The following is a 144,179-nucleotide window of genomic DNA, read 5'->3' as shown; positions in this document are numbered from 1 at the left end:
GAAAATGGTCTATTGCTTAAGAGTTAGCTAAGCCCGACCTAAAACCCAAGTAATTAATTGTGTTCAAAGGTTTTCATAATGGTGATGCCTTTTTCAACACTTACTCAAGCAATTTTCCCAATACCCCAACTTAGGTATTTACAGGGAAATACAAGAGTGAGAAAAGCTCACCCATCAATGTGGGAGATTTGATTTTTCCATTTTATTTTAAATCAAAAATAAAATTAACAATCAAGCTACTAATAAATCAACAAGTGGCAAGCTCACATGAGAGGTTAGGTAAGGACCATTTGGAAAAAGGGGGGGGGGAGACCAAACTTGCTCCCCATTCCTCTTCCATAGCTGGCCAACAAAAAACTAAGCCCTCCATTTAGCTTGTGCCATGTTAAAGCCCCACACTTGGGTACCAAAGCACCCAAGGTGGGCTGCCACGACTACTTCCCCCTTCAGGCCACGCACATTTGTGCGTGCTGCTTGGCCGAGGCCTGCTGCCAGCAAGCCACACACCAAGGTGCGGGCTGCTGGCCGTAGCCTGCTAGCATGCCTCGCACATTTGTGCGGGCTGCTGGCAAGGCCTGCTGCTAGCAAGCCACGCATATTTGTGCGGGCTGCTGGCCAAGGCCTGCTAGCATGCCACGCACATATGTGCGGGCTGTTGGCCAGCCTAGCTAGCCAAGGTGCGCTAACACGCACCAACCAGCCTAGGCTTGGCTTGGTGCGCTTGCTAGCCACCTTGCTAGGCCATATCCCCTAGCACTCGGGCATTCCGATGCTAGGGGTATTTTAGTAATTTTTTTGATTTATTAGTAATTTTCTCGTCTCATCTTTTATTATTTTCGACTCGACTTCCGACGGTCGGTTTCGACGCTCTAAGCTCGAATTTCCGACGTCTAAATATTAATTACTCGGGCGACTCATTAATTTCTTCCGAATTAATTCGTCGCTTCGGTTCGTAAGTTGCTTGGGTGTTACCTTAAAGGTTCAGTCAAGATTAAGCTGTAATATCAATTATACATTGATATTACTGATCGGAAGCGGCCTCCACCCAGGCATTCCGATCACTTGACCTCACTGAATAATTAGCTTTCTAATAATTCCGAACCCTCTATCAGAATAATACACGTGTTCGAAGGACACCATTCCTTTCACCATGCTTTTTGCAACGATAAACAAGTAACAATGCACAAACACGCGTAAACTAGTAACTAATTTAGGTGGTTAATCCTATTAACGCGCTTAATTAAAACTAGTCAAAGTTGTTTAACCAATTATGTGATTAAGCGTAATTAATAATTGAAGCTCCTACTAAATTCCGCATCCATCTTAATTAATCCAATTAATTAAGGCGGTAAACCCAAAACTTTGCGAAAGTAAAATTTTGAAAGTGCCGCTCAAAATCGAGCCTAGCCTCTAAAATTTTTAATTAAAATAATTTAAACATAATTAAAATAATAAAATCGGCAAAAACACAAATATGTAGCCCAATGCTATCGTGTGCCTATCACCAAGCAACAGGGGTTGGTTTGCAAGGCATCAAGCCTCAACAGGGGGGTTGCGAGGCTGCTAGCTGCTTGCACCAGCCTTGTTGCTGTGCTAGGATCGTGTTGCCTAGCAGCCACGCCCGCACAACCCTCACGTACAGAACTCCCTGCCGCACCAAGCAGCGCACATACAAGCACAGTCGCAGCAAGCAACGCACGGGCACGCGCACAGCCGTGGCAAGCAAGGCGCGCACAGTCACGCATGTTGCTGCTTCGTTGCCGCACCATGCTTCGCATCAGCCATGCACTTGAGTGGTGCATGCACCAAGCAGCAACCAACCCTTGGCAGCCACATACGGGCTGCTGTGCAGCCCGGCTGGCCGAAGGTGGTTTGCCTTGGTTTGAGTGCTATACTCTCGGGATTAATTTTGAATTTTTACGTGACTTAATTAATTAATTCCAAATTTATTTTGGAATTAATTTAATGAGAAAAATGATAAATATAACAAGTCCAACTTAATAAATTCATTCAAGTGCACAAAACCAAAATTATTTCCAAGAACTATTCTTTAATAAAATTGGTTCATCTTAATGCAACAAAATGAACAGGGTTATTCTTAACATTAATTTAACCAACATAAATTAATCATGAGATTTGACAGAATTAAAGAGAGAGTTGGAATTATGAACACAAATATTCAAATAAAGATTCCAACTTTAACTTGTGAATCCTTGAAAATTATATCTTCCAATATGAAGATAAATTAAAATTCTATCACAAGATTGTTACTTTATGATTCCAATCAACTTAATAAATGATTAAATCAAAAAGTTCATTCATGGAATTTAGTAAAACAAAGTTTCAATCACTTAAAATAACTAAAGATTGAATTTTTTGTACTTATGAGCCTCAAGAAACAAACTTTTCACAATTAAAGCAATTTATTTGCAATTATGTGAAAATTTGAGCCAACTATTAAACACCAATTACTACCAAAGGATTTGTGGGCAGAATTTGGCTTTTTCGCAACCCTAAAGGATCAGAATGTTTCCAGAATATCGATTCCACCTAAAATTCACTAGTCTTTGGCGAAAATCTGGGTTATGGAGCCAAAGTTCATAATAAAACGAGATTAAAATTAATAAAATCGAGCTACTAATCTAATTAGCAACATAACCAAAAATTAAATCATTTTTAAACCCTTGAAAAATTTTTAGTTACAAAAATAAATGAGCAAGGCTCCGATACCGCTGTTGAATTTCGATGAGTCCAACTCACCGCAGAACAAAACCCGACCCCATGGCCCGCTTACAATTAATATAACTAAAATGACATAAATAATAAAAAAGAGAAAAAGACAATATTACCCTTGCCGCGTACTTCGCTCTCACTCGGAGCTCTTACGTCAAAGCCAAGTCTTGCAAGCGTAGAGACCTCCTACAGTATCCACCCGGAACTCGACCCCGATCAATCTCTTACATGGAGTTTAGCCAAGTCAGACCAAAACACTACTCGAGTATTTTATGAACTTAAAGGTTTTCTCTCAAGTGGAGATGCCTTATTGAGTTCCTACTCAAGTGACTTTCTCCAAATCCCAAGGTGGGTATTTATAGAGAATGTCATGAGGGAATTCCACTCTCCCATCAATGTGGGAAAATTAGTAAAACCAATTTTCCCTTTTTATTTTTAAATCAAAAATAAAAGAAAATAGCAAACAACTCATTAATCAACAAGTTGGCAATTACACAAGGAAAGTTAGGTGAGGACCACAAGGGGGGGGGGACCAAAATCCTTGCTCCCCAAGGATCCCCAAAACCGCCTCCCAAAAGACAAACTGAGCCAACCAGCCCGCGCCAGCTGGCCCTGCCAGCCTTGGGCGCCAAGCTAGCCCAGCTGGCTGCCTGGCCCCTTGGCTAGGCCTGCCAACTGGTCGCACGACCCAGAAGCGAGCCCTAGCAAGCCTCGCATTTATGCGGGCTTCTGGGTGCTGCTGCCAGCATGCTTGCGTGCCAGCCTAGCAAGCATTGCTTGCTGCTTGCTGCTGGGCATCGCGTACTATGGCGCTGCTCTCATGCTAGCTGGCTTGCACGCCAAAACGCACACTCGCATATTAAGCCACACATGTTGTGCGGGCTGCTGATGCACTTATGTGCGGCTGGTGTTGCTAGCCTAGCTAGCGACGCACCAGCTGCCTAGCCATGCGCACTCAGTACTCTTGGCTTAGTGCGGTGCACATGCTAGCACCTCTTGCCCCTAGCACTCAGTTTGCTCGGAGCATTCTGATGCTAAGGGTATTTTTGTAATTGTTGATTAATTATTGATTTTACTGTCTCGTCTTTTATTAATTCGAATCGATGTGCGACACTCGGTTTCGACGCTCCTAGCCCGATTTCCGACCTCTAAATATTTAATACTCGAGCAACTCATTAATTCCTTTCGAATTAATTTGTCGTGTTGGATCGTTAGTTGCTTGGGTGTGACCCGAAGGGTTCAGTCAAGATTAAGCTGTAATATTAATTATGGATTAATATTACTGATCAAAAGCGACCTCAAACTAGGCATTCTTATAATTTGACCTCACTAAATAGTTAGCCTTTTTAATAATTCGGAACCTTCTATCGGAATAATACACTTGTTTGAAGGACACCATTCCTATCACTAACATCTATTATGACTTATTTGACAACTCGAAAAGCTTCTTTTATTTAGTAAGAAATTCTGGGAGAGATATGCTCGCAAGTTATGGCTTACGAAAGGAGATCGTAGCTCTTGTTTTTTTCATGAATCTATGAAATTTCGTATTAGAAAAAAGCAATTTTTTCGTTTACAAAATGATGATAATCAATGGGTTGAATAACCTGCTGATATTACTAATTTTTTTATTTGGAATTTTCCAAGCGCTTCAAGTCTGATCACCCCACACTTAAGGTCATTTCCCTTCTCTTGATCCACTCTGTTATCTCTCTTGAAGATAATACTGTTCTGACACAATCCTTCACTAATTAGTAAATTAAAGCAGGATTTTTTGACATGTCCCCTTATAAGGCATTAGGGTTAGAAGGTTACGGTCCAAAAGTTTTTCAACACTATTGGCCTATTATTGGCTTTGAAATATGTGAAGGTTTTAGTTACTTTTTCATATTGGTATTTTGCTAAAGGAATTCAACCATACTAATATTACTTTAATTCCTAAAATTGATACTCCATCCCAGGCTAGTCATTATCGACCTATCAGTATATGTAGTACTATGTACAAGGATATTTCTAAAATATTGGTTAACCGTCTTAAACCTTTTCTTAAGAAAATGATAAGTCCCTTCAAAAATTCCTTCACCCTGGATCATGCTATACAAGATAATATTCTCCTTGTTCATGAGATTCTAAACCTTTTTAACAAATCAAAAAGTAAAAAAGGTTGGTTAGCTCTAAAATTAGATCTGGAAAAGGCTTATGATCGTATTGAATGGGACTTTTTGTAGACTACCATTGCTTCTTTTGGTTTTAACCAAACTTGAATAAATTGGATTAAACTTGTGTTACAACGCCTTCTTATTTGCCCTTCTAGGGGTTTATGCCCTTCTTTTGTGTTAAACTGTTAACTTCTCTACTACTAACCTTATTTGCCCTTCTAGGGGTTTATTCCAGGGTGATCCCCTATCAACAGCCCTTTTTGTCATTTGTATAGGAATTTTTATCCAAAAAACTACTCCTTCTTTCTCACTCGAAAAACCTAAGTGTTGGCATCAAAATTACCCTTTCTTCCCCTATTGTTCCTTCTGTTTTATTTGCAGATGATAGTCTATTATTTTGTAAAGCAACGTCTACTGCTTGTGGTACTCTTTTAGATACCCTATACGAATTTGCCTCCCTTTTGAGTCAACTTATAAATTTTCAGAAATATTCTACTGTTTTCTCAAAATATGTTACTCATAGAAATAAACCAATTTTAGCTAGCTATTTTAATATGACTCCTAAGTCTTGTTTAGGTCGTTACTTAGGGAATTTTTTTAATTCTCATACCTATACTAAAGGAAATTTCTGTCATTTGATTACAAAGCAGACCAAAAAATGAATGCCTGGTCATCTATTTAATTTTGTTTCCAAAGCAAGTGAAGTTGGGTTTATCTAGAGTCACTTAGAGGCTATCCCTTCTTATCCTATGTCCACTACTAGATTACCTACTTCTATTACTTCCTCTTTAGATAAAATAATTAGAGATTTGTTCTAGAAACAATCTCCTAAAAAACAAGGGTTACCTTTGGTTGCCTGGGACACCATTTGTCAACCTAAAAGTTAGGGGGTCTTGGATCACAGAAAACTGAGGCTATAAATTCTGCTTTCTTAGCCAAGCTTGAATGGAAGCTCCTTACAGATCCTACTTATTTGTGGGTCCAATTGGTTTCAGCTAAATATCTTCGTCATTCTTAGTTCCTTAACTACAACCCCCAACCCCAGGATTCCTGGATCTGGAAAAAACTTCTTCAAATCTGTCCTCTAATCATTTTCGCGGCCCCCGTTGGAAAGTAGGGAATGGTTCTTATATACTTTTTTAGGCTGGTATTTGGTGTGCTGACACTAATATCATAGCCTTGTTAGACCTAGACCCGAATCAAATCTCAAATATTGATCTCACTGTAATTACCTTTATTAGGGAGGATAACTCTTGGGATGTCCCTCTGTTGTCCTTTATCCTTCCTGTTGATCTCATTTAAAAAATAAGAGGTATTCCCTTACCTTTCTCTCTTATGTCTGATGAGCCTTGTTGGGGTTTAGCTAAACATGTTTAATTGACGGTTAAGTTTGCTATGTGTTTAGCTCCTAACCACTCCCCCAGTTCTCCGAAGTGGATGGGAATTTTATTGGATATCCCTCCTAAAATTCAGCTTTTTTTATGGCAACTTCTCCATAATAGTCTTCCCGCTCGTCACACTTTAGCTTCTAGGCATATTAATGTCCCGCGGCATTGTGCCTTTTAGAAAACATGTCCTGAAACCCAAGATCATCTATTTCTGCATTGCCCTTTTTCGTTTTACCTTTGATCCTCCTCCTTAATTAGAAACTGGATAGGCGTCGTTCCTCTGTCTTTTTTCCTTAATGCTCTTCTATCTTCCCTTAAATGTTCGTCCCAATGCCTCCATCCCAAGTTTGTAATTATTTTATGGAGTCTTTGGAAATGCAAAAATGCGTCTGTTTTCAAAGACTCAACCCCCTTTGCACAGTCAGTTTTCTTCCGCGCTTTGTTACTCTACTAGGAATGACAGGTAAGAAATTTTTTAGACTCCCTTCACCCTTCGGGTACTAAATCTTCTCTTAATCCTCAGCACATTACTAATGATACGATAGTCTCATGGTCTCCTCCACCAACAATATATTGCAAGTTAAATTTTGATGGTTCAGCAAGTCTTCATAAATTGGTGTTGTCATTTGGGAAGCTATTGGCAATCATATTGCTAATGAGTGCCATTTATGGCACTCATTTGATGAGTATTTAGGTTTTTTTTAACCTTAATTTCATAGCTTTCTTTCTTAAAAAATGCTTAGTTTTATACATTTTCTCTTTATTTTACCTTTTCTCTCTTATTTTGTGTTTTTATGGTTTTTCTAGTGTTTTCTCCTTTATTTTCTCTCTTTTCGTGGTTGTAGGTATTGTACGAAGTTCGGGTCTTGATATTAGTGGCTTACTAAGTTGGAAGATTCATAGCAAACTTATAGCATTGGGAAAGCTCAAGATGCAAGGAAGTGGATGCTCCAAGTTCTAGCTCCTGCACTGTCAAACCGTTCTCATGGAAAATGGTGTTGAACCTATCTTGGAGGCCCTTAGAAACTGCCACCCCCAATTTTCATCAAGTGGAGCGCACGAAGACTCTTTTTGCAAACGCACGAAGCGGCGAAGAAGTCGAAGAAACCTAGAAGAGCGCGGGCGCGCAACCCACGAGCGCGGGCGAGCTGCCCATATGTGCGGGCGTGCATGTCCACTGGGCATGCGAGCATGCCCCGTGCGCGGGCGCTCCTCCCTATTTTCGGCTTTGCTCGATCTCGTTTCTGCGCTTCTTATAAATACCTATTTTTAACTCGATTTTTGTATGAAACTTTCGACATAATTTTGATCATAATTTTAGCTTAGTTGAGATTTTCTCTCTCTAGTTTTAGGGTTAGTTTAGGAGTAGTTTTGGAGAGAGAGAGAGTGATAGATTTCAATGGTGATTTGAGAGATTAATGATACAAGGGTGATAATTATGTTGAAGATCTCTATTATCAATGAGCATTTCTAACTCTATCTCATCTTATTGCTTTGCATAGATTCATATTTTTTTAATTTCGTTTTGATGATTGATCTTGATTAGTGTAATTGTTCTTCATATTTTGTTGATTCTTGATTTCTTTAGTTGCTTGTTGATTAGATAATGATTCTTGAGTAGTTGTTTGGCTAGGGATCGAGTGAAATTTGTATGATTGATTGATTGTGACTAATTTGGGAATTGTGTTGATTGATTGTTGAGATTAAAGTGATTAATGTAAGTTTTCATGTGTGTAATTGACTAGGCCTTGAGAATTATGCTAGATTGCATTATGATTAATAATGACACGACTAATTGATTTAGGAATTGCAATTATCGATTGGATTGGATTGTGATTCTCCTAGTTTTTTATTCATATAGACCACTAGCTTAACGATTAGAAGATAGCTCTTTGATTCCAATTGATAGCTCTTATCATTATTCTTCACAACCATTGATTGGCATGTTCTTCCCAAGTTGTTGCAATTGTCATGATTACTTATTGATCCCCATTCCTTAGTGTTTTATTTGTTTGGTTGTTTGTTTTGTTAGTTTTTAGTGTTACCTCTTCACCTTTGACTTCGCTTAGCTTAGGCGTTAATTGAAAACACTTGAACATAACCGTTCCTTTGGGTTCGACCCTTGACTTACCTCTATACTTGTATTTAGGTTTTTAAGTGTTTATAAATTTTGTTTGGCTTTGGGAGGATTAGTTAATGACCTAGTTTTCCCCTTGTCAAAATGGCGCCGTTGTCGGGGAACGGGGTCTATGTTTGAGTGTCTTTGATTACTTGAGTCTAGGTCTTTGTATATACTTTTCTTTTATTTGATTTTTGTGTGTTTCGTAAAAAAAAATGGCATGTCTCTCATTTCCTCAATATAACAATGAGCCTTTTTGTTAATATTTCAATAGACTTGAGGGATTTTTGGACTATAATTGTTGTAGTCTTTAGAAGACTTGTAAGGTTTGTTATTTTGGTTTGAATGAGCAAACTAGGGATGAAGTTGAATGCATGCATAATGGTGAATTTAGAGCATTATCAATCGATAATGCTTGGGATTTTTATGTTTGGCTTGCTTGGGATGTCAATAATAGGGGTAATCATGTTTGTAATATTGATATGCAATGTCTTGATTCTTCTTATGTTAGCATGAATTCCCATGAATTGTCACATGATCTCTTAAGTGAACCTAGAAAAAATGATTTCGACTCTCTTTCCTCTTTTGCTCATGATGATGAGGTACATGCTCAAGTTGATACTAATGGTGTGTTTCAATTTTCTTCATTATTTACCATGCCTTCTTGTGCTGTGTTTCATTCCCTTATTAACGAATCTCATGTGTTTGATTGTGCCCCCACTCCCCAATGTGATGAATATGCTCATGATTTTCATGTCGATTCTTCCAATCATGTTCGTACTTCTTGTTTTCTTGTTGAACCTCAATCTTCTACACCTTTTGGATCTCTTATTGCTATTTTTGAAACTCAAATTAGGATATTGAGCTTAGTAATGAGCTTGGGCCTTGTAAGGAGTCGATTCTTAATTCTATGAGAAGTCGATTGGAGATGATGAAAAAGAGTGAGGAGTATTTTGAGGAGAAAAGAAGGAGAGGTGGAGAGCTAGAAAGCCAATTGTCATCTTTGATGTTTGTTTGTGAAAATTCTAAATCTAATGTGTGTTTTGAGGATGATGATGATGATTTTGAGCAACCAAGAGAGTGTGAGGATCCCATTTGATGAGAATTTGAGTGATGGTGAAGGAGTTTAGAGTGAAGAGACTGTTGATTTCAAAAACCCCAACCCTCCTTCCCATCTTGATGAGTCTCTTGTGCATGATTGTGATTCTTCTATCCATGAGTATTTGGATTCATTTGAGGTTATGTCCAATGTGTTCTTTGAGAGTCAAAAGAAAACCCATAGCCTTTTGAATGAGTTCATTAAGGATGCTTCATAGGAGAAAGATGAGTTTAAAATGAATTTGCATCCATTCATGCATGGTTTTGAAACTTTAGGCTTTTTGGATGTTAAGCGAGTTGTTGTTCATTGTTGTGATGGAGGGGATTATGTAGTTCCTCCTAAAAGTTGGAAGTTTGAAGGAGATAGAGATTATGAGTGTTCTTCTTTTGAGGATTCAAAAATTGATTTCCATGCTCTTATTGGTGATTTGAGGCATGGTGGTGAAAAAGAGTTCATTTGTGAGACAATAGCCCCTATTCCCTCTTCTCATGTCTCTTTTTCAAGGAGATTCAACCATATCCCCTACATTCCTATGTCCTTCCCTTCCTTTGTTATTGAGCCTATTGGGGACCCCCTTGTCTATGATGATTTTCATGTCCCTCATTCGTCTTCTATTGAGGAAAAGGGTGATTATGCCACCCAAAAACATTTTGAGGAGAGGTTGCCTTATTTTTCTTCTTCTTTTTCTTCTTCTTCTTCTTCTTCTTCTTCTTCTTCTTCTTCTTCTTCTTCTTCTTCTTCTTCTTCTTCTTCTTCTTCTTCTTCTTCTTCTTCTTCTTCTTCTTCTTCTTCTTCTCCTCCTCCTTCTTCTTCTTCTTCTTATTTTGTTGAATTTTCCTTTGATTTTTCTTAATTTTCTTGGCATCTCTCTCCTCATTTGCGTGCACTATGCTTGTTGCACGCTCGTTTCCCGTCATATGCCTACCTACTTTCATATAAAATGTGTAGTAGTGCATTTGATAAACTCTTGCGTTCGTTGCAATATTATTTACTAGAGCGGTCAAGCTTGGACCTTAAGCAAGCCTTTCTCGGGAAGTAACCCGTGTTTTATTGCTTTCATTTTCTTTCCTTTTTAGAATAGATTTTCTCTCATGGAAATGTTTGTATGCCTTAGGTTCTTGCTCGGCTTTTCTTGCGGAAGCAATTGCCCTTCAAAATGGACTTCTTTTGGCTAAGGAGCACAATATTTCCCATATTTTCATTGAAGGCGATAATTTGACTATTATTAGTATTTTGCAGAGACACTACAACTGCCCGTGGAAGCTTCAGCTACTTATGGAAGACATCAAAATTATGATGGATTTCTTCTCTGCCTTTAAATCTCAATACATCTTTCATGAAGAAAACAGAGTGGCAGACTATGTTGTGTCTCTGAGTTACTAAACTCCGACCCATCAGGATATTGATCCCTTCTTGGATAGCAAGTTGCAAGTTTTCATATTTTTTTACTACAAGATAGGTTAGGGCACGGTTTAGTGAGAAGACGTTCCTAATCTTTTTCCCTGTATCTTACTTAAAAAAAATAATTTAAAAAGAACGTAGAAAATATAAATTAAAATTTTGATACTATCTCCGTTTCATATTATTTGTAACGATTAGAAATTTTTCACTCACAATTTTGGAATTGAACCCGGAACCTCCGGGGCTCAAAGTGCACAAGTTCAAGCTCCTACCTACCAGTGTGCTATATTGTAGTACCTTCAACATTTACGCAGACAAATTGCTTTAATCTTATTTTAAATTTTTTTTAAAAACTTCTTTTTCAAAAAAACCAGTAAGTTCAATGAACCCACTTGAACCTAGCGTGGAACCGTTATTAGTCACGGGTTACTCGAGTTATTTGGTCAGGGGTTACTTGATGGGTTAGATCAGGGGTTACTCGAATTACTCTATCAGGGGTTACTTGAGGGGTTCGGTTAGGAGTTACTCGGTCAAGAGTTACTTGAGGGTTACTCGGTCAAGGAAAACTTGAGGGGTTCGATCAGGGGTTACTCGGTCTTGAGTAACTCAAGTAACCCCTGGCCGAGTAACTCGAGTAACCTCGACTCATGGTGTGGCCTGCCACACAGATAAATCCCCCTCTTTTTTTAATGGTCATGGGAGGATTTTCTTGTGCTCTCTAGCTGGAGTACATTGCGGTAATTTGGGAATGTAAGTTGTTGGGTGGGTTTAGGAGATAGGAAATTGGACTTGTTAGAAGAGTAAAAAGATTAATGTTTCTTTATTTTTTTATTTGCTGACATAAAGTACTTTCTTTTGTTTTGGTTTACCTTTTTTTTTTTTTTTGAGAAAAGGTAAAAATTTTATTAATCACACAAAACAAATATAAACTGAGGCAACTAGGTTTACCTTAATTATGCTATTGATTTAGTATCACCGGACTTATTTATGATACTCGTATTTCTTAAAAAAACATATAATTATTATTTAGGAAATTTTAGAAAATAACACCACAAAAATCACACAATTTTGATTATAACACCACAAATTTTAAAACTTTTATTATAACACCACAAAAAAAACAAAAAATTGGTTTTACCACCACTTAACTTTGCCATCCAAAAAACCATTAGAGGGCCCACTTTGTACACGTGTCAATTATTTATTGGATAAAGAAAATAAAAAAAAGGAAAAATTCTAAAAACATATCCCATCCACCACCGGTGCCGGTTCCGACTGCCGTCACACCAACCTAGTGTCCACCACCGTCAACCAATCCCTGCCAACCACCATCGATGACCGGCAAACCAGCCCACCCAATCACGTACCTTAACCTCAACCGAGACCAGTCCACCACCGTCCCTCATACCCAGCCCCCGATTTGGTTTGTGGGTACGGGTTTGGGTCCAGGTGTGAGTGAGGGTAAGAAGAGTAGGGCGATTTGTGGATTTGGGTATGGATGTGGGTTGGCGTTTCGGCGGTTCGACGACGGTTCTGGGTAGGGAAGAGGAGTTCGGCGATGGTAGTTTTGGCTTGTTTAGGTTGGGGTTACGGGGGTTCGGCAACGGTGTGGGCTGGGATTTTAAGTGGTTTAGGTCGGGGTTAAGGTAGTTTGGTGACGATTTCAGAGGTTCTGGGGCTGGGTATGCTGATGGCGGTGGTTCGACGACGGTTTCGGAGGTTCCTGGGCTGGGTTTGGATGATGGCGGTGGGAACCCACCGGCGGTGGTAGTTGGTTTAGCATTTCAGTGTTTTTCATTTTTTTTTAATTTTTATGTTTTTTTTAATCCTATAAATGATTAACACATGTACTATGTGAGACCCACTTAACGCTTTTTTTGGATGGCAAGGTTAAGTGGTAGTGAAACCAATTTTTTGGTTTTTTTTGTGGTGTTATAATAAAAGTTTTAAAATTTGTGGTGTTATAATCAATAGCGTGTGATTTTTGTGGTGTTATTTTCTAAAATTTCTTTATAATTATTAAATAATTTTGGCAATTATTAATTCTCAATACTAATATTGGTCAATGTCCTTATTGATAAGTTTTCATACTCAAACAAATATCACCTAATAACAATTATTCACTGAATACTTTTATACAATCAGATAGTCAAACTAGCTAACACAATCAATTTCAGCTATCAGCTATATTAACCCAATGGGGCCTTTATTAATACAAGTACTACAAGAGTAATTTAATATACAAGATAAATGTATTAATTTATAAATCTTTGTTACAAAAACCCTAGCCTCTTTCTCCTCTCTTCTCTCTCTAAAACCCTAACCCTCATTGTTGAATTTTGAAGGGCTTCCATCAGTTTTTACTGGTGAAAAGCCCCAATTGTTTTTTTTGTGTGATTTTTCTCTTGTTTTAGGTTTATAATAACTCTTCCTCTTCTAGGATGAATATTTCTCCCTCGAAAGACAAGGTTTTTCTTCTTCTTTAGGAGGGTTTGGCTCATTGGAAAAACTGGGCTTTTCTTCCCTCTTTTGAAGGAGGATTTGCTTTTTTATTTCATGGATTGCTATAGAGTTGGTTCATGGGTAAAATTTTGTGAGGGATTAAATAAGAGGTTAATATTTCGACAATAATCTAACGAATCAGACGGAAATTTTCTGCACGGCTACAATAGATCGATAGACCCCATCGCCGAAGAAGGCTGTAATTTACAGCGATATGAAAGAGGGTATAAAGAATGTACGATTTACAACAACGATCGTAGCTTTGCTTACGAAATGCATGTATTTGTTAGATCTAAATCTCTTTGTAGATGTCGTATGACTTATTTATGAATCAATTTTATTTCAAAAAAAAAAAAAAACTATAAAGCTTTGTTCTCTCGATCTATTCATATTTTTTTTTTATTTAAGAGGTTCATCTTATTCTTATTACGTGTTATATATATATATATATATATATATATATATATATATATATATATATAATATATATGTATATGTATATATATATGTATATGTATATATATATGTATATATGTATATATGTATATATGTGTATATATATATATATATGTATATATGTATATATATGTATATATGTATATATATGTATATATATACATATATATATATATACATATATATATATATACATATATATATACATGTATATATATATATGTATATATATATGTATATATATATATATATAGAGGAAGGCTCATGTAATAACCCTCCTATATATAAGAACCCAATCTTATATAAGAACCAACCTCAGGCCTTTATTAGTTTTGATCCAATCATCTAAAATGATTCTTTAGTAATGGCATTTTTATAATTTTATGGAGTTCATATTTAGAACATAGAAAAAAATTTAGAACATAGGAAAAAATTTAGAACATAAGAAAAAAAAAATTTAGAACATAAGAAAAAATAAAAATTAGAAGATAGCTAAAAGTTAGAACATAATCAAACAAAAATTTAGAACATAAGTTGAAAAAATAATTTATACCATAGGAAAAAATTTATAACATAAGCTGAAATAATAATATAGAACATAGGAAAAGTTGAAAAAATTATTTAAAACATAGGAACAAATTTATTACAAAGCTAAAAAAAATTATTAGAACATAGGAAATGATTTGGAACATAAGTAGAAAAAATTTAGAATATAGAAGAAAGTTTAAAACATAAGTAGAAAATAGAACACAAGGTGTTCTTACATAAGAAAGGGTTCTTATATAAGGAGGAGTTCTTACCCGGATCCCTATATATATATATATATAACTCGAAAATAGAGGAAATCAGCTAACTCCATTGATGAACTTTAGCAATATTACAGAGGAATCCAAAAAGATGAAGACGAAAATAGAGAGAGAAAATAAGGAAGAAAGAGAGAGAAAAACTTAGACTGGAAATTCTATTATGGTAATTAATACAACCAACTTCCAGAGAAGCTTATTTAAGGCATTCAATACAAAAGAGAAATAACAGAAAAAGAAAGAGGATAACGTTTGTTATAACAAACTTGCATACGTGGCATAAGCTAAGCTGGCAGAAGAAATATCCTTATAGCCTCCCCCCCCCCTTCAAGCTAGGGGTGATTCAGAATCAATATGACCTAGCTTGGAACTGAGATCAAAATGTTGTGCAGCAGGCAGAGGTTTAGTGAGCAAGTCTGCAAGCTAATCAATGTTAAGAACATAGGATAGCTTAATAGGACCTTCCAACACCTTTTCTTCGGTGAAATGGGAGTCAATTTCAATGTGCTTAGTCCACTCATGAAAAACTGGGTTCTTTCCAATATGTATAGCAGCCTGATTGTCACAATTCAATGTAACAGACAACAAATCTAAAACATCAATTTCTTGCAATAACCTGACAAGCCAAGTAATCTCAGCAGAAACAACTACCATAGTCCTACATTCAGCCTCTGAGGAAGACTTAGAAGTGGTGCCTTGTTTCTTGGACTTCCAGGAGATATGAGAAGAACTAAGAAACATCATATAACCAGTAAATCTTCTTGAATTTGGACAAGCAGCCTAGTCAGAGTTAGAATATGTCTGCAATGTGAGATGTGGAGATGCATGAAGGAGAATTCCTTGCCCAATTGTGCCTACAATGTATCTTAATAGATGTTGAAGAGCAGATAGATGATGTAGTCTAGGCTTATGCATGAACTGGCTCAAAGTTTGAACTGCAAAAGAGAGATATGGCCTTATATGAGTCAGGAAATTAAATTTCCCAACCAAGGAACTGTACATAATTAGATCAAGACAAAATTGATCTTCATCTGCAAGGAGCTTGAGATTGACAGGAAGTGGAGTCTTTGCTGATTTTAAAACATCCAATGAACATTCTTGAAGCAACTCCTTAGTAAGTTTCCTTTGAGATAGAATAATACCCTGAGGAACATGAGTAACTTCAATGCCTAGAAAGAAATTGAGCTTTCCTAGGTCCTTGATACTAAAGACAATATGAAGATGTGCCTTGAGATAAAAAATGACAGCAGAATCACCCCCAATTAAGATAATGTCATCTACATACACTACAAGAATAGTAATAGCAGCACCAGAGTTCTTCAAGAAGATAGTCATTTTTAGATTGAATGAAATCCTTTGTGAGCAGCTCTGAAGTCAATCTAGCAAACCATTGTCTGGAAGCTTGCTTGAGACCATATAGAGATCTCTTCAGCTTACAAACTAGGCCATATGGATTAGGAATGCCTTCAGGAATCCTCATGTACACTTCCTTTGACAAAGTACCAATGCAGAAAGACATTATTTATGTCTAGTTGATTCACATTCCATTGCTTGCTTACAGCCAAAGATAGCAGACACTTGATTGTACACATTTTGACCACTTGAGAGAAGGTTTCTTCAAAATCTATCCCATAGCTCTGTGTAAAACTCTTAGCCACTAATTTGGCCTTAAACCTCTCAATGGATCCTTAACCTTGTAGACCCACTTACAACCTATTGCCTTCTTCCTTTTCGGTAATTTCACCAAATACCATGTATCATTATCCATAAGTTCTTTAAGCTCCTTTTGCATAGCAGACACCCAATCTGGATTCTGTGAGGCTTTAAAGTAGCTTGTTAGTTCAGATACTTAACTAATGAGTGAAATAAGAGCTTTGTGAGGAGCTACACTAGTGACATAATCAATCATCCAATGTGGTGATTTGACAGGCCTTGTAAACTGTCTAACAGGAGTTGTGTCTAACTGAGACAAAATAGAATCAGTATCTGTCATGAGGGTGGGACTAGGGGTTGGGGTGTTTTGTGTGTTTTAGGTGTTTTGTGGTGGTGTAGGATAATTTTGTGGAGTGTTTGGGGTATTTGGTGTAGGTGGAGGTGAAGTATTTATATCAAAAACAGAAGCATCTGGTATAATGATGTCTATGTAAAAGCTTAGGGGAGTGATTGCAGGTAAGAAGAAAGGGACGGGTTTAGTGTTTGGGGAAGAAAAATGATAAGGAAAGTGTTTTTCATGAAACACTACATCCCTAGAGATGAAAGCTTTCTTGTTTTCAAGATCAAAGAACTTATAAGCTTTCTATCCTGGTGGATAACCAACAAGAATGTAAGGAATTGCTCTTAGATGAAATTTGGTTCTATGAGTCTTCAAAGTGGAAGGATAGCATAGACAACCAAAAGCTCTTAAGTGATCTATAACAGGTTTAGTGCAAAATAACCTCTCATAGGGACTTATGAAGCCAATAGAACTTAAAGGCATCCTATTAATGAGATGTGTTGCAGCTAGTAAACATTATCCCTAAAACTGCTCTGGAACTTTGGATTGAAAATACAGGGCCCTTGTTATCTCTAACAAGTGTCTGTGCTTTCTTTCTACAACCCCATTCTATTAGGGTGTGTCTACACAACTTCTTTGGTGTACTACACCATGTTTCTAATAGAATACCAGCATATCCCCTTCACACATTTTATAGTTGTATAAATTGATTCTGAACAAGTATAGCAAAATTTTCCATTATTCTCACAGCATCAAACTTATTTTTCATGAGAAAGGTCCATGTATTCCTTGAGTAATCATCAACAATTGTCAGAAACAAACTAAAACCATCATGTGTACTCAACTTATAAGGACCCCAAGTATCTATATGCAGAAGTTCAAAACAAGCAGAACTCTGAATAGTACTCTTAGGAAAGGGAAGTCTAGTCTGTTTTGGCTTAGGACATATCTGGAAAATACTATCATGCTCAATATTACAAAAAAAGACATCTTTGACATGATGTAATTTATTGAATGGCATATGACCTAGTCTTAAATGCCAAATTTTGGCTTCTAAACTAGAGATAGAAATCATACTAGTCTTCACTGCCTTATTCTGAGCTAGAGAATCAATTTCATCTTCTACAACATATAAACCAGACTCAAGCTTACCAGAATTAGGGAAGAGTTCTGGATTAGATCTTGGATAACACAAGTATATCTTGTGTGAACTTAATGTCATAACCAAGATCATTAAATAACTTGTGTGTGGAAATCAAATGAATTGAAAACCAGGAACATGTAACACATTTTTCAACTCTATCCCATTTTGAAACTTAACATTTCCCATGTGTTCAACTATCACTTTTTTCCTTTAGCCACAGTGATAGTATTGGGAAGCTTAGTATACTTATGATAAGTATCAAAGAGATCTAAAGAGGAACACATGTGGTCTGTAGCACCACTATTAACTATCCACTTGGTATTAAAACAGGTCAAAAGACATGTACCTGTAACATGAGCTGAACTAGAGAATTATGAGGTGTTCTGCACATGCTGAGGACTGACATCTGCATTTTTACTACAAGATTGCTGACCTTCCTGATTCACCAGACTGAGAAACTGGTTGTATTGCCCCATAGAGATATGAGCAGGCTCACAGTTGTTATCACCTTCAGCATCCTCATTACCATATACAATTGCAGCAACCTTCTTGTCCTTGTACTTGTTTTGACAAAAATTTGTTGGATATCAAGAAAACTTGAAACATTTTTCTATGGTGTGTCCTGTCATCTTACAGTGATCACAAAATAGACCTTAATTTCATCTCATAAATACACCATTTCCTGAAGAAATGTTGTTGAAGCTACTGTTAGGCTCTAATACCATAATGAAAAACTCGAAAATAGAGGAAATCAGCTAACTCCATTGATGAACTTCAGCAATATTACAGAAGAATCCAGAAAGATGAAGACGAAAATAGAGAGAGAAAATAAGGAAGGAAGAGAGAGAAAACTAAGGGAGGAAATTCTGTTATGGTAATTATTACAACCAACTACCAGAGAAGCCTATTTAAGGCATTCAATACAAAAGGGAAATAACAGAAAAAGAAAGAGGAGAAAGTTTGTTATAACTAAGTTGCATACGCTGCATAAGCTGAGCTGGCAGAAGCAATATCCTTATATAAGCATGCAAGTTAGATAGTGTCGCTGGGACTACTACCCCTAATCAAATTAGAAATTTATAAAACCTAAACTACCCTAATACAAGTATAGGGGTAAGTAAAGGGTCGAACCCAAAAGGACTAAGTGTGTCAATCTATGCTAATTAGACTATTAGGAAAGCTTGTGAGGTAAAGAGAGGTTCAACTTAACACTACTAAGAGCAAACAACTAAAACTAGGGAAAGTGGAATCCAATTACATCAATGCATTCAACAACATCAAACAATTAGATGAAAATGACCTCGATTAGGAACAATTAACACATTTAATTCACTCTCGCACAATTAAGCATGTTAATTATCCTACTAAACTAATTCACTCTCGTGCAACTAGCCTAGCAAAGGTGTGGAAGAATTTAGGGCTCTCAACCAACTCACTCTCGTGCAATTGATTGAATATACAATTAAGAACATAGAATCAATTAGCTAGAAAGATTCTAATCCATAAAAGCTTCATCCATACACAATAATCAAGAAATAATTTCATACTAACACAATCAATCATTAAATTAATTAACATAACCTTCATCCATTTCCCTAGAACAAAACCTAAGCTAACATGGTGAACAAAAACATGGAAAACAAGGTAAAATAATAATAAAAGCAAGAATCAAATAACTAAACTAATTAATCAACTCAAAACAACAAATAAATAAGCAAAAACAATAATAAATGAAAGCAATAAAGGTGAGAGAAAGTTAGGAAGACTCATTGAATTTATGAGAGGAAAAATCCACAAAATGCTTCTTCAAAATCCCAAAAACTCCATAAAAATCCAAGCTTTCTCTCTCTAAACTACTCCTAAACTAGAGAGAGAAACTCATAATCTAACCCTAAGAGAGAAAAATAAAAAGAACTAAAAGTAATCTAATCTAATCTAGGGTAAAATAAAATGATTCAAAGTTGAAAGTTGTGATAAAATAACCCCAAAGGGGGTATTTATAATACAAAGCTAAAATAATATAAAAGAAATTAAAAAGAAAATAAAACTAAACTAAAACAAATAAAAAAAAAACAAAACTAAAGCTAGAAAATTAAGTAAAAAGGAAAAAGAAATTAAAAGGGGAAAAACACCCAGCAACCCACGAAATAAAACAATCAGACTCCCCCCAATTCCCCTTTCTCGTTGCTGCTCCAATTCAAACACCATCAGCGCATCATCAACCATCACACGCATCAGCTCCGTTCATCGCATCATCGTCATCTAGCATCTAAAATCGTGGCCGTCCAATTCTCATTAAAAATCACGTGAAAAGCTCGTGATTGACCCTCATTTGTGCGCCCGCGAAGACGTCGCGCAGAGGTCGCACAATAGCTACTGCCACGACTCTAATTTTGGAGTCCAATTGGTGCGCCTTCTGACAGGGCTGCGCGGCCGCGAAGGTCTGGGTAGCTTGGGGAATGCAATTATTGCGGATTCGGGTTTGATTGACGCGCTGATTGTTGTTGGTGTGAGTTGGTGTTGGTGAGTTTGGGGGCTGCTATGGAGTTGTTTTGGTGGTTTACTAATGGCGGTTTTGGCGGTGGCTGTGGAGGCTGTTGGGGTTTGCGTGGTGGTGGCTGTGAGTGGTTTCGATGGAGTGCGTGGGTGAATGAATTGCGAGGCTGATTGGAGGTGTTGTTGTGAGGGATGTTGCGGGGTGATGGTGTATTGGAGGTGGTGTTGTTGTGTGTGGTGTTTGCGGGGTTGCAGGCTGGAGGTTTGATTGGTGGTTTAATTGGTGCTGCTGGTTGTTGTTGTTGGGCTGTTTTGCGTGAGGGAGAGCAGGGAGCAGGGGAGATGGGTGCGTGACTGGTGTGGTGGAGGTTAAGGTGTGGGGTGGTGATGGTTAATGTGGCAGCAGGGGAAGAGCAGGGACATTGTGCATTTGCCTCGAACCTCGGACAATAAGAGGCGTACGTGTGCCAATATTATAAGACCGACTACAAAATGATTACCCAAGTGGTCTCTGATAACTATACCTGCAGCACCTGAGGCACCACGTACAGAGCCGTCAAAATTTATCTTAACAACACCATGATGAAGAGGAGACCATGAAATCCGTATGGTCCGAGAATTAGCATAAGAAGTAGAAGGAGCTAACTGATTATCAATAAAATCCAAACAAGAGCGCAACTTCCATTAATAAAAGATTTTTTGGGCACGGGATAAGACAACCATAGAAGAGAAATTCATGTTCTGAAAGACAATAAAGTTTTTAGTTTTCCAAATACTCCACACAGAAGTAATAATCTTAATCACAGACAAAGAAAGATTTCCACGTAAAATTTTGAAAAAATGATAAAAATAATTATGAAGTGGAACATGACCTAGCCAATTAGTATTAGGGTCAGCAGTCCAAAAATGTTTCGTAATCAAACATGAAAGGAACAAATGATCCTGTGTTTCAACATGGCAATTGCATAAAGGATATGTAGTAGGAATGTCCAACTAACGATGAGCAAGATATCTAATTTCCAAATCCAAGAAAATTCCCACTTACACTATGTTTGGATAACAATAGTGAAGGGAAAGGGAGGGAAAGGAAAAAGAGGGAAGGGAAAGGGGGGCGAGGGGAGGGAGAAGGAGACCTTCCATTTTCCTTCCAAATCTCTCCAACAATGGAGGGATTTGGTTTCATAAAAGTGGAAGGAAAATGGATCCCTCCAATTACCTCCCGTTCCCTCCTTACATTAGATATCAAAACAAGGAAGGATGCATCCCTCCATTTCTCTTCCCTTCCTTTCCCTCCATCTCTCTATCCAAACGTGAGGGATGATATATATATTATGGGCTAACCATGTAGCAGATTTTACAGTAAAATCGCCAGACAAACCCCAGCAAGGTTCATCTTGGATAGACGAAGAAGGAAACGGGAAACATTGAATAATTTGGACTAAAATAATAGGAACAAGAAGAGACAGGGACGTAACATCCCACTCATTAGAGTCCGTAATAAAATGATCCACAGTGAGATCTAGATTATGGATATTTGAAATATCTAAATTTAACATAGAAATAATATTTTCAGAAGAGCACCAATTATCCAACCCGAAAAAAACACTAGCGCCATCACCAATTTTCCAACGAAGTCCTTTAAGAAGAAAAGGGCGAATTTGGAGAATTTTTTTTCCAAATCCAAGAGTCCTTCGGCTTAGGCTTATACTCAAAAAAGGTTTGTTTAGTGAGATACTTTTTAGTAACCGAACGTACCCAGAGGTTATTTGGATTTGAGATTATTTTCCATCCTAACTTAGCTAAAAAAGCCGAATTCACAGCTTCAGTCTTGCGCAAGTCTAAACCACCATAACTTTTAGGCTGACAAATTTTATCCCAAGAAATCATGGAGAATCAATTTTTTTTCTGGAGACTATTTCCAAAAAAAATTTCTATTAATCAGATCCAATAAGGTAGTAATACTTTTAGGAAGGCGGGCAGTGGACATTGAAAAGGAAGGTAAAGCTTCTAAATTACTCTGTATGAGAACAGTCTTTCCAACTTTGGAAACTGTATTAGAAGACTAGTTGTTCAATTTCTGTTCTGCTTTAGTTACTAAATGCTAGAAATTATGTTTCGCAAAAGAACGGGTTGTAAATAAAACACCCAGATATCTACCCAAAAAAGACATTGGAGTCATATTAATTAAAATAACTAGCCAAAGTTCTTTTTTCCGAGGAAGGGACTAATTTAGAAAGAGGATTTGTGGAAATTTATCAGTTGACTAGACATGGCCGAAAATTCACTAAGTATGTTTCGGATGTGAGAATAAGACACGGCAAAATAATAAAATGTCGTCTGCAAATAAGAGGCTAGGGATAATAGGAGTAGGTGAGGCAATTTTAAAACCTATACCAAATTTATGATCTAAAGAATCTGAAAGAAGCTTCTTCAAGAGCACTTCCATACATATAACAAATAAGACTGGTGATAAAGGATCTCCTTGACGTAATCCTCTGGAAGGGATAATCATATTAGAAGTACTGTTATTCACTATTAGAGAATAGGAGACAGAGGTAACACATCCCTTTATCCAACGGATCCAAGTATCATTTAAACTAAAAGCCGATAGAGTTTCCCAAAGGAAATCCCATTCAACTCTATCATAAGCCTTTTTCATATCTAATTTCAGTGCCAACCAACCTGTTTTATTTTTTGACTTATTAAAAATATTCAGTATCTCTTGAACTAATAAGATATTATCTTGAATAGCGGTATTTGGGACAAAAGCATTTTGGTAAGGACCTATGATCTTCTTTAAAAAGGGCTTTAAACGATTAACCAGAATTTTTGAAATTTCTTTTTATAATTTCGTACATAAACTAATTGGTCGAAATTGACTAGCCTTAGTCGTATTATCAATTTTTCGAAATAAGAGTAATGAGCGTGTGATTAAGTTGGCGTAGCATAATACCATTATAGAAAAGCCCCCCGTACAGCTTTGCAAACATCAGTTCCTATGATAGGCCAGTAATGTTGAAAAAATTTGGGTCCAAATCCATCAGCTTTATAAGGGCACATATCAAAGAAAGCATCTTGGATTTCATCATCAGAAAAAGGGCTAGTTAAGTCATCATTATCTGAGAGAGAAATAACAGGTTGAACCCATGGTATAGATATAGGTCTTGAGTAATTATAATTTGATTTAAAACGTTTGGAAAATTCATCAAAAAATAGTTGATTAATTTCTGTAGGAGAATCTACCCAAACATTTACATCATCTTTAATTTAAAGATTTGAGATCGATGTTTTCGATATTTCATTGTGTCATGAAAATATCGAGAATTTCTATCTCCTTGAGCTAACCAAGATTTACAAGATAGTTTTCTCTTTGTTTTAAGAGATGTAGTAAATGCTGTTTAATTTGCACATTAGAGGGGAAAGCTTATAGTTGTTCCTCTACAGGTTTTCCTAATTAGTGACAAATTTATTTGGATATTACCATATTTTTCAAAATTTTAATGCTTGAGATCGGTTTTTATCCGAGTTAATTTCTGAGTTATGCAAAAGAACCAGGAACCAGTTAATCTATGTGCCCAATTCTTTGAGACTATATCATAAGCCTCATAATCCAGAGTCGAAGCATTTTGAAAACGAAAAGATGATATCTTTTTCGAATCTCCATTTTGGAGATATAGACAAAATGGGCTATGATCAGAACATGTGAAATATTCATAAGACAAAGTTGTATGAGGATATTAGAGTGCTCAACTTTGGCTAGTTAAGCATCTGTCTAAATGTTCATACACAAAATGTGTATGAATCTGTTTTTTTGAAGAAAATGTCATACCAATAGGATGAATGTCAACGACTTGCGTAATCTAGACAAAATTTTGCAATATAAAAAACATTCCTTTGAAAATGTAGAAGAAGTGTTCAATAGCTTTAGCTTCCACCTTATCATGTCCCTGAGCTAACACATGTCCCTTTCTGATTGGGCCACATAGAAAGGGTATTTTTACCCAAAACATTTTCCCCTCACACGGGTGACGTGGCATGCCACGCGGCGCTTGTGACACACGTCACTGCAGGGTTAGCGAATGTTTATTACTGTTGCTCCTTTTGGGGAAATTACAAAAGTGCCCCCATTTTACCCTTTTATAAATAGATTTTACCCTCTTCACTTTCTCATCTTTGATATTTCTATAAATCTAGAGACAGAGAGAGAATTTTCTAGAGATAGAGACTCTGATCACCGCCTGTAAGAGTTGCTGTGAAATTTTCATCTACCTTCACGTTGACTAAATCGGTCACCGGCTAAGACACTTTTCAGAAAATCTCATAAAGGTAACTGTCTCTCCTCTTCTCTACCCTTTCAAACTTTTTTCGTTTGTCTATTATAGTTTTGTCAATAAATGGATTCACCATCAACACACACGGCACAGCCTAGGATAGTAGTCAGCCAGTCTCTTGGTACAGCTAAGTCTAGGACTGGGGGTGCCGTCTCTGGATGGATGGACTTACTTTGCTCATCCCTGAATCCTACCGTCTCCGTGTCTGTGCAGGACACAATGGCAAGGGTAAAACAAATGGCTAGAAAGCCAAGGAGAAGAAGGAACTCTTTGGAAGTGCCGGCTGATGAGGTTACTCCGACGGGGAGTATGAAGAATCAGATGGGCAAGTAGACTCTCTGCCTGGTGTCGCTCTCACTCCAAGTGATGGGATCTGATAAGTGGTCATCACGACCATTTTTATAACCCATTTCCCCCTCTATTAAAGTCTTTTCTCGTTCCTTTTTCCCTAGTTCTGATATAATTTGCTTAGTTTCCCTCTCTTAGTAGCTTTTAGCCTTTATTTTGTAATTTCGGTGTTTTACTCCCCTTTTTCTTTCTTTACCTCTTTCCTCCTCTATTCTTGCTTATATTTGTGTATGAGCGTTTGTTCAGGTTGAACGGGAGGCTTGCATTACCTTGTCGGAGGCTTCGCTTATACCTCGGAATGCTTTGGAGTAAGAGAAGTTTGGGGCTTAAAGCATTTTTGGAGAGCTGGATCAGTTGCTTGGAGGGGCCCCTCTTCTCGAGCATTTGTCTTGGATTTTGAGCAATTTAGAGGAGCAGCTGCTCACCTCTGAAGGAGCGCCCGCTCTCATCTGTAGGAGCGCCCGCTCCTATCAGGAGAAGCGCCCTCTCATGGGTTTGTCAGTTTGTCCTTACCCTCTAGAGCGCCCGCTTCCCCTCGACTGAGCGGCCACTTCCCTGGGTATTCCGTGCATTTTTATTTCATTTTTAGACTTAATTTTGGGTAATGTAAGAGGGGTATAAATACCCTTAATGATGTAATTAGAGGATTATTTAGTTTTTGGCCCTAATCTAGTGAGAGAAAAAATTGGTAATCTTGAGGGAGAAAGTAGTTTAATCTTCAATTTCATCTCTATAATCAAATTTCTTCAAGGTTTCCTTTAATTCAATCAATGAATTTCATGTTTTCTTCCTTAATTTAGCTTGTATGGTATTAACCTCTTACTCTACTTTGGTATTTGGTTTATTTGTTCTTGGTAATATTGATTTCCCTTTTAATTCGTTGATTAATCTAGTTTGATTACTTTATCTTGAATTGGGAATTATGTTTAGCTTGATTAAGTTTGAATGCTTTCTTAGAGTAGATATAATGGCTCTTTTCTTCCTTCTAGCTTAGATTTTAGCAAGGGAAGGGGGTAAAAATCGTGATTGATTAGGATAATTTTGATAATTGATTGGATTAGGCCTTGATTTGATGAATTTGAGTTTAATTAGGTTGGAATTTTATGCATCTTTGATTCCAATGTTTGATGTTCTAAATTAGATGCATGGGAATGATCTAGTTTGTTTGGGTCTAATTCATCAATATACTTGAGTAATTGCATGGGAATGCGTTATTGAGTAGAGTTTCTATTCCTTGGCATGAATTCAATTTGATTATCATTGTTATTTTAGTTGATCATGATTAGAACCCCCTCTCCCTAGTGATTTGATCAATTTTCTCTCAATTCGAGTGTTTCATTCCGTATTTTAGTGTTTCTAGTTTGAACTTCTTAATTAGCTTACTTTAATCTTTGTAGTAGTTAATTTGATCATTGATATTCACAAAACCAATCAAAATACCCCTTACTACTTGCAATAAATTCTTGATTTCACTTGATTGTGCAATACTTCGTTTCCTTGAGGATCGACCCTTTTACTTCCACTAACTAGCTTAGTGTAAGTGTGGGCTATAAATTTCTAATTTGGTTTAGGTTGGTAGTCCTAACGACACTCTCCCTCGACCAAATTTTGGCGTCGTTTCCGGGGAAATGACTAGTTTTGCACTCTTATTGTGTTATTATTGGATTTGTTGCTTTATTTTTGTTCATTTAATCTCTTGCTTGTCATTGCTAATCGTTTGCTTAGCTTTGGTGGATGCTAAGGAGGTCTCAAAGTCCACCCACTCATTTCATTGACCACGAGATCGACCATACTTTGAGACAAGTCCGTAGGCTTTATGAAGAAGAGGCGAGAGGTCTTGGTGTTATTGTTAGGAGTGAGAGTGATTCTTTGTCTTCAATTCTCAAAGTGAAGCAATGGCGGGTTAAGAGGATGATGTTTTGTTTTGTGAGTTTGGAAATCCATAAGATTATGAACTCACGAGAGGGATTTTGCTGCCCGTCACGGAAACGAACTGTACCATTCACCCCTAATACACAAGAATGGTACAAGTGGAATAATTTTCGGGTTCTCCAAGTGAAGATCCCATAGAGCACCTTGATAGATTCCTTGAGCTATGTGCCATGATTCAAACAAATCAAGTTTCTCAAGAATACATCTGAATGCATCTATTTCGACAATCTCTTTCGGGTAGAGCAAAGAAGTGGCTCAAGCAAGTCAAGCCAAATTCTCTCACTACATGGAGATAGGTAGTCAAGGAATTCTTGAAAAGGTTAATTTCCGAGGAAAAGACCGCCGAAATGAGAAGGAAGGTTGCATCATTTAAACAAGCGGATGAGAGTCTTAGTGAAGCTTGGGAAAGGTTCAAGGAGTTGGTACAAACATCTCTTCATCATGAATACAATCAAAGCTTGCTCATGCGATTCTTCTATGATGGAGTGGAACCTATATCTAGAGCTAACTTTGATGCGGAGGCAGGTGGACAATTGATTAAGATCCTCCAAAATCAAGTTGAAGCAATAATTGAAGAGGTAGCGAAGACCTACTCTTGAGGTGGTAGAAGGAGGAATGCACCGAAGAAAGTTGCGTGGGATGTACGAATTGGAGAAGGTTGATCAATTGCAACATCAAATTGAGCTTTTGACGAAGGGGCTTGCAAAGTTGAACACGAGTGTTAATAATAGGACAAGCTCTTCTCAAGTCAATTCTTTCTCATGTAAAAATTATTGTGGCACAAACCACGATACATCTTATTGTGGAGGTTTGAGCCCCGAGCATGTTGCAGCTTACAACACAAGACAAGATGGATATAGAGGAAGTGACGAAGGAGTAGCTTGGAGACAACCACCACCCGGATTTGCACCACAACCTCAACAATGGGGGAAACAAGCTCAACCATCATACAATTCCAACCCTCAATACCAAAGCCCACCTCTACCTCAAAACCAAAACCCAAGAGGTAACTACCCAAGGAACAACCAATACAACAACCAAAATCAAGCATCTCAAAGGAGCCAAGATCAAGCATCTCAACCCGATTCCACATAAACACAAATTCTTCAACAACTCCAAGCTATGAATCAACAAATGCAAGAGGTCAAAGCTCATAACAAGATGGTTGATTCGCAATTAGCCTAATTGGCCGAGAGAGTACCTTTTAACTCACCTTCTACTTTACTAGGACAACCACAAGCTAACCCCTCTCATAGCATAAAACCCGACTCTTACAAGGCAATCACATTGAGATCGGGCACATCCTATCTAGGGCCAAAAGAGGGAGATAGTGAGGGAAAGAAAGGAGGAGAAGAAGGTGTGAAGGTGGAGAAGAGAGTTGAAGAAGACAAGGTTGTTGGGAAAGAAGAGAATGTGGATAAGAAGAAGCTTAATGATGAGAAGACAACTTCTACTCCTAGTGAGACTAGGAAACTAGATGGGCCAGTTCCTTTTCCCGGGAGACTTGCGGAGAGAAAGTTGAACAATAAATCCGCAAAATTCCTTAGTGTAATGAAGAACTTATACATAAGTCTCCCTTTCATCGAAGTTGTTACCCAAAATGCCTTCGTACTCCAAATTTCCCAAAAACATCCTAACTAACAAGAGGAAGCTCAATGATGAGCTCATTACCCTCCCTCATCAAGTTATTGCACTTGTTCAACACAAGATGCCAAAGAAAAAGAAGGACCCGGGAAGCTTTACTTTACCGGCTAAAATTGGCAACATGGAACCTAAGGGTGGCTTGGCGGATTTAGGAGCGTGTGTTAGCTTAATTCCCCTCTCCATTGCACAAAAACTCAATATTGAAATGATACCCACAAGAAAAACGATTCAATTGGCCGACCGCTCGGTCAAACTTCCTCGTGGTGAGCTTGAGGATGTTCCGATTCAAGTTGGGCATATTTATGTGCCATGTGATTTTGTAGTGATGGATATGGAGGAAAATGTTGATACTCCTTTGATCTTGGGTCGTGAAGCTCTTAAAACCTTGGGGGCGGTCATCAATTGCAATAACAACACTATTACATGTGAAGTGGCTGATGAGAAAATTGTTTTTGAGTTTTCCAAATTGCTCAAAACCCCCATGGTTGAGAAATGCTATAGTGTTGATGTTGTGAATGAGGAGTTAGATCGCTTAGGAAGGGTCATGATGAAGCCTCAAGATCCAATGGTTGAAGCTCTTACATGTAAGGAAGAGTTCCATTCTCAAGAGGCAAGAGAGTTTGTCATGGCTATGGAAGAAGCTTCAAAGGAGGAAGAGGTCAAACAACAACAAAAAAGATCGAGCTTGAGTCCAAAGAAGAGAAATTAGAGGAGAGTTCCAAGCCTCCTCCCAAGGTAGAACTCAAACCCCTTCCCCTTTCTTTGAAATATGCTGATCTTGATAATGATGGAAAATACCCTATTATTGTCAATGCTACCCTTAATGGAATTGAATTGGAAAAATTTCTTGATGTCTTAAGAAAATATAGAAATGTGATAGGGTATAGCATTGATGATACTAAGGGTATAAGCCCTTCTTTGTGCATGCATCATATTCATCTTGAGGATGATCAATCCACCTTAATTGAACCTCAAAAGAGGTTGAATCCCAACCTCCAAGAGGTTGTCTAAAAAGAAATCTTGAAATTACGTGAAGAGGGCATAATTTATGCTATCTTCGATAGCAAGTGGGTTATCCCGGTTCACTTGGTTCCAAAGAAGGGTGGAATGACCATTGTCAAAGGTGAAGGAGGAGAGGAGATCTCCACTCGGATGGCGACCGGGTGGAGAATGTGCATCGATTATAGGAGATTGAATAAAAATACCAAGAAAGATCATTTTCCTCTCCCTTTTATGGACCAAATGTTGGAGGGACTTTCTCACCATGCTTTTTTTTGCTTCTTGGATGGGTATTTCGTATTTTTCCAAATCCCTATCCATCCAAATGATCAAGAGAAAACTACTTTCATATGTCCATATGAAACATTCGCATACCGGAGAATGCCATTCGGGTTATGCAATGCTCCTTCAACATTCCAACGATGCATGACTTCTATTTTCTCCTAGATGCTTGAAAAAGAGATTGAAGTATTCATGGATGATTTTAGTGTTGGTGGCTCGTCTTTTGACACTTGCCTTGCTAATCTTGAGAGAGTTTTGAAAAGGTGTCAAGAGACGAGTTTGGTGTTGAACTGGGAGATATGTCACTTTATGGTTTAGGAGGGTATTGTCCTAGGCCATATAGCGTCAAAGAAGGGCATTGAGGTTGATCCGGTCAAAATTTCAGTGATTGCAAAGTTGCCCCCTCCTACTTCCATCATGGGAGTAAGAGCTTTTCTTAAGCATGCCGGTTTTTATCGGAGGTTTATAAAAGATTTTTTATCAATCGCCAAACCTTTGACTGAATTACTCAAGAAAGATGTTGTGTTTAGCTTTAATGAGGCTTGTCTTGAGGCATTTCATAAGCTCAAGGAAGCTCTCATTTTCTCTCCCGTTGTGCAAGGTTTGGATTGGAGCTTGCCTTTTGAGCTAATGTGCGATGTGAGTGACTTTGCAGTAGGTGTGGTTCTTGGGAAAAGAAGGAAGGAAGATCCTATGTCATCTACTATGAAAGTAGGACTCTAGATGAAGCTCAAAAGAATTACACCACAACGGAAAAGGAAATGCTACCGATTGTGTTTGCCTTTGACAAGTTTCGATCCTATCTCATTTGCTCTAATTTGATTGAGTACACGGATCATATAGCGGTTCGATTCATGAGCATTCTGCATATAATAACGTTGATTATCACAACATTGATTATCACGTTTTCTTCGTTCGATCCTATCAAAGCTAGGCGTCACATTATATGCAGAATGTGACGCCTAGCTTTGAGGCGTTTGCTCATATGCATTATATGAGTCGTTTTCTTCTTTCCAAGTTGATTATCACGTTTTCTTCGTTGGTCAATTCATCCATGTTGATTATCAAAGTTGAATCCGCAAGTTTGTGATAAAATCAAACTTGAATCCATGTTTTGGGTGAATTTAATAACTCGGATGAACCCTTATTTCCATGAGTGTTTTTGGGTTAATAGAGCTTAAATTCCCCTAGGCTAAGACATATGTAGAACACACACGTTTTTCAGAAAAAATCGAAGGAAGATGACTGTGATAAAAAAGCCACTGGAAAGATTTCGGGACTGCCGTGACACGGCAGGAAACACCGTGTCATGGTATAGAATGTTGCGTGACGGAAGACTGCACCGTAACACGGCAGTCATGCCATGGCGAGGCAATCAGAAAATCTGACTGGTGCTAGTTTTCTTCGTTCGCAATCAGGTTATTCAACTATTCCTACGGCTAAACCTAAAATACGATGTTAAAACGTCTATGCATATGCAAAAATGCCAATTTAATTACAGGAATACTTCTCAAGATTCTTTCAAGTCTCATCCACTCATCTTAATTAAATACCGATGATGCGTGCCATTTATGGCACTCTTAGGCTAGGTTTTCTTCTTATTTTTATACTCGATTTTAGTCTTTTATGTCGTGTTTTTAGCGAATAATGCTTGATTTGCGTGTTTGTGTGTTAGTTTAGAGAAATGCGTGCTTTTAATGGTTTTCTTATTATTTTATTCATTTTCTCGGCTATTTCTCTCGCTTCTCCGTTTCTTTGACTTGTTTTGTAGGTGTGTCGAGTTTCCCGGGATTTAATTATTAAGGAGGAAGCTCGAGCGCATTCAAGGAGGTTGATGGAGCTAAGTTCGGGAATCCAAACATGCAATTCAAGCTAGCTCCGCAACCACAAGGACCTTAGAAGCAATGCTTTGGCTTGGAATGTTCAAGTGCTTGGAAGATAAAGGAGCCGCCCTTCTCATGAGCATTGCCTCAAGTGCACCAATGATAGGGATGCTCGAGAGTGCGGAGATTGATCGAGCAAGCGAAGGAAGCAAGGCCACGAGCACCAAGCAGGCGTGTGCGCACGCAGCATAGTGAAGCGTGCGCGCAGACCCAGCTGTGCGCGCGCACGGCCTGGGTGGTGCGTGCGCACAAATCTTCTGTGGTCTGCTGTGCGTGCGCACAGAAAGGTGGTGCGTGCGCACGGTTTGCACTGTTTCCCCTCGCTCGTTTTATTATAAATTAGCTTTGTCATTTCTATTATAGACGAAGATTTTTAGATTAGTTTTGGTGACTTTCTCTCTCATATCTTAGGTTAGGTTGAGAGCTTCTCTCTCTAGTTTTTAGGGATAGTTTAGGAGTAGTTTTAGAGAGAGAAAGTGAGGGATCCCAAAGGTGGTTTAAGAGATTGAAGATCCAATGGTGACAATTGTATTAAGATCTTCTTAATCAATCAATGAGCATTTCTCACTCTATCTCATCCTTATTGATTTGTTCAATTTCATGTTTGTTTGGTTTAATCTTCATGTTTGATTCTTGATAGTGTAACTGTTCTTGATATTTTTTTGATTCTTGATTTCCTTAGTTGTTTGTTGAATGATAATGATTCTTGAGTAGTTGTTTGGCTAGGAATTGGGTGAAACTTGTATGATTGATTGATTGTGATTAATTTGGGAATTGTGTTGATTAATTGTTGAGATTAAAGTGATTAATGAAGGTTTGCATGTGTGTAATTCGATTAGGCCTTGAGAATTATGCTAGATTGCATTGTAATTGCTAATGACACGACCGATTGATTTAGGAATTGCAATTATCGATTGGTTTGGATTGTGATTCTCTTAGTCTGTTATTCATAGTGAACCCTAGCTTAACGATTAGGAGATAGATCTTTGTTTCCAATTGATACCTCTTATCATTAGTCTTCACAACCTTTGATTGGCATGATCTTCCAAAGTTGTTGCAATTATCATGATTACTTGTTCATCCCCATTCCTAGTGTTTTATTTGTTTGATTGTTAGTTTGTTAGTGGTTACTATTCCTTCTTCACCTTCGACTTCGACCTAGCTTAGGCGCATAATTGAGAGGGCTTGAACATTACCGTTCCTTTGGGCTCGACCCTTGACTTACCTCTATACTTGTATTTAGGTTTGTTAAGTGTTTATAAATTTAGTTTGACTTAGGGAGGATTAGTAAACTACCTAGATTTCCCCTAGTCAACCGATCACTCAAATCGATAAATAACCAAGAATCCTCCCCAGTCGAGTCGCCAAATTGTAGGCGTCGTTCGAAGTGCGCCTATGTTAAGCATGTGTGAATATGCTTGGCACTCTTAGGAAGTGGGAATTGACATGTACGATTAGGGACAACGATTAAGCAAAAGGAAAGTAGGGAGCCGCCAACAAGTTTTTAAGGAACAAGGCAACCATGATAAAGGTACAACAAAAGGCAACAACGATTGACCCATGAAGGTTACACCCCATTCATAATCCATGAGATTACTAACTCCATATGGTTCGGAACCTCGAAAGGAGGATCGGGGATGTGGTACAAAGTGAGTCATGGTGTCACATTAGAGCCTTATTGGCCTCTACTCGATTCTTATAGTGAAAAGTGATTCTTGCGATCTCAAAAGGCATAAAAAAAAATTCAATTCTCTCCAAACTATTATTAGGCTAAATTGGTTGAATATTAATGCAACACATAATTCTAAAATATTAGTGATCATTTTAATTAATAACAAGATTAAAAGGGAACCTAAATCAGTTGCCCAAATTATCTTATTAGGCGTGATATTCAATTACATATTCCCTTTAAACATGCAATATGGTGATCAATAAATATATAAAATTAACATTAATATTGGGGAAAAATGGAAATAAATAATCCTACCTTTCCCTGAACTGAAAATAACAAACCCACCTTTTGATATTTATGAGGCAAACCCATCTTTGTATGTCATATTCTTTTAATGAACCTTTTTACCTGCAACCTGTTAAACAAGTTAAAATGTTTTTTTTAAAGCCACGTGTCGCTCAATAATTGGTCCAAATAAAAAAAGTTAAAGACAAAAACAAAAAAATGTAAAAAAAAAAGCCCACCACCCACCAGCCGCCCCCAAGCCACTGCGAAACTCTAACCCTTACCTTAGGCCCACCTAAAACCGGTTGGCCGCCACCCTAAGCCCCCAAAATCGGCTGGTCGAAACCCCCCAATACAAACAACCACCCCGCCGATCTAAGTTAAACTTTGAAATCACCCCCTAACCCAAATTCTACCCCCGAAACCACCATAACCACCACCCTTAAAACACAAGTCAACCCCGAAAAACTCCTCTAACCTTCGCAAATGGCTGAAAACCTCCATCCCATCCCTGATTAACCCCTCTAACCTTCACAAAATGGCCGAAAACCTCCATCCCATCCTCGATTAACTCCTCTAATCCTTCGAAAAACGGGCGAAAACCTCTATCCAAGCCCCCATTAACCCCCCTAACCTTTAAAAACGGTCGGCCTGGTTTTTGCGGTGGCTGGTGGGAGTTGGTGGCTGGGATTTATTTTTTAATTTTGTTTTTTGTTTTTTTTTTCTTTTTTTTATTAAATAATGAAATGCACCAATTAAGATTTGACACGTGGCATACAACCTTCTAAACTCGGACATCAACAGGTCAAGGTTCATTAAAAAATGATGGCATACAAAAGTGGGTTTGCCTCGTAAATATCAAAAGGTGGGTTTGTTATTTTCAGTTTGGGCAAAGGTGGGATTATTTATTTCCATTTTTCCTAATATTGGAAGCAATTCAACAATAATCCAACACTTAATATATGACATACATAATAACAATCGTTAGAAAAATAGAAATAAAAGGAACATAATTCCTTACTTTGATTTTGTTTGCATGCAACTATAAAATAATAAATGCCTTAGTAACTTCAAGGAAATTAATAAAACAATAATTAGAATTAAATTAAATTAAGTTGATTTGGGGCCAAACCCTCAAACAGTTCTACCTTTCACACCTTGGTTTAAGGATGGAACATCGGGTAAAGTATGGACTCCTTAGAGTGCTTAAGGAAAGTATTGTGAGGGAATAGGGTAGGCTAGTGTTTAGGCTAGAGCATAGAAGAGAGAATAGAGAATTATTTGATGCCTCGAACTGTAGAAATAAGGCTCGTATTTATAGAGGAAATGAATAGGAGGATGCACGGAACCCTAGAACTGAAGATAAACCCTAATTTGGGCGCCGTGACACAGTGTTCCTGTCGTGACACGGTCACTGAGCACCGTGTCATGATATAATCTATCGTGGTGCGGCACAGAGTTTTTCCCTAAATAAGCTAAACGGATAAAGCGCGTGAAGAGTTATACACGGAGTGTACGCAGAAAAATCCCGTGTCACGGTATGTGTACCGTGACATGGAAAAGGACACCATGACACGGCACTATCAACTGTGGCATGGTATAACACATCGTGTCGCTATGTACAGTTTTCTAAAAATGCGTCCATGTTCATAAGCGCCTGAGAAAAAAAGTGAAAAAGACGCGGGAAAGCACCGTGACACGGTGCAAGGTGAAAATTATCGTGTCACGGCACCAGGCAACGTGCCACGTCAGATTTTTCCGCGACGCGGCGTTTTAGCTGCTGCGCGATAATTCCAAATTTTTACGCGTTTTTAAAACTATGATAACCTTTTATCCATTACTCGAAATAAGGTATATAATATACCCGTGGAAAGCTTATTAAGTCTACCTTCCAACCCAATTAGAATCAGGTCAAAATCACTTTTGGATTTTAAGATATGGCCGTTTTAGGTAAAGGTTGTCGGTTTTGGGCCGAGTTTAGTGTTTGGCTCAAACCTTGTTCGTTTTAAATCAGAATTGGGCTTATGATATATAGTTGGAAAGATTTTTGAAAGGCCAATCCAATCAAATAATAATTGGTTCAAAATTATATAGCCACGGATTAGCTCAGTTTTGTGATGTGGACAAGAAAAGAGGAAAACAAGTTATAGTGTGGGGAAATAGGCTAAGAATTAGGTTGGTTTATGAAATATGGTGAATAGAAATATGGATTAAGCACTCCAAATATTAGATACTCAACCCGACCAATAATAGCGGTGAAAGGTTGTTCATCATCGGGTTTGGTTTTGGGGAGACATTTTTAGGTGTCTACAGAAGCCCCCACTTTGTCTGAGTTTGTAGAAACGCCACTTTTGAAAATGATAATCAAAGTAGTCGATAGGGACAGAGAATGATTTGAGACGTTCTGCGATCCTAAATCACTCTTTATACGCCGATACCTATAGAAAAATGTTAGTTCCACAGATAAAAGAGATCGAATGCTTATCTAACACTTGTGTATCCGTGGCAAATATATTCGATAGTATCTGACACCAATGTATCGGGTGCAAATGAGTTTGGTAGTTTTCTATGCTTAAAGAAATCCACCGGATGAAGATTGTTGTGATAATTTCCATGCTTGAGGAATGTTGATTTAATCGCTAACTTCTTCGCCTTGAAAGGTGATAACGACTGACAATTTTCCATGCCTGAGGAAAAGCTTGTTTGATGATGAGATTGCAAGTCTCTGTGTATCAAGAACCTTACGCCGTGAATCATTTTCTCTTTGGGAGATGATCACTAAAATGATGATGGTTCTATTGTCCCCGAACGTGGGCTGTAGATGGTTTGCTTGTCCCCGAACGTGGGCTGTAAATGGTTCTCTTGTCCCCGAACGTGGGTTGTACATGGTTCGATTATCCCCGAATGTGGGATGTAGATGGTTCGTTTATACCCGAACGTAGGCTGTAGATGGTTCGTTTATCCCCGAACGTAGGCTGTAGATGGTTCAGTTATACCCGAACGTGGGTTGTAGATGGTTCGCTTGTCCCCAAATGTAGGCTGTAGATGGTTCGCTTATCCCCGAACGTGGGCTGTAGATAGTTCGTTTGTCCTCGAATGTAGGCTGTAAATGAGACCTGTAAAAATAAATTTTCCAATGGACTCATATATATTGTGACTGATTTGACCAACTAACTTGACCAAGCTTGACTTGAGTTGCCATGACATGACATGTGTATGATTTGTGATTGTGTGTATATGTGTATTAAGTGAGTGTGTGCACAAACACAAGCAAACAAAATTGCAAAAGCAAAAATTTTCCGTCATTTTTGTCACGAGTGGAGGGTACCGACTTTCTCCCGAAAAAGAAAGACGTGAAAAATGAAGTTTTGTTTTCGAACTTCCCTCAGTAAAATAATTTTGAAATTTTTTTTGAAATTCCCCAAAAGAAAAAGATGAAAAAAGGATGACGAGGGGAAAGACTACGTCATTGACTAATCCTCCCTAAGCCAAACAAAATTTATAAACACTTAACAAACCTAAATACAAGTATAGAGGTAAGTCAAGGGTCGAACCCAAAGGAACGGTTACGTTCAAGTGCTTTCAATTGGGGCGCCTAAGCTAGGTCGAAGTCAAAGGTGAACAATTAACACAAACAACTAACAAACAAACAACCAAAAAAATAAAACAATAGGAATGGGGATCAACAAGTAATCATGACAATTGCAACAACTTGGGACAAACATGCTAATCAATGGTTGTGAAGACTAATGATAAGAGCTATCAATTGGAATCAAAGAGCTATCTCCTAATCGTTAAGCTAGATGTCTCTATGAATATCAAACTAGGGGAATCACAATCCAAACCAATCGATAATTGCAATTCCTAAATCAATTGGTCGTATCAATAGAAATCACAATGCAATCTAGCATAATTCTCAAGGCCTAATCGAATTACACACATGCAAACTTACACTAATCACTTTAATCTCAACAATCAATCAACACAATTCCCAATCATTCAGGTTTTACCCAATTCCTAGCCAAACAACTACTCAAGAATCATCATCTATGCACAAACAACTAAAGAAATCAAGAATCAACAAAATATCAAGAACAATTACAATAATCAAGATCAAACATCAAAATCAAACCAAACAAACATGAAATTAAACAAAGCAATGAAATGAGATAGAGTTAGAAATCCTCATTGACTGATTATGGAGATCTTCAATACAATTGTCATCTTGAATTTTCAATCTCTCAAATAAACATTAAAATCCCTCACTTTCTCTTTCTAAAACTACTCCTAAACTAACCCTATTCTAGAGAGAGAAGCTCTCAACTAAGCAAAGAAATATGAGATCTAAAATTGGATTCTAATTCTTTTCTCTATAGAATTGAAGGAAATCTATATATAGTAAAGCTAAGTAAGAAGAAGTTAGTTAGTCGTCCAAAAGAGACCTCAAAAGGCGCGACCTCTCACTCCAAAGCGCGACCGCAACAAAATGGGTACGGAAAAAAGGAGGAGGGAGTACGCGGCTGCTCATGGTTCGCGCGCGGCCGCCCCATGCTTCTGCGCGGCCGCTCCTCCTGCGTGCGCGCCCGTGCCATGGGAGCAGGGCATGTCCTCTTGTGCGACCGAAATTGACCCCGCGAGCTCCAGATAAGGCATGATGATATAGGCAGTTTCTAGGAGCCATCTTGGTGGGTTCAACACTGCCCTTTCACGTCCACGTGGTATGGGGGCGCATCCTTGAAGCCTTGACTCTTGCACATCTTTGCTTTTGGGCTTCAAAAGGAGGGACAAGGACACATCTTTAGCCTCAGAGTCTTAACAGAAATACCATTGAGCCTCTCAAACATCATCAACTTCCTAGAATCAAATAAAAGCAAACAAGTAAAGAAGAAAATGCAAAATAAACTAGGAAAAGCAAGAAATTAAGAAAGTAACTAAGGAAAATGCAAAATAGAGAAAATACAAGTAAGGCTAAAGAAAAAGAGGTAAAAAGAGGAGTAAAAGTAATGAAAAATCATCCTAAAAGAAGCTAAATGAGTTCCATAAATGACACTCATCAAGGGAAGAAGTTTTGAACTTCCTCGTTGAGCAAGACGAAATGAATCGTATGGATTGAATTGCTTATCTTGAAAATAATGTATGCATGATGCATGTTCTTAGGCCAGGAGGCTAAGGACAATTACATCATGTGACACGAGAAATGAATGAACTTAGGTCATGGAGCTAAGCATCATATGTGGTGTAAAGAAACGATCTTGAACGTCACTTAGGTCTGGAAGCTAAGCACGTATATAGATGAAGTGATTATTGCATAATGAACGTTGCTTAGGTCAAAGAGCTAGGCACAATATGCTTTGTATGATAACAAATCATTGATATATAAATGGTGCTTAGCACATTATGCGATGCGTGAAATAATGAACATTGCTTAGGTCAGGAAGCTAAGCAAGTACATAATGTTTCTTCTAATGAATGTTTTCTTGAAAGATGATGAAGCATGCGCGGTAGGGAAACAAGATTTCATGATAAAGGGTTCCTAAGGGAAAGATGATATGGCTATGTATGTGTGAAAGAAGTGTGTGAAAGTGATACTATGGTGAGGCTGCAAAGGCTATGGTGATGGAAAGAGATGTGAGAAGAGTCGAGATGGTGACTCTTTAGGCTAGGTAGGCTAAATGATGTGGGTTCAAGCCCCCAAGTCTAGCTCTAGATGGATAGGGTCATAGGGATAAGCATTGGATATTCTTTGACTCGATCTTGCATATGAATGTGGCCGCACCTCAATATGAGGTTGCCTACGTATCCGTTAGGAATCAGGCCGAACATAGCTCTAACCAAACTTTGCACAAGTGTTTGTACACCTTAAAGTGATTTTACGAGGGTTGTAATGTGGTTAAGCTGATGGTTTAAGGAAGAAAGAGGTAAAAGGCTCAAGACCCGAGAGAATCCCCCAAGATATGCAATTGTGTATTGGACTTTGCAACTTTTATTTGTCATATAGTTTTTGTTTTGAATTTCTTTTCTTTTTATTTCATTCTTTTGAATCAATGTAGGCAATCTCGGATCATGCGGTCCATCACTCACTTAGCATTCATGTTTCTCAGGCATGGTACCAAGCACTCGATGAGAGACACAATTCGAGACATGTTCGTATCCAAGACATTGGAACACTTGCCTTTAGACATTGTTTTTTATTTACTTATTCTTTTTTTTTTAACTTGCTTTCTGAATGTTACACAAATTGCACACCTTCCCATTCCGGGGTTAGGTGAATGTGGGTTGAAGAAATGAAGGCCAAACGTTAGGCGAGGCTCAAAATGGTTTGTGTCAAGAAATGGAGTGTATGTTTGAATGGTTTTTGGAAAAAATGGGTTGCAAAGGTGCCTCAAATCAATGGTGTACCTTGTGTTTGGTCCAAAAATTGATTATTTTTTTTTTTTTTGGGAAAATGATCGAGATGTAAAGAATACTCAATTTATTGATGAAAATGGTAAATAATCTAACAAAATTATCAAATTACAGAAAGGGAAATCTATGTTAGACTTGAATTAGGGAAAGGGAAACTAATAAAAAAAAGAAATCATGAAATTTCGTGCAAAGGGCTCGCCGTGCGCCTTGTCTTCATTGCTTCTTATCACTTCTTACCACCTGGAGGGACGGGAAGTTTATTGGCATCTACTAAATCTAGAATGTCTTCCTTCAAATTCTAGCATTGTTCGGTAGAGTGACCCCTTCCTTGATGTTACTTGTAATGGGCATTGGGCATTGGGATTCCACTTGGCGCTCCTTTCTTCAGGTTTTGGCTCTAGAAATGGCCCAATATGTGTTATCAAGCCTTGACTGTAGAGGCGATCAAAGGCCGCATTATAAGTCATTCCTAAAGGAGTGGGAGTTCTCCTTTTCTTGGGCATTGGAGCATCAAGAGCTAACACTTCATTGAAATCAACGGCAGTATTTTCGTGCTTAGAAGACAAAGAAGAAGGAAGTTCGTTCTTCTTGTTTTTCCAAGTGTTGTTATTATTACTACCAGCAGTCTTTATTAGCTCGTCCTCGATGTTGATGTCGATATCATATACCGCTTCGAAAGTGTTCAATGGCAGAAATTTGAGATGTTTCCTGTACTAGTAAGTTAGGTTCTGGATGAAGAGGCGAACCATCTCTTTTTCTTTGGGGGGGATCTACTAAGAGTGCATCTGTTTCCCTCCACCTGTTCAAATAAGCAGTAAAGCCTTCATTCTCTTTCTGTTTGAGAATGGAGAGTTCACGCTCAGAAGTTCTAGCTTGAATGTTACATTTGTAGCGATTCATGATACTTTCGGTGACATCTGGCCAAGTTACAATGTGCTTGGCATCGAAAGAATAAAACCATTGCTGACAAGCATGCTCTAAGGAGAGAGGGAACACCGTAGGGAAGAGTGTTACGTCCAATTCCTTTAGAGCTATGGTTGTAGAGAAGGCCTTCAAGTGGAACATTGGGTTGTCGGTAGGCTTGAACTTAGGGATGTCAGTGGTGGAAAACTTCTCAGGTTGTCTGTCCTTGGCAGCCAAAGAAGTGGCTAGTTGCTGCACATAGGTGAAGTCCTCGGAAATCTTACTCACTTGTTCCTTGATTTTGTCCATCGTGGCCATAGTGACATTATTTTGCTCCATGGTGGTGACCTTTGTAGTGAGGGTTTGCATCATGGCAAATAGTGCCTCGATGGATTTGTTGATGTTCTCAATATCTTCCTTAGTGGCCATTAGAACGAACTGAAAGTAGTTTGAAGGTGATAAGTGGTGTGGAGATGGCGAAGTTTTCTTTTAACACCTCTTAGATCTGAAGGATTATTGCGGTAATGACTCGAACCGTATTAATCTACCCCTGCTCCTTGACCAAGTACTATGAAATAAAACAATTCACTTAATTGTTGACTCATTGCTCCATTCATTTTTTATTATGACGAAAAAAGGGGTGCATGAACCTAGTATACGATCATAAATGACATGATGCACGACTCAAATCGGAAAATAAAGAAAGTGTATGGACTATACTTGACTCGTGAGTGATTTAGTGATGTTATAAGACTCGTGGTATGATCGCATGGCTAGACATGTAAACAGTAACCAAAATGACTGACGCAAGGACCAAATTAGCCCGAAAGACTAAAAAACAGCTGACTAGACTTATCTCCTGGGCACCATGACACTATTCCACTGTCATCATCCCTCGGCGAACTGTACCGCGTCACGGTACAAGCTGCCGTGACACGACACTTATTATTGTGGCGCGGTGATCAGCTCCAAGTATTTTTGTGTGTTTTTTCCAATTTTTTTTATCAATTTTAGAGTTTGCGCTAATTACTAAGTGAGTACGGTCCATTGGCATTCGTTAGTCATAAAATAAACCACCATAGACAAAGAAAACTCGTAAAGGTTAAGATCAAAACGATCACACATAGGGCACACAGGCACAATGATGCAAAGAATAGTTTGCAACCTAAAGTCAAGTTCTATGTTCCACTATAATCAAGTTTATTTGGTGTCAAAAGGCTACCATGGTTAAGATTTTGGACGCGTTAGCAAGGCAGCCTCCCTTGAGGGTGTATGCCAACGGGCGGCTCCGCAAGTTCGTGATTAAATTGAACTTGACTCCATGGTTTGGGTGAATTTAATAACTCGGATGACCCCTTATTTCCATGAGCGTTTTTGGGTTGATAAAGCTTAAATTCCCCTAGGCTAAGACGTATGTAGAACACACACATTTTTTTTCAGAAAAAATCGAAGGAAGCTGACTGTGATAAAAAACAAAGCCACTGGAAAGATTTTGGGACTACCGCGATACGGAAGGAAACACCGTGTCACGGTACAGAATGTCGTGTAACGGCAGACTGCATCGTCACACAGTAGTCATGTCGTGGTGCGGCAATTAGAAAATCTAACTGGTGCCTGTTTTCTTCGTTCACTATTAGGTTATTCAACTTTTCCTATGGGTAAAACTAAAATACGACATTAAAACGTCTATGCATATGCAAAAATGCCAATTTAATTACAAGAATTCTTTTCAAGAATCTTTCAAGTCTCATCCACTCATCTTAATTAAATACATATCACTCAAATAGATAAATAACCAAGAATCCTCCCCAGTGGAGTCGCCAAATTATAGGCGTCGTTCGAAGTGCGCCTATGTTAAGCATGTGTGAATATGCTTGGCACTCTTAGGAAGTAGGAATTGACATGTACAATTAGGGACAACGACTAGGCACAAGGAAAGTAGGGAGCCGCCAACAAATTTTTAAGGAACTTGTAAACCGTTCACGGATCATTTAAGGCAACCACGATAAAGGGACAACGAAAGGCAACAACGATTGACCCGTGAAGGTTACTCCCCATTCATAATCCATGAGATTACTAACTCCATATGGTTCGGAACCACGAAAGGAGAATCGGGGATGATGGTACGAAGTGAGTCATGGAGTCACATTCACCCGTATTGTCCTCTACTCGATTCTTATAGTGAAAAGTGATTCCTGCAATCTCTAAGGAATACAAAAAAAAAATATTCAATTCGCCCCAAATAAAATATTAGTGATCACTTTAATTAATAACAAGATTAAAAAGGAACCTAAATCAGTTGTCCAAATTATCTTATTAGGCGTGATATTCAATTATATATTCCCTTTAAACATGCAATATGGTGATCAATAAATATAATAAAATTAACAATAATATTGTAAGCAATTCAACAATAATCCAACAATTAATATATGAAAAACATAATAACAATCGTTAGAAAAACAATAAAAATTAAAGGAACATGATTCCTTACTTTAATTTTGTTTGCTGGCAACTACAAAATAATAAACGCGTTAGTAACTTCAAGGAAATTAATAAAACAATAATTAAAATTAAATTAAGTTGATTTGGGGCCAAACCCTTAAACGGTTCTACCTTTAACCCCTTGCTTTAAGGATGGAACCTCGGGTAAAGTATGGACTCCTTAGAGTGCTTAAGGGAAGTATTGTGAGATAATAGGGTAGGCTAGTGTTTAGGCTAGAGCATAAAAGAGAGAATAGAGAATTATTTGATGCCCCAAACTGCAGAAATGAGGCTTGTATTTATAGAGGAAATGAATAAGAGGATGCACGGAACCCTAGAGCTAAAGATAAACCCTAATTTGGGCGCCGTGACACGGTAACTGAGCACCGTGTCACGGTATAATCTACCGTGGTGCGACATAGAGTTTTGCCCTAAATACAACTAAACTGATAAAGCGCGTGAAGATTTGTATGCGAAGAGTACGTAGAAAAATCTCGTGTCACAGTATGTGTACCGTGACATGGCAAAGGACACCGCGACACGGCACTATCCATCGTGGCACGGTATAACACACCGTGTCACGGTGTACAATTTTCCAGAAATGCGTCCAAGTTCATAAGTGCGTGAGAATTACCATGACAAGGGAAAGCACAGTGACACGGTGAAGATTACCGTGTCATGGCACCAGGCACCGTGCCACGTCAAATTTTTCCGCGACGCAGCGTTTTAGCTGCTGCGCGGTAATTCAAATTTTTAGGCGTTTTTTTAAACTATGATAACTTTTGATCCGTAAATTGAAATAAGGAATATAATATATCGTAGGAAATCTTATCAAGTCTACTTTCCAACTCAATTAGAATCAAGTCAAAATAATTTGTATATTTTAAGATATAGCCGTTTTAGTGAAAAGGTATCGATTTTGGGCCGAGTTTAGTGTTTTGCTCATATCTTCTTCGTTTTAAATCGAAATTGGGCTTATGATATATCTTTGGAAAGATTTTTGAAAGGCCTAACCAATAAAATAATAATTGGATCAAAAGTTTACAGCCACAAAATCATATTAGCTCAGTTTTTTGATGTGGACACGAAAAGAGGAAAATAAGTTATGGGGTGGGGAAATAGGCTAAGAATTAGGTTGGGTTATGAAATATGGTGAATAGAAATATGGATTAAAAGATTAGATACTCAAACCAACCAATAATGGCGGTGAAATGTTGTTCATCATCGAGTTTTATTTCGGGGAGACATTTTAGGTGTCTACAGTTGCAAAAGGCTTAAAGATGTTTGACGAAAACAAGACGCCTGATAAGTCAACCGCTCAGATCCAAAAGGATCTACTGGAACAAAGGAAGGTCCAGCTAAAATGATAGGGTAAGCCCCGACTAACTTTTTCTATTTTGTGAAGTTTTGTCATCAAACGGTATCTAACCGGCTGTATCCCCTGTTCTCAATTTCAGAGTGGGAGTAAGGTTGTCCCTAGGTCGATCTACAAGATGCTCAAATGGAGTAGAGTGGAGGAACCAGAAAAGGCTCCCAAGGTTAGCAAGACCAAGACAACCCAAATGGCTTCAGTTGTGCCGACTGCCCAAAAAAGACCCACCACCGGGGGTAAAAGCCTGGCTGCCATGAAGGCTCTCAGCGAGAGCGCTGAGATTGGCAAAAATGAGTCGGACGTTTCCAAGGCGTCAAAGAGCGGCGACCCACTCAATGCTACATTCGGTTCTTGTTAGCTGGGGTGGGGAGATCCCTCAGCCCGGAGCAGAAGGTATGAACGACTGCTTCGAACTCCCATGACCGCTTGAGTATATGAGAGTTAAATCTCATGTTACTCAATCGGGGGATTCATTACGCAGTCGGCACAATATAGGTGCCGCCTATGCTGCTATCTCACCGTACAGTTCTTCTAATGTATATTTCTCCCAAATGCGGCCGGACATCCAACAGTATTCAAAGCGAATGCTGAGGACCATTACCCGGTCAGAGAAGGAGAAAATATCAGCTCTGCATACGGTCAATCTAGAACGTATCTATTCCCTGCTGCCTGTGGTAACTCGCCTTTTTTATTACTTAATTAAGTTTTGGTAGTGTCTAGAATAACTTATTATTTTGCAAGTTGTGCTCTACAGGAAATGATGAGAGTGGACGGACTTAATGCTCCGTTTAGAAGGAAACAGGAGGAGGTAAATGACGCTAACCAGAGGGCCTTGAATGCTCTCAACTCTGCTCAATATCAAAATACCATGAGTGAACTTGAAATTAAAGCTCAAGAGTAGAAACAGGAGGAGCTGGTCAAGACCCTGACGACTGCGGTTAAGGAAGACAACAAAAACGCTAAGGACCTTGAGCTCAAACTTAAGAATGTCCTGCCTGAACTTAAGGCACTAGAAGGAGCCAACACTAAGAACACCAAGCTTCAAGCAAACGTCGGTCGGCTCAAGGATGAAATGGTCCAAATGTGGAATGAGCACAAGGACGCAAATACTAAAGAGCAGACCTGGCTGATTGCGGAGAATGAGAAAGACTGTAAAAAGAGCATGAAATTAGCGTGGCAGATCATTCATCCGAAGACCAAATGGGAGTTCTTCCGGCTGAGGTATGAGTATGCCTTAAAAGTGTTTGAAGCTCAGGTTCTGCACCTGGCTGCTCTGGCTCCCTTCAAGGAATGGGCCAACATCGCCTTTGAGAATGAAGAGGAAGAGGATGAAAAAGAGGAAGACGTGGAAATAGGAGTCCAGCAGGATGACTAGATCTCGATTGAGACCGTCCAAGCCTCAACTCTTGCTGATCCCATTCTGCCTCTAACTAGTCGGACTCAAGGAGAGCCTTCCTCCAGCCAAAGCCAGCAAGTTCCTCCGCCTCATCAGACTTAGCCTTCAAGCGTTCCATATTTTTCTTTCCGGTCTGCGTGTCGAGTACTTTATATTTTTACCGACTAGGGAGTCGAGTAACTCAACAAACTTCTTTTCCCCCTTGTAAATTTTTTGTCCAAATAGGTATCCGGTTGATATATTCTCCCGGCCTTTTGGTCGGGTTAATCTTATGAAAGATACCGGCTGAGTCGATTTTGTTTGCATTTTTGAATTTTTAGATATATATGTTTGAATTATTGCCAACTTATTAATAACATGCGGCAACTAACAAGCCGGCTATCCTTTGCCCCTGGGCGGCTGTGTACGTGGTTGGTTTCAAACCCTGATTGATTTACTTGGGAACTTTTGATACTTTAAAGAGTATGATAATGTTCCAGAGTCAATCAATCAGAGTAGTGATGGCCCCAAACCAAGTACACAACCATCTAATTTGCAGGCGGGTAGGCCGTTAGCCCAGGCGGTTTAAGCAGCTTAAATGAACTACTTTTCTTACCGTTTGGGGTGTTTGTAATCTAATTATATACTCTAGGTCCTGCCCCATTGGGAGGACTTTTTAGAGGTACATAATTTCAAGCTATAATCTAAGTAAGAACTACGCTTGATCTCCGGCAGTGTCTTTAGACACACGGTTTTATTATAAGCCCGGTTGCGTTCTTTTTAGATTCTTTAAGTCAGACAGCTATGAGTTGACCAATTAGGCCGTTCAATCTTGGCCATCTGTATATGTTTATAGAGCAATGTGCCACCCAAATGGGAGATGCTTTCTGCGATGAATTCACCCAAATGGGCGTCGCCGGACGCCGTACTTATGTTGGAGCAGACGGATTTATAAATTTTACTATCGTCCGGCCATTGGCCTCGTTATGTGTTCTAAGATGGATGTTTTAGCCACTAAGTTCTTAGACTTAGCTTAAATTTGTTATATGGGGTTAAGAGACGGTTGTAGACACCTGATTGTGTCTCCCCGAAAACCAAACCTAGTGATGAGTACTTTTCACGTCATTGATATCGAGCAAGGTGAAATGTTGAAGAGTCTCGTGAATTTTCTGTTTTCTAAAAAGTTTTAATAAAAATAATTCATTATGTTTTCGAAAATCGTTCATTTCGTATCCTATTTATGAAAATCGTCCAAAACAGTTTAGTATAGTCCATAATTAGGTTCCAATAACTTTGTAGTTGGATGGGGATTGAAAATACCTTTCCAATGATATATTATAAGCCCAATTCCGAGTTATAATGTGGAAGTTATGGTCAAAATACTAAACTGGGTCTAAACAAGTTTGATGTGCGACCCAATGATCATGTGGAGGGTCCATTAATCTTGATTATATTCCTAAACCAATTAGGATTAATTATAAGCTTCTATAATTTTCTAAAAGATCTTAATTATCCTTTTTGAAAAGATAAGATAAATTTGAAATTGAATAAAACTTCTCTTTTTGAATGTCATAATCCTATCAAAATGAAAGATGTTCAAAGACAGTCAGATATTATTTTTGCACCTCATAATTTTTATCCTAATCTTAAATGGTTGGATAGATCTTGAAATTATCTTTTCAATGATATATTATAATATTAATTCCGAGCTATAACGAAAAAGATATGAAAGAAATACGAAACTCTATCCAAAATTGACACCCATCCACTATTTCGGTCATATAGTTTTATCTACAAAAGATTTTAATCTGATTTAAATTGAGTTGGAAAGTAGACTTCACGAGATTTCCAACAACATATTATTTGCCTTTTTGGACTTATGGATCAAACGTTATGATAAAAACAAAATTTGCAAAAAACTGTTTTTATCGCGACGCGATAATCCTATTGCGTCGTGATAATCTTATGCGCCGCGATACTTTTTATCTTGCCGCGTCAAAAGGAATTTTTATCCGATTTGAATTCTAACTCTTTTCTAAACGTTTACGATCGTTTTTCTCTATAAATAGCGTCGATTTCCTCCGTTTTAATCACCAACAATCATCAACAATCATCTTTCTATTCTATTCTCTCTACAAGCTAGAAGTTTATTCTTTCTCCCTCTTTCTAAGCCTCCTCTTTTCAAAATACAATATACCTCCATCACGAGACTTAGACATACCTAGCCAAGCTCGAAGTTGCCTTCGCCCTCGACGTGAAAGGTAGATAATTTCTGAGGGTTTGGTCCCAAATCCCTATTTCAATTATTTAAATTAATTGTTTGATTTGATATTTTTATTGAAGTTACTGACGTGTGTATTGTTTTGATAGAAAGAGATACGTGGCAACAAAGTAAGTTGTTTTATTGTTATATTTTGTTGAAAGCATGCTCACATTATTTTAATTCCTAGTATCATATTAGGATGTTTTTATTGCTTTCAAGTATCATGTTTAGGTTGCTTTCTATTTTCTTCTATCATGTTAGTATCATGTTAAGGCTAAAGCTTTGATCTTTATTGTTTAGTGACATGCTAGGATTTGTTATTAATCATGTTAGTATCATGCCTAGGATCTTGTTAATAATATTATTATGCTTTATTGAGATTATTATGATGATGATGATTTGTTGAATCAATATTATTATGTTGCTTGATATATTATTGTTATTGCTTGATCACGCCCTCTCTTGCAGGTTTAAAGGGAATTTGTACTCGAAATCACGCTTAATAAGATATTTAGTAATTTTATTTAGGCTAATATGATTTTGATTCAAGTGATCAATAATAGATTTATTTGTACATTAATAATCAACCAACATAGATTAAACAGGTCTAGGATTAATGTATTGATTGTATGTTAGTCAGGAAGCGCACATGAATCTGAGAAGAATAAAGTAGAGGCCTATTTTTAGGGCAGGTTCAATGTCTTTTAGATTGGATTTATACCTTCATCCCCGAATATCCAGTCATGGTTCCAGACCACTATGGAGTTAGCGATCTCATGGATCGTGAAGGGGTGTAACCTTCACCCGGTGAACGGTTTTCAAGTTCCTAAAACTTGTTGGCGACTCTTTTGCTCTAGCTTCCTTCCCTTTGGACGCCACCATACTTAAGTGTATGATCATAGGGGGGCTCAAGTGTGGGATGCTTGAAATATTCCCTACAGTTTTTTGGCGACTCCACTGGGGAGGATTTCTATTTTAATTCCTAAACTTTATTTTGGCAATAATTTAGAATGAGTGGATGAGACTCGAAAAGTTCTAAGTATTCATGTGCGAAATTTTGATTGACATTATTGGCATAAGCATAAAAAGTTCCGCATTGGAAAGACCATCCGTAATGCGTCAAAAACATAGGCTTTTTACACGTAAGAAATTTGGGAAATATCTTTCACAACTAGAATCGAAAAAATACTGCGAAAAACTGGAAAATTCTACGAACACATAAAGCTGCTGAGGCATGTAGGAACTAGCGCTGAGAAAACAGTGCCCATCGCAGTGCGATGGTCTGTCACGATGCGATAGCGATATCGCGACGCGACAGGGCCATGTCCTCGCAATGGTCCCTATTGTCTCGCGCCAAGTTCTTCCAATACCGAGCCAGATGTCTTTCTTCTTGCTTTGACCGATTCTAGCACTGTTTGGCCAATTTTACTTCCTAATTGAGTTTTTTCCCTCTTTTCTGAAACCCATATGTGTTCTACATATGGCTATAACCCTCTGAGAATTCACGCTTCATCTACCCAATCGAACGCTCATTGCAACGAAGGGTACATCCGAGTTTGTGAATTCACCAAACCATGGAAACAAATTTAACTTGTGGGGTCCCATCCATACGCGCCAACCCTTACAAAGATAAGGCTTCCGCGCGATGCATCTGGACTCATAACCATGGACCCTCTTTTGACTACCCTTATCCTTGAACTTTAGAAAACTAGAGCCATGGTTAGGTTGCAAACTCATTGCATCATGTTGTGACTATTTGACTACTTGTGCATTATTTACTTATGCATATTTATATGTGATTAAACTAACCATTTGGTTTGACTTGTGATTATAAATATGCTTAATTAAATAAGTTAACCAATGACTAAATGACTTTGCTTAATTAATTTGAGCTAATAAATATGTCTAGAATCGAGTCATAGTTCCTTTGAGTCAACCCGCATTTTTATTCCCATATACCGCACAAACGTCAACTTGTTTTGGTCATAGCCGGAGTTCTAGAAAGAATTACGAGTCGTCCAGCCTATGGATTTGTAGCCCCAAGTTTTATCTTTAATTTTTGGTTTCGTCCAATTCAGAGTCACAGATAAAAAGTTATGACTAAAATACTACAGCCTGTCCAGTTTAGTACATATACATGAGGTATTAACTTAGTCTTTGTTCGATTCTAATCATATGTCTAGTCACATGGTCATGACACGAGTCTTGAACATGCCACTTTCACTCACTTTTTAAGAACACACTTTGTATATGTATTTCACCATGACCATGTCTTAGGTCCATACGTGAGTCGTCCTTTCCATCATTCGAGTTGGGGATCCGTCCTATTCAAGAAATTTCTATAGCTTTCCACGTTCTTTCACATCATTTTTCGTACATTACATACCTCACACATTTCTTCTACTTTCATCTTACATGCTTTCTCCATACATATCATTCCCCTCATACTCCATGATCTTTCCATCTATGCATGTTGAATCAAGTTTGAGTCAAACAATTAACAATAAGTCAAGGAGAGAAGGGCGCTTAATCAAAGACAACACATTCGTTCAAGTGCTACTATTCGACAAACCCATTAGACACCGGAAAAAGTTCGTACGAATGGCTTCCCAACAAGAAGTTGATGAGTTGAAGCAAAACATGAATAACCTAACTGAGATGTTGAAGGCCCTCGTTTTCAAGTTAACGATCCTAGCAAGCAACGACAGCTTGAGGTCATAGAAAAGATTCTAAGCAATATTTCCAACGATTATAAGTATCAAGGAATTAGCTCACAAGGGGTCTCGGTAGACCAGGAACTTCTTCTGCAAAAGTTCAATGCCAATGACATCCCTAAGTTCAAGCCAACAGATAACCCTTACTTCCATTTGAGATCTTTCGAAACTATAATGAATATTAAGGAAATTGATAGGAAAGTTTTCCATTCACTATTTTCACTATCTTTAGAAACCGTTTGTCAACAATGGTCTCCCTAGACAAAGAGAAGATCACCTCTTGGGATTCTATAACAAACGCTTTCATTTATAGATACAAGTGCAACATTCAAGTTGAAACTGACCATAGGAAACTTGAGATGTTGAAGCAAAAGGAAAACGAAGGTTTTACTTCTTCAACAGGTGGAGGGAAACTTCTGCTAAGATGGTAGAGGTTCCTACCGAAAAAGAGTCCGTAAGGATGTTCATTAAGAATCTCCAAGACGAATACCAAAAGCACTTAAAATATCAATGCAATTTAAATACCTTCAAAGCTGTTTACAATATAGGCATTAATATCGAAGACGACCTTTTGAAAGTTTATTATGCGAAAGGAAAGAAGAACGACCATCCTTTCTCTTCCACTCCCATTAATGAAGTACATGCTACAAACACCTCTAAACAACGAATCCAAAGGTCGAAAAGAGTGTTCACTCCACTTGGTATGAGTTACGAGATAGCTTTCGAAAAGCTACACCACAAAGGACTAGTCATGCCCATAGGACCCATCAAAGACCCAATTCCAGAAGCCAGGCCACCTAAGTGGAATCCTAAACAACACTGCAAATACCACCAGGGAAGGGGTCACGACACTAAGGATTATTGCAAACTCAAAGAAGTTATTCAAGACCTGATCGATGACAATAAAACTTTCGAGGTTCTAGCCATCACAGAATATCAAATATCTTTTGATCCTTCGCTCCTTATCACACCTGTAGGTGAGCCCACGATCGAGGCAGTCTATATAACCTCTATCGATGAAGTGACCATGATTGAGGAGAATGAAACAATTTTCTTAGATGATACCAAGGAAAACTCGTCAAATCTAAAAGAAGACGTTCGAAAACTGCAAGATATCATTGCCATGCTCTTGAGTATGGTGGAAAGCCTAGCAAATAGGATTTCAGTCATCGAACAATGCTATCATCACTAGGACCATAAGAATGAAAAGGACAAGTATCCTCCTTCTTCTTCAATTCTTCCCATCAAGAATTTAAGGAAAAATTCAATGCTCCTAAGCCACGGGTAAAACGGACCATTGAAGAGTACACACCAATAGGAATGACTTATAATGAAGCTTTTGACTATTTTCACGGTCGAAACCTCATTCATCCCATCGGTCCAAGTCAAGACCCACCACCTAAGAAATGGCTTCCCAACTAGGATCCAAACTCCTATTGCAGATATCATAGAGGACATGGTCACACCACAGAAAAGGGCTTCACCCTTAAGGATCACATTCAAGATCTCGTTGATTCAAATTGCCTTTGTGTTCCTCCAAGCAACAAGAAGGTCGAAATCAATAACAATGATGGCAAGAGCAGGAAGAACGGCAATCCTTCTTCCTCTTCTTCCTATCAAAATGGAAGTCGAATCAATAAAAATGCTTTAAAGGCCAAAGAACAAGAAAGAAAGTTCACCCCAATTGGGAAGAGCTACAATCTTGCCTTTGATCGACTCCTTGCTAAGGGACTCATCACTCCAATTGGGCCTATACAAGATCCTCCTCTTGAAAGAAGAACACCTGAATGGAACCCAAACTCCTATTGCAAGTACCACCAAAGCAACGTTCATACTACAAATCAATGTTGCAAGTTTCAAAATCTCATTCAAGACCTCATCGATGCAAACAAGCTTCCATTCCCTCCAGCTAGCAAGAAGATCGAGTGATGATAAGCGCAAGACACAAGATGAGCTTCAACGACAAGATTTCGTGACTTCTTTTCTTCTTTTTGATTTCCCCTTCCCCAATAAGTCTAGCATAGACACCTTTTGTCTTCCTTAAATTTATTCCATAGGTTTTTCTTTTTCCTTTAATAAAATAACCATTTCTTTTCTTGCATATGATCATTGCATTGCATCATAAAAAAATAAAAAAATTTGCCGGACTAAGCACAAGGTATACCAATGATTTGAGGCACCCATTTTACCCATATCATATCACCTTTCACCCTTCAAATATATAATCCTTTCTTGATGAACCACTTTGAGCTTTGTCTAACGATTGACTTTTCTTTTTTCAACCTACATCTACTTAACCTTGGGATGGGATGGTGTGCAACTTATGTAATTTCCAAATGCAAAAGCTTGAGTAATGTTACAAAAATCTCAAAATTCCAAAAAAAAGCAAAAAGAAATAAAAGTGTGCTAAAGGGCAAGTGTTCTAATGTCTTTGATATAAGCATATCTCTGATAAGAACACGTCTCAGATTGCGTCTCTTATCGGGTGCTCGGTACCGTGCCTGAGAAACATGAATGCCAAGTGAGTGATAGACCGCATGATCGGGATTGCCCACACTCATCAAAATAAAAGAATGCAAAAGCAAAAAAAAAAAAGAGCAAAAATATAAACAAAAGAGAGTTCAAAAGTGAAAAACCTCAAGCATACAAATACAAAGATTCAAAAGCAAGGTTGCACACCTCGGGGGCTTATCTTGGGTCTTGATCCTTTATCCCTTCTTCTTCAACCTTTAGCCTAACCACGTTACCACCCTTCAAAGACCTCTTTGAGGTATACACACACTTGTGCGAGGTTCGGCTTGAGTTACGTTCGGCCTGATTCCTAACGGATACGTAGGCAACCTCACATCGAGGTGCGACCATAATAAAAATGCATTCACATTCATATTCATATTTATATTCATACATAATCATATTAAGGGATCTCCAATGCTCATCCCTATCAGAGCTAGACTTAGGGGCTTGATCCCTACATCATTAGCCTACCCAGCCTAAGAGTCACCATCATTTGACTCTTTTCAAAATATTTTTTCACACACTTAGCCCTTGCAGCCTAACTTTAGTGTCACTCTCACACACATCACAGATACATGACCAAATAATCCTTCCCTTAGGAATCCTTTGTCATTAAATCTTAACACAACGATGAAGCACGCCTTGTCATATCAAGATCACTCATTATCATAATCATCATTGCATCACAAAGTATGAAGTACTTAGCCTCCGTGCCTAAGTTACCTAAATACTTTCATCATCGAGTCAACAATTGAGATTGCCTAGGATGTTACGATCCTTGCACCATGAGATATAACATCAGCACAAACATTTGACTAAACTCATTCAACATGCGGTCTCAAACACTTTACTCCTTTCTTTTTGCATCTTTCTTTTTCAGGAGAAAGTCAGTACCCTCCACAAAAATAACGGAAAATTTTTGCTTTTTCTGCATTTTCAAGTCGCACGAGCACAATCACAATACAATGCACACACGAGACATGCACATTGAGTCATGTCGTGTCATATAACATCGAGTTCAGTCTAACACATGTTCTTTCAATTTTTGAAAGGTCGCCTCAGCATCATCCCCCCATTCAAACCTTATCTTCTTTCTAATCTCTTGGAAGAAATAGAGGCACTTGTCACCTGACTGGGTGAGGAATCTCCTCAATGTTGCCAGACAACCGGTTAGTTTCTAAACTTCTTTGACAGGGCGGGGTGACTTCATGTTAATTACCGCCTGTATTTTCTTTGGGTTGGCCTCTATCCCCCTTTGATCAATTAGAAATCCGAGAAACTTCCTAGACTCAACACCAAATACGCACTTCTTGGGATTGAGCATGACCTTGTGCTGCCTGAGTGTGGTGAAGGTTTCTCGAAGGTTAGCAAGATGATCCGTCTGCAGCTTGGATTTTACTATCATGTCATCAATGTACGCCTCTACGTTCCACCCAATTTGATTAATGAAGACAACATTAATCTTTCTTCAATCCAAACGACATCACAATATAACAGAATAACCCCTGATTAGTGAGGAATGCCGTCTTCTCTTGATCTTTTTTTCCACAAGGGAATCTAATGAAAGCCTGAGTACGCGTCCATGAAGCTCATCAAGACATGCCCGATTGTAGAGTCGACCAGACTGTCGATCTTTTGAAGCAGGTAATTGTCCTTTGGACATGCTTTATTCAAGTCAGTGTAATCTACACACATGCGGCAGGTACCATTCGGCTTCTATACAAGCACAACGTTCGCAACCCAATCAAGGAAGTTACATGGCCGAATGAACCTTGCATCTAACAGCTTTTTGACCTCGGCAGCTGCCGCCTGACTTCACTCATCGCTGTGATTTCTTTTCTTTTGTCGTATAGGCTTCTTTTTCGGATCGACGGCGAGTTTGTGGACAGCGAGATCCGGGCTAATGCCTGGCATCTCTTCCACATCAAAGGAAAAAAATGTCTTTGAATTCTTTCAGTAGAAGGTGCAAGTCTGCACCCAACTTCGCAAAAGCAGCCGTCCACCGTTCCTAGGTCAGTGATTGCTATTGCTTTTCCTTCTTCAACAACACCAGCTGATCAGCTTTTCTTTTCTTGACGGCTGGTGGGGTTGGGTCAGGATCCTTGATATCATCAAGGTTTATTCGCTCCTCTCCTTGAACGGCTGCTAACAAATCCATCATCCCTTTCATACTTCAGCAGCATGAGAGCTGGGATGATGACGGCTTTGTACTCGTTTAGAGTAGGACGGCCCTGAATAAGGTTATACGTGGTCAGCTTTTCAACCACCAAGAATCGAACGACCATGTAACGTCCCTTTCCCTTCTCTCCCAGCCGGATGAGTAGGTCTACCTGCCCGACTGGGTGCAGAACTCCTCCTCAAAAACCAACAAGAGGGTGGGAGACGGTAGGCATGCTGTCGGCTTTGTATTTCAACCTGGACAAGCATTTGTAGCTGATGATGTCAGAGGAGCTACCCGTGTCAGTAAGGGTCCGGCCAACCAGTTTGTTGGCGACCTTACATTCAATGATAACCAGGTCGTCATGCGGCCGGCGGACTTTGCCCCGATCTTGTTTAGTAATGAAGACCTCTGGGAAGGTGCTATTAACACACGCTTGCCCCTCATCAACAACATTGACCATGTTTTTCAGATGGTCCTTGGTGCCCCGAATGGTCTGGCCACCTCCCGCGAATCTGGCTGTTATGGTATAGATCTGCTCTTTATCACTGTCCGAACTACTAGTAGGCTGGGTAGTGTGTTCTAGGACGACTGCCCGGGATCCGTCCAGAGTCACTTTGGAATGTAGGATGTATGATTTCAGCACTCCCTTGTCAGCTAGACGGTTCAACATCCGCTTGAGGCTACAAAAGTTGTTGGTGTTATGGCCGACATCCTCAAGGAAGTGGCAGTACTTATTTGGTTCCGATTTTTTGCAGAACCTTTCATTGCAACCGGCTTCTCAACCTTGATCTCCACGAGGATAGAGTAGCAGTCCTTATTAAACTCGTACTTGGGGACGTACGGTTTAAATTATTTCTTGTTCTTCTGGGACGGTTGTTAAGAATCGTCAATCGCCCAGACTTCTTTTGCTCTCTTCATCTATGAGAGCCCACAGAGCAGGCCGACTCTCCTTTTGTTTCTAAGACTTCCTGGAGACTGACTTATTGCTGGGCGAGCAGAGGTCGGTCGCTTGTATAAAGCTTTCTGCCTCCATCAACGCCTCTTAGAAGGTGAAAACCCTTTTCCTGATGAGGTCAAACTTAAAGGCAACCTCGTCAAACAGTCCTTGAATCTGGATTCTCACTAGATTGAACCGCCTGACGTAGGAGCGAAGTCCTTCTCTCTCTCCCTGCCAGATGGTGCTCAAGTCAAGACTTGTTTTCTTGGCAGGGATGTTCATCGAGAAGTTGGAAGCAAACAAGAAGGCAAGCCTCTTGAAGCTGTCAATACATCCGGCTGGCAAGTTGTCAAACCTTTGTTGGGCAATGCCCTTCAATGTAGCCGGTTAACATCTGCACCCAGGTGGCATCATCCAACCCCTGTAGATACATGAGGTTGATGTAGGGCATGAGGTGATCTTCAGGATTGGTGGTACCATCATAGGTACCAACCAAGAAATTCTTAACCTTGGCCGGCTGTGCCGCCTAGGTTATCTCCTTGGTGAACGCAGAAGGTTATTCACCAAGTTTTAGCAACCGGAGCTGCCAGTCCAAAGGTTGGACATTATATGTCACCTGACCTCCAAAGAGGGTCGGCTGCATGTAAGGTGGGGTATACTGCCCGTATGGCATATGAGGCACATACGGGGATAATCCAATCATCTGAGGGCCTGTATAGACGGACTGGCCGCTTGACGGGCTCTCATGAGCTGGGTGGGAATACCTTGCCGAGGTATTCTTGAAGTTGTCTGGGAAGCTCGATGTAGAAGGCAACTCATACAACTACTGATTTCTCTTATGCTCAATGATATGTCGAGCATCAGAAAATGATTTCTTGCTGCCATACGGCTAGACTTTCCGGATGACTTTCCTTGTACCCGTCTGGGGTAGAAGAACTTTGGACCAGTCTATGGCGGCCGTGGCCTTCTCCTTTGGGTGTGGAGTAGGCTGCCTGTCCCTGACTGGCTTTCTCCTCTCAGCATGAGGAGACTTCTTGGCCGACTGAACCTTGTAGCCAACCGTCTTTTTGTTGATCAGTTCCTTAATCTCCCCCTTAAAACTAGTCATGAATTTCATGAGTTCGTCTCTAGTGACGAGAGCCTGCCCTCTCGCGGACTTGGATTCCCTAGTCGATTGTCCGGAGGGTTTACTTGTACCTTCCTGGTTGTCGCCCTATTCCAGTTTATCCCTAGGACGGATGCGTTTAGAGATGAGTGACCCATCAGAGGCCACATGGGTTTCAACTTCTATGTCGTCATCTGTGTCATCACTAGTGGAAAAATTGTCATTCGTAACAGGCTATTTGTAACGGGTAAAGCTATGCCCGTTACATTAAATATATTTATAACGGGCAAAATAGCAATCCGTTACAAATATATAATATTCCTAACGAGCAAAATATTGCCTGTTGAACGGTTACCATGTGCCTGTTACGAATAAATTAGTATCCTAACGGGCACATGGCCCGATACAAAAGTTTGGTCCAACTGATGAGAGGAGCCCATTAGTTTTATTAGGGTTTCACTTTGTTCTTTCTTTCTCTTCTCCCCACTCTTTCTCTCTCTTTTCCTCACTCAATTCACTCATGTCGTCATGTATGATGCTTTTAAAATATTTTAGGTTCTTCAGAAAAATGCACTCCGAGCTTGATGGGTACATAATCGTGTTGGTATTTTTCATGCTTTTTCCGATTTACAAACAACGAAGGTAGTGGTTGTGCTTTGATGGGTAATTTTGGTCTCACATTTTCAAAAATTGTTGTTATTTGGGTAGAATTCTTGGTTTATAATCGTTTTTCTTCGTTATTTATTTTGAGGATATAGATTTGTTTTTGGCTTTTAATTTAGGTTTTATTTGCATTTTGTTCTTCGTTCATCATAGTAGTTTGATCTTTCAATTTAATGATGTGCAAGGGAGCAAATCTGAGTACCTCGTAGTCTCCGCCACCACTACCTCAGCAATTGCCGCCACCACTACCACCATTTTATGCGAATAAAGGTGTGAAGTAGGGGAGTAGACTCGACGGCAGACGACATAATCAGGGGGAGTAGAATTCAGGTGCGTGAGTAGATCTATGTTTATTCATTCATAATTTATAGATCTATAGTTGTTCTTTCGAATTTTAAGGAACTATGCATGTTGGGTATTGTTAAAATCATTGAAATTGTATTGTGATTGTATTATATCTTCCATTTTTTTTTCAATTTTTTTTGGGTCTTTTTATTCGAATTTTCGTCATCTCAAAACCCATCACAAATTTTTGTATTTGATATTTTTGTATTATTTCGTCTTTATTTAATATTGGTTTTGATACTTAGGGTCTGTTCTAATTGACTGAACTCAGCTGAGCTGAGCTGATTTAGCAATATCATTAGACATAAACTGCACTGAATTGAACTGAACTTATTAGAGCTGAATTGAACTGAATTGAACTGAAAATAAATGTATGAGAACAGGCTCTTATTTTACTTTTTCAAATTTGTCTAGATTTTTTGGATTATCAAATGCATGAAAGCAAATGATTTGATTGTTAAGGCGTGTTGACTTCCAGAAATCTAACAATAGTTATGAAAGTCTAACCTCATGAAATCGAAGCTATTGGACCAAGTTTTTATTTCAGCTCATTGTAAAACTTAATTAATTAATATGCAATACAACTTTGCAAGTTCATATCAATCCGGAACTGAAATAAAGAAAACATATATTTTCTACAGATAGTTGGGATACCATGAAAGTTTGATATTTTGTCTTGAATTTTTTGCTGATGTTTTGTTTGATACAATAACTCTTAGTTTTAATTGAATAAAGCTAAACATTCTGTCCAAAAAGTAAGATTTTTTGTAGTTGTGAATTGGGATTTTAAGTTCAAAAAATGCTATTAAAATTCTTTCAATGAGTTAGTTTCAGTTTATATACTGTATATATAGTTTTCAGATCTGGGAATTTTCATTGCTGTTAATTGTTTAATACTTGTAAGCAATATGGATTTTTCCGGTCGTATAACTTGAGAATTTTCATTCCTTCTACTTACAAAGTTTTATCTTCTTTGTTTGATTTAGGAATCATCCTTGCATTCAAGAAAGGCACCAATTCAAAGACATTAAGGGATGCAGAGTTTAAGATTGATGACAAGGAAAAGGATATCAAGTTCCAGCAACTCTGAAAAATGGTGGAAGATGTAAATTATTCAATAGTAATTTAGAGGAATATCATTTAAATCTTGGGAAATTGTTCTGTGTACTCTTAAGGTTTTAAAAAATGCACCGTCCCCTGAAAACTTTCAAATGCACCGTGTACCCCTGATGTTTGTAAGAATTTGCACCAAATACCCTAGACTCATATAACAAATGATAATTTTGTTAAATTGAGACCCCATATAGGCTATAAGCATCAAATTCTATTAAATTGTAATAGTGTAATGCTAGTATAATGCTAAAGCATTTAATTATCTAGCAAACTTAATTGATAAATCAAATTCTAACACCTTAAAGTTTAGGATTTAGAATGATCGATGGAGTTTAAATTTTGATGTAATTTATGCTTTTAGGTGGTTTTATTCCATAAATATAAAGTACTAAAAATGAGTTAGTGTGTGGGCATAATTTTAGTTTGATGAGTCAATGATATGTGCATTTGTAAGACGATTTTACAAACTTCAAGGATACATGGTGCATTTGAAAGTTTTCAAGGGTACACTGTTCATTTTTCAAAACCCTAGGAGTACACGGAACAATTTCCCTTAAATCTTATATTAGTCTTAAATAAACTTGTTATATTATTATTACAATTGAGATATGCTTTTCTTCTTTTTACAAGTTTATTTATATTTTATAAGGTGATAATGCTTAGACTTTTGTAAATTGTATTTTTTTTTTTTTTTTTTGAATAATGTAGATTCTATATTAATTGTACTATACTTGTATTAAATATAAATTTATCTCATTAATTAATAAATGATCCAGCATATGCTGGATCTTTTTTCTTGAATGCCCGTTACAAATAATCTCGTTATTCGTAACGGGCAAAATAAGTGCCCGTTACAAATGATGGGTTATTTGTAACGGGCGTTTGACATGTCTGTTACAAATAACCCGTTATTTGTAACGGGCATTTGACATATCCGTTACAAATAACCCGTTATTTGTAATGGACACTTGTTTTGTCCATTATAAATAACTACTTATTTGTAACGGACACTGCCCGTTACAAATAATATTGTCTATCCGTAACGGCAGCATACGTAACGCCCGTTATGGATAGGCTGTTTTTGCCCGTTACGGATGACCTTTTTTCCACTAGTGCATGGTCTGAATAGACCTCCCCATCGACTCGAGGCCGGTTGGGTTCAGGTGGTGGTACAAACTCTTGAACCATCTTAGAGGTACTCTCTCCACAGATGACGCCAAATATTTTGGGGTTTTTCTGGTTCCTCGGGAGAGTTACATCACTAAGCCTAGAGTCTTCTGTTTGTACCTGCAAAATAACGAAGATTCCGGTTGGTAGGAGCTCTGCCTTCGACGATCAAGTTAGAACGTGTCCGGAGAAAAGTAAAAAGTGCGGAAAAGATAAAAGCGAGATTTTCTTGGATTCCAATATCAGGTGTTTTCTCTGATGTGAGAGAATTCAAGTATTTTGTAATAAATAAACGTGCCCCGAAAATGGGGGAAATCTCGGTCAGTAGAATATGTTCCCCTTAGGTCATTCTAACCTAATTAGCTACGCCGTATTGCGGCTTTCTCGGAAATTGGGCCCTGAAGGCCGCCATTTCCTCTACTGATTTAGGATGCCACGTGTCAGAATGTGAGTGACCCACGTTGGCCTGTCTTGAGCTGACACGTGTCCCTTTCTAATTGGGCCACGTAAAAAGGGTATTTTTACCCAAAACAAGTTGTAACATTAAGCTAACGTCGTTTGTTAACATTTTACTAGTTGTTAAGTCTAAGCTTACCATGTCATATTGGGTAGTCGATTTCTTTCTTTCCCTATAGCAGTCTCTTTGAAGGCGACCTCCAGGCGATCTTCTCTGTGGTTTTTAGAATAATTTTCTTCATCAATATTTACTTCATTAAGTGAAGGGGAGAGATCACGAAAGGTGGCATGTACTCCGAAATCTCTAAGTGGCCTAGCTTGAGCTTGTAGGCATTCAGTCCATATTTATCCACAATTTCAAGTGGACCTTGGGTCCTTAGCATGGGTTTGTTCTTTCTTTTAGTTAGACCTCTCCTTCCAAAGATGGAGCCAACCAAGATCTCCCACATTGAGTTCTCTCATCTTCTTGAACTTGGTTGCCTTTGTTGCACCAACAAAATTGATATATTATACTCTCTCCGTGTTTTAATAAGCATTATAGTTTGACTTTTTTCACTATTCACATAATGATTTGACTTAATTAATTTACTAATATATAAAAAAATAAATGTTATTGTATAATACATTGTTGGATGCGTTATAACGTATAGTTTCATGATATCAATTTTCCTATAATTTTATTAACATATGATTAGATAAATTAATGGTCAAAGTCGTGTCTCGGTATGCGTGTTTGGTCAAAGTGTAACACTTATTAAAACACGGAGGGAGTATTAATTATCTAAGCATGACTCAAGAATCACAGCATAAAACATATTTAAACATTGTTGGCATCTATTTAGGGGAGCTCCAGTACCAATAACTCAATGAGGATGATCTTAGGCTCTTAGCAATCAAAAGCAAGTGGTAGAATGAACGAAAGAGAGGATATTAATTTCAACAGATGAATATAATAAGAACTTTAGAAAAGGGAGGGAGTAAGCAGAAGAGTTGAAAGCTTTTCCAATATATACCATAGGTTACACGGATCACAATACTTTTTCTCTATGGAGAAAGCCATGAAGATATCTACTGAAGGGAGTTGTAAAATAATATCAAAACAACTGAAATTCCGATTATGACCGGAAAGGCTGAGACGAGGTATAATGCTCCATATCCCTGAAATTAAATAAACCATTTTGTTAGGACACAGTTAGCTGCTGAAATGGCATATCATCTATCAGAGTATGCTGAAGAAACCTATTAATGCATTTGTTTGATGATTTAAGCATTCTTGATTAGCTGGGATTTGTGGATGATGAGAATTATAGCTCAACAACATATTTCCTATTCTATACCAAATTTTGGGCGTCTCGTTCACAACTGTGAAATGAGTGTCCTAGTAGTCTATCAGCAGTAAAAAATCTTTCATTTTATATTTTACCCAGATCAACATTCTCACCGCTTTTTTTCTTGGTCTAGAGCTATATCATTGCATGGAGCTCAGCTACCCTAGAAAACCAACCATTTCAAAAATACAGGCATCAAATAATGACAAAAGATGAAAAAATGGTTAAAGCGTTCTCAATGAAGATAGAACATAAACTTACTACAACTGGAGGTACATCAGTATCATCAGAATTTTCGGCTGTCTCAATCTCAGCTGCTGAATCCCAGTCCATGTTCAGCCTCTTTGCAGCGACTACAGGATCAATACCTGTATCAGTTGCTTTTGCGTAGAGGGATTTGTTCTTTGTCATTTTCTTAGAAGGTTCAGCCTATAATAAAAAAAAGCGATAAGGAACCTTGATGAGAAGCTGATGCCATTAAAAGACCAATTAATTCAAGAAAACAAATGTAAACCGTGATTTAGAAGAGTGAGTGGGGTCCTTTCTAAATTCCTTAAACATGTTTGGTTAAACCCAAAAACAAAACAAGAAGCCATAGCTGTCAATGACTCATTATGATCTAGATTGATAGATACAGAACCAAAGTACTCCAATATCTAACGAAGTCCTCTTGCTCCAATCTCTAATGACCTACAGACCCCGTCCAAGTGCTGCGTGCAGAGAAAAGGTTTGGACTTCAGACAAGTTGATCATAGGTCCCCCTTGATCATATTTGCTACAAATATTTGGGTAGGTCTCTAAAGTAGGTGTGCAGTTAACCTAATTATAAATAATTTTCCAGCAAGTTCTTTGATGCATCAGGTTAAGGATCAAACCTTTTCAAACTAAATATCAATTCACGTAGAGTTCCAAGCAGTATTAAAGACGAGATTATCAATTCTTTGAAGTTCCAAGAGTTGACGTCACTCAGCCACTGCATAGGTATTTGTGATCTCCCTCAGCTGAAATAGATTGTCAATGACCCAATATCATACTTAAGCTAGACTAATATGTACTTTACTAATGTTAGTATGTAGAACTCAGCTCATCAAATCTGGTTCTTGCACAAGGATATAAATTTTTCATAGGAAAGTGAGCAAAATGGTGGATGTCACCTAAAGACAGCATTAAGCTGAAATAAGCCATGCCAGCCTTAAGCTGGAGGCAAGATGAATGTGATACTGTTGAGGACACAGAATAGGTTGCACCTATGTATTGATCTGATTTATTGCTAATAAGAAAGAAAAGCGATATAGCAGATCAGTGCACAGGACCCCACTAATTTTCAATCTGAAATAAAGAGAGCAATCTAAAGAGATAAGGGTTTTTTTTTTTTTTTTTTTTTTTTGTTGGCGAGCAAAAAGGCCAATCGAAGTTATTTGTTGTGATCTCAAACTTGAAACAGAGGACATGAAAGGAAAATAGAGAATAGAACAAATGAGACGATCCCTCATTTGCTTTGGTTTATTCAACTGAAGTAACTATTTCTCTCTTAAGTAGCTTGAGCATCATCATTCTCTAGGGTTAAGCAAATTCTATAAAGTATCCAGCTTACCATATTCAGGTTATTAATACCTTGACCATCTTTCTCTAATGTTAAGCAAGATAATTCTCTGATATTACAGGGTCAAAATTCAGCCATGGAAACACCATTATATTCAAGGATTTTCTTTCTTAATATTCAAGTACAGCTAATGGGAAAAAAAAAAAAAAAACATTTGCCCGTAAGCTTGTTAATCTTCAAAATAAGTACTGCCTCCGTTAAATATTAGTTGTAACATGGGGTATTTGTGAGATATAAAATATTTCAAAGTTGCAATTAATATTTAACGGAGTTAGTGTATATTGAACATGATAATGGACCTTTATCATGGACTATTTCGTTTCATCTATGTCTCAATTTAAGCTTCCTAATTCACTGTGTAGGGTTTTACGTAACATGTCAACATTAACACTTCCAGAGGGACTACTAATTATTCGGATTTGAGAAGAAATGAAATTGCAGCTCATCCAATCTTGTCTAAATAATAAAAAAGCTAACAGCATAGTTCTGTATGTGAGAAGCATACAACTATAGATAAATAGTACATATCAAACTCATATGGAGCAAAACATTAATCTAAAACCAACAATTTTAAATTTAACTAATGAAGATTGAAAATAGTTGGACAAAAATAAAGTCTAGAGTTAAATATGACAATACCTCCAAATTTGGCCAGCTAGTCATCTCCTCTGCAAGCATACGCAAGGCAACACGATCTCGTGGAATTTTTCCATCATTTACCTGAATAGATATGATACAAACAATAATTTTGCTTCTTGTTCCAAAAACAACAGCTACACAGAACTTAAACGTGTGGAAACATCTGATTTCAACTTTTATTGACAAATAGAGCAAATAAATGATCTTGATGAACAAAAAAAAAAAAAAAAAAAAAAAAAAAAACAACGGTACATGGCTCTATTCCAAACATTCCTAGACTTTCATCTCTCCTAAGAATTTGGGCACCTGTTATTCATTTCAGTCTGCCATATATTATCATGTCAATTTTCGCTGGATCAATCGGATGCTTAAAAAACATCACAGCAAGCCCATTGAATATGAATTTGTACCACATCTTGATCCTAAACTCGCAAAAAAATTGGGTCACAGAAATGACATATCACAGGTGTTACTGTTACATAGCATTTCGCACCTACAGAGGCATGAATTTACAAATTGAAAATTTGTAATTTGTAATTTTAAAGTACATTCTTCACATAAGACTTAGAGTTGCTCAAGGGCTCAATCAATAAAAATGGAACATAGTGTCCAAGTTTGATATGATTAACATGCATATGCATCAAAGGCTTACCTAATCCATATCTATATCAACCCAGTTGTGTATGCATTTCAACCCACCATCTTCACCAGGCCACCCCTAGCATCAAAGACTCCCCAACTCTATAACTCATAATTCCAATTATGTGTATGCATCCCCCACCCCCCTGCCCTAAAATATAATTAAATTAAATCTGCATGCCCCACAAGAAAAATCAGTAAGGCTTCATGGTACATGCATTTTGAAAATAAATTTCAAAGTAAAAAAAATAAGGAAGATGAGAAGGTAAGATATATAGCTTTAATAGTTAAAAATAGTTTGAGATGAACAATCTAACACAGAACAACGAAGGGCATCCTGAATGTCACAATCAGTAAACACAACAAATTCAGAATTCTTGAATAAATCAACATAGGCATGTAGCAACACTTAGATAACAGAGAAATCACTAATACACCAAGATAGGTGAAGGATATACACTCACTTCTTCTAAAGCAGCAACTAAATCCTCCCTTGTTGGTCCATCAGAATCATCAATTCCAATCAACCTTCGTCTCTCAACTTCTCTAGGGTCCTCAATCATAATAGTCAGCTTGACCTACAAAATTAGACAAAGTAAACTCTGATTAAGGCATGCCATTCATGTCATGAAGTTTAGAATGATAGCCTAAACATAGCTTCAACAAATTGGCATTAAAAAGAAATTAGACAAAGTAAACTCTGATTAAGGCATGCCATTCATGTCATGAAGTTTAGAATGATAGCCTAAACATAGCTTCAACAAATTGGCATTAAAAAGAAATACATCTGCAATTCAGCAGCAATAAGTTCCACGCAAGTACACATTATCATGGCATACATAAATATCCTTACTTTGCTTAATTCATAATGTATATGCTAAAGATAAAAGTAGTACAAATCATAAAGGATAACAAGAAAATGAAATGTGAATAATTGGGGGTATAATCTCCAAAATTCTTCCCTCCTATGCTATAAAAAGCTTAAACTTACATGACCATATCACCATCCTCCAATTACATCACCATGCTGCTGATTATCGACTTATTTCACAGATTTTAGGGACTAACATAGTAATCAACTTCGGGGGTTTGGGACATTATACATGATGGAGGCCAAAAAGTTTTACTTTTTAAGGTGACCCGTAAGTACTGTTTATTAAATCTGGTGCCCTCATTACATTTAACCTTACCTTAATCATAAAATTCACTAATATACCCCTAGTTAAAATCCATATTGAACAATTTTTACCACCACTCTAACTACCCACAGGCCACACTCCTTCATTAGCTCAACTGGCCAAACCTTTTTTTTTTAAAGACACTGGCCTACCTTAAGCACCCAGCCATTGGCAACTACCACTTGACACCCAAAACCACCATGCAATCACCTCCAAAGCTTTCTTGTCAGGAGATCGTTATAGATAAGAAATGCAAAATTGTGGGATTGGGTGGTGCTTTAATGGCATAAGTGGTGGTTTGGTTAGTGGTTTTGCAACTTAGGTTGTCATTTTGGTGGTGAGGCTAGGATTTCGGAGCTTAGGCATTTGATTCACTGGTTTCAAAGTAGTTTTTTTGGTGGTTTCGAGGCTTATGTAGTGATTTTAGGTAGTCTGCGTGGTGGTTGTTGCTCTAATTGGTGGGTTGGTAGTGGTAAAAATTGGTATAGATGGGAAAATCAATTGATGTGAATCAAGAGGGAAATTCTTTTGAAGAGCCAAATGCATTGATTTTAAGTCCAATTGGGTTTGATATTGGAGGGAAAGACCATAATTGGTTAGCTTGCTTAACGTAGAAAGAAGAAATCTAGAAAGGAACCAAAAATTACACACTTAACTACTGGCGAGGATATCGACGACCAAGCGCCAAGATAGACTCCACCGCCGACTCCCTACCACCGCGTGAACCCAGCCACATCTTGGCTGGCGTGCGTCACTCCTAGTGGTGTGTGTCATTGCCGGCAACGCCAAGTAAAAATCCCTCATTTATGTTTTAATGTTAGTTTCTTCAAGAATTTTGTTTACAAGTTGTTACCTTTCACTAGAAAGGATTTTTCTTATTTTTAACACTTAGGATAGACTATAATTTCTCTTATTTAAAGTAGATAAACTTCCTAAGGTTGTTAGGGAAGTTGTTAAGAAGATAGAGTTTGTTTTAAGATTCGTTCCAGGAGTTGGTCAAATTTCAAGTCATATCCGTTCATTTGTGTTCAATCTTCAAGAAACTCTTCACAATTGGATCTTTATTTCAAGATTGTGGGTTTTCTAAAAACTTGACTGAACAAGGAATTAGGATACAGTGATACACATCATCAATATTCATGGATTGGTTAATAATTAGATTTACATAATCACCCACAAATTATGAGTTAGCCACAAATTAAGCATATAAGCAACCTGGTGCACAATTGCTTTAAGATCAATTTAGAAAGGAAAGCTTTTTGGTTTCCACAATGTAGAGATTCTCACAACATGAGCTCACCATGTAAAATTTGTTTATCTTTTCAGTATTTTTTTTTTTTAAAAAAAAAATAAATAAAAAAAAAGAAAAAAATCATTAATGTAACAAGTGGATAAACAACATAAGCTTCAAATTGTGAATTGATTTTGTTTTGTTATTTTCCTGTAATTAACTTTTATTTGGTTTTACAAGTAATTTATAAGATTTATTTAGCAAGTTTGGATAATTTAGATAGCAGTCACGTGGTCGATTAAAATTCAAGTTAGTATTAAGTTGATTAGGTGTACTAAGGCATTAATTTAGCTAGCAAGTACACCATTAAAGGTTATTTTACATAAAGTGCAAATACAGGATCTCTTTTGCTTGGGTTTTAGTTAGAAATGGATGTTACTACAACTTTTCCTGGTCATGTGTGGACTTGAAGATGAGGCAGGAATTGAGTGGTTAATGCCAGGTAACCATCCTTCAGACTTTTCGAGTCATGATTGCTCTATTCCAGTCTATGTGGATTTTTTAACATAAAAAGAAATTTGATGGTTCTTTTGAGAGGCATAAAGCCCGTCTTATAGGTGATGGAAAAACACAGTAGTAGGGTGTTGATTGTGATGAGACCTTTAGTCTGGTTGTCAAACCGACCACTATTCATACTATTCTTAGCATTGCTCTCTCTAAGTCTTAGGCCCATTCATCAGTTCAATGTCAAGAATGCTTTCGTAATGGTTATCTCAACGAGACTGTTTATATGCATCAGCTCATGGGGTTTCCGCGACAAAAGTCGCCCCGATCATGGATTTACCGAAGAAATCTCTCTATGGCCTTAAAAAGGCTCCTGGTATCAGCGTTTTGCAGATTTAGTAGCTAGTATTGGTTTTTCTCGCAGTTTATCTGATAACTCACTATTCATTTACAATCAGGGCTCGGATATGTATATATTTTGTCGTATGTTGATGATATTATTCTTACAACATCATCTGGTCGATTAGAAAGCATATATGGCTCTTTTAGGTGTCGAGTTCCCTAAGAAGGATCTCGGTCCTCTAAGCTTCTTTTAGAATTGTTATGTCGCGCGACGCTAATGGTATATTCTTATCTCTGTTCAGTATGCCATAAAGATCATTGAGAGCCTCGAAGCTAACTGCAGTTCTTATCCTACTCCTATTGACTCCAAACAAAAACTTAGTGCCTCGAAGCCGTCTTGCTGGTGCTTTAACAATATCTTACTTTTATTAGACCTGGCATCTCTTATGCAGTTCAACGGGTCTGGCTTCACATGCATGATCCCAAGACGAGCATAAAAGTGCTTAAAAGCGTATATTGCGCTATTTGCAGGACACATTGTCTCATGGTCTATACTTGAATAAATCTTCTCTCAACACGCTTATCTCTTGATTAGGGAGGATTCCCGGGTACTTGACATTCTACTTCTGGTTACTGTGTTTTTCTAGGTGACAAATTGATCTCTTGGTCGTCCAAAACACAACCAACTTTGTCCAATACCGAGGAGTAGCTAATGTTTTTTATTCTTGTTGGATCCAAAATTTATTGATTGAACTTTATTGTCATATTTATATAGCTACTCTGGTTTATTGTGACAATGCGAGTGCCATTTATTCATTAGGGAATCCGGTATAGCGTACCAAGCATATTGAGATGGACATTCACTTTGTTAGGGAAAAAGTCACTAAAAACGAAGTATGAGTGATACATTTTCTTTCCCGTTATTAGACCGTTAATATATTTACGAAAGACATATCTCGTATTTTATTTGAAGATTTTCAAGACAGTCTCAGCATTCGTAAACCACCCGTTTCAATTGCGGGGGTGTGTTAGAATATATGATACATGTATTCTATATGATACATGTATTCTATATTTGTATATATCTCCTAGTTTGTTAAGTAGTTTATATTGTGCATATTCTGTCCATATTCTTAGCTAATTAGTTTCATTAATTCTAGGCTAATTATGCTCCTATACTTTGTATATAATCTCATGTTAATAATGAGAAAGGCAACCATTCACATTCTTTCAAAAACTATATTGTTATTTTTCATGTAGTACTTGATTTTTAATTTTATTTTTTTTTATTCTTTTATTTTATTTTATTTTTGACAAGACTTGATTTTTAATTTGTTTTATTGTTAGATGGCTTCATCGAGTAATAGAGAAGGAAATAAAGAGGTTTTTAAGTGGAGAGTCGAGAATAGTTGCATCTTATGTGAAGTTTGTTTGGAATTCATTAAGGACAACGGTAAGACAAAATTTTTTAAATGGAAGGACATTCAAATGGAAGTATAGAAAAGAATTGGACGTAAATATAGTAATCCAAAAAGTTGCAAACACATATATATGAAACAATGAGGAAAGATATTGGTTAAGGAAAAAGTTGAAAGATTCGGAAATTAGTTTAGGGTAGGATCCAAAAAGAGGGGAAATTGATGCATCGAATGAATGGTGACAAATTAAAAATCAAGGTGTGTATTTTATACTTCCAAATAATTTCTTTTTTCATAAAAAAAGTTGCTACATGAGTAGGATGGGATAATACTATCCAAACGGATAAAAAATATCAAAATTTTGTAGGAATAACCTGAATTCAAAAAGTTTCGAAAAGGACACACCTTTGCTCTTGAACACCATTGAATAAAATTATTCAGAGAGAAAATGTACACGTTCTCACAGTAGATCCCATTGAAAACCTTACTGTGGAAAATCAAAACAGTGAGGAAAAAATTATTGGTGCTAATGAGAGTCTTATAAGTAACCAATTTACAGATGCTTTATGGGATAAAGATAATTTCGTAGAAAATTTTGTGGAACAAGCAAAAAATAGTTCACAAGTGACCAATTTAGCCACATAGTTGCTTTTGAAAAAGTTCAAAACAACCTATAATAAGGAATAAAAGTGTCCAAATCAAGCATACATAGAGGCAATGAGGTGGATCTGCAATGTTGGCCATGGGAATTGGGAAAATATCAAAATGTATCAATTGTTGGAGACAGCAGAAGTATAATGGGTATAAGGATCGGAAATGTAGGAGATATATAAATATATGTATATATGAAATAACCAGAGCTACAGCACCTACTTTATTTAATAAAATAATAGAGATTGATATAGAGAACTAAAGATATTATATTTTGTTATTATTCATTCTTACTGTTTTTAAATGAAAAATTATAACAACTTTTACAGAGTATTACAAACTAAAAGAAGAGAGGTGACAAATTAATATTAATGTACGCCTTACAAGAAATAAAATTTTACTATTTTATTTTTAGATGTTCCTTTAATCCTCCCTCTTATATTGCAAATTATTCTCACAAATTCCCCCTCTTAATTTGCAATGTCTAATATCGTCTTGAACTTCTCAGACTTTTCTGAAGTTATTGCTTTAGTAAGCATATGTACTGGTTGATCAACAGTCGATAAACTCAAGCTTTATTTCTCTTTCACTGACTAAGTCACATACGTTTAAAATGATGTTGAATCTCAATGTGTTTGCTTCTAGCGTGGAACACTGGATTCTTTGTCATTGCTATTGCTATTGCTATTGCTGACATATTATCGCAAAATATTGTTGTTGGACTTTCTTGTATAATATTCAAATCTCTTAAAATTCTTCTTAACCAAATTGCTTCACATGCTACTTGGTGGCTGACATATGAAGACAATGCTACAATTTGTTGTTTCCTTGAATTCCATGAAATTATTTTAGTACCTAAATAGAATATGTAAGCTGATGTACTCTTATGATCATCTACAAAACCAACCCAATCACTATCTGTATATCCAATCAAATTATCAAAGCCTATTTTCTTAGTGCCTTTAAGATAACGTAATATCCTTTTTGCGGCAGCAAAATGTAGTTTACTAGGATTATTCATAAATCTTGACACCATATTCGCTGAGCTAGGTCTTGTATGAGTTAAGTATAGTAAAGAACCTACCAAACTTCTGTATACATTAGCATCGATCTTACTTGCTCCATCATCTTAACTTAATTTTTCATTCAAAGCCATAGGAGTATTCACATGTTTGCAATTTTCCATATGAAATTTCTTTAGGAGATCCACTGTATATTTTTCTTGATTAAAGAAAATTTCTCCCTTGGTTTGTGTTACTTGAATTCCAAGAAAGTATTTCATGAGTCCTAAGTCTGTCATTTCAAATTCTTGCATCATAGACTCTTTAAACTCGTTAATGAGTTTCGTATCATTTCCAATGTAGATAAGATCATCAACATAAAGACAAACAATGAGAAAATGCCCATCATTGTTTTCTTTAATGTAGAGTGATGGTTCACTTGGACTCTTTTTGAATCCGCTATTCAGAGAATATTTGTCAATTCTGTTATTCCAAGCTTTTGACGCTTGCTTAAGCCCATAGAGCACTTTATGCAAATGATAAACATTATCTTCTTGCCCTTGAATTTCATAACCTTGTGGTTGCTCCACATACACTTCTTCTAACACACCATTCAGAAATGCAGATGTCACATCAAGCTGATACACAAATAATTCTTTTTGTGCAGCTATGGCTAACAATGGTTTCAATACGAGCTATTGGAGCAAATGTCTCATTGAAATCAACTCTAGGTTTTTAGCAAATCCTTTGACAACAAGCCCTGCTTTGTGTTTCTGAATATTTCCGTCTTGGTCTAGGTTTATTTTATAAACCCATTTTAGACCAATAATTTCTTTACCTTCAGGGTAATCAACAAACTCCCATGTCTTGTTTTTCTCAATCATAGCAATTTCTTCATCCATTAATCCAAACATCATTAGTTGATGCTTCTTTGTAGCTAGAAGGCTCACTTGCAAATAAAGCGAATGTTTCCACGTCATTTGCTTTAGATAAGTAGCACTCATAATCATCCAAATAAGAAGGCCTCTTTCTAATTCTTCCTGGTTGATTTAAGACCGGAGAAGATGAGGTTTCCTATGCTTGTGCATTTGACACATTATTAGGAGATCACTACGGACTGTTTGCTACATCATTTATTATTGTTGGAGCTGGGCTACGAGAAGTTATAGCTTCTTGCACAGGATGATGAACAGAACTATTTCATCATCCCATCTCCATTTTGCTGATTCTTCAAATATAACGTCTCTTGAGACTATTAGCTTCTTAGCTTGTGGGTCTAAGAGACGATAGCCTTTTGATTCATCATTGTATCCCACAAAAAGATACTTTATCCCTTTCGGATCGAACTTATCTTTACCTTGATCTTTATTCAAGGCATATGCAATACATCCAAAAACTTTTAAGCGACTAGCAACCGGTTTTCTACCATTCCAAGCTTCATAGGGAGTCTTGTTACAAACTGCTTAAGTTGGTGAACAATTGAATATGTAAATAGCTGTATTTACTGCTTCGGCCCATAATGTTTTAGGAAGAGCCTTTACTTCCATTATGCTTCTTGCCATTTCTACAATTGTGCGATTCTTTCTCTCTGCTACACCATTTCGCTGAGGTGTTCTTGAGACCGTCAATTGCCTTTCTATTCCATCATTTCTACAATGCTCCATAAAAGGGTTATATATAAATTCACCCCCTCTACCAGTTCTCAAAGTCTTTATCATAAATCCACTTTGTCTTTCAACTAAGGCTTTAAATTGGAATACACCGAAAACATTTGACTTTTGATCGATAAAACATATCCACATCATACGGGTATAATCATCGACAAATAATAGAAAATACCTCATATTCTGTAGAGAAGGATTTCTTGTGGGGCCAAATATATCTGCATGAACTAATTTAAGAGGAGCTTTAGCTCTCCATGAATTCTTTGTGAATGGAAGACGATGCATTTTTCCATATATACATCCTTCACAAACTTGGATATTTCTATCAATGTGTGGTAATCCCACGACCATGTCTTTTTGTTTCAATAGTTGCAATCCTTTTTGGTTCAAGTGCCTATATCATAAGTGCCAAAGATAAAATTCATCCATAACATTTGCTTTTAATGCCAGCTTATTCTGTGGCATATGAAGTGGAAAAACTTTATTATCAGTCATTCGTACTTTTGCTAATATAGTACCATATTTTTTGTCTGTAATAATGCATTCCCCATTGTCGAAATTTGCTGAATATCCTCGTTGAACAAGTTGCCTAACACTTAAGGAGATTATGTGTCAAATTAGGCACATAAAGAACATCATGTATGTATTTTGTGTCATTTGATTTGCTATTAACAGCAATGACTCCTCTTCCTTCGACGTTTGCCTTTTTTCCATCACCTAAGGTGACTTGGTTTGCTACACCCATATCTAACTTGATGAACATGTCCTTATTTCCTGTGAGGTGGTTACTACAACCACTATTCAAAAACCATAAATTGTCATACTAATTTTGTGCATCCATGCACATAAGGAATAATTGTTCACCTTCAGCATTTGCGGTGAAATTTGCATCATTTGAATTGTTTCCATTTTGATGCCAACAATCCTTTTAAGAATGATTTGAATTACGACATCTCTTACATCTAAAATAACATTCAGATGATTGATGGTTAGACTTACCACAAATACGATAAGAATTATTTGACCTTTGTTGATAATTTTGATATTGTCCACGACCTCTTCCTTTACTTTGTCCTCGGCCACGACTAAAATTTTGGGTACCATGACCTTTACCATATTGGTGTCCTTTTTGATTTCCTCCACTTTTTTCTGACTCTCCTTGATATTGTTTGTTTGATATGTTAAGTTGGGATTGAAATGCTTGATCTACAAGCTGATCGGTATTTGCATTTCTTTTCAATTTTTGCTCATGTGATTCTAAAGATCCCATTAACTCATGCATTGTGAGAGTTGAAAAGTCCTTAGACTCTTCTATTATAAATGTGGCAGAATTATATTTTTCAGTCATACTTCTAAATACTTTTCGAACAACTCTTTTTTCTTCTAATGTATCACCGAGACTTCTTATTTGGTCAACTATCTCTGTGACTCGTGAAAAATAAACTTGGATATTTTCTGTCTTTTGCATTTCCAAGTTATCAAAATCTCTCCATAGATTTTGTAATCCGACCGCAACAACTTTTTTATTTCCTAAAAATCCTTGTTTTAATGTATCCCAAGCTTCTTTGGATTTTTTCAATCCATATAAGCGGGGAAATATAGTTTTACTCACGGCTGCATGAATATATCGTAATGCAAGTGCATCTTTTTTCTTGTTTTCCTTGTGTAGTTTTTGTTGTCCTTCATTAGAATTATATGGGAGGTCTTCATAGCCTCCTTCCACGAGTTCCCATAAATCTTGGGATATAAAAAATGTTTGCATTTGACTATTCCAATAATCATAATGTTCTCCATCAAAGATAGGAAGAGTTCGCTGGGAATAAGAGAAAAAGGGTGTTGATGTAGTGGAAGCCATGATATAATTATTCCTGATACCAAATTTGTAGGAGATAGCGAAAGTATAATGGGTATAAGGATCGGAAATGTAGGAGATATATAAATGTATGTATATATGAAATAAGCAGAGCTGCAGTACCTACTTTATTTAATAACATAATAGAGATTGATATAGAGAATTAAAGATATTATATTTTGTTATTATTCATACTTACTGTTTTTAAATGAAAAATTATAACAACTTTTATAGAGTAGTACAAACTAAAAAAAGCGAGGTGACAAATCAATATTAATGTACGCCTTAAAAGAAATAACATTTTACTATTTTATTTTAAGATTCTCCCTTTAATCCTCTCTCTTATATTGCAAATTATTCTCACATCAAACTCATGAGTAAAAGTAGTATATCTAATATCTCTTCTACCATCTCATAAGCTATACAAATTGTTAGACGTATGACTGATAATCATTATTTAACAAAGCATAGTCATTTTTGGTGTTATGCTAATACTTTGTTCGAGGATGCAAATAAGAGAGAAGTTTTCTGTAATTTGGAAGTTAATGAAAGCAGGCTTACTTGGTTACAATAAATCTATAGTAGATAAACAGATAAAGCTTTGGTTAAAACTTTCAAAGTTTGATTTTGGAAATTTTGAACTTTATGTTTTGGTTGTTATTATATTATTGTTTCAACATCTAGGAAATTAATTTTTTTGTATGGAATTTTTTAAACTTTATGTTTTGACAAACTTTAATACTTCCTCCGTTACGCATTATGTGCAACAATTACCAAAAACGGATGTTACACAATATGTGCAACAAAGTAAAAATTTCCTTTTGTGGTAAGTTTTTTTAAGTGAAATGACATTTTTGCCCTCATTTTACTCTCACTAAATACAATCACAATTTTTAATTAGATTTAATTAAATTATAACACAACTTATTACCTTAATCATTGTGCACCTTCTTAGCTCTTGGTACGGTCCTAAAATCAATTGAGGATGAAGAAAATGGTGCCGATTTTATAACTGATGCTGAATACCATGCTTGGATGAAGACTTTGCCTAAGCCAAAACCTAAGGCTAAGAAAATGAAGAGGGTTTCTTGTGAGGTAATAAGGAGATTAAAAGGAAAAGGGGCGAAAATATCCAGTGGAGGTGGGTGAAAAAACAAATCAAAACACAGAGGAAGAAGAGTACTACGATTACACCATGTCCAACCCTCCTTCTGAAGAGGCCAAACTCAGTTCCAAGAGGGCCAAATCTAGGGTAGTCGTTGAGGACAAATTCAATCCTGCTTACCTTTAATTTTTAAAGGATCTTGACCGCAAATTTCATCCTTCCAACTGATTGTGCAGCGTAACGGTTTCTAAACCTTAATCTTTCTTTTAATTTATTGTGCTGTGTTTGGTTAGTGTAATTGGTCTCTGTTGGAGTTATTTGGTAACTGTAATCTATAATCTAGCTTTCAATTTATAATCTGCCCACTCTTTTTGTCAAGTTATTGTACGATGTATCTGGTTTCTGTTTTGATTGCATATTTGATTGCATTTCCCTTTTCTATTTGATTGCATATCCCTTTTCTATTTTATTGCATATCCCTTTTCTGTTTGATTGCATATTTGCAATCACCTAAACCTAAATTGTATCCAAAAGTTCATGTCATAAGTTGGAGTTGTTATGAATCGACCCTAAACTAGTGTGGCTAGTTTTCAAAAGTTTATGTCATATTTGATTGCATATTTGCAATAGTCAAACCTAAGTTGTATCCAAAAGTTCATGTCATAAGTTGGAGTTGTTATGAATTGACCCTAAACTAATGTGGCTAATTTTCAAAAGTTTATGTCATAAGTTGGAGTTCATGTCAAAAGTTCATGTCATAGCATTGTATTCATCACTATGTCTAATTTTCATTCTAATTAACACTAAGCATCACATTATGTAACGATTATGAAAAAGTATAGAAGTCATATTTTTAAAAAGTTCTATTTTTTTTGGCCAATTTGATATGTCTCTGAGTTATTTGGTAACTGATTATAATTTAGTCTGTGAGGTTATGTTTGAAGTTTATTCTAATTAAGACTAAGCATCACATATTCAGTACTGCTTCTATTTATATCTATTATAGATCTTGGCTACTATTGTTTAGGTTGGTTGCTTGTTTTATGTTGGTGGCCGGATGTTGTTGGTTGCCTGTTGTTGTTTGCCTTACTTGTTGTTGGTTGCCCTTTGTTGTTGATTGCCTAACTTGTTTTGGTTGCCTAACCTCTAGCTTGTTGGTTTACTGTTGCTGTTGTTGTTGGCACCTTGTTGTTGTTGGTTGGCTGTTATTGGTTACCTTACTTGTGTTGGTTACCTCTTCTTGTTGATTGCCTAACCTGTTTTGGTTCCCTAACCTCTGGCTTATTGTTTCCTGTTGTTGATGTTGTTGGTACCCTGTTGTTGTTGGTTGTGTTTTGAGTCCCTAGTCATTTAAAGGGTTTGGTGATAGGTGAATAATGACTTTATGTGTCTTTTGGGCTGTGATCTCAATGATCATTGTTAAGAGATATCACTATGTGTGCATCATGTTCCACTGAAATTGAGTCTTTTTTAAGCCTATGTATAGAGTCCCCCCCATTTCATGTAGGTTTGCATTGTGTGGTCCATATGATGAAGGGACTCACATGATCAACATACACCATTATGGATTTGCTCCATTAATGTTGTATGACATTGGTGTTGAGGTAACAATATTTGGTTTATATGTGGTGATTAAACTATAATCCTTCTAATGGAATTGTTCACAAATGTATTTTTTGAACATCAATTTCAAACACACAATGCAATAACATTGGCAACTCAAAAGTTTTTCATTCATTGATTCATTCTTTTCAAGTGATATACCATAGTTACCTTACAAAAGGGACCTATTCTAATTGAGTTACACATAACAACAAATGTGTTTGAGTCCCTTACATATGGTTATGTATGGTAGTCTGATTGTAGGCCCTAAATCAAAAAACTTCCTCTACACCAAACATACACAACCTTGCACTTGTCTGCATCAACTTCCATTTCATATTCATTAACCGGTTGTTGTTGGTGTGAAGGCCTGAACCTATCATTCAAGTACTTCACAGCAGATTGAACCAATTCATATGGCACTTCCAAGCTCTCCGGAAAAATCCCTTGTCTGTCCAATACTCTTTTCTTCATATGCTGCAATATGTAATTATTCCCACCATCTTTCTTCAAAATTTCAATCATACAGCTTTACAATGATAGCCAAATGTATTTTTTTGCAGTAGAATCAAATGTATCAAATGCCTCTTCAACTTTCTCAATTAGCTCATCCACATTGTTTGGAAAATCTTCATATTGAATGGACTGAATTGAGTTGAAAAACCCCAAATCTAAAACATTAAGATTAGGGGATTGAGGGGTTGGTATACCATTGTGATGTTGAACCCTTGTAGTCTTGTTGCTGCCAGAAACTCATCTCGGGGGATTTTGTGTGGCCTTGCATTATCCCATTGTATGCAAATATTTTTTGCCATGCATGAGGGCCACTTTGCAATGATGGCTGGTATGACTTTGTTAAGGAGCATTTCTCTGATTGCATCCTTGTTGACATTTTGAATTGCTTTAGTGACAAGAGTCCCTGCTTGCCTATTCTTGCTTGATTTCTTGACTGGTTCCTTGATCACAAGTGGGAAAATCCTATACTTTTCATCATGAATGACAACACCATTTCTGTCACGAATTGGTCTTCCAGTGCCATAAACATGACTTTAATCCTAAACCTTTTGGATTGTTGAAATCTGTATGGATCTTCTTCTTTAGGTAACAAGTAGAACTTTCTTGTTTCTTAGCTCAAATAGAACCACTTTTCATCAATGTGGATGACATGATGCTTGTCCACAAATGTTGCATCTTCAGTAGGTGTAGCAAGGTCAAGGGCTTAATACCCATTGTAGCCTGCCACCTTATAATTATCACTAAGACCTGGATAGTTGGTGCTAGTGTGCACTGTGAGTTTCCCTCTTTTTCAATCTGTGAATTGTGACATGGGATACCTTTAAGGCTGCTGCATATTTTCTTTCGGTTGTTCTTAGCCTCAGTGGAACTGATTGCAGCCATTCATCAGAGTACTCTCTTAGTTTAGGACCAATTTTCCCCAATTTTTTGGTTCTGTGTTTTTGTTTCATTACATCTGCAAAAATACTATTAATTGTGCTTCTGTGAACACCATGCTTGACTGCTAATTTGGTTTGTGCACCTCTCGGTAAAGTTTCATCTTATAATGTTGATCAAATGTCATCAATAATCCTTCTTTTCCATTCAATGTAAGCTGCTTTCTACTACTGATTTATGCCCCATTTTGTGCATCTGTGTTGTTATCATGATGCTGTAATTCTTCTTCTTCCATCAATAATTGATCCTAACCAAAAAACTGATCAAAATCTTCATCTTCCATTTTTCTTAGACTTTTTTTTACAGTTGATGAACTAACTAAATAGAGAGAACGTGCTGAAGCTTCGACCCTTCAAATGATGCTGCTTTAACCGCCCACTAAATCATGATTATTTTGCTAATTTTGTATTTTGTAAACTGATTGTATTTAATGCTAATTTGGTAGACTATTTATGGTGGTTGTAATTTATAAAGAGAGAGAGAGAGAAAGAATCTCCTTTAATGTAGAGCTCTATTTATACTCTGCCTTTTATAACTTAATATGGCTGTTCGAGCCAAAATTTCAAATTTGGGTGAAAATTTTAAAACTTCTGAAAATTTTAAAACTTCTGAAAATTTAAAGTTCCCTCCCTTTTTGTAAAATCTGTTCAGTTTTTTGCTCCAGAAAAAAGGGTCTCACATGCATTTCAATTCCTTAATCACATGGGCTTCTTTTCTCTGTCATCAACTAATCTCCACTTAACAAATTTCTTCTTGGAGTTTGTGCAAGCAACTTTGTTGCACATAATACGTAACGGAGGAAGTAGTTGGAAAGAAAACGTTATGATCATTCTTGGTTGCATGGATCTACCCCATGCTCAACGGGTTAGGCACTTAGGTGTTTGCAACTCTTACAAATTCTAGTTCCTTTATTGAAAAGAGTAATGTAGAGAAGTAGGAACACTCAAATTGCATGAGTCTTATGACCATGACACGTGCAACTCTAGAATCATTAAGGGGCACTATGTCCGAAGAAGATGATGCCAAATTGTTTGTTATTGAACTTGAAAAGCATTTTGCGAAAAATGAAAGGCGAAGTTCTCTTTTGAATAGTCTTGTTTCCCAAAAGTATAAAGGAACGGGGAACATACGGGAGTATATTATGGAAATGTCTCATTTGCTTCAAAATTAAAGGCACTTAAGTTATTAAAGGCACTTTAGTTAGAGTTCTCTGATGACTTGCTCGTGCATTTTGTTTTGATCTCTCTTTAAACAGATTAAGGTCAGTTATAACTGTCAAAAGGAGTAGTGGACTCTAAATGAGGTCATTTCTCATATTGTTCAAGAGGAAGACAATTTAAAGTAAGAAGAAACAAAATGTGTTCACGGGACATATTCCTTAAAGGATAACAAGAGAAGAAATAAGGGTAAGGATGTGGTTTCATAATCACAGAAAAGATAAGGCTGCAACTAAAGCATCTAGATACTTCTTCAATGGTGGTATGACTCACAAAAGATACAATCCACCAAGTACCATGCTTAGCGTGCGAAAAAGGGTATGTTTCTTTCTTTTAGTCGAATTTAAGGTTAATTCAATATTGGTGCTTGAACATACTTTGTGGCTAGATTCCAGAGCTAACTACTTACATGAGTGTTACCATGCAGGGTTCCCTCGAAAAGCAAGTGATGGTGAAAGATAAATCTATGCTGGTGATGGCAAGATAATTAAAGTTGAAGCTATAGGCACTTTTAGTTATCATTAACAATTGAATATTATTTGGATTTAAAAGAGACTTTTATTGTACCGTCTTTTACGCATAATTTGATTTTTCTCTCTACATTGGACAAATATGGTTACCTTTGTTCTTTTGAAAACAATAAAGTTAGTTTATTTCATATTCAAATTGGTTATTTGGATATGATAAGTTATATTTATTAGATACTATTGCTTCATCTAATTAAACTTTGCATGCTAGTATTTGTGGTACCAAAGAAAAAAATAGCAAATGAAAATTCCCCATCACTTTGGCACAAACGTTTGTGGCATATTTCTAAACAATGAATTTAGAGACTTGTGTCAAACGGAATTCTTGATTCCCTTGGCTATTCAGATTTTGATGTATGCTTTAATTACATTAAAAGGACACAAACAAATAAAAAGAAATTAGGAGTCGGACAAGCTTCAAATGTCTTGAAACTAATACAAACGGACATTTGTGGTCCATTCTATGATGGTCAACAATACTTTATAATGTTCATAGACGGTTATTCTAGTTATGGCTCCCTACATCTAATCGATGAAAGATCCAAAGCATTAGACGTGTTCAAATCTTATAAATCTTATAGGCAAGATGAAGAGAAACTGGACTCTAGAACTATTAGTTGTTACTTTATTGGGTACCCTAATAGTCTAAGGGGTATAAATTTATAATCCCACAGCTAGATTAACTTTTGAAACGGGAAATGCTAGAGTTTTTTATATATTAAGTTTGAAAGGAAGATAAGGTTAAGGAGTTCATCTTTGAAGTGGAACACATTTCTCTTCCTTTGGATGCTATCAACCATGATCAGACTTCCATTCCTAACACGGTTGAATAAACAAATCCAAAAAATATAATGATTCCTCTTCAGATTCAACATGAAATTCCTGATGAGTAAACTCAACGGATTTAAGAATAAGCGCCATTAAAAGATCCACTAGAGAAAGAAGTACAATTTCAGATGACTATTGTTTTACTCTAAAAGTATGAGGATAACAATGAAATTAATGAAGAAATTGTTGCACTGCTTTAAGAACAAGAGCTAGATAACAAAATGTTAGATGATGACCCAATCACCGCTTGCTAAGATATTAAAAACCCTACTTCTCAAGAGTGGATTGATGCCATAAATGAGGAGATTAAGTCCATGATGAACAATTATATAGGACCTTGTTTCATTGCTTAAAGGTGTGAAACCCATTAGTTTGTAAATAGATTTTTAAGAACAAAAGGAATTCAAATGGCAATGTGATAAGGCGTAAGGCTTGTCTTATCCCTACGGACTCGAATAAGTTTCTCGTCAATGGTATCTTAAGTTTCAGTAAGTCGTTATGTCTCTTTGACAACACAGATGATTGTATGTGCCATAAGTTTAATGGAAGTAAGCATATTTTCTTGGTTTTATATGTGACATATTGTTTGTCGGCAACGATACATGCTTCATGAACGAAACCAAGAGATTTATATCAAATTATTTTGGGATGAAAGATCTTGGAAATGCCTCTTTTGTGTTAGGGATACAAATTCATCAAGATCGCCATCCAATCACTCTTAGGTTGTCACAAAAGGGTATCTCAAAAAAACTTTGAAAATGTTTGAAATACAAGATTTCTTTGAATGGAATTGAAGATAATTCAAATTTCTATGTGACAACATTATTGTATGCCAACAACAATAATAGCTTGACAAAATCAAAGCATATTGATGTCACGTTTAGAATTGTGAAAGAGGGAGGGGAAGGTAAACAATTGTACCTAGAGCATATTAGCACAAACCCCATGATTGTGGATCTGCTTACTAAGGGTGTTACCACGTGAAGTATTTCATGAGCACACTTCTCGTATGACATAAACATATCATGGATATTGTGGTTTTTATTAAAGTATTTTCTAATAAAGTATTCAATTTGGTTTACTCATATATTAAAATCATATTGTTGATCCTACTAAAATCTAAAGTGTCTAATTGGAAATAGACATTTGGATCACATTCATAAGTTATTTCCATGCTATACACTTATGCTTGATTCATGTAGTTGATTTTATTGATATTGTGGCCATTGATGGGTCTAGTTACATTATTGACCAAAATACAATTATATATGTGAACTATTCAGATATGATTATACTTATTCGTTGTCAAATAGTTTGCTCACAAAAAGTGATCTAATAAGTAATTAGTGAGCTTATTTACATCTTCTTTTATAAGGTATAGGTTTAGTCTTGTATGTGAGTGTTGGGCCCTTTCAAATACATGATGGGGGGATTAGGAAGAGAGTCCATATAAATAGACATCTATGGTTATGGTCCTTAGTAGAACATACAATAGACTATCAATTACTCCCTTCATTTTTAAATACTTGCTTCAATTCTCTGAGCACGTATGCCGATGTTAATTTTTGATCAATAATATCTTTAATTATCAATAAGTATAAAATCTAACAATTAAAAATTAATAATGTATTCATTAAACGATTCCAACAAGTACCCATAAAACTATATTCTTTTCTTACGTATAAATCACAAACATTATTCAAAGTAGGACAAATGAATAGTGCGAAAATTAGAAATGGAGCTAGTATTTAAAAACGGAGGGAGTATATCCCATCAATAGAGAGAAAACCATAGGGTGTAGATCTGCTAGAAGGCACTTAATTGAGAAGGGGGTTGAATCAAATCATCATGAAAACAGCTACGCTTCTGCAATTGTGATTTACCGATTGATTTGATATGAATATTAAGGGGTCGTTTGTTCGCACGGGGTAAACAAATGGAATAAACAAAGGGAAAGGAAAAGAATGAAATGAAAATACCTTACTTTTTCTGTGTTCTTTGTTTTAAAAATAAAGGGAATAAATCCCACCAGTCCCACCACCACACAACCACCTAATTCCTTCACTTTCCACCTTTTCCGGCCACCACCCATCCACCAAACCACTCGACACACCTCCCCCACCATTCGTAGTCCTTCGCCGGCCTCCCCAGCTGCCCTACGCAGCTCTCCCCTCCCCCGAAAAACCTCCCTCCGCCCCCCGAAAAACCCTACAAACTAGTCTTACTCCCTATAAAACCCGTCGGTCGACCTTCCCCCACCCTTGAAACCCTAGCGCCTTGGGTTAGAGGGTGGGGGAGGGCCTTCCGACCGTTTTATAGTGAGGGAGAAGGGTTTTTTTAGCTTTTTACGATGATGGAGAAAGGGTTTCGGGAGTGTGAATGGCCGGCGAGGGTGTGGGGGAGGGGGGGGAGGCAGCAAGTGATGACGTGGCTGGCCATGGTGTGGTGGTGCGAGTTGGTGGTATGGTGGTGTAGTGGTGGCTAAGGAATGGGAATGGAAATACCTAGGGGGTAGGGAATCAACTTAGAAGGATTTAGGGGAATGAAGAGGGTAAAGGGAATGGGGAAAAAGGCCTAAAAAACAACAACAAAGGGAATGAGGGCAGTTGATTCCCATTCTTTTTTATGAATACCCCCAACCAAACGGCCACTAAGTGTGTAGTATGAATTAATCTTAATAAGTGGAACATCAAATATATGGAATTGTAGATTAAAGTTGTTGTAAGTAAGTTAGTTTGGGGTACTTATTGTAAGAAAGACAAGCTTTAGTGCACGGTGGATGCATATTATATGAAACGCAGGGATTGTCTTGCTCTTAACTGTTCGATAAATATATGTCATGGGCTTTGAGGGAAATATTTTGATGTGCATTTATGCAATTTGGCTTCAAAGGAATGATCTCATTTTGATGTGCACATCTTATTCTTAATGCTGGTGATTGGGATGGATATCTTAAAAATGGATCATTTTCTATTTAGAAAATGTATCAACATCTTAATGGTACTCATCCTAAGGTGTCTTGGAGAAAAGTTCTTTGTAATAATCAAGCCAACTCCGAGGAGATTGTTTATAACCTGGTTGACTATATGGGGAAGATTAGACTGTTTTCCTTGAATTTAAGGTCCCCTCTATAATTTGCAAGTTGCATAACAGTGGAAAAGAATCAGTTGAGCATTTATTTTTGCAGTGTAATTATTCCTTCCAGGTTTGGAGTCTAGTGCAGACTCTGAATTTTCATAAAAGACTTGATTCTTTTACCAGGGAGCTTGATTGGGCCATCAAATGTGGCAAAAAAAGTACTATCAAGCATAAGCTTTTTCTAATGTTCTTTGCAGGTGCATTTATGCAATTTGGCTTCAAAGGAATGATCTCATTTTTAACCAGAAATCCAGGACTGTTCTGAGTTATTCCATGATATTAGCTTTAAGGTAGCTAGTAGGTGCTCTGATGTTCAGAGAGATTATTTGGTAGAGCTTTGCTGTAACTAGAGGCTTGTTTGCTTTCTCCTTTGGTGTGTGAGTTTTCTTCTGAGGCGATTTGTGCCAGTTGATTGGTTTTGTTTAGTCCTTTGTACCTTCCTTTGCTAATTAATAAAAGTTTCTTAAATTGCCAAAAAAAAAAAAAAAAAAAAAATGTGAATAAGATTGCTTATAGTATTCACGGCATAGAGAGAAAAAATAATGAATTTTAGTAAGGCCTAACAAATACATTTAGAATGCGATAGTACTTTCAAAAGCAAAAATGAAATCAGTTGTTTCCATTACATATTGTTTGATATGATGGGTGAGCTAACAAACTCCATTTCCAAGATAACCATTTTCACCCATTTATTACCTTCCTAACCCTATTATTCCAAAATTCACCCTCCTCAATCCCCAATTTTTTTTGGCAATTAAAAAAAAAAAAATTATTAATCACCAAGAGCAAAACTGAAACACCAAAAACTAGCAACTGCTAGCAACCAAACAAACAAACAAGCCAAATACATCATCCTACAATAAGAAAATTCCTTTGACTCTCGTTACAACGACAAGCAACTCTAAAATGGACTTCCCTCACCAAAACAGCAGCAGTCTTATGAATAATTAATATACGGGCTTTATTTTTAAAGCAATCTCATTCCTCAAAATCTAAATTGAATATAATAATTCCCTAATTAATATACGGGCTTTATTTTTCAATAGGACTAGATTGATAAACAATACAAGCATATTGAGGATTAGACAGTATGATGCTACGTGGGTGAAATATATATATCTTGATCTCGAATGAATAAAAAAATTCATATATTATACTGTATTTTTATATTTTTTAGACAAATTTGGTCTTAAGTAGTGCAACGTTACTCAGTAACAGATATGAGTATCTTATGAATAATATATATATCCAAAGATATGCATTGATCAACTTTGTTTGAAGTCTTAACCTTCCCTGTGACCACTGTATTCATTTAAGTCAAGAGAAATGTTCTGTATTTTTTAGTGATATAATCTGAAAGTTTTTAGTATTGTAATTTGTTACATCAATTTATCGCCAGCGCATTAATCATTACCCCTATTCTTCATGTCAAGCAAAGGAAGTCCCACAATATCGTTGTCAAATTTTCTTTCCTTCAATCTTGTTGATTATTCTTATTAATCACACTTAATTAATTTGCTTCAAAAATATATCTTCCAAGTATAAGATCTGATATTTGGCTTCTAAAACAAAAGGTTTAAGGTGTGTCACTTCAAATTCATCTCCCTATACAAACTCCATGGAGACAATGGCAAACACCGCATTTCAGTCTATGACCACCCCTTCATCTGCCTTATTTAGCCAATTAGCCATATTGAAAATAAAATCTGAGACTAAAAACCCCATTTTATTTCTCTCTCCTTGACAAATCCACCAGGCTGCAACAACAGCACAAGTTACACACACCCCCATAACACAGAAGTGGAAGACCAGGGGAATTGTTTACGAACAATTAGTGCATAATTATCGTTTTCTAATAGCTTCCACAATTTGCATCCAATAAGTCAACATGCAAGATCAACTAGCAGCCTAAAGACCAAATAAATTGGGTTTAACAAATTTTAAGCCTCACTAACCCAATAAAGCCACATTTAACTCCCTACTCTTAACCTTACTTTTTCCTCTCCTTCCATCCGTCCTCTCCCTTCCACTTTGAATTTTACTTTCTATATACAGAGTAACTTTTTTAGTAAGGAATCAAACAAAGAAAAACTATCGTGTTTTAAATCCATGTAAAACCATATCCAACAAACACGATTACACCAAATCAAATAAACCTTAATGGAACACCCCAAATCAAATAAAGCCTTAATGGAACACTAACTTTTTTTTTTCCCCAAATTCCATGTACTTCCTAGTTCCTATGGTATCAATCAACTTAATTTCACTAAAAATACAGGATTTTAGGCACTTAAAATGCGGGTTAATCTTCTTTTTACAAAGAATTGTAAGAAATTCCAAGAGTGGGTGCATCACCAATTGTAAGAAATTAAGCAAAATTAAAAATTGGGTACCTCTCCAAATAGCATGTCCCTGTTTTTCCTGAGAAGCTCCAAAACCTAAACAAGAATGATCCAATAAAATCAAAATTCATAATCCAATAAAATCAAACAATAAGACATACTACAAACAGAGAAGATAGAATTACTCTTTTAATTTGGCTAATGTATTCGAGATCCTCAGGAGTAGGTTCGGGTTCTACATCGTCTTCGTCATCCTCGAAAGCGGTAGAGGTAGCCGGAATAGTCGCGTCATCCATACCAACACGGCCGTGCTGAATTGAACGACGGTGGTTGACATGGTTGAGGGAAAGAGAGAGAATGGTGTTGGTGGTGCTGCTGCGGTTGAAAAGGAGTGAAGTGGTGGTGCTACGGCAATTGTAGTGGTGAGATAAAATGGAAGAAAGTCTAGTTGAACAAGTTGAAGATGATGATGATGATGGTATTAGCAGTTGTAACTGTTGGGTTCCCATTCTCTCTCTAAGCTTATCTAGTGAAGTCTGTTTTTGGTAAGGAGGTTCAGATTAATGTTTTTTTTTTATTTTATTTTACTAGGTGAACTTGGAACATTGCATTATGTCATATGTGGTCATGTGGATTGTTGTGGCTGAATTTTTAAAATTTCATTATACGGTCATTAGTGGGGGTGTGCAAAAATTCAGGGTATTCTGACCTGAAATCGGAACTTGTTTGAAATTATAGGTTTCGAAGTCGGAACCTATAGATCAAGTTTCAGTTTTGGGTAATAAAATTTTAGACCCGAAATCTATAGGGTACCATATTAGTACAGGTTTCCTGTAAAGTACACGAAATTGGAATCTATCATTTAAGCCCAAAAATAAATCTCTACGAAACCGAAACCTATCATTTAAGCCCAAATATAAAGCTCTATATCAAAAATATATTATAGTATCAAATATTCTAGACAATCAGTGTTGGTTTGTTATATTTGTAGTATTGTATTAAAGTTGTAAGTTTTTATTATGAACATCCATTTTTTAAAAAAAAAAAAAATTTGTAACAATTTATCAAGTAACTATTAAACTTACTTTGAAAGACAGGGTACCCTGTTCAAGAACCAGTGCAGGTTCCGATTCCGGTTCCCAATTTTTAAGAACCTGTTGAACAGGTTCTGGTTCCGGTTCTTATTTTTAGGTACTTGTTGCAACAGGTTCTGATTTCGGGTCCAGAGATTTTTACAAGGTACCCTACTACGCTCACCCCTAGTCATTACTCATCATTAGCTTAGTTCAGGGGCTTTCAAAAAAAAAAAAAAAAAAAAGCTTAGTGTAGGTGTCATGATAAGTCGTATTTTGTACGTGTTTTTAGAGTCTTTTTAGGTAGTTTTCGAGTCTAGATTAGTTGTTCATGGCTTATTTTGGCTTGATTTGGTTTAGTTGTGATCATACGATGCTTTTATGGGTAGATTCGTTGTTTTTGATGTATTTCAGGATTTAACGAAGATTTTTGAAAGTTTTACGAAGTTGCGGATCATGATCATAGCTTGCAATTCACCTAGAAAGCCAAAGTTTGAAGTTGAATTCATTTAAGGGTAATCTCCAGCCAGACACGCCCATGTCACTCAGAGACATTGGCATGTCAGTGTGTTTTGAGAAGGCAGAAAGTTGGAAGTTGAAGTTTCATATGAGGCACGCCCATGTCGAGTCGAGTGTTTCGAGCTAGCAGCTACGTGCTAAGGGAAGCATGGCCGTGTTGAATGCGGGCATGCCCATGCCTCGTCGAGTGAAGTTGGCCCAGCGAGACACGCTCATGTCACAATTTGACATGCCCATGTCTCGCTGGAGATTGAAGAAAAATTGATTTTGACTTTAGGCACGGGCATGTCTTGTGTGACATGCCCATGCTTGGACGAATTTAGTCGGTTTTAATCCGATTTCTTTCCTTAATTAATCCTATCTTTTAGCCTTCTTATAAATACACTTTAGCATTATAATTTCATTATATATCACCTTAGAACCCTAGTTTTCTCTCTAGACTTTATTTTCATTGTAATTCAAGATTATGCACTCAAGATTCTTCGTTTATCTCTTGTAATTCAAGATTTGGTATTTTCTTATTATCTTTAATTCCTTTTACTATTAATTATGTTTTCTTTAATTCTTGTTATTGTTATCATTAATATGTGTGAGTAGTTTTCTTATTCCAAGATCTAGCGGAACCCGAATATGATTGATGCATGATTTAATTCTTTAAATTCTCTAATGATAATTGTAATTGATATGCTTAATTGATTGTGCTCATGCCAATATTAGATTAGGGATAATTGGTATTGTTATTAATCCATTGTTTTAATCGCAACAGGAGTTGGGTTTTGACGGTTTGAATAAATCAAATAAGGGTTTGAAGTTCATCACGGGAGTAGTTAAATGGATGACTAGGAAGTTAGAGTAATGTGCTCAAAGTCTTTAATTTACATGATTCCACGGAAGTAGGCGTGATTGTGATTAGAGAAGCCATTGATAACTCGGGAAAGACCATTGGTACTATTTAGGGATTACTTTTCCTCTTTAATCAATTAAGGGGTAGAACGACTATTGCATTAATTGTATTCGTGGTGATGCTTGATCTTGGATGTTTTTAGTATTTGATCTATCATATTATTTAGTTTAATCGCTCTTCCTTGGTAATTAGTTATCAATTCTCACTTATTTGATTTGGTTACTTGCTTAGTAGTTACTTGAGTTTATTTAATTAGTTGAACCATAATCTCTTGGGATCCGACCCTTACTTGCCCGTCTACATAGTAGTGGTCTTATTAGATTTATTTTTGTTAGGTACGCGACACGCCTTTCATGTCAATTTAAAGTCATTGATTTGAGTTTATATCAGATTAGTCATGTACTCCCATCGTGTCTTTTAAAGTGTTATACTTAGACTGACACATTATTTTAGACAATTCAATTCTTAAGAAAAATTGTAAATAACCACCCCCCAAAACACCAAAAAATTGATTTTACTACATGTTTCTTTTATTTTTCTTAATTTCTCATTAGTCTCCATAAAAGAATTACTGGTAACAAAATTTTGGTTTTGTAATGTCCAACACCACGTGAAAGGAAACCCGCCCAAAGATCCATGCATAAATTAAAATAACTAAACATGCATGCTAATAACTAATTAATTAAACACATAATTAATAGCAAGAGGAGAGAGAAAATGCTCACCCTAGAAGCGTGCTTCGCTCAACCGTTGAGCTCGGAGGAAGCTTTGAGTACCACAAGCGCACGAACCTCCGACGGCTTACACCCTCGCTACCGAACCGAACCGACCCCTACCCGAAGCTAAGTCGGGGCTAGACCAAAAAACAACTTAGAGTTTTTATAACAAAGGTTTTCTCTCTTTGGAGATCCCTTAAAGTTTACCAACTCAAGTGTCTTTCCCCAATGCCAAATGATTGGTATTTAAAAGGATTAGTGCCCTTAATTCCCATTATCTTTCAATTTGGGATAGTTGGTAAAAAGGAAAAATAAAATTTAATTTAATTTTAAAATTAAATTAGGAAGCCAAATGAATCACTAAACAACAAGTGGCATGAGGAGAGCAAGGGGTTAGGTAAGGATCACAGGGGGGACCACCACCCCCTTGCTCCCCAAGCAATCCCACTAACCGGGCTCCCCACATTCGACCTACTGTTGTGCGCCAGCTGGCATGGCCTGCCTTAGGCGCCAAGGCCGCTTCGTTGGCGGCCTGGCTCGTGCACATGCGGCCTCGTACTAGCCCGTAATAGAACGTCTTGCTTATGCTGGCTGCTAGGCGCTGCTGGGAGCTTCTCTTGCTAGCGAGGCTCAGCAAGCTTTACTAGCTGCTAGTGCCTTGCTAGCGTTGGCTCGCTGTTGGCCCTTGCGCGCTAGCAACCAAATGCTAGCTTGCGGCAGGGCTGGCTAGCCAAGCCACGCATCTATGCGTGCTGGTGCTAACGTGCGAGCGGCCAAGTGCACCAGCCCCGCAATCAAGCTCGGCCAGCAAGCCTAGCACGCACACGCATGTCGGGCTTGCGGCACAGCCATGACTTGTGACTTATGACCTATGCTAGCCTCGCCCTAGCATGGATAGGCCAATGCGATGCTACGGCTTAGCGATGACTTGTTGTTTGGGTGATTTTTCCGTTTCGTCGATACCTAGATGTTCGTCGATACCTAGATTCAACTCAACTTGCGACGCTCGGTTTTGACACTCTAAGCTCGGAATTCGACTTCTTTATTCGTATAAACTTAATTGACTCATTTAATCCTTCGAATTAATTTTTCGCTTCGCTTCGGTCTCACAATTGGGTGTGACCCGTAGGGTTCAGTCAAGATTAAGCTGTAATATTAACTATACATTAATATTAGTGATCGGAAGCGACTTCAAGCTAGACATTCCGATCACTTAATCTTGCCGATCAATTAGCTTTCCTAATTTATTCCGAACCCTCTATCGGAATAATACACTTGTTCGAAGGACCCCTTTCCTTTCAGTTTTCCTAACATGAAAATATTTGTATATTTAACAAGTAATTAACTTAATTAAACAATAATTAACCTAATAATAAATAAAAAAAATAAAAAATAAAATAAAATAAAATAAAAAAAACAACCACCCCACCCAAGCCACAAACACCTTACTCCTACCTTGATGTGGATTTAAACCCCTTAACCCAATAAAGAATCTAAAATCACAAAAGTAACACAAGCCTTCCGAATTCCTTAAGAAAATAGAACAATTCTAAGAACAACGAACTGGATATGACTTGTAATTCGACCACCCCTGGAACGAATTCAAGGCTACTCAAATTACTAAGACTACTCCTAGAACTAAGTGTTTTGATGATCAAAACTTAGACCACTCCTAGAACTAAGAATTGAACTTTCTAATTATCAAAACAACTCCTTGAATTGAAAACTAGCAAAGAAAAGTTTAAGCAAAGCTAAACAATTTGTATTGAATTTAATATGATTTTCTATGACTCTAAAAGCCACAAAATCACCTTATTTATAGACTAGAAATTACCTAATTCTACTTCAACAAGGATTTGGACAAACCCTAACCTTGTTCCCCAAGTATCCTAACTGGAATAGAATTACTATTTCTAACTAGAATAGGAAAACTTTTTATAATTAAACTCAAATTAACTAACTAAAAACTTTCCTAATAACCTTAGGAAGTTTATAGCAACTAAATAACATAAATTAAATCTTATCCTAAATGCTTAAACCAAGAAAAACCCTTTCAAGTGATGGGTAAAAACTTGCAAGCAAAACTCTAGAAAAAACTAAGTATGGAAAATCTTCCATTTCAAACCGCCGTCGTCAAACCACCACACGCGCTGCCCCACATGACATGCGCTTGACTGGCGTGTAGCTGGTCTCAGTCTGGTGCCCGGTGATGAGTGTCATTTATGGCACTCATTTAGCTTCTTTTAGGATGATTTTTCATTGATTTTACATCTCTTTTATCTCCTTTTCTCTAATTTTACTTGTATTTTCTCTATTTTGCATTTTCTTTAGTTGCTTTCTTACTTCTTTGCTTTTCTTAGTTTATTTTGCATTTTCTTCTTTACTTGTTTGCTTTTCTTTGATTTTAGGAATTTGGTGATGTTCGAGAAGCTCATTGGCATCCTCTCGGGGTATACAAGGCTTAGGATGCATCCTAGTTTCCCCTCTTGAAGCTCAAAAGCAAAGGAGTGCAAGATTCAAGTCTTCAAGGCCACGCTCTCATGTCGCGTGGACATTAAAAGACGGTGTTGAACCCACCATATGAGCCTCAAGTGACTGCCTCATGCATCATATGGAGCACATGGGGGCATCTTCAAGCGCACCAAGCCCCATCCCCTGCTTCCAGGGCACGGCCGCACGAGAGGGAGGAGCGGCCGCGCAGGTACCAGGAGCGGCCGCGCGCTCTCTGCCCCTGTTTTCGTACCCATTTTGTTTCGGGCGCGCTTAAGGATGAGAGGTCGTGCCTTTTGAGGTCTCTTTTAGACGTCTAACTAACTTCTCCTTAGTTAGTTTTACTATATATAGAATTCCTTCATTTCTAGAGAGAGAAATGAAGCTTTAGATTTAGTTTTTGATTAGAATTTTAGAGAGAGAAGCTCTCGATTTTGAAGATTTGTTCTTAGATTTTAGAGAGAGAAACTTGGTGGTGTTGATGAATGCTACTTTCAATCTTCTTCCTCTTTGATTTTGATCAAAGTTTTGTAAGAATTCTTTACTTTTTAATGCAATTTAATGTTTGATTTTTGATTTTGATTGAATTACTTGTGGTTTGTTTGATTTGATTTTTGATAAGTTTGAGCATATTTTGATTACTATGTTGATGATGAAATTTGTAATTAGATTAGCTTTGTTGTTCAAATTTGCAATGTGTAGTGAGTAGATTACTTGTTAGGGATAGGGTGAAGCATGTATGAGTGATAATTCATGGTTAATTGGGGGAATTTGATTGATCATCATTGTGATTAAATTGGTTAGTGAAATTTGTGCATGTGTTTGATATCTTGAGGAGTGATCAACCTTAACTATCATGCTAGATTGCATAATAGGTTTCAATGACACGAAAAATTGATTTGGAAGCTATTATTATCGATTGATCTTAATTTGCGATTTTCCTTTAAAGTCATTTGTAGATACATCTAGCTTGACCCTAGGAAATAGCTCTTTGAGCGATTTTGATTGCATTTGTTGCTTTCCCTCGCATTGTATGCTTGATCGATTTCTTTCCCAATTAGCGTGCTTATCATGAGTGCATGTGGATCCCGACTTCCTAGCATCCTTTATATCATTCTTGTAATTGTTTAATTGTGTTGTTAGGTTTGCTAGACCAACCCTCATTTAAGATTTCAGAATAGCTTAGCTTGAGACCATAGTAAATACCACATTCCGTTGGGTTCGACCCGGACTTACCCCTATACCTAGGGTTGGGTTTGGTTGTACAAATTTTGTTTTGATTGGGGAAATTAGTTACCAACGACCTAGGTTTATCCCCTGTCAAAAATGGCACCATTGCCTGGGATCGAACCCAGGTCACCCGCGTGACAGGCGGGAATACTTACCTAGGTTTATCCCTTGAGGGTAGGAAGGTTTGTAGTTCCGGTTGATTTTGTTGTTCTTCAAATGGATGAGGATTCCAATAAACCTATCATACTTGGTAGACCTTTTCTTGCTACATCGGGTTCCATGATTGATGTTAAAAGTGCTAAGATTTCTCTCAAAGTTGGAGAAGAAGTTATTGAATTTGATTTGAATGAAAGCATGAAATATCCTTCTTCTTCACTTGAAAATTTCATGAGGGTTGAAATCTTAGATGATATTGTGAATTTTATGCATGAGCACTTGCTCACCTCTAATGATCCACTTGAATGTGTTTTGTTGAATAAGGAAAAGATAGGTGAGCATGACAAGAAAATGGCTTTCTTTGAAAGAGTCATTGATGAGAGCATGAAGGAGAGTGATGATCACATTTGCTTGGGAATTTCAAGCCAAGATGCATTACAAGTGGCCTCAACCAAGGAAGGTAAAGGTGTACCGATTGTAGAGCTCAAACCTCTACCATCACACCTTAGGTATAAATTCTTAGGCCCCAATTCTACTTATCCCGTCATTGTTAGTTCCTCTTTGAGTGAGAGTCAAGCACAAAAGTTATGTGGTTTTTTGAGAAAGCACCAAGGTGCTTTGGGCTATACAATTGATGACTTCAAAGGTATAAGCCCGGCTTTATGTTCACACCATATTACTCTTTAGGAGGGCGCCTCACCAAGCATAGAAAGACAACGAAAGCTACATTCTCAAATGGGGGAGGTAGTTAAGAAGGAAATCACTAAGCTATTGGATGCGGGAATCATATTCCCCATCTCTAGCTCTAGATGGGTTTCCCCGGTTCATGTTATCCCAAAAGAAAGGAGAAATGACCGTTTTAGAGAATGAGAAAGGTGAGCTTATTCCTACAAGGACGGTCACGGGATGGCGAATGTGTATAGACTATCGACGTCTAAACACATCCACCAAAAAGGATCATTTTCCCCTTCCCTTCATTGATCAAATGCTTGAAAGACTAACAAGACACAAGTATTATTGCTTTCTTGATGGATATTCCGAGTTTTTCTAAATTCCTATTCACCCGAATGACCAAGAGAAAACAACTTTTACTTGTCCATATGGAACTTTTGCCTATAGGAGAATGCCATTTGGGATTTGCAACACCCCCACCACTTTCCAACGATGTATGATGAGCATATTTGGAGATATATTGGAAGAAGAAATGGAGGTGTTCATGGATGATTTTTCGGTAGGAGGAGTTTCATTTGAGGCGTGCCTTGAGAATCTTGAGAAATGTTTGGCTCGATGTGAGAAAGTGAATTTGGTTTTGAATTGGGAGAAATGTCATTTCATGGTTGAGGAAGGCATTGTCCTTGGTCACAAGTTCTCTCACAAGGGCATAGAGGTGGACATAGCAAAGATTGAACTGATTGAGAAGCTTCCACCTCCAGTTAATGTGAAGGAGTGAGATCTTTCTTGGGGCATGCCGGGTTTTATAGAAGATTCATCAAGGAATTCTCTCTTATTGCAAAACCTCTCAATGATCTTCAAAAAGATGTCATTTTTGTGTTTGATGATAGATGCTTAGAGGCTTTTATCAAGTTGAAAAAAGCTTTGATCTCTACTCCTATTGTCCAAGCCCCGAGGTAGGATTTGCCTTTTGAATTGATGTGTGATGCTAGTGACACGGCCATTGGAGGAGTTTTAGGTTAAAGGGTGGATAAAAAGCTCCATGTCATCTACTATATGTCAAAGACCCTTAATGGAGCTCAAAGGAACTATATAACAACGGAGAAGGAGTTCTTGGCAATTGTGCATGCTTTTGAAAAGTTCCATTGTTACTTGTTGGGTTCTAAGACCATTGTCTTCACGGATCATGCGGCTCTCAAATATCTCTTTGCCAAAAAGGAATCCAAGCCAAGGTTGATCTGTTGGGTGCTCGAGCTTTAAACTTTTGACCTAGAGATTAGAGATAAAAAAAGGAGCGGAAAATGTTGTGGCGGACCATCTTTCTCGCCTTGAAGATTCCAAAATCCAAGATGATGGTTCTCCAATTGAAGATAGGATGCTTGATGACTCCTTGTATGCCGTTAATGTGAAAGAGCTTCCATGGTTTGCCGACTTGGTAAACTACCTTGCATGTGGGGAGTTTCCGCCTTCATTCTCCAAAAACCAAAAGAAAAAACTCAAGAGAGAGGCTAGGCACTATTTGTGGGATGATCCCATCTTGTACAAAAGAGGAATTGACGGTTTGCAAAGGCTTTGTGTTCCAAATGAGGACGTGCCAAGTGTGTTGAAGATGTGTCATTCGGATCCTAGTGGTGGTCATATGGGTGTTTCTAAAACCGCCACTAAGATTCTTTAAAGTGGTTTGTGGTGACCTTATCTCTTCAAGGACACATGGGGTTTTGTCAAGTCATGTGATCGATGTCAACGTACCGGGAACATCTCAAAGTGCAATGAAATGCCTCAACAACCAATCCTCTAGTTGGAAGTATTTGATGTTTAGGGAATTATGTTGATTTCATGGGACCGTTTCCTTCTTCTTATGGTAACCAATATATTCTTCTGGCGGTGGATTATGTGTCAAAATGGGTTGAGGTCATTTCCTCCCCAACAAATGATCACAAGGTGGTGATGAAATTGTTTAAGAAGATCATTTTCCCAAGGTTCGGTGTTCCCAAGGCGGTGATTAGTGACAATGGCTCACATTTTATGTACAATGCTTTTCGGAAGATGTTGAAAAAGCATGGGGTTCATCAACGTTTTGGCCTTCCTTATCACCCTCAAACAAGTGGTCAAGTTGAGGTGTTAAATCGTCAAATTAAGTTGATTCTTGAGAAGACGGTTGCTAGAAATAGAAAAGATTGGGCGGACAAACTTGATGATGCCTTGTGAACATATCGCACGGCATTTAAGACTCCATATCGTCTTGTCTATGGCAAGTCTTGTCATCTTCCGGTGGAACTTGAACACCGTGCTCTTTGGGCGATCAAGAAAATCAACTTTGATTTAGCAAGTGTGGGAGAGCAACGGTGGTTAGATCTTAATGAGTTAGAGGAGCCTCGCCTTGATGCATATGATTGTGCTAGCACCTACAAAGAGCGTTCTAAGGAAGCTCATGACAAGCTTATCGAGAAAAAGGTGTTTTGTGTTGGTGACAAGGTCCTCCTCTACAATTCCAAGATGAAATTGTTCCTCGGAAAGCTCATGTCTAGATGGAGTGGTCCTTTCATGGTGCAAGAAGTCTTTCTTAATAGAGTTGTGGAAATTTCTTCAATGGATTCATCATCTCCTTTCAAAGTCAATGGCCACTAGCTCAAGAAGTATTACGATGGTGTCTTTGTTGGCCTTGTTCATAGAATGACTCTTTATGACCCCCCTTGAGAAGGGGTGGAGAACGTCAAGCTAATGACGTTAAACAAGCGCTTCTTAGGAGGCAACCCGACTTCCTAACTTTCTTTCTATTTTTCTTTTGATTTTATCTTTCCTCTTGATGATTATGAACTAACTAATTTTCTTTGTTTGTTGTGAATTTAGGTAGTTTTGAGATGATGGAGGTTAGTTTGCCAACAATCTTGGTAGCAAATTTTGAAAATGAAGTGTCCTTGTGCTTATTGGAAGGTTTGAGTAAGAATTGAGCTTTGGTGGGTTCAAGATGGTGGGCTCATGAATTGTTGATGTTGTACCCATTGAAAAGGGGTTTAGAAACTGTCTATATTCGTGTTTATCATCATCATGGGTTTTGTGTGCACCAGTGTACGCACCAAAATTTTTTTCGAGCATAAGTAACCCAGAAAGGCGCGGGCGCGCAGGGGGGTGGCGTGAGCGCGTGCCTCTGCTGCCTTCCCCCTTAAATACACCACTTCTCTCTTTTCTCTCTCTCCTATTTCATTTTGCTTCATTTTTCATTGTAGTATTCAAGCATTCTCCCTATTTTGGCTGCTATATTTCATCATAAAATCATCATTTTTCAATTTTCTTAGTTGATAATCACCTCAAAATACTCAATTTTATGCTTTGAAATTGATTTTCTCTCTCCAAAGTTGAGAATTTAGGTATTGTTGATTAGGGTTTTTAGAACTTGCAACTTTGGGGTTATTTGCTAGAAGTTGTGCTTTGTTCTCCATTTCATTTGAATTAAACCATCACTCAAGGTATGAATTCTCTATTTCAATTGATTTTCATGTTAAATTTCACTCCTTGTTTTGTGTTGTTGGATTTGAATGTTATGATGTATGCTTTAATGGTGTTTCTAGTTTGCCTATTTCATGTCCCCAAATTTTGCATTCATGATGATTATTGGTGAATTTATGAACTTGTGATGCCATGATTTTGCTTGATTGTTCTACTATTTTGCTATCACCATTGTTGGTCTTCACCCTCTTTGAAGTGGTCATAGAGCTTATGAATGTTGTTCACCCTCTTTGTATGGATGTTGTTGCTCACTCTTTGTTCTCAGTTGGCTTGTGAATCCTTGCTTAAATTGTTGTTTGAATGTGCTTACATACTTACTATGTGACATATTATTCATTCTAGCTCAATGATTGTTGTGGATTTATTCATTTTGGTTATGCAACTTGTTGTGAGCACCATTTCTTTCATACCTTTAAAATATTGTCTTAGTTTGTTTGTATAGATGGCTCCCTTCGGACGTCCCAAACGAGCCCGTGGCTCTAATTTCCTGTGAGGTGGTGCCACCCCCACCAAATGTGAGTGAGACTTACGGTATTGAATTTGCAAAGAGCGAGCATTGAGATAACTTTGTCCGGCTCTCTTCCCGGAAGCTTCTATCAACAAGGTTTTATAATCGATAAACGACTACAAAGCTTGGTATTGATGAGGATGTGAGGCGTTTGGCCCGGAATCTTAGTTTGGAGGATTTCATTAGCTTACATGCTCCGATTTATGCCCGTCTCACTTTCGAGTTCCTCCCCTCTCTTGAAGTTCATGAAGAAAAGGTGGATGGTGAGCCTGTTTGCACATTGACGTTCCAGATGTTTAACAACAACCATTCCATCCCTCTCTCCTTCCTTAGCGAGATTTTCAAGCTTCCCTCCCCTTTGGAAGATTCCGAGTGTATCTACCTGGCTTTTGAGGTATTGCAAAACAATTATGATTACAATGAGGGCCGATGGTGGCGGCACATCTCAGTTAAGGGTTCTTACCAACCTCAATACTCCAAGGCGGCCTCGATAATTCACCTGGCTTTGAGATACTTTAATCGGTTGCTCACTTATGCCTTTTTCTCAAAGGAGTCTCTTGGTGCATTTTCGAGGGAAGAACTCAGTTGGTTGTGGCTAGCGGATCATCCTTCCAATGATATTGGGGTCATTGATTATGGGACTCAGTTGATAGGTCGGTTCTTCGACATTCGTGATGGTGTATTCCTCTCAAGGAGCATCTAATTGGGTGGTTTGATCACCATCATTTCCCTTTCTCTCAACAAGAAATATGAGAAGATAATCTTGTCTCTTGAGCCCATTCGGGACCGTCGAGAGAAGTCCCCCTCCTACCTCCTCAACACATATGCTTTGATCAACCAAAAGTTTTTGGAGCGGACAACCAAAAGTTTTTGGAGCGGACTACTAAAGAGGACTTGTTCATTTGGAAGGTTTCTCGGACTACTGATTAGTGCCCTATCCCTCACCCGGAGGCCACCGCTCGGTGTGTCGGCACCCCTCTCCCTTGGCGGCCTAACAAATGGCCCATTGACCCTTCTCTAAAGCGAGCTCCTCCACCCAACCTTCGCATCAATCCTTGTGTTCCTATTCATACTCTCCCTCCATATTTGCCCCCAGTGTCCCGGGGAGGTACTCCTTTGATCTCTTCCTCTTCATCCTCTTCTTCTAATTGTGATTTGTCTATTTTGCATTCAAAGATTGATTTTATTGCCAATGTGTTGAATTCTTCACCTTTAGGGAATGACTTTGTATTAGGATATGATTATCATGCTAGGCAAGTCTATGATATGCATGTGATGAGAGGGGAGATTGAGCCTTATGTAAACTATCCCTACCTCACGGTCCAACAGGGACCCTTACCTCAATGGGTCCCGTAAGACCCAGCCCATGAACCTAATTTGTGCTATCCCTATTGGGAGGGGCCCTATGTGCCCCCCATGCGATTAGGGGGACTCTCCAGCCTCTTACGACTATAAGAGGCCCGGAGGTTGTGACTTTGCATACGACCCGGCTAACCCAAACCCATTTCCTAGTCCCGAGACCTTTCTTCGATGGGGGCTCTCGGGTGAGCCGGTTCTAGATGATTGGTCCCACTATTTTGCTAGGGACAAGGCCTAGAGGGAGAGTAGGTTGAGAGGTAAGAGCCCGATGGTGATGGATGATGTAGTTAGCCATGTCTCTTCTGAGGTCGGTGAGGGGAGTAGCCATTCTACCCCTTACCGTAGTGTCGAGTGATACTATATTGGCTACCCTCCCTTTGATGCTTGTTTTGCATTGATGTTGTTCTTTTGCCTGCTTGTTGCTAGGTTTTGGCTTTGGGGGGGGGGGGGGGGTAGCTCACTTTAAGCTTGGGGGAGTATTCTTATGTTTGTTGTGCTACTTTGGTCTTCCCCTTACTTTTATGGTTCACTGCGGTTCTGTCTTTGAGTTTATGTCTCATTTCTGCTGATGATTTATGATGATGATTTTTTTCTGATGAGGTTGTTTTCTGATGATGATGATATGATGTTAGTCTGTTGATTGATCGTTCTTTTCCTGCTGATTGATTGATTTTTGGTTGGATGAGTTTTCTCTCTGCTATTTGATTACGCTTCTCTGATTCTATGATCATTTTTGTCTTCTCTTAGTTGTTTTGAGTTTTTGTTTGGAAGTTAATAACAATTTCTCTTTGTATATAGATTTTTATTTCTCACTTGGAATGTTATCCTTGCTTTTGCTTTTGGAGCATCATGAAGGTTTTTGCTTCTTTTCATTTCTATTCATTAGCATTGCTTGGAGTACCCGGTGAGATCTTTCTATTTCTTCTTTCTCTTTTACTTTCTTGTTTGCTTAGAATATTTTTAGTCTAGGATAAGTTGATTGTTCGAGGATGCTTGCCTTGTAACACCTTAGAGTGTTTGGGGTCATTGTCGATGTTGCGGAATAACCAGTTGTATGTCGATTGGGTTTTACATGTCTTGCATGTCTTCTTGCGCATTTCTTTTTCTTTTTCTTTTCCTTTTTCTTTCTTTTCTTTTTCCCTCTTGTTTTCTATCTTTCATCCAAATATGAAAAAAGACAAAAAGACTTTGAGGCTTTGTTTTCTTCTTTTTAGTTGTTTAGCTTTTGTATTTGGACATAATACCATCCGAGCCTTTGCATTTGAATGAATAATTTCCTATGTCGTATCGGTGTGCATGTTTTGAGAGTATCTTTGGTTGATTCTAGGATAGGGTATGCTAAGGTAATGGTTTAGCCCTTTTAGGGCCTTGAAGTCGGATTCCATTAGTTTGTGGTAAGAAGGAGTTGCTCCCTTTAGTGGATTTGAAGCTAATAGTGAGTTTTTGCTACAACCATGTGAGGTTTTATTTCTTCTTGCTTTAACATTTCTTGATTGAACGGCGCATGGATCCTTGGCTATTGTATACTTTATCTAGAATTTGACTTTCATCTCTCGAGATCGTGACCAAGCCACTTAGGAAGGACAAAGACATCTTTTCGGGGTGGTAATTTTTACTTTTCTAGGGTAGTTTTCTTTTCTTTGTTTTGGGTTTACATTTGCTTTCTTGCTAACCATTTGAGCCTTATACCCTTCTTTTCAAGCCACATCTTTAGCTTTTAAGCCTTTTGTTTCATTCTTATTTCCATTATTGGTTTTTGTGAAGCATTGGTCTCTATTGTTGGAGTTTTGGTGGATGAGAATGATTATTTGGTTCTTTCAATGTAAGCAAGTTTGTGTTATATTTAGTGAATGAAAAGCAAATGAAAGTTGAAAAAGCCGTCCATAGTTAAAAGAGGCGAGGACAATAAAGTTCAGAAATGAAAAAATTGAGAGAATGAGAAAAAGCAAAGCAAATTAATAAGCATTAACAAAAGCGAAAAAATGTGAAAAAAATGAAAAAGTTCAACATATTTTGATGTGAGTGATTTTGTCCCTAAGCATTGAGGACAATGCTTTATTTTGGCTTAGGGGGAAGCGTTCTTACGCTTTTGGTATATATGATTGTGATTTTGGCTTTGAATAAACTTGGGGGTGTTGGTATTTTTGTTTGGTGATTATTTGGTTTTGGTATTGAGATTTGGCCAATCTTTGCTTCACAATTTAGGTATACCACCAAATTTCAAATTATAGCCTACCTTTACCCTTTTTGCCCTTACATTACAACCCTTTTCAAGACCTTTTGACCTTTGTGGTTGAGTCACAAGTCGGTGGAGAGAGATGTAGGTTAAGCCTATAGAGCGGTATGCAATAGTCGAGATGTCGAGTAGCCTCAAACTTCCTTCTTTTTCGGTTCCTTCGAGGAACCATTGAGATGCTCACTAAAAGGTAGACTTGAAGCTAGTTAGGAGAACGTGGTAAGATTGGTTGGGATGAAGGTGAATTGTGCCTCATTAGTTCTCTACGCTTAGCATATTTTATGTTTCAATCAACCTTAGATATCTTGGAACATGCATACCCCTATTATATAGAAAGTTGTTTATTCACTTGCATTTGATCATTTGCAAGGGGGAGACCAAAGCAGCACAACAAACATAAAAATACTCCCCCAAGCCTAAAGTGAGCTACCCCCCCCCCCCAAAAGCCAAAATCTAGTAACAAGCAGGCAAAAGAACAATTATCAATGCAAACAAGCATAAAAGGAAGGGTAGCCAATATGATATCACTCGGCACTATGGTAAGGGGTAGAATGGGTACTCCCCTCACCAACCTCAGAAGAAACATGGCTAACTACATCATCCTCCACCATCGGGCTCTTACCCCTCAACCTACTCTCCCTCTGGGCCTTGTCCCTAGCAAAATAGTGGCACCAATCATCTAGAACCGGCATGCCCCGAATGTATGGTTTGTGCCCGAGAGCAACCGTATCCCTGGTGAGGATGAAGATATGGAAGATGTGCTCAATGAAGAGCAGTAAATTCAAAGAAATCATCATCATCAACAACAACAACAACAACAATAACAACAAGAGCAAGAAGTGCCTCAACCTCAACCTCGACGACATCGATTCACCAACCCCAACATGGAAGCTTTGAGTGCGCAAATGGCGGGCATGCAAGTCTGAATGGAGGGGATGTATGACCAAGATTTTGAGGCCATCTACAACCAAATGAGAGGCATCACCGAGATGCAACAAGGTATGTTTCTCCAACAATAGCAACTATATGATGCAAGTGTTAACCGTGGGGAGATCACCCCCCCGGTTAACTACCCTTACTTCCCTCCTCAACTCGGTCCCGTACCTTCTTGGGGAGATGATGGGAGGGCCACCTACCCATATTGGCAAGGACCTTAAGGGTCCAACACTGAGACTAGGTCATTTCCGGATGAGCACAGTAACTATGATTACCGTGTGCCCGATGGGAGCGACTATAGGCGTGATCCTAACTACCCCTATGTCGATCCCACCCATCCATTGCCTCTAGAGTTTCCGGAGCAATATACTCCCTTAGCCCCTTAGCAACAAGATAACTTTAGGGGCCATTATGGTTGGCCACCCGGCTACACCGGGGGATGGGATCCTTATGGTCCCCCATCCAGCTTTTCATATGATAAGGATGATGATAATGATAATGCCAGGCCTAGTGGTAACTAGTTCCCCCTCCTTTAAGCTTTTACCTCCATCCCTTTTATTATGTGATATTTGTTTTGTATTGATGGGATGTTGAGATGTATTTTTGTTTAGCTTGGGGGGACACTAGTCTAATGAAGAGTCTCGGTGGCCAATTTTGTTATTGTTGGATATCCTTGATTTTTTATGCCTTGATGGTGTATGATTTCTTATCTTGATCATTATTGATGTTGTTGAGTGTTGTTGTTGTTTCCATGATCATATCATGTTATTTCTTGTTGAAAATCTTTTGTTGATCGATTTTGATGATTATTGCTATTCCATGATGTGTTGGTGATTTTTTCTCCCATGAATCCAAATCCCAAAATCCAAAACCCTTGAATCCAAATCCCTCTAATCCAAATGATTTTTTGCTTAAGTGTATAGTTGTTTTTGTTATTTTAAGTGTATAGTTGATTTTGTTAGTTTGTTTAGTTTATTTTGATTTGATTTTGCAGGATAGTTTGACTTTGTAGATTAGTTTGTTTTTTATTCTTTGTTTTTCATTTTTGATTTTGTTTTCCTATTTTGTTTTGAAATTACTAACCGTTTTCTTTGTATATAGTTCATTTTCTCTTTTTCATTCTCACTCGGTTTTGCAAATTCATGCTATGCTTGTGGAGCTTCATGGAGGTGGTACTTTCTTTACCATGCTTTTCTTTGCTTAGCTTGGATTCCCGTTGAGATCTTTCTTATTTTCCCGCTTTTCTCTATTTTCTTTCATTGTTTGCATAGAATAAGATTAGTTTAGGAAGAGTTGAACGGTTCGAGGATGTTTGCTTTGTAACGCCAAGGGTGTTTGGGGTCATTGGAGATGTTGTCGAATGACCACTTGTTTGTCGATTCAGATTTATATGATATGCATGCATCTTTGCACTTTTCTTTATCTTTTCCTTTCTTTTCCTTTTCTTCTCTTTTCTACTTTCCTTTTTCATTTCATTCTTTTCATAAATGAAAAAAATCCAAAAATATGATTTTAAGGATTTCTTTTAGTTTTCTTTTCATGTTATGCTTTTGTTATGGACATAATATCATCCGAACTTTTGCTTTTGAATGAATAGTTTCCTATGTGGTATCGGTATGCACGGTTTGAAAGTATCTTTGGTTGATTCTAGGATAGAGTATGCTAAGGCAGTTTCTTTAGAACTTTTGGGACCTTAAAGCCGGATTCTAATTGTTTTTGAAAATTTGAAATTGCTCCCTTTTGGTGAATTTAAAACTAATAGTGAGTTATTGCTACAATTATGTGAGTTTTCATTCTTTTCAAGCCTTCTACATATTTTGCATGAACGGCACATGGATCCTTGACTATTGTATGCTTTATCTAGAATAAGACTCTTGTCTCCCGAGATCGCGACCAGACCATTTAGGAAGGACAAAGGCATCTTTTCGGGGTGGTGATTTTTCTTTTTCTAGGATAGTTTTCTATTTCTTTATTTTTGGTTTTCATTTTCCTACTTGCTAACCATTTGAGCCATAAACCTTCTTTTCAAGCCATATCTATAGATTTTGAGCCTTTTGTTTCATTCTTGTTTCCATTATTGGTTTTTGTAAAGCAATTGATCATTTTGTTGGAGTATATGGTGGATGAGTTGTAGATTGGTTCTTATGATGAATGCAAATTTGTATTGTAAATATCTTGTGAATAAAAGGCAAAGTTCCAAGTTGAAAAAGCCGTCCATAGTTAAAAGAGGCGAGGACAATGAAATAAAGTGAAAAAATGAAAAAATTGAAAAAAAAATGTGAAAAAGCAAAGCAAATTCAAAAAGCTTTGGCAAAAGTGATAAAAAGTGAAAAATGAAAAGTTCAAAAATATTTTGATGTAAAAGTTTCTCCCTATTTTAAGCATTGAGGACAATGCTTCATTGTAGCTTGGGGGGAAGCGTTCTTACGCTTTTTGTATATATGTTTGTGATTTTGGCTTTGAATAAGCTTGGGGGTGTTGGTGTTTTTGTTTGATGATTGCTTGATTATGGCATTGAGGATTGATCACCCTTTGCTTTACAATTTAGGTATACCACCAAATTTCAAATTTTAGCCTACCCTCACCCTTTTCTCCCTTACATTACAACCCTTCTCAAGACCTTTTGACCTTTGTGGTTGAGTCATAAGTCGGTGGAGGGAGATGTGGGTCAAGCCTATAGAGCGGTGTGCATTAGTCAAGATGTCGGGTAGCCTTATATCTCTTTCTTTTTCCGGTTCCTTCGAGGAATCATTGAGATGCTCACTAAAGGTAGATTTGAAGCTAATTGGGAGAATGTGTTAAAAATGTTTTGAGATGAAAGTGAATTGCGTTTCATTAGTTCTCTATGCTTAGTATATCCTATGTTTCAATCAACCTTAGATATCTTGGAACGTGCATACCCTTATTGTATAGAAAGTTGCTTATTCACTTGCATTTGGTCATTTGTAAAAGTCCATTTCATTAGATATTTGTTTGAATTTTCATTTTACTTTCTTTCAATGATTTTGCCTCATTTTACCATCAAGAGTTATGGGTCAAACTCTTTGGATACCCTTACGAGACCTCACTCGTCCTCATTGGCGACTTTGGGGTTTAAAGGGCTTTTTGTAGCTAAAAACAACCGTGATTCCTACGAAAGTGAGTCTTAATGTATATTCTTATCTCTTCCTTTCCTTTCCTTTTTCTTGTTTGAATAAGTCTCTCATCCTATTTCTTCTTGCTTTTGTTTTGCTCGAGGACGAGCAAAAGTCTAGCTTGGGGGAGTTTGATGAGTGTCATTTATGGCACTCATTTAGCTTCTTTTAGGATGATTTTCCATTGCTTTTACATCTCTTTTATCTCCTTTTCTCTAGTTTTACTAGTATTTTCTCTATTTTGCATTTTCTTTAGTTGCTTTCTTACTTTCTTGCATTTCTTAGTTTATTTTGCATTTTCTTCTTTACTTGTTGCTTTTCTTTGATTTTAGGAAGTTGGTGATGTTCGAAAGCTCATTGGCATTCTCTCGGGGTATTTATGGCCAAAGTTGCATCCCGGTTCCCCCTCTTGAAGCCCAAAAGCAAAGGAGTGCAAAAGTCAAGTCTTCAAGGCCGCGCTCTCATGCCGCGTGGACATTAAAAGACAGTTTTGAACCCACCGAAAAGGCTTCAAGTGACTGTCTTAGCAACATACATCATGTGGAGCTCACGGGGACATTTTCGAGTGCACCCAAGCATCATCCCCTGCTCCCAGGGCGCGACCGCGCACGAGGGAGGAGCGGCCGCGCGCCTCTTCTCCCCCTCTTTCCGTACCCATTTTGTTGTGGCCGCGCTTAGGGGTGAGAGGCCGCGCCTTTTGAGGTCTCTTTTGAACGTCTAACTGACTTCTCCTTAGTTAGTTTTACTATATATAGATTTCCTTCATTTCTAGAGAGAGAATATCATAGAATTGAATATGAATTAGATTTTGATTAGAATTTTAGAGAGAGAAGCACTTGATTTTGTGAAATTGTTCTTAGATTTTAGAGAGAGAAACTTGGTGTTTGATTGTGATATTGTGATCTTCATTCCTCTTTGATATTGATCAAAGTTTTGTAAGAATTCTTTGCTTTTCAATGTAATTTTATGTTTGATTTTGATATATTGTTGAATTTCTATTGTTTAGCTTGATTTTGATTGTTGATATTTGGATTACAATGTTGATGATGAGATTGATGATTACTTTTGTTATGCTTTTCAATTTGACCATGAGTAGTGAGTAGTTCCTTTGATAGGGATGTGGTGAAGCATGTATTAGTGATAATGTATAGCTAATTTGGGGTTTTTGATTGATTTGTTGATGTGAATAAATTGGTTGATGAAATTTGTGCATGTGTTTGATTTGAAGAGGAGTAGCTAACCTTGATGATCATGCTAGATTGCATAATAGTTTTCAATGACACGAACAATTGATTTGAATGCAATTATTATTGATTGATCTTGATTTGCGATTTTCCTTTGAAGTCATTTGTAGAGACATCTAGCTTGACCCTAGGAAATAGCTTTTTGAGTGATTTTGGTTGCAAATATCGTTTTCCCTTGCATTGCTTGGTTGATCAAATTCCCTTCAAATTAGCAAGTTTATCATTGGTGCATGTGGATCCTAAATTCCCTAGTGTTTTGATAAATGTTTTCGATTTGTTAGTTTGATTGAATTAATTTTGATAGCATAAACCAACCCAATCTTCTTAAGCTTTCGAAATAGCTTAGCTTAGACCTTAGCAATACCGCCTTCCCTTGGGTTCGACCTGGGCTTGCCCCTATACCTAGGGTTGGGTTTGTTTTACAAATTTGTTTTAACCGGGGAATCTAGTTTCCAACGACCTAGGTTTATCCGCTGTCACATAGGCATCCTCCTCCTCTTCTTCCGTTTCAACCTTTTCTTCTTTATTATGAATCGACTCCTCTTCACATGTAAAGGTTATGTTTTCCTCTTCTTCTTCCATTTGACGATATTGCTTCATTGAAAGATCTTTCTTTGTAGGACATTGATCCGACCTATGTCCCTTTCCTTGACAATTGAAGCACCTAATTCGACTTTTGAATTCTTCTTTTGACACCTTGATAACCTTCTTTTCTCCACTCGTCGAACTATCTCCCTTGTGCTCATTAGAAAAAGTTATGGAACTATAGACTTGAAAGGCTTCGAAAAACTTTTACTTGTCTTCGTTTTTTGCTTATCCTTGAGCCAATGACTTTCAATCGTCAAAGCTAGTTTGCTCACATCATTGAATGACTCATAAGCACTCAACTCAATTTTCATAGCAATAGGTCGTTCAAGACTCTTGAGGAATCGAGCAATCTGCAATGGTTCTTTCTCATCCAAATCACAAAGAGAAGTTAGTTTATCAAATTCAGAAATATATTCATTAACACTTTAGTATCTTGTGACAACATAGTGAGTTTTGCGTATAGGATTTGTTCGAAATCAAGACTATTCAAATTACGTAGACTACTCCTATAACTAAGTGTTTTGATGATCAAAACTTAGACTACTTCTAGAACTAAGAATTGAACATTCTAATTATCAAAACAATTCCTTGAATTGAAAACTAGCAAAGAAAAGTTTAAGCAAAGCTAAACAATTTGTATTGAATTTAATTTGATTTTTTATGATTCTAAAAGCCACGAAATCACCTTATTTATAGACTAAAAATTACCTTATTTTACTTCAACAAGGATTAGGACAAACCTCTAACCTTATTCCCCAAGTATAATAACTAGAATAGAATTACTACTTCTAACTAGAAAAGGAAAACTTATCTTAATAAAACTCAAATTAACTAACTAAAAACTTTCCTAATAACCCTAGGAAGTTTATAGCAACTAAAAAACAAAAATTAAATCTAATCTCAAGTGCTTAAACCAAGAAAAACCCTATCAAGTGAAAGGTAAAAACTTGCAAGTAAAACTCTAAAAAAACTAAGGATGGAAATAAAACCTTCTATTTCCAGTGACATGCGCATGACCGGCGTGTAGCTAAACTCAGTCCGGTGCCAGGAAGTCGGCGTGTGGCCCCCAAGTCGGCGCGTGGCCACCGTCAACGTCCCTGAAAGTGGATTGCGGCATATCTCTTTCCTCGGTGATCAAGCTTCCTTCTTTCTCAATTGATCTATTGAACCTTTCCTTGTTTATTTTCTTGCTTGGGCAGCCCATAATGGAGCTATTTAGACTTTCTAAAAGTACATTAGATCCTTCAAAACAATAAGCCTCTTGATTCACATCATACCCCCACCCTCGCCACCCTACTTACCACCTTAGCGAAAACTTAGTGTCAGGGTCGAGGTGAGTTGTCGCTTGCGTCAGGTGCGGTTACAGGGGTAGTACGTGACAACTCGCGGTGGCTGAGATGAGAGCAAGGTGGCGGGGGTAGGGACAGGGTGGCTAGGTATTTTTGTTTTTTTTTTAATTATTAGGTTAATCTTTTTTAATTAAGCTAATTAGTTGCTAATTGTAAAATTATTGTTATATTTGGGAAATTTATAAAAAGTTATGTTATTTAAGAGAATTTTCCAAATATTTTGTTACCCTTGAAAATGTGCAAAACTACATGGCTAGTTGGCTACCATTGAGAATTTCCCTTTTTTTAAATTACCATCTTTAAAAAAAAAAAAAGTTTAGAAATCACCACCTTCAGTCTTATTTCGGCTAATTTTCCGACTGTGGGCCCTAATAAAGGCTATTTTTTGGTTTTATATATTTTTCCCTTGATTTTATCCTCTCTTCCATGTTAAAACTAATATAGTGTTATTTTATCTCAAAAAATTGTGTTTAATCAAAACTTTTGCAACTAAGCCAAGGAATTAGTGCTCAGTTCAAAGAGATTGAAGTTAAGATAAGGTAATTGCAATTGCAAAAGAACACCTTTCAAAGAGAAGATTTACAACTTAGTTCCTCGAAGATGTCTCGAGAGGTTTGTCATGGGAAGGCAACCCCTCTAATTTCTCGCTCGCTGCAAGAACCTAATCGAAATAGAATTCTCTTTCGATCCACAAAAGATTCAAGGACCTCCTCATCTCAGGCATGGGTATTCATTTATTAAAATGTTAGAAATTGATGATTTAACACATAAATTATTCTATGGAGTAGTTAATTGCAACTAGGTAAATTAGGGTTCATGTTTATGAAATTGAGGAAGATTTTAGGGTTCATTTTCAGGTAGTTCAAATCTGGGATAATTTGTTTTGGATGATTTTCCTTTTTATTTTAATTTTTTGTTTCACATGGTTGACGATTGATGCTGTTAAGGGAGAAGACTGTAAGACTAATGTTGAGTATTGTAAGCAGCATGAGGTATAAAAGATTAGGGTTCATGGAAATGAAATTAGGGATTTCTTAAAGTTGAAAAATTTTGCAAATTTATCATATTTGTTCGGTTTTATATGCTTAATCAATGTTTCATTGGTCATTTTGCTGTTAAAAATCGAAAAATTGTGGAAAATGGGGAGAGAGAAAAAAAGTTGGCCCTATAGTCGAAAAATTGGTCGGAATCAGACTACAGGTGGTGATTTCTAACTTTTTTTATTTAAGGGATGGTTGTTTATAATAAACAAAAAACAGGTGATAAGACCAAATTCTGGTGTTTTGAGGAGTGTTGATTTTATAGTATTTCCTAATTTATTAATAAAATAAGAGTAAGGGGGCAGTTGGAGTATTAAAAACTTGTACAAAAAGAATAGTGGGGTTAATACGAAAAGTAATGAATGTGAAAGACACTTGGGGTTTCATTAAGACTTGTGACCATTGTCAACAAAACGGGAGTTTATCTAAGAGTAACTAAATGCCTCAACATCCTATTCTTGAGCTTGAGATCGTTGATCTTTGGGTATTGACTTTATGAGACATTTTCCCGCTTCCTATGGCAATCAATACATTCTTGTTGTGGTTGATTATGTGTCAAAATGGGTTGAAGCCATTACCTCGCCTACAAATGATCATAAAGTTGAGTTAAAGAAGTTTAAGAAGATCATATTTCCCGATATGGCCTGGGGTTCTAAGAGTAGTGACAATTGTTCTCACTTTGTGCACCACGTCTTTCGAAAAATGTAAAGAAAGCACGACATTCACCAACATTTTTTCCTTGCTTGTAATCCCCAAAATATCAAGAAAGACAAGGTTATGATCAAATAGGGAAGTCAATTTTATCCTTTAGAAATCCGTTTTAAAGCATAGAATATTAGATTAGCAGGATAAGCTCGACGATGCCTTATGGGCTCACTAGACGGCTTTAAAAACTAGAATTGGCATGACTCCTTATAAGCTTGTCTATGGTAAGGCATGTCACCTTCTTGTTAAGCTTGAACATAGAATTCAATGGGCTATCAAGAAAACCAATTTCGATTTGGCTAGTGCAAGTAAACAAAGATTGTTGAATTTGCATCAACTTGAGGAATTTTATTTGAATGCCTATGATTATGCATGTTCTTATAAGGCTCACTCCAAAGAATTGAATGACTCCGTTTGTTTCTTAAAAAGCTTATCTCATGATGGAGTGGTCCTTTCCTTGTTAAAATGTTTTTCCTCATGGTGTAGTGGAAATCATAAATTTGGAGATGACTAGATCTTTCAAAGTGAATGGTCACCATCTTAAGCTCTGTTGCGATGGAGTTATAGTCAATGTAGTTGATATTTTTCATCTTTTAACTCTCCTTCAGTCGAACGAAAGGTAGTCAAGCTTATGATATTAAATCAGCTCTTTCCATAAGGCAATCCGGATTTCTTACCCTTTCTTACCTTTTCTTTCTTTTTTCTTTCTTTCTTTCTTTATTTACTTTGATTTTAGTGTTCTTTGGCATAATTGTTTATTTACTTTGTTTAAGGTGCTTTTAAGTCAATTAGAGAATTGATTTCCATTAGTTTTGGTGTTCATGGGAAGTTTAGATAGCATGAAGTTCAATTGTAAAGTCAAAAACAGAAGTGCTCTCAAGGCGTGCACTCACGAGGTAATTAGTGCACCCATAAAAAGTGCTCTTTTGATTATGAATTTATATTAAACATCACTAGCCTTCATGCGCGGGCACACCCTTCTCAACAAGCGCACCATGCTACCAGTCAGCGCACGTGCCAGACCACATGCACGTACGTGCATTCAATGTCAGGATGTGCCCGTGCGCCGCACCTAACGTTATGCCTTAGCTCACAGACACTATCGTTGTTTGTGTCCATTTCGCGCAAATTCTATATCTCTCTTTCTAATCTCTCTTTGGAACTCTCACTCATACTCACACACATTCACTTATTTCATTTTAGATATAAATTTTAATTCATCGTTAAAATCTTCATCATTATCTCTAATTTCATTCAAATTTTTCATGCTTGAAGACTTGTAATTGGGTGTAAAATTCTTCTATTCTCCACATCTAGCATACATTTAATGATTTCTTTTCTCATCCAAGGTATGATTCTAACTTGTTTCTTTGATTTTCATCCTACTTTGAGAAATTAAAACCCTAAATTTTGCTAGTATACATGGTAACTGTAGGGAATATTTCAAGCATCCAACACTTGAGCCCCACTATGATCATATACTTAAGCATTGTGGCGTCCAAAGGGAAGGAAGCTAGAGTAAAAGAGTCGCCAACAAGTTTTAGGAACTTGTAAACCGTTCACAGGGCGAAGGTTACACCCCTTCACGATCCATGAGATCGCTAACTCCATAGTGGTCTGGAACCATGACTGGATATTCAGGGATGAAGGTACAAATCCAACCTAAAAGAGATTGAACCTGCTCTAAATTGGCCTCTACTTTATTCTTCTCGTATTCATGTGCGCTTTCTGACTAACATGTAATCATTAGGTTAACCCTAAACCTATTTAATCTATGTTGGTGGAATATTAATGCACAAACAAAACTATTATTGGCGATCACTTGAATTATAATCATATTAGCCTAAACAAGATTATTAATTATCTTATTAAGCGTGATTACAAGTATAAATTCCCTTTAATCATGCATAAAAGGCGTGATCAAGCAATAAAAATAATAATATCAAGCAACATAAAATAATCATCATCTTAATAATCTCAATAAAGCCTAATAATAATAGCAAGATCCTAGGCATGATACTAACAAGATTAATAACAAACCCTAGCATGACACTAAACATTAAATATCAAAGCTTTAGCCCTAACATGATACTAACATGATATTAGAAAGAATGAGAGGCAACCCTAAACATGATACTAGATTCATACATGATATTAGAAATTTTAGTTATTACCCTAAACATGATACTAGGAAGCAATAAAAACATCCTAACATAATACTAGGAATTAAAATAATCAAAGCATGATTTTTAGATAACAATTAAATTACTTACTTGGATGTCTCATATCTCTTTCTAATAACAAAATACACACGTTAGTAACTTCAAGGAAAATATTAAACAGTAAATCTAATCAAAGAATTGAAATAGGATTTGGGACCAAACCCTCAGAAACTATCAACCTTTCACGTCTAGGGCGAAGACAACTTCGAACTTGGCTAGGTGTGTCTATAACTTGTGAATGTGGAATTTTGTAAAAGGGAAGGTTAGAAAAAGAATAGAGAGAGAATAAGCTTCTAGCTTTAGAGAGAAAGAAGAGATGATTGTTGATTGTGAATTGTTGATGATTGTTAATCCCTGAAAACGGGGAGATACGACCCCTATTTATAGAAAAATAGTCCGAAAACGATAGAAAATACTTCAAGTTCTATACGGAATAAAACTAGCATCTGTTGCCAGGCGACAGACATCAGCGCCAGGCGATAGACATTAGCACCAGGCGACAAACTCTGTCGTTTGGCGCTAATTAAAGGATAAAACGCGCTTTGTACGGAATCCTTTTCTTAATATGATTAAGCAGCAAATTCCGTGTTTATCAAATTAAAATCAGGTTTATCATAAAACACTTATTTTATTCCTAATAAAACTCTTTAAAATATAATTATCAATCCTAATTCCATTGGAATCTAAAAGAACCTTCTAGATGTTCTAGAAGATTAAAATCAGTCCTAATGACTTAGAATAATAATTAATAGGCCCTCTTCTAGATCATTGGGCTGCATATAAAATTCATTTCGAGCCCAATTTAGTATTTTGACCACAATTTCCTCATTATTCATCGGAATTGGGCTTATAATATATCGTTGGAAAGCTCTTTTCGAGCCTAATCCAACTACACTGTTATTGGATCCTTATCATGAACCAAACTAAATTGGAATGGCTATTTTCATAAATAGAGTGTAAGAAGAAATATTTTCAAAAACAGAAAGAGAGATATTTAAAAACAACCACATCACTAGACTTTTCACACTTAACTTCGTTCGATAATCAAATGATGTGAAAGGTATTCATCACTGGGTTTGGTTTTGGAGTGACACATTTGGGTGTCTACAGTGACATATTATTGTTAGTCTTTTATGCTTGTGTTTTGAGTAATATGATGTTATTTGATAATAAATTGAAGTATTTTAGTCATGGAAGTGAATTTTTGTGTGAGTAGATGATACTACCAATGTTAGATTTATTTGGTTTACATGGGTAGTAGAGATGATGCTTACTATTTCTATTTTGTGATTCATGATGCTTAATGGGTATTGTGCTTAATTGTTTGTTCTTATTCCATTGTTCATTGTTGATTATTGATTTAGTTTATAATGGCACATGGCATTAGTATATTACTTGGATACCCATGTTACTTATTGATGGTGCTATTACGTGCTTATCTTCTTATCTGCTTTTCATTGAAGATTTTTAGGCAAATGGTGCTCTTATCTTCCATATTTTAGCTTTCCTGTCAAATCCATTACTTAGCTCACACTTGTTATTGAAATTTGTAGATGACACCATAATCACGACGAGCTAAAGGGCCCATACATCAATTTCGTGCCTAAGCCTCCTCCACCTCTTGTGGTGGGGTTCCTCCTTCTCCTCACATCACGAAGACATACAGTATTGAGTTCACTAATTAAAGAGTCGCATTGGAAGCATTTTGATAATATCTCAAAGCGCTAAATTCTTGCACACGATTCTATGATCTGACAATCATTACCAAATTGCACATTGATCGATGAGGAGGTGAAGAAACTTGCTTACAACTTGGGTTTGGACGATTTCTTGTTGCTCCATGCCCCTATCCACACTCTGACTCACAAATGAGTCTCTTTCTTCATTTGAGGTGAAATAATTTAAAGAAGAGGGTTCCTCTACTTGACTTTTCAACCATGATCATATGATTCATGTTTCCCTTCTTGGTGAGATCTTCAAGTTTCTTAAGGCATAAAGCACATAGGAGCTTGTTTATCTGATTATCTCCACATGAGGAATAAACATGAATATAAGAAGAGAAAGTGGTGGAGACGTATCTCAACGGAGGATTCTTATGCACCCCAATATTTCAGCCTTGAGATAATTTATTGGGCTTATCGCTTACACTGTACTCTTAATTCTAAGGAGTAGCTTGGAGCTATTTTTCATGAAGAGCTTTGTTAGCTATGGATAGTTGATAAACCTAAGGGGGAAGTGGGTTCATTAATTTCACCAATAATCTCATTAATTGTTTGATTGAAATTCGTGATAGTTCTTCTCTGTCGGGCCGCATCTAACTTGGGGGGAATGATTACTATCATTCCCTCACTCTTGATGACTCTTATTACAAGACATTGATTGTGTAGTTCACACTGGTTCATAGTCAAATGATAATCAATATCTTTATGAGTTTACCTTATTCAGCCAAATGTTTTTGGAGCAAACTACAAGAGACGAACTTTCCATATGGAAGGTTTCACAGTTCATGATTGGTTCTTAGTTTTGGACAAGGAAGCCGTTGAAGTTTTTTGGGATACGATGCTTCCTTGGCGCCTTCCAATTAGCCCCATTCCCCCCTGATATTAAATGACCAAAGGTGGTCATTCTTCATGAAAATTCGAATGCTCCTAACTATGATGAACCATAAGAGATAATCTGCATGCTCCAAACTATGAAAATCTGAATGCTCCTAACTATGAAAACCCAAAATTTGTATCATTGAGAAAAAATCAAAAGGTTGACTTGTTTTTTACGGACCGCTAAAAGGTTATATTATTCTTGACAATTTTTCCTCTATATTTTTACACAAATTTTTTGTAAATATAGAAGAAATCTATAGTAATAGTATAAAGAAAAATAAGTAAGACCGAAAAATTGATCTCACTAAAATAAAGGAACAAATGGTGTGTCGTGATGCAAATCACTGACTTGAAAACGAAATTCCGGCGCAACCACGGTGCTCAATTGTATTCGCCGGCACGTTCCCTAAGGTTAACACACCTCTTCCACACAAAGGCACTTTTGGGTGGAAGGTTGGAGTCAAGTATCTTATGCCCAAAGAGAGTTGTGTTTAAGCTATTGTGTTTGATTGTGTTTTTTCAAGTGTTAAAAAATCAGAAAATCATTCTCTAATTTATAATAGAGATTGAGGTAGATGAAAAGATCATAGAGGAATATTCTTGAACAAGGAGAATAAAATCAGAAATATTATGGTGATTAAAACACCATAATCAACCCCCTTAAATGTGAGTTATTAGAAATAAACCAAGAAGAGGAATCCAAGGGAGTCCATTGGATTCCAACGGACTGATACGCGCCCGATCAGGCGAACATCCAGCCAATTTTCAAGTTCCTCTCGGGCCCGATCGGGCGGCGAAACTTCAATTTTTACGACTCTTCTCGCGCCCGATCGGGCGCCCATATCTGACCCTTTGAATTTCCTTTCTTTATTTCCAACAATATTAAATATCATTTAAGAAAGATAAGTTTTTACTCATTAAAGTCTAAGTTTAAAAATTATTTAATCAATTATACAATCTCATTTGTTAGTGTTTGAAAAAAATCTTTAGAAAATTTTAAATAAATCATCGTTAGAAAAGTGAAGAAAAATTCAGTTAATTTAAAATGCGACCTTGTTCATTAAAAATGCATATTTGGCACTTGAATTTTGTAAAAATAAATAAAAATATTTTCTTATTTGTCAAAATTTTTGTTTAAATCATCAAAAAAAAAAAAAAAAAAAGATAATTTTAATTTCTTAAATCCCATACATTGTAAGTTGTTTTCTACCTAAATGGTCACTTAATTTAATTTAAACTCCCAAATCTCATTCGTTAATTTAGCTTACATGATGATTTTTTTTTTTCGGAATTCAAAAATAAAATGTAAATATCATTTTTCATTGATCAAAATGATACCCTTGCTTATGTAGTGCGTTGGATGACCCTGGAAATATGCCGCCTATACATATCTATTGTTGATTTGACCAATGTTGATTAAATGAAATTCAACTTATATGGCCTTAAAAATAAATTTCAAGTCCTAGACAAGGTATTAAAAAACTAGTTATAAACATAAGGAACTGATGAGTCTATTTTATATATATTTTTATTCCCCATCCCACGGTCATATTTGTGCTTATTTGAGCACTGCGAAGCTATTTTTATTACTAATATACGTTTTCTAGTGTTTTTGTAGAGTTGATATTATTTTATAGGAATTTGCAGAATTGTGACATTTCCAAAGCTTATTAGACCACTACGAAGATATTGGAGTTTGATCGTATTTTATGACCGTATTTTAATAGCCCAAGACCTAGTCAAAGGAATTTAATTCGATGATTAAGGACTTGTTTATATGAAAGAGGTATGGAGTTTTCGCAAGAAACACGGACTAATTGATTGAGAATTGGAGCTTAAGTCAACAAGCTTCAAGTTCAAAACCCATTTCACGCGAAAGGAAGGAGTCCAGCTCACTGCCAACTCGTCGTGCCCGATCAAGCGAGAAGGCTTCTTGAGTGTTTGATCTTTGCGAAGTCAGTTTGTATAGTGGGCTGTTATCTCTAAAATAAAGGCCCAATTATATTGCCAGCCTTTAGATGGGATTTACCGCATCTTTTTATTCAGCTTAATTGGGTTTGGTTTTGTTTAGGAGTTTTACTTTGGTTGGGAATCTTGGGATTAGTTTTTCCTAGGCTTTTTAATAAGATAAGTTTTTCTTATAAAAAGTGGAACACTAGTTTTACGAGAGATGAGGTAGTTTTACTTTAGTTTTTAGTTTGTAGTTTTTAGCTTGTTTCCATAGCTTTTCGTTTTCTTTGTTTTTCGTTAGTTTATTATTTTAAGCTTTTAATCTTTGTTACTTCTTTAATTAAGCTTATTAATTTATTAAAATCTTTATTGCTTTTATTAATTTAACTTTTCACTATAACTGCTTTACTTTAGTATTTTTACTGTTTTCATGAGTTTTTATATTATTGTTTTTATTATGCTTAATTTAATTGTTTTGATTAGTTTAATTTTAAATATGCGCGAGTAGTTTAATTCTAGGGTTGTGGGATCCATGATTAAAATGAAGGGATGATTTATTATTTTTTATTGTTAATGTTGTGGGTTAATTTCCTATTGATTGTTATAATGCTATGCAATTAGATTTGCGCAGGTTTAATTGTATGAATTATGCAATATTGATTTGAGATTCGAGAGATGAGGATTGATGTTTAGACTTAGTTTCAATAGGCAAGTTAATTTATAAATGGTTAAGTCAAGATTCGAGAGATGCGATTTAATACCACTAAGTTAATTATATGATTATAATACGTAACGAAAGCCCTTTATAATCTGGTTAATTTATGCATTGATAATTGATTGTTATGTTTTATCCTAGAGTATTAATTATTGGTGAACATATGACCCTAGATTTTCTTATTATTGCTTATTCCCTTAGTTTAATTATTGTCGTAGTATAATTCTCACAATTTCTTACTTATTTCTTAATAATTAGATTATAATAATTTATTAGAAATAAAAGAACATTGTTTCCTTATGGATTCGATCCTACTTCCCTATCTATTTTAGTTAGCGGTTTTAGGAATTACTTTTGATTAGGTGATACATCTTTAGCCTGTTAGGAACAAAACCACCAATATTTATAGGATGCATCACCAATAAAAAAGAAGATAATTTTAATTTCTTAAATCCCAAACATTATTAGTTGTTTTCTATCTAAATGTCACTTAATTGAATTTAAACTATCAAATATCAGTCGTTATTTTAGCTTACGTGACGATTTTTTTATTCAAAAATAAAATATAAATATGTTTTTTCATTGATCAAAATAATACCCTTGCTTATGTAGTGCGTTGGATGATCCTAAAAAATGCCTCCTATACATACCTATCTTTGATTTGATCAATGTTGATTAAATGAAATTCTACTTATATGGCCTCCAAATTAAATTTCAAGTCCCAGACAAGGTATTAAAAAATGGTGATAAACGTTACGAACGAAACCATCAATAATTATAGGATGCATCACTGTCTCCTCAAAACTAGCCATGAAAAAATTTTGTTATTACGTCAAAGCATTCACAATTTTCAAATGTTAACATAGATTTCTATAACGCTTAAGGTGCTAAATATTAATTTTGGATGAAATAAAATTTTGATTCAAAAATGAATATTGATATAGTTTTGCAAATTTAGATCGATAGGTTATGGAAAGAAAATAAATTACATATTTTCTTTAATTTGAAAACTTAGTTTTAATTTCTTCTCAAGTTTAGTTTGTGATTAAGTAAAAGTCTTATTAATTTCTAAAGATAAACTATTATACATTATATATTCTTAAAAACAAGTAGTGTTTCGGGGTTTTTTGTGAACTCCTCGGATACTGGTCACGTTCTCCTGGCAACGAGACGTGGACACCTGCAAAACAACGAATATTCCGTTTATCGGAATATTCGCCTCCGACGATCAAGTTAGAGATCAGAATTCGGAAAAGCTAGAGAGAGAAAGTAGAGAGAAGTTGAAGCTCTTTAATGCTCTATATTTATGTTATGTCACAATCCATCCCCCCCCATCATAAATGATTGGGGTATTTATAGGGGTGGGAACATGTGCCCCTCTAGGGTTTATGCCCTAGAATCTCGTGACATGATTGGCTGCGCAATCAGAGGTCGCCACGTGTCATGGGGGGGCCCGTTTTGCGGCTTTCAAGGGTTTCTCGGGATTTGGGCCTGAAGTCATCAGGGCCTTTTTTCTCTTTCTGATGTTGTATTAGGGCATTTAGAGATGGCTGACATGTGTCAACCTGACAGGTGGACACGTGTCTCACTCTCACAGGGCCACGTGTCGCCTTTTTACTGGGCCACGTGTCACTATGAGATTGGGCCACGTACCTGGGGTATTTTTACACTAAACATTTGCCCCTCAGAGGGGGTGGCTCGTACACTTACTGGCCGCCTCCTCTGAACTTGTATTCTGGACGTCCTGGTACTCTGGGTTAGGTTTGCCTCCCATCTGCCCTGGACGTCCATATACTCTTGATTCAAGGCTCTTTTTGCTACATGGACGTCCATATATTTCGCTCTGGACGTCCTCGTAGTCTGGAATGATCTTGGCTTCTTGCTCATTTGGACGTCCATACTTTGTACTGGACGTTCTCGTACTCTGAGAGAGGCTTAACCTTTGAGTTCATTTGGACGTCCACTTACTTTGGGCTGGACGTCCTCATACTCTGGGAGGAGTTGATCTCCTAACTACCCAGAGCGGCCACAGCAATGAGGCTGGACGTTCTGATACTCTGGGAGGAGCTTATCTCCTAACTACCCAGAGCGGCCACAGCAATGAGGCTGGACGTTCTGATACTCTGGGAGGAGCTTATCTCCTAACCACCCAGAGCGGCCACAGCAATGAGGCTGGACGTTCTGATACTCTGGGAAGAGCTTATCTCCTAACCACCCAGAGCGGCCACAACAATGAGGCTGGACGTTCTGATACTCTGGGAGGAGCTTATCTCCTAACTACCCAGAGCGGCCACATATTTTCTTTGAGATAAACTGGGCTTCCATGATTTCAGACGTACTCTCTGGCTCTTTAATCATGCTTCGTACGTCTGAATTTTTCCTTTTGGACTAAACGTCTGAGAATTGGGCGGACGCATTTTTCTCTTAGATATTCTCAAGTTTTGGAGACTAAGTGTTGAAGGTGTAAAACTCTTGAATTTGTCACTTGACTCATTTCAACTCACTTTGACGTGCCGTCAATTGTCCGTCCGATTTTTTCACAAGTTAACAGAACCCTAACGTCATTCTGTCCCTTTCTTCGAGTAATTTCTTCAAGAAATTACCGTTTGAATGTTTAGGCGGGAAAGACAGTTTTACCATTTTGCCCTCATGAATTCATTCTATAAATATGGGAGGTGAATTCTCATTTTCACACTTTACCCAATTGTGAATTCTAGAGAGAAGTCAGAGCGTTATAGTGAGAGAAAGTTATTTTTCCCTTAATCTTCAAGAGCGCCGCCGTGAGTTTGAGTTTTTCGGGCATTTTTGAGTTTTCCGGTCAATCTTCAAGAACTTCACCACCACCTTCAAAGTTTCCAGAACGTACAGAGGTAGGCCGTCTACATTTTCTCTTTTACTTTTACTTGTTTTCTTTTTCTTTTACTTCAATTCTGGATCCATACTCGGCTTCGTCTGACTCTCCTCATGAGGCCGACCGTTCGCCTGGGACTGAGAAGTCTAGAGTGGACGGAGAAGAGTTGTCTCCTCCTTGGAGTGAGTCTATGTCTAGTGCGTACGTACTCACCCCCACTTATTCTTCTCTGCCCCAATAGGCAATGGCTAGAACAATGCATACGCGCGAGCTTCACGCGGCCAGGAACCCAGACGGAAGTCTGGTTCATCCTAGGGTCCCTTATGACCCTAGTAACCCAAGTACAATGGTGGAGACTAATTCTACCACCCAAACAACGACCGCCTCCACTGGCTCTCATCACTTGGCCGTGGAGGTCACTTCTTCCTTCGAGGAACGCCTACAAGTTGAAGGCGCCTCGTCCGCACCTGCTTCGGAACTTAGGTTCCCTCAATTTGCCAGTTCAGTCATGGATGGGGCCGAACTGGTAGCCTGCAAAGACAACCCTTCCAATCCTGGGGCGGACGCTTCTGGTTCGTCCGTCCCCTCTTCTTCTCAACCCCTACTTCAACTGGGCGGGGCGGACAGACCCTTGACGGGAATCTCAATCAGAGAACCGTCCGTCCTGCCTATTCGCAGCGCCCCTCCTTCGGGAAATCAGGCGGACGCTGCCAAGGACAACGGCAAGCGTCCATTAGTTGAGGAGGGCGTTCCTTCTTCCATGGGCGTACAAAGCTCAAGAGGCCGAAGCTCGGCCGAGGAAGCAGACCTGGACAGGGTGCTGTCTTCAGAGTTTGGGAGCGCTCCTTCTCACCAAATGGAAGAAGAAGAAGTTGAGAAAGAGGCCGTGGGTGAGACGGCCGAAGGTGAGGCGGCGGCCGAGGAAAACGTCGCCAATATTGACAACTTCAGGGACCCGTACGCCTGTACGGTTGGGGAGACAGCCCTGAAGTTTTTGAAGAAAGATTTTGAGAAGTACAAGGAGTTCCTCCATTTGGGGGAGGGATTCGAAATACAAGTATCCAGGAAAGCCATTGCTGTGGCTACCTGGGATGAGGAGAGGCCGTGCAAACGGGCGTTTTGCGTGTACAGGGCCGCCTTGGACGTGGGACTTTGCTTCCCCCTCCATCCATTTGTCCGGACAGTTCTGGACGAATACGACATCAGCCTCTTCCAACTGACGCCAAACAGTTGGATGAACATTTTTGGGTACTTAGTGACGTGCATCTGCAAGAAATTCACGCCAGACTTTGCGGTCTTCTGTAAGATGCATTCACTTACTCGGCTGGAGAAGGATGTGGATGGCTGGCTCATCTTGAGTGCAACCAGGGATTACATGGTCGTGGTCGACCGCGTCAGCAAATGGAGAGACTGGAAGCACCGCTTTTACCGCGTCAAAACTCAAGATGCGGAGTTCAACCTCCGCATGAACAAGTGTCGTCCAGAACCTATTCAACTCGGACGCGGAGACCATAGGCCTGACAAGCCGCCCATCCATCCAAGCCACGAGCACCAGCTTGAGTACTTCAAAGTCAACCGAATCAAGCGGGGTAACAAAACTGAACGGGTCCCTAGCCATTGGGTTCCTCTTGCCAATTGGCTTAGGGACCCTATCTTCATGTCTGCGTACGGCCTGTACTAGAACATGCCCCAAGGTGGACAATTAGATATTTAAACTTTTTGTACGCACGTAGAGTTTTTTAGAAGAATATTCTAACACTTTTGCTTTTCTCTTTGTAGCGGAGGCGTACGCAATGCTTGACTCTGCCCAGAAAGGCGAGGTGGAGATGTCCGAGGTGGACCTGGCCAGATACAAGGCTCGTTTCAAGATGTACGAGCAACTCAAGGAGGTAAACACTTAGTTTATTTTTTGAATTTCTCCTTCTTCATTGTGTCCGTTCTGCTATATTGGGAGGAGCCTGCTTCCTGAATTTGCTCGGACGCTTTACGTCCGTTCAAGCATGCTGGAAGGGAGCTCCTTCCCCAATTCACACGGACGCAAGCATATACTTTGCCTTGTAAAATTTTTCTAACTTTGGTTGTATTTTTGCAGTCCTCCTCTACTCCGAAGGCTAGGAGGAAGCAGCCGGCCACGCCCACTCCTGATGCGAACGCATCCAAAAGGAGGAAGACGGTTGCTTCCAAGACGTCTTCACAAACCGCGGCCAAGGCGAAGTCGCAGACTGCTACAACGCAGTCTCAAGGAGAACAACCCCAGCTGACACAAAGCGGGGCCTCCAAGCCCGTGGAACCTGTTGTTGATCAGGTCCACGATGAGTCCGTCCCTTCGGACGGTGGGGATAAGTCAACCCCAGAAAAAATGACCGGCTGCTTCACGGTTGCGGGGGTCGAGATAGTCAAAAAATCTGACTGGCTAAATGCCAGTCAGTCGGCCAGCGATGCTGATGCTGGTCGTCCAGAAAACGACGGGGAGGCCTCTTTGCCGCCTCCTCCCATCAATCTCTCTCCTCCAAGCTTCTCCACTGGTTAGCCTTTCTTCTTTCTTTATTTTTGTACATCTTTATTTACTTGTACTTGTAAATTTTAGCTAACTCTTCTTGCACGGAAGTCCGCAGATATATCAGAGGAGATGCAACTGAGGATGCCCGGCCAGTCACTTACTGGTGCGGACAGGAAGGCCATGCGCGAGGCCATGGTTCGCGCGGTCCCCCAAGCGCAGCGTGACAAGCTGCGGGGGATCAATGAGGGGTTCCTCGGCCCCATGCTTAACTGTAGTGCCGAGGTACGCTTCTATTTTATCACATTTTCCTTAGCGTATTTTCTTGTTATTTGACTAATTTTCCTTCTACTGTCCGCAGCTTTTCCTCCGCTTGAACGCCTTCCTTGACTGGAAGGATAAAGAGAACGAGCGGTTGAAGCAAGCTTGGCTCGAAATCAGGAAAGCCGAGGATGTTGTAACTGGGACGACCGCCGTCCAAAGGGTACATTTTGAGACCCAAATAACCGCGCTGTCCGACAAAGCGGCGCGGCAAACAGAGGACCTGGTCAAACTGGGCAAGGCACTCGAACAAGAGTCCTTGGCCAGGGAGGCCTTGAGGGTTGAAAGGGACGAGGCCGTCCTGGAGAAGGAGAAGTGGAGGTTGGGCTTCGAGGCGTCTGAAGCCTTGAAGAGTGAGCTGAAGTTGGCCCAAGCCAACCTTAAGTCTGCTCTAGATGAAGCGGACGCGCTGAAGGTCGAGGTTGAGACCTTAAGGAAGTCCATTGCGGACTATGAGGAGCAACTTAAAACTCCTCGGCCACCCAGCGCGGAAGAGATCGTCCGCATTGAGCAAGATGCTGAAGACAGACTTAAGGCATACTTCTTCGATGCCTTTGACTTGATGGTGGACGAAGGTGAAGTCGCCTATTATGAGGAACGCTTCAAGAAGCGGCTTTAGTACGTCTGCCTCAGAGAAGAGGCCAAGAAGGCCGGCATGCCTCCTCCTGAGCTGGTAGTTACTTCCCCCGAATCCGGGGAGGACGGGGATGAGGAGGAGGCGGACGACGGGGCTGCCAAGGCCGAGGACGCCAAGAATGCGGAGGAGCCTGCCAAAGATAATACGGCTAAGTAGAGCTCAGGTCCTCCAGCAGCCGTCTGCTCAGCTTTCAAGCTTTCCTTCTTTTTTTCAGCTTACTTTGTACTTAGCTTTTTCTGTACTTCTCTTTTTTTGTTTTTAATTTGAAGCTGCCTGTTAGAGCGGTATTGTAAACATTATGGCCACCTTTGTGCGGTCTTATTAATGAAAATTTTGTCCTCCTTTGCGCGGTTCTTTCACCTTTGTTTCATACTTGGCAATTTTTTGCAATTTTGCGTTTTTTGAATGATTTTTGTACGTCTCAATATTATGCCTTTTCGTACGTTCCTAGGGGTATGCCCCTTTATTCGGTGTTCGCCTAGTCCATTCTCTAAGTGGTTTGATTAACTTGGTAGTTTTTATGCCTTAAAAGGGTATGACGACTAGCAAGTTAATCAAATCATAGTAATGATTGCCCTTGGACTAGGTGAAGCACCGAATCAATTTAATTGGCCGTTCGGCTATCATGGTACGAGCAGTCCGTTGAATCTATCACTCGGACGCACCCTAGAAATCCTAAGTATTATCTCAACTTAGAGATTCCTTGCTCGGCCGGGCCAAATGCCTAGGTATGCCCTTTCCCTATTTGTAAAGGACACTTGCTTTCTACACAAGTTCGGAATACCTTGCCTTAATCGTCCGCATAGAGTTGGGCGAACGCATTGTTCTCTGAATTAAATCAGTTTTTTTTTTTTTTTTTTTTTTTTTTTTTTTTTTTTTTTTTTTGTAGCCGAATTGCTATATTGGGAGCAACCTTGCTTCCTTTTCACTTCGGCCATTTAGTAAGAATGATAAGCCGTGTTGCCATATTGGAAGCAACTTAGTAAATCATTTCATTCGGCCTTTAATCATAAATAATAATAGGCAAATAAATACAAGTAAAACAACAAATAGTTCAACAATGTCTGACTTTTCATTAATTTTGTCAAAGGTACATTGTTGTGGCCGTATGGCTTTACTTACAAGGCTCGGTCAGTAGACCTAGCTGTATAAACAGCTTTTTGGCTAAGTACTTAAAGAAATAAAAACTTAAACATGATATTTCTTCAAATTGTCAGTGTTCCACGTAAGTGGGATCTGACGGCCATCAATTGCCTCAAGGCGATATGTGCCGTCTCGGACTTCTTCCCTGATTTGGTACGGCCCCTCCCAATTTGGAGTCAACTTGCCGTCCTCATTGGCACGGCCAACAACTTCCATTTTTCTCAACACTAGATCCCCCATTTTGAGCGGCCGCTTAGACACTCGGCGGTTATATGCCCTTGTCATCCTTAAGCGATAAATTTCATGCCTAAGCGCCGCATTGCCCCTAGCTTCTGGAAGAAAGTCAAGGGCGGTCTTCATGGCCTCCCAATTGGCCGATTCATCATAAAGCATTACCCGCAAAGTGGGCTTGTACATTTCAATTGGGAGTACAGCCTCAGCTCCATAGACCAAAAAGAATGGAGTCTCCCCTGTAGAACTCTTTGCTGTTGTCCGTATGGACCATAGCACATTGACCAACTCGTCTGCCCATAGGCCGCTTGCTTTTTCAAGCTTGCGCTTGATCCCATTTGAAATCAACTTGTTATAGGCCTCAAATTGACCATTGGCTTGTGGTCGGCCGACTGAGGCAAAACAATGAGTAATGCCTTGGTCTCCCAACCATTCCTTGAGTTGACGCGTCTCAAACTGGGGTCCATTGTCGAACACCATTGACTGAGGTACCCCATACCGAGTGATTATGCTCTTCCAAATGAAGGCTGACACATCCGTCCATTTAATGCCCCGGACGGCCTCGGCTTCAACCCATTTAGTGAAGTAGTCTACTGCCACTAGTACATATCGTCTCTGGCCGGATGCAGGAGTATACGGCCCCAAAATGTCCATGCTCCATTTAGCAAAAGGAAGCGGACTACTGATGGCTGATAGACTATTTGCTGGACGATGAATAAGGGTTGAAAATCTCTGGCACTTGTCACATTTTTTCACCATTTTCATGGCGTCCGAATTCAAGCTCGGCCAGTAGTATCCCAAATGTGTCACTTTTTCAGCTAAGGCTCGTCCTCCAATATGTGAGCCACAATGTCCCTGATGAAGGTCGTCCAACACTTCATGCCCTCTTTCAGGAGTTATACACTTAAGGTAAGGCTTCACAAAGGCTCTTTTGAATAGTTCTCCATCCTTCATTTCGAACCAGGCCGCTCTCCTCTTCATTAGCCAACTCTCTTTTGGATCGTCCGGAAGTACTCCATCCCTTAAGTAGGAAATAATTCCATCCATCCAGGTTGAACTTCTATCTATTATCTGAACGGGCTCGGCATCAATGCTCCTTTTCTCCTTTACTTCCCAAAACACTGATCTTGGAGTATCACATGATGCCGAGGAAGCCAATTTGGAGAGGGCGTCCGCTTGATGATTCTCTGAACGAGGAACTTGTCTGAGAGAGAAATGTTCTAGGCTCTCGGCCTCATCTTTTACTAGTTGCATGTACTTCATCATGGCCGGCTCCCTGGCTTCGAAGCCACCATTGACTTGGTGAACTATTAGCCGGGAGTCCGAGCGTACTTCAACTTTGGTTGCCCCGGCCGCTTTACATATCCTTAGGTCGGCCAACAATGCTTCGTACTCAGCTTCATTGTTTGACGCTTGGAACTGAAATCTCAACGCGTACTCATACTTGTCTCCCTCAGGAGATTCACATATAATACCAGCGCCACACCCGGTCGCTATTGCACTACCATCCACAAACACTTTCCAGACTTGGTCCCCGGCCGGCTGAAGATCAGGCCGTGTCATTTCAGCCAAAAAATCCGCAAAAGCTTGCCCCTTGATTGCCTTCCTTGGTTCAAACACAAGGTCAAAACCTCTGAGCTCCAAGGCCCACTTGAGCATGCGGCCACTTGCCTCTAATGTTGAGAACGGCTTCTTCAAGGGTTGGTCTGTATAGACCACAATTGAATGTGCCAAAAAATACGGCCGCAGCTTCTTTGATGCCATGTATAAGGCCAGGCCAAATTTTTCAATTGGGGGGTACTTAAGCTCAGCATTATGAAGTACATGGCTGATAAAATACACTAGGACCTGATGGCCGTCCCTTTCAGCAAGAAGGACGGCACTTAGAGAGTGTTCAGAGATGGCAAGATAGATGTATAGCGTCTCATTCCTGAGCGGACTGACGAGGCGAGGCAATGTATGCAAGTGACTCTTCAACTGTACGAATGCTTCCTCGGCCTCCTCTGTCCACTCGAACATGGCTTTCTTCTTAATGGTTTGAAAAAAGTAACGGCACTTATCCCCTGACCTTGACAAAAATCTTCCAAGGGCTGCTAAACAGCCGGTCAGTCTTTGCACTTCCTTGATTGTTCTCGGAGACTTCATGTCAAGGACGGCTTGAATTTTTTCAGGGTTGGCCTCAATTCCACGTTGATCAATCAAAAATCCGAGAAACTTGCCGGACTCAACACCAAATACACACTTCTTTGGATTTAACATCATCTTATGCCGCCTGAGTTCGGTGAACGTTTCTCGTAGATCCTTGAGATGGTCGGCCGGCTCTTTTGACTTGACAATCATGTCATCAATGTATGCCTCCATGTTCCGGCCGAGCTGGTCTCTAAAGACTGTATTAACAAGCCTCTGAAATGTAGTAGGGGCGTTCTTGAGGCCTAATGGCATAACTTTGTAACAATACAACCCCTGCTCGGTCACAAACGCTGTTTTCTCTTGATCTTCTTCCCACAAAGGAATTTGATTGAATCCGGAGTATGCGTCCATGAAACTCATTAGGGCGTGTCCGGCCGTAGAGTCAACCAAACGGTCAATCTTAGGCAAGGGGAAGCTATCCTTAGGACACGCCTTGTTCAAGTCCGTGTAATCCACGCACATCCTCCAAGTCTCATTCGGCTTTTTCACAAGAACTACATTGGCCACCCAATCTGGGTAAAAGCATTGCCGAATGAAACCGGCGTCCAGCAGCTTTTTTACCTCTGCTGCGGCCGCCTGATTCCTCTCTTCTCCGTGATTCCTCTTCTTCTGGCGGACAGGCTTTATCAGAGGATTCACGGCCAACTTGTGCACGGCCAGGTCAGGACTTATTCCTGGCATTTCACCAACTTCAAACGCAAACACATCTTTGAATTCTCTTAACAGCTGAACCAACTCATCCCCAAGCAACCCCAAGGCTATAGTGCGAACACTAACTGTCCGTTCTGGGTGGTTGGAGTCAAGCACTATATCCTGGTGGCTGCCGGCCGGCTGGGGCCTCAACTCATCTGGCCAGCTGACAGTCATTAATTGCTAGGCTTCTTCTGCCCTGGCCGCCTTACGCTTCTGGCCGACCTGGTATGCTGGGAGTGAGGTTCCTTCTTCCTTAGGCTTGGACAATTTTGGGCCGCGTGCTGTTGGCTTCACGGCCAGCTGATTACATTCCTTAGCCATTTTCTGGCTTCCTTGAATTGTTCCAATTTTTTCGTCCGACCTTACAAACTTCAGCAACATCAAGTGGGGCACTATGACCGTCTTGGCTGCATTGAGGGTGGGGCGACCAAGGATGACATTGTACCCGGTTAACTCTTTTACCACAAGGAAATGGACGACCATGTCTCTTCCTTTTCCCTTCTGCCCGAAACGGATGGGAAGGTCAATCCGTCCGACTGGATGAATGATATTCCCCCCAAATCCTACTAAGGGGTGAGTTATATCCTGGAGAGCATCTTCTGGGAAGCGTAAATTCCTCAAGGCAGAGAGGCTGATGATATCGGCCGAACTCCCCGTATCGATTAATATCCGTCCCACCTTCAAATTTGCTATCTTCATTACAAAGACCATGGGATCATTGTGCAAAGCCCTGACCTCTCCACGGTCGGCCTCACTTATGATCACTTCAGGAAATGGCTCGGCCTTAACGGCGTCCGTTTGCATCACATTTGACAGGTTTCGAGCGTCCTGCTTGATTCCTTTCATGGTAGGGCCGCCTGAAGCAAAGCCTCCTGATATCACGGCCACAAAACCTAAATCAGTGCTATTCCCATCATCTTCCTTGTCATTTTTCTTATCACTTTGTTGCTTTTTCTCGGACGTGTTGTCTGTCCGTTTGAAGGTGAATTTGGACTTGGTCACATAGGGTTTCAGCAGACCCTTGTCGGCCAACTTATCCAACAGCCTCTTCAGATTGATACACTCGTTCGTGTCATGACCTACATCCTTGTGGTAATGATAATACTTGTTCTTGTTTCTGTACTGGGCCGAGCCTCTCAAAGGCTGAGGCTTCTCAAACTCAAACTTGTCTTTTATCTCCATCAAAATGGAGTAGCCATCCTTGTTGAACTCATACTGGGGCTCGTACGTCTTGCTTTTCTTTGACTTGGGTTGCTTGTCATCAGCCACCCAGATTTCTTTTCTTTTGTTTCCTTCTCTCTTTCGGCCGACCGAGTCTTGCTGAGAAGATTGCTTCTTCTCAGCCCCCTTGGCCGGCTGTTCTGATTTGGTGAGCGAACAAAAGTCCGCGGCCTCAATATAGGCTTCGGCTTCCCGCAATATACCTGCGTATGACCGAATCTTTTTTCTTACCAAATCAAACTTAAAACCATTATGCCTTAATCCCCGGAGAAATTCTGAGTATGCCATTTCGTCCGGAAGATTATGAATTTGGGCTTTTTCTTGGTTAAATCTTTGGACGTACGAGCGTAGTCCTTCATTTTTTCCCTGGACAATTGTGGCCAAGTTGAGACTTGTCTTTCTTGGTGGGATGTTGTATGAGAAGTTTCCCACAAACAACAAACTGAGGGTGGTAAAACAATTGATGCATCTGGCTGGAAGGCTGTTAAACCAATCCTGGGCCACTCCTTTGAGAGTAGCCGAGAAGCATCTACACCATGTAGCATCATCTACACTTTGCAAGTACATCAAGTTCCTGTACGAGGTAATGTGCTCCTCTGGGTTGCCCGTACCATCATAGGCACTCACTAGTACACTCTTCACTTTTGCTGGTTGAGGGGACGCTAGTATGTCTTGCGAAAACGGAGGCGGCTTATCTCCCAAATTCAACAAACGCATTTGCCAATCAATGGGCTGAGGCTGAGCGGACGTTCCAGCCAGGTAGGGAGCTTGGCCGAACATCTTACCATACGACCCATATTGCCCAAAGACTTGGGGAGTTGGCTGTATCAACCCATTGAGTACTTGAGGGGGCTGATATTGTAATGGCTGAACTGGAACGGGAGTGATAGTATGAGCAGCTTGACACCTGCTGGAAACGGCCGTGTTGGTGTATTGGGAGAAAGATTGGTTGGAGACTTCATCCGGCATGGTTGGGGTAGAGGCCGTGTCAGAATATGCGGCCCTCTCCCTTTGCCTGTGCCGAATGTAATCCCTTGCGTCTTTGAAACGCTGTGACGGCTCAGTCTCAACTCTTGTCGGTTGTCTGCCCCTCCCCCCAGCCGACTGTGTTTTCGCCAGCAAGCTAGAGAAGTTGGTCCGTGGGACTCGGGGAGACCTTCCATGCGGACGGCGGAATGGGGTGTTACCAGCATCAGTTGCGTTGGTCTTGTTGTTGGCTTTCTTGGAAGTGCCTCCTCTCCCCTTTTGATGGGTAGCCGCCAACTCCTTGCGGAGCTTAGTCAGTTCGGCCATTAGGGTAGCTGGGGTAACAGGAGGTTGTTCGGCCTCTTCAAATGAGGCAGTCAAAGGATTGCTTGAATGTATGGTAGTACGTATGTCTTCTACATATCCGTCCTTGCCTGGGCGAGGACCAGTATTAGGTGTCTGACCATCTATTGCCATAACGGACGAGTATCCCCACAGACGGCGCCAAATGTTTCGGGGTTTTTTGTGAACTCCTCGGATACTGGTTACGTTCTCCTGGCAACGAGACGTGGACACCTGCAAAACAACGAATATTCCGTTTATCGGAATATTCGCCTCCGACGATCAAGTTAGAGATCAGAAATCGGAAAAGCTAGAGAGAGAAAGTAGAGAGAAGTTGGAGCTCTTTAATGCTCTATATTTATGTTATGTCACAATCCACCCCCCCCCCCCATCATAAATGATTGGGGTATTTATAGGGGTGGGAACATGTTCCCCTCTAGGGTTTATGCCCTAGAATCTCGTGACATGATTGGCTGCGCAATCAGAGGTCGCCACGTGTCATGGGGGGTGCCGTTTTGCGGCTTTCAAGGGTTTCTCGGGATTTGGGCCTGAGGTCATCAGGGCCTTTTTTCTCTTTCTGATGTTGTATTATGGCATTTAGAGATGGTTGACATGTGTCAACCTGACAGGTGGACACGTGTCTCACTCTCATAGGGCCACGTGTCGCCTTTTTAATGGGCCACGTGTCACTATGAGATTGGGCCACATACCTGGGGTATTTTTACCCTAAACAAGTAGTGCCTACAATAGTGTTATTTTCACATTAACTACCTTCTATAAATAGTGTTCTCCATAAAATTGACTTTTGAAGAATTTTTTTTTTCTTTATATAACTCCCATTTCAATTCCCAAAACATATTTTACTACCCAATGTTAGAATTCTATTTTTAATACTATTAAAGTAGAGTGTTAGTACCTAAATGAAACTTTTATTGGTACCATGTATAGGTACATAGTTGGTACCAAGAAATTACTATTGTTAGATCAATACACATCTTTATTACTTACACGAGGAATTTATTAGTATTTATTATTACCAAAATTGAATGGATTGTGTATATAGGTAGTGAAATATAAACATTAGGTGTTGAAAACGTAGTTATTTAATAAATTATACTACAATACAATATGTTACATAAGTAGCCATTGAAAATCACTCTTTATAAAAGGTAATTGATGATGAAAACAACATTTTCCTACAACAATTATATGTAAATTTAGACGTCCTTCTTTTTTTTCTTTTTTTTTTTCTTTTTTTTTCCTACTATGCTCAATGATGGTTTGAAAATAGCTATTTCACCAAATTTATTTTATTACTATTCTTTAATTACCTTTTTCTTTAAGTATAAGTGTATATTAAGCCTATAATATAGTAATTCTCGCGTAAACATATTTTATTTTTAAAAAAATTGTGGGATCTAATTTTAATGCTACAATAACTTGATTTATAGTACCCTAAAATAATCATAAATTTTGTAATTTGAAAGTTAAAAATCATTAATTAAGTTAGACCAATTATCTATAACATTTAAAATTCTTTTAATTTTAAGCTTTCTTTGTAACCTACTTGATAGCAACCAAAAATTTATGTATAGTAAAAAGAGGAATTGTTAAGTAGAAAAAAACTAAGAAAAAGATAAATTTATATAATGGCGGTCCTCTAAATCAAGAACTCGCTTACATTATGTGTCACAATATGTACGCACTACATCGATAATTTGAGCTCGACAAATCGGACACTTTTTGCTACTCCGCAATTCATCGGCACAATTAAAACAGGTGCACATGTGACCACATCTATAAAGCATGAAAGTAACAAAATTTTATTTTGAGATCATTGATATTTAAAGTATATTTGAAATATAAAATTAAGATGGTAGATAAGGAAAACAAATGATTAAGTATCCTAAATAATTTAAATAAAAAAATAGCTAGTGCAAATAATGATCCCTTTTGTCCCATAATAGATTTGATATTGATAATAAAACTTATTTCATAGAGCTAGTTATTATTATTATTACGGAGTTTTCACCATATACCTTTAAGTAATTTTTTGATTTATTATATAACCATAAAAATTTTCAAATTCACCATATACCCCTGAATTTAACAAAAATGTTACAAAATGCCCTAATGACTAATGAACACTCCACTAGTCATTAAGGCTAAATTTGCCACGAAACAACCTATGAGTGGTTGTCATTTATATTATTTAACTTTTAAAATAATTATTTAATTAATTACAAAAAAATAAAAAAATAAAAAAAAAACCCACCCACCACAGCCTAGCTCCAGCCCCCACCATGTCCCCGCCGCCTCCAGCCGGCACGAAATCCGCCTAAACCCCCGCACCGGTGCCACCATAAACCCGACACCACCAGTTGGCGACCCTTTGCTTCCCCTTAACAACCCACAACCTAATCCTGAAAATCCCCTCCTTTCTCCCTCGAAAACCCCTCCCCTCCCCACCATTGGCGTCCAAACTCCCATCCCTGTGCCGACAAACCTGAACCGCCCTTTCCCCTACCATATCCACCACCTGAACCACCACGATTAAACCCCAAAATAATAAACCCCAAAATCAAAATCTGTGTGGAGCTTTGATTTGTCTTGTTCTTGGGCATAAATTATTGATGCTACTTGGCGTTAATGGCTAGGCGTGAGGTGCAAGGTGGGCTGCTGTAGTGTCGGTGATGGTGGTTGCACAATTGTTGTTGGCTTGTTGCTGTTGTTTTTGTGGGCTGTTGTGCGGTTTGTTGCGGGGTGCAGGGGGTGCGGTTTGTTGCGGGGTGCAGGGGGAGTAGCACTACTGTAAAAGAGTGCGGCTGGCTAGTGGTGTTTGATGGGTTGGCTGCCACCGCAGTTGGTGTTGCCGTGGATGGGCAGTGGGCTACGGAGGTGGTTTGGTTGAGGTGTTTTTATAGTGGTTGGAGTAGCATGAGGTAGACAAGCAGGGGTTTGAGTGCGCTATTGGTGGTTGCCTGGTTGGTGATGCTTCAGATCGAAGTGTGCCTACAAAGTTGCTGTGTACGGTGATGAGGGTGTGATTGGTGGCTAGGTTAATGTAGCTGTGGGGAGTTAGAGGACTTAGAGGTGGTGTTTTATTTTTATTTATTTTTTTACAATTTTTAAAGCTTTTTTTTTATAAGAATTAATTAATTAATTTAAAAACAAACCAATAACATGCTGCCATCTGACATAATTAACCTTAATGACAAATGAAATTTAATGTCATTATTCACTAAGGTATTTGGTGATATTTTTGTGAAACTCAAGTGTATATCATGAATTTGAAAATTTTTATGGGTATACGGTGAATAAAAAAAATTACTCAGGGGTTTATGGTGAAAAATCTATTATTATTATTATTATTATTATTATTATTATTATTATTATTATTATTTGTGATTTTATTGAAAGATTACAAATTATGAGACATTACCATTTTTTTTTCTTGATAAATTAGTTCCAATATATTATAAATTCTTTTTCCAACATTATTTGCATCATTTCACTAAACACCCCTGCCAATATACAATATTGACCATAAATATCATTAATCTATTTTTAATATTGTAAAAATTAATTTTAAAATAGAGTAAGATAAACCTAACAACATTTTACAAATTAAGAATTGTTTTCATATACTAGCAAAAAGGAGAGTCATAGGGATAGGTTAATAGTGTAAAATGTTAAATAATGCAATTAATTTGGGGCAGACCTTAATATAATAATAATTAGAAGAAAGATGTTTTTAAGAATTGTTGAACCTTCACAAAATTATAGGAAAAACAAATTTAGGAGAAATAGAAAAGATAAATTTAAACATTAATAGGAGATGAAAAGAGTAGGTGGGAATATTGTCTTCCTTCCATTCTCCTTCTCTCTATAATCATTAATCTAACATAATAAGAGACATTTTAAAATGTAGTTATTAAAATTATTAATTTGAATGAAAATTACCTGTATAAAGTGAATCTATCTTTTTGTCATAACAAATATGACAACAACCCATTTTTAAATGTCTCTCACTTGAGTTCTTTTGTTTACCTTCATCTGACATTTTACAGAAATATACATTTAATAATTAAACTAATATCAACAATTTAAATTTACTATTTAAATTGTGAATTTGATAATTTTTACTTTTCTTATATGTTTTATTAATTCATTATCTTATACTAATAGATAAAAATTATTTAAAAGTTTAAGGTAGTTAGATATATGTAATAATACAATGATCCTTATGCCATGTTTTTTATTTTTATTTATATATAAAGATATATATGTGTGCATTTAGATATTAAAATAATAATTTTTAACACATTGATTAATAAATTGAATGTTTATATTTTGTTGAAAATCCATTTTTTTAAAAATAGTAGTAAATATTTTTTAATAGATCCATGCATGTTATTAAGGCAATAATTTATTTAATCTATCTTATTAAAAAAAAGTTAAGAAGGTAATATAAGGGGGTAATATAAGGAGGTTACTAATTGTAGTGTTTTTTTTATATAAATTTAATATGTTCATACCAGCAATGCGGCTAATGGCAATTGAGACTTCTTTCTTGATAGAGTTTACCAACTTCAGTTGCATGTCCATACAACTTGTAATGGATTTTCGCAGCTCAAACATCTCTTGGTGAAGTTGTTGCATGTGTATTCTTAAATCACATATCAGCTCAACGTCCTACAAATTAAGGATTCAACAATTCAATGACAAACTAGTTATTCAATTTGGATGGATTGAAAAGCAAAGTTCACCTAAAAAATAATTAATAAGTTTTATCTATTTAAGGGAAAAACACTTACAATTGTTGAGATATTCTTCAATGAAGAACCTTCATTAGTATGATAAGAATGATTGGGTGAAGGTTGTTGTGAGAATAATGGAGTTTGATCATAATCACTAACATCAGGATATTGCTGAAAGGTTGTGTTCAATGCACCGTCCAAAATTTCTACTTCATTTTCCTCCCCATAATAAAGAAACACTTCTGCAGTTACTTGTATATTTTCTAGGTCATCTTGATCGTTCTCGAGACAATTGTTGAGCAATGATGTTTGTTCGTCCTCATTGTTATAATGATTTAGCCTTTGAATGGAACACATCATTAATCTTTCCATTCTTGCTCGAAAATCACTTGCAAGAATAGATGATACATTTCCTCTATGACAATTTATATGTGAAATAATAATAATAATAAAAAAAAAAAAAAAATTAATTAGTTAATAAAGTAAGAAAATGTAATGTTAGCTAGACCATGCAAACTCATAACCTTATTTTTAGCATAATAATAATATAGGTTATACCTCTCAATAAGTTGTCTTATATCCTTATCTTTGGGTTGAGTATTTCTTTATATCGAGCTTGCCTACAATCCTCCCAATAATCACGAGGATGAGAAATATCAATGATCTAGTCATTGTTTGCTCCAAAGTATTCATGATTATCTAAGTCATGATCATCAGTAATGTCATTTTCCTCTTCCCAGTTTGCACAAGAGTTTGTTGTGCTTGTGATATCTTGCCCATTGAGATTAGCATCATCCTCATAGCATGTTTCTTGTCTATGAACATTGAAAGAGTCATTTTGTTGTTCAAGTGTTGAAGTTACAACAACTTGATCTTGTTTTATCAAATCTAATCCTAGTTGCATACTATCGTTTTTGCAATGAGTATTAGTATTCTCTTCAAATAACACTTGATTGGATGTCAAAGGCATCCTTCGATCTTGGTAACACTTTGTAATATTTGTAAGAGAATTATCCACATTGCATTTTTCTTGATGTCTTATTTCTTCAGAGGTTTGCTTTGAAATAGTAGAATTTTTAGCCTCTTGGATACTAATAGTTGACTTTGTATGAGTATTTTTCTCACTGATTATACTTTGATTACTTGTTACACACCTCTCCCTAACACAAAAATAAAAATTTTATCAAATTATTGTAAAAAAATATTTTATTTTTTCATATTATTCCATAACTTACAAATGAAAATGAAACTATATTAAGACAAAATGAAGTTCAAATTTATTCTTCTTCTTTAGGGGTAACGAACAAAAAATGAATTAGAGTAAAAATATCACAATAAATTGAGAGTAATTCCTTTATTATGATAATCATGGCTACTTTGACCTATTACAAAGGTTAAAAATATATATATTTCACTTCAATGGTTTATTCTTATTTACTCAGACAGTATAATTATCACATTTAAGAATTATTGATAAAATTAAATCATATGTCAATTTAATCCCAATTATTAAAGCACCAATGTGAGTTGATTAATTAATACAACTAAGGTTATATCCTCTATAAAGTAAATTCAAAATGCACAAAAATGGTTTTATTTAAGTTTTGTCCCTATTATTTAGCTCGATACAGAAGTTACTTTTTAAGAATCTACCTAATATTGTGAATGGTAGCTCTAATCTGTGATTGGTTTGATCCTCTTGAATTTGACTCTAACAATGATATTCCTTTTTTTTTCCTGTATCGATGCCTCTCGTTGTAATATTCTTAAGCGCTATAATGCCTATCAATTAATAAATATTTTAATAAGATAAAGTGAAATAAACAAGAAAATATTAGCTTCAATTTGGTCAATCATTCATTATTTATCATAAAAGAAAAGTCAGTACAAAAAAATAAGATAATACAACCTATACATCATACCTTTTTTGATTTAACGTTTTGTGTAATCATCAATTAGATAAAAGCATACGAACCTGAATATGACCACGTTGGGGAAATTTTGTTACAGCTTGACGTGATATTAATGATTCAACCTCCTTATACCTTTCTCTCTCCATCCTCATAAATAAATCAGTAATAGCTTGCCTTCCCTTTAACTTAGAGGAATGAATAACAGGAGAAGAAATTAAACATTGCTCTCTTTTGTCCAATCCAACTCTCAATTTAGTTAAACCCTCATCAAAAGTGTATTGTTTCTCTTGATAACTTTGATCACACGTAACTTGATAGGTATTTGCCCATGTTTTGACCATGTTTGCCACATTAATTCCTTCTTTATCTCCTCTTAAATAGGCTATATCATGATGTTGTTTTCTCTCTTCATCTCGAGATGTGCATTGAAATGAATTTAAATCTGTTGCGCAATCTTGCATGTAATTGTTTAATGTTTTTATTGTTGGATCGTAAGTGGATGAGTTAGATCTTACCTTATTTGATTTAGAAAATACAATGGAGTTTGGTAATAAATTTGTACTTCCATATTTCCATTATTTTTGCTGCATTGATTATTCTTTGCTTCAGATTCAAATCCTCTCCAAATTTGAATTAATGAAGGGACGCTTATGTCAGTGGATAAACAAGTAGATAAAGATGGAGAGGGACCCCTTATTGATCTAGATGTTGTTGAAGAAATAGAATGACATTCAGATAGACTCATATGCTCTTTCTCTCAAATTTGAGTCTCAGTTGTGGCCTCCATATTTTTTTCTTGTTGCATTAATCCTTGATTAAGAATTTGAGATTTTTGTTTTTCTATCATAGATGAATATGATGTCTCTTCATTGCACTTTTCAATGCTTATATTTCTTAAATCCTTTTCCATATTAATATCTTTACAATGGTTATGATTATTACTTTTAGAACCCCAACAACCAAATCCAGTGCTTTGAAGGCATGAATTCTCATTAGCTTCAATACTAGATCCTCTACCAGAGATTGAAATGCAAGAATGAAAATGGTCTTTTACTAACATCTTAGAGTTTCTTTGAAAATTTGTTTGAGATTTTTGGGTGATTTTAGAGCTTGGCTCCCTAGCTTTGCCTTTCTCTATGATTATGGTCCTTAAAAACACTTCCGAATGGGGGAGAGGACAATGAAGCAAGCTCAACTTGAGAGGAGACCATCTTAAAAAAGTTGTAATTTTAATGTTGAAGAAAGGATGTAATAATGAAAGCTTCATATCTTACCAAATTTTTAATCATGGAATCAACATGAAAAAAATATAACATATCAATCTCTCAATTTAAAATTAGATAATTTCCCACCATGTCTCTTTCCCCCCTCTATTTCCTGTAGATTGTTCATTTTCCCCTCTTGTTAAAATTACACCTCTTTTACTCTCTCTCTCTCTCTCTCTCTCTCTCTCTCTCTCTTTTTAACCTTCTTTTTAACCTTGTTTCCTCTTTTCTAAAATATCCTTAAGTAATAGGAGAAAATTAGTAGATTTGTTTTTAAGTTTATCTGGCTTTGATTCATTCTATCATAGAAATGATTGATGACAGTTAATATTTTCCATATATAGATTATTTATTACAACCATTAACTTATATGTATGTAAATGGAGTTAGGGTTTGATGCATAGAAAAATTAAAAATTTTCAAACATACCCTTATATTGTCACACGTACTTGTCAATTATATATTAAATTTTTTTAAAGAAAACAAAGATAAAAGAGATAGTATGTGATGTCACATTAGATATTTTCTTTTAAAACCTAAGATGCTTACATCTTGTCTATATAGCTACAATTAAAATAAAAGTATATAAAATTTAAAAAAAGAAAATTTCAATTAACAATATATACATGTCTAGTATATATTGATGGTTGTCATTGAAGTGATAAAAATAGAAGACCCAATTAAGTTTGTTTCACTTATAAATATTATTAAATAATATTGTTTGTTATTATCTTTTTCTATGTCACATTAATCTTTTTAGACAACTTTTATAATACTTATTTGAGAATCAACTAGTTTTTGGCCCGGATAATACCCCGGGTTATTATATTTATATTATAATTGACGTTTTATAATACAAATATAAATTAAATTAGTCTCATTTACGTACTTTTAAAATATATTTTTCCAATCATCATTGAATGTCAAAATATGTTATCCAATATTGAAAATTTTTAATTGATTCGTTTGACTTCAAGTTTATGAATATGATTAACTCTTTTTAACATTGTACATATGAGATGTGTCATTAGATCAGTGGTTGAAGTTAAAATATAATAAGCATGAGGTCATAGGTTCGAACATTAATGCTAACAATTTATTTTTTTTAAGGAAAAATACTCTTTAATAATCTCAATTATTGCCGATTTACTTATAATAATCCCAACTAAGGTTTATTTTTTAATAATCCTAATTATGCCCTGACTTTGCCTCCAATGATCTCAACCGGTCAACACCAAGTCATCGACTTGTTGTAACAGGTGACTAATATACGTGTCAGCATGTGATTGATCTAAAAAAAAGAAGAGAAAAAAACCTTAAAATTCTAACATCCACCACCCCTCCCCTAGCCTTACACCACCACAAAACGCCATGGCCAACCCCAAGCCCGTCGGAAAATGGGCGGTCGACCCTTTCAAACCCCAAAAACCACCCTAGCCAGCCCACTCCCACGCCCAAACCACCCACCCACCTTCCTCGAAAATAGCAATAGTGGAGGATATAGAAAGTGAAGGTGAATCACCAATAGATTCCAACGAAATAACCCTTCTTCTAAATTCCAAAAAACCCTCATCCTCAATCATTGAAGAAGAAATTACCCCTTCAACAATAATCAAAGAACAAGAAATATCAACCCAACAAAATCGAAAATAAGTGAAAACAAAAGTATCGGAGATCGAACCCCATGTTTATCGTCAAGGGAAAGGATCTTAATGATGGTGGTCATACTATTCCGATTTGATTTCATCATAGTAGTATTACCGTGGATCGGTTGTGTGTTTTGGGGGTTGGGACGGCCAACCGGCCATTTTGGGGGGGGGGGGGGGGGGTTTATAAAGGTGGCCAGCTGGTTCCCGGTTGACTGTGGGTTGGCCGGTAGGGGAGGGTTGGTTGTGGGTTGAATCTGATTTCACGATTTGGTTTTTGTTTTTTTTATTTTTTTTTATTTTTTTATTTTGTTTTTAATTTTTTTTAATATTAGGCCAGTCATGTGCTGATATGTGGCATTTAAAAAAATATTTACCCATTAAGCAGTTAACCGATTTTTGGGAGAATTTTAAGCAAAGTTAAGTCATAGTTAGGATTATTAAAAAATAAACCTTAGTGAATTATTAGAAGTAAATTGGCAATAGTTGAGATTATTAAAATATATTTCTCCTTTTTTAAATAAATTATAGTAATTTTATGACATGGCGCCGCATCATCTGTCTAGTCATAATGACACGTGACCGACTCAATGTCTTTCGAATAATAGGAACTAAGAACTAATCTAGACTAGGGCTGTACACGGTGGGTTTGAATTTTTTCGAAACCAAACCAAACCGCATTCCTAACCAAACAACACAAAACCGCAATTCAAATTACGGTTTGGTGCGGTGAGGTTTGCGGTTTAACCGTGATTATTTAAAATAAAAAATAACTTGCTCAAAGTTATCAAATTGAACAACAAATTAAACTGATTACTAGTTGAGAACCTTCAAAAAGTCGTACAACTAATTCAAGTACAAACAATTAAACATACAATTAAGCATACCCAACAAATTACTCCATAAAAACCCCCAAATCTTATATTTTGTACTTCACAGTAAAAGTTTAATCTTCCCAAAAAATGGAAAAACCCAAATGAATATTAAAACAAAATGCCCAAATAAAACAACAAAAAATCAGAACGTGGCAAAAAAATTAAGAAAAACGTACGAAGTATCAATTAGAAGAGAGAGAAAGTGGATCTTGCTATAATTATTCAGTAGTCGCACCTTGCATGTAGGCAACTCAAGCAAGGAAATTAGGAGAAAGAGAAAAGTGGAGTGAGGTGTGTTTAGGGTAAAAATACCCCAGGTACGTGGCCCAATCTCATAGTGACACGTGGCCCAATAAACAGGCGACACGTGGCCCTATGAGAATGTGACACGTGTCCACTTGTTATGGTGACACCTGTCAGCCATCTCTAAACGCCCCAATGCTGCAATCAGAATGAGAAAAGAGCCCTGATGACCTCAGGCCCAAATCCCGAGAAAACCTTGAAAGCCGTAAAACGGCGCCCCCCACGACACGTGGCGACCTCTGATTGCGCAGCCAATCACGTCACGAAATTCTAGGGCATAAACCCTAGAGGGGTACATGTTCCCACCCCTATAAATACCCCAATCATTTATGATGGGAGGGGTGGATTGTGACATAACATAAATATAGAGCATTAAAGAGCTCCAACTTCTCTCTACTTTCTCTCTCTAGCCTTTTCCGTTTCCGTTCACTAACTTGAGCGTCGGAGGCGAATATTCCGTACACCGGAATATTCGTTATTTTGCAGGTGTCCGAGTCTTTGTCAGCAGAGCGTGACCAGTATCCGAGGGAATCACAAAAAACCCCGAAACATTTGGCGCCGTCTG

General features: G+C 37.7%; 1 protein-coding gene and 1 long non-coding RNA gene across 4 annotated transcripts; one reads left to right on the top strand and one right to left on the bottom strand.

Moving 5' to 3' along the window:
* The first annotated feature begins 58,357 nt into the window (after window positions 1-58,357).
* Window positions 58,358-60,756, top strand: LOC145572246 (uncharacterized). Its single transcript, XR_014096747.1, has 3 exons — window positions 58,358-58,544; window positions 58,751-58,895; window positions 59,897-60,756. It is a non-coding gene; the product is annotated as an uncharacterized LOC145572246 (long non-coding RNA).
* A 1,797-nt stretch (window positions 60,757-62,553) lies between these two features.
* Window positions 62,554-88,469, bottom strand: LOC145572245 (ycf3-interacting protein 1, chloroplastic-like). Of its 3 annotated transcripts, none has more exons than XR_014096746.1 (7): window positions 88,093-88,469; window positions 87,959-88,003; window positions 66,320-66,433; window positions 65,217-65,297; window positions 63,236-63,403; window positions 63,070-63,137; window positions 62,554-62,804 (listed from the first exon to the last, which is right to left on the bottom strand). XR_014096746.1 is itself a non-coding variant. In XM_081631242.1 (7 exons), the coding sequence occupies exons 1-6, from the start codon at window positions 88,414-88,416 to the stop codon at window positions 63,129-63,131; spliced, it is 741 nt and encodes a 246-aa protein (XP_081487368.1). In that variant the 5' UTR covers window positions 88,417-88,469; the 3' UTR covers window positions 62,554-62,804; window positions 63,088-63,128. The 3 variants fall into 3 exon arrangements, 2 of the variants coding, with proteins under 2 accessions (XP_081487368.1, XP_081487367.1); XM_081631242.1 differs by having other exon boundaries at window positions 63,088-63,137; XM_081631241.1 differs by lacking the exon at window positions 63,070-63,137.
* Between the last annotated feature and the right edge of the window lie 55,710 nt (window positions 88,470-144,179).

This window comes from Chenopodium album, chromosome 12, assembly GCF_948465745.1.
Source record: "Chenopodium album chromosome 12, dcCheAlbu1.1, whole genome shotgun sequence".
NCBI classification, from domain to species: Eukaryota; Viridiplantae; Streptophyta; class Magnoliopsida; order Caryophyllales; family Amaranthaceae; genus Chenopodium; species Chenopodium album.
The sequence above is the reverse complement of the archived record's forward strand: the minus strand, read 5'-3'. Positions and strand labels throughout refer to the sequence as shown.

Bases quoted from the DNA above. Each gene is read 5' to 3' on its own strand.
- LOC145572245 (XM_081631241.1), bottom strand. From the start codon at position 88,416: ATGGGAACCCAACAGTTACAACTGCTAATACCATCATCATCATCATCT. The intron at 88,004-88,092 runs GTAATTCTATCT...ATTCTTGTTTAG, and splicing joins ACATTAGCCAAATTAAAAGA to GTTTTGGAGCTTCTCAGGAA. The intron at 62,805-63,235 runs GTAAGTTTATGT...ATTTAATTTCAG, and splicing joins CTGATGTACCTCCAGTTGTA to GGATATGGAGCATTATACCT.